Source organism: Rissa tridactyla, chromosome 1 (genome assembly GCF_028500815.1).
Source record: "Rissa tridactyla isolate bRisTri1 chromosome 1, bRisTri1.patW.cur.20221130, whole genome shotgun sequence".
NCBI lineage: Eukaryota > Metazoa > Chordata > Aves > Charadriiformes > Laridae > Rissa > Rissa tridactyla.
The window spans coordinates 178,613,449-178,757,627 of record NC_071466.1 but is presented as its reverse complement, the minus strand read 5'-3'; positions in this window follow the sequence as shown (position 1 = coordinate 178,757,627).

Below are 144,179 nucleotides of genomic sequence, written 5' to 3'. Positions count from 1 at the left end.
TCAATTAATCAAACAATGAAAAAACCAAGATGTAAGTCACTCATAGGCTCATTTCATGCATCTCCTTTCTATATGGAGAAGGAAGAAAAAGGTGTATTTTGGAAGCTGATGCCCAGATGACCTGAGAGTCTTGCTCAAAAATGTGGATGTCATATGAGGTTACAACATCATTTTGCACCTAAGTATTATTTTTGATATTTTACCAAGAAGTAAAAGGCATCCACCCACAATCTCAATAAGTACGCAAAAAAATATTTCCTGCATTTGCCAGGTTTTTCTGTAGGGGGTAGCCTGACTCTTGGTTGTCTTTATTTACAGTCATTTTGCTTTTAAAAAGTCCAGTAGAGAAGTTTAAACCTCATTCAGGAAATGTGAGTTCCAGCCACCGGATCAGCACAAAAATTTGTGAAAGGTTTCTAAAAATAAGTAAAGGGGCTCTGATGGTTACCTCTCTACACACAGTGTCATTGTGTCCACGGTCAAGGTTCACAAGAGGGACAATTTTATGGATGATTCCTAGCCTGGTTTCAAGAATCAGTCTGACTTCCTACCTGGTGGAAGGGTGAGAACGACTTCCCGGTTTTAAAGGGAAGTTAACCACTTCAAAATCTTGATAGGGACGGAAAGCCTGCCAGAATACGCAGGTATCACTGCTTTGTAACAAAACCAGCTTCATGCAGACCTCATTTTTGGGTTTTGTAATTTAACCTTGTAAATTAATTTTTAATATAGTTCCTATTGTCTTTTTATGCACACAAGAGCTGTGCTCTTGCAATGTTCACGCTGTGAACTGGCAAATGCTGGGAAGTGACACACTGCTTGTCATTTCATAAGCTTATATATATATTTTTTTCTTCTCTCTGGGTACTGCTGTTTTGTATGGCTTCTGGAATGACTGGATACCTTCCCTGGGATATTCTCAGTATGGATGGCAAGAGAATTTATGAAATCAGACAGTATTTTTGGTGCTTAGTGTTTTGTATATGCTTAATTCCATTTAATGGCCACTTTTTATTAGAATCTGTACTGCAAGTGTGGCTGTGTATTGAGAGATTCCGTAGTACAATACTCTAACATATCTTCTGCAATTTGGAGAAAGTTGATAATTTCTAACACAGTGACACACTTATTTCCTAGTTGGCCTGTAACTATTCTTGCCATCCTTTAAGATTTATTGCAAAATCTCCCAATAGTTCTTTTAGACTCTGTAGGATGCAAAGATATGGCAAGATTTGAAGAGAATTACTAGTAATTTGTGAGGAATATTATGCAGAAATTGTGAAATCAGTGTCATCACCGGCTTATTGGACTATATGTGTAGAGCATATTCTTTCCATTTCCATTTGGTTTATATACATTAGCCATTTTTCAATAACACAGAAAGTACATCCTTGACCTTCGCTGCTTCTGTGATAATCTCAGTGTTTAAAGCTGTACATTCTCTTGATTACAGTGTTTTTGACTTGTGAAGTACTAAATGACCAGGGACTTGACTTCCTACCCGATAGCCTGAACAATAAAGGCATTCAAACTAGCAATCTGCGGTCTGAAAGTGAAAAACATGGAAGCTCAGTTACCCCAAGAGTATTCCTGAACGTCATTCTCACACACCTGTCATTGATCTTTGAGGCATTCGCTGTGATTCATCTGTCTCTCTGAACATGCCAGGGAGGGTGTTTTTTTCCCATTTGGCTCAAGTAGCAGCACTCTGTAAAGTGCATTTGAAGTATTTTCCTTAAATGTCTATTTGCCTTTTTCAAGTACGACCAAAGTGGAGATATCTAAAATCAACGTGAACCTCAGTTTTTTTGAAATAATACTGACCTATTTTGCTTTGAAGCAATTTCATAATAAGCTTCCTTCCACCTTTACACTATGCAAATTCTGGGATTGGTTGTAGACTCACTTAAACTTTTACTTCCAAACTTCCTTTCTGTAATGAATTAATTAACTTTTAGAAATGCAAAATACTTTCCTTCAAAACCAAAAAAACTGCAGATATTTCATATCCCTGCTGATATACTGCAGTAGTAATATTCAGTTGTACAAGCATTTTTGGCAGTCATTTCTGCAAAGAGGAATAAAGTATTGCTAAATCTTTTCCTCATTTTTATACATACCGTCACTTGATTTTGGCAATGGGACACTCTGTAGGAATCCTAATTAATGCATTTCGTGGAACTACCTTCAGTGAAATGAATGTCTTTCTGCTAGGTGTATGTACAAGATCATCACGTTTCTACTGGGTTGGGAATAGATTGCTTTTCCGTGAGCATGGGGTAGCTGACGCGGAGATAAAAAAAGCATGCGGTCTAACTCACATCTGCTTGGTATATGGCCTTTGAATGGTATTGCCAGTCACTAGGACTATACAGTTTTTTTAGATCTCGTCTTTAAAAATATTTTATGACAAATAAAATTTGGGGATAAAAAAATGCATTTCTGCAACCGCACAAGTTATTAGTCCAAAATCCCTTACTTTTGCTCATAGAAACAATGGCTATCCAAACCAGTATCTGATAACCTAAATGTCCAGGACCTTACTCTGAATTGTAACAGGTTCAACATTGAGCTTACTCACTTCTAAGATATTGGCCTAAAATTAATGATTGTAACCCTGGTTTAAGCATAAGTTTTTATCAGGGAAAGTACTGAGTTAAGGCTATGACTTTTTCCTTTTAAACTTTGATACTTACACTCTTTTAACGACATACTATATATTCAGACAGACTGTTATAAAGATTTTATAGAAATACAATCTTTCCCTGTGATATAAGAGCAGCTATCCACAGTAGGATCGCTATATGACTATATATATATTATTTATTTTTTTTAAAATAGAGACATATTGCTAGACAGTGATACAGCTCTATAGCACGGCAAACCTTTAAGTCTTTAACTCTGAATGAAATCTGAATTAGATAAATCAATAGGTCATTTTCATTTTAAAACCCCGTGGCCAGAGTTATGGTCTAATACATGTGTGAGGAATTCTCATTAATTTCAAAGGAGGTTTCAAACTTCTAGCTGAGATTAGAATTTTGACGCTTTCTGTTGCCCGCTCGCTATTTCTGAGGTAAAAGCAGTGACAAGGAACTTCCTGTCCTCTTTATCCTCTTAATATACACTTATAAGCATTTTATTAATTTGCTTATTTCACTGGTAAAAATGCACTTATATATTTTCTCATCCTATTCAAATGTTAGGAATATGTAACAAACCCTGTAAATAAAGTGAAGGAGCTAGATTACTAAAGTATTATGAAAAGCAGAATATATAAAATACGAAAGTATCTATTTCACTTTTCAGTTGTCCCTAGGAAAATCATATATCCATCAATAAACTGCCCCGTGGTATAAGGGGAAAAATGTTTTTTACCAGAGAAATCAAGAAAAAAGTTGTTGTCCAGAAAATACTTGCACAGTGTGGTGTCACGTAATGATAGAGAAACAGGAGTTAGTGTATCCGTACCATTCAGAGTCCCCACTGCACCTCTAAGTGAATGACTCCCAAAAGAATCAGAATTTTTGATTTGTGACAGAATTTGTCAGAAAATTGCCCTAGAGCTTTTGGATGGAGGATTTTGAACAAGTTCTCCAAGCAGATCTTACAACTGCTTCTCTTGACAGATGTTCATTTCAGAGATCATCTTTGATCCACTTCATCTGTTCGAAACTATGAACTTTCACGTGTGTGATAAAAAAAGTTACCACAAAGTAAAAATCCCTCGCATTTTTGGAACTACACACTGACCTACAAAAGGAGAGTCTTTGAGATGGGAAAAGCTATGCACATCTCAGGGAAAATATATTCAACAAAAAAGCCCTCTGGCTTTTCAATTGCAGAGAGCTGGGTGTAGCGCAGATTTCAATTTTGCCTTTCAGAAAGTGAACAATCTGAATTTCCCAGCTGAAGGACTCACAGTCATGGAACTAAAATTGTCAAAATTTATAAAACAGCTTTACTTCTGTTAGTCCTGCTCTGACAATTAGGGAGGTGAGACTTGTGGGGTTCAGATGCTAAGCACATGCACAAGCACTAGATAAGAATGTCTCTGAGGAAGCAGAGAAGATGAGAGCTGTTCAGAGCCCCCGGGACCTCTTGAATCCATCAGGATTGAAAACACTATTCTAAAATAGAAATAACCAAACACCAGCATTAAGTTACTGGTCAAAACATCTGTTTGTTCTATTCTAAACCAGACATTCCATGAAAGGGGGTGAAGATATCTCCAGGGTTGAGGGGATGCCGCTAAACAAGGAATATTTTTAGGGACTGCAAACTCAAACTGGCAGGCCTACTGAAATGTTGCATTAGATTTTCACCTTTTTTTCCTACCTGAACTTGTAAGTCACTCAATTTTAGCTAAAGTAGTTCCAAGTCTCAGCCCCAATTCTAAACTTAGATCCCAAAGCAGAACAAGTTAATATAATCCTATTTTATTTAATTAGTCCAACACAATCCTTTAAAAATCACTCTTTCACTAAGAAATAATGAATAATAAATAAAGATTGAGCCATTGAAGAAGGAAAAACCTTGACTGTAGTGGTACTAATGGATTTACCCTGTTCTCCCCCAAGCACTCAACAGAAAAAGGCAAAAAAGGTTAACTCTATTCTTAAAAAAAAAGTCAATAGATTATTTGGTAATAAAATTGTATCAAATCACAGATTCACTACCAGACTTTTTTAGCCAAGAAGTTCAGTAAGGACAGGTAGAGTACTTGACCAGGGAGTAACAAATGCATGGAGTCATATTTAGGAATTTGGAAGAAATGGGAGGAATTGTAAACAGAGTGGTAAATGGAAAAATGCCATTGAGGTTTACCGAAGAGAGGATGTGCCAGATTTTCTTGGCAGATTTCTTTTGATGAGAGCTGCTTTTCTAGACAAAGAAAATGCAGTAGGTCACATTGTTTTTGGACTTTAGGAAAACACTTGATGTAGTGGCACATGGGAAATTATGAGTTAAAAGGGTGAAGATGGGGGTTACTAGGAGAACTGTATTGCATTAAATGAACTGGCTAAAAGAAGATGAGAACAAGTTGCATTGACAGAAAAACTGTCGGGTTTGTAGGAAATTACCAGTGGAGTAATTCAGAAGTTCTTTGTGGAATCGAGTTTTAATTTTTTCAGAAATGCCCTTGCCGCCAGAAAGTGTCAGTGTGCTGATGAAATTTGTTGATGGTGTGAAGTTCAGAGACATCTTTCATACAGAGGAGAGACATGTGACATATGAAGAACTTCATGACTCTGAGATATGGTTTAATAGAAATGAAATGATACACAGATACAGAGAGAACAAGGTGGGTTTTTTTGCTAAGGTTGTAATAAGAAGAAAGCTTGTGCAGTAAGCAGAGAGCACATGAGTTGAAAAGAAAGCTTGGAGGAGAAGGTGCAAAGGGAAGTAGTTGATCTCAAGATAAATACATATTAGTAACATATGCCAGTTTGGGCATTGTCCTAACTGAGAAGCATGTACGAGAAATAAACTCGGACTGGGACAAATACAGAGAAGAGTTATAGGGATGATCAGGGGAATAGAGAAACCTTTGCTAGGGAGACTAAAAGATCTTGGGTACTTAAACCACTAAGCAGAAGATGTTACCGTTACTACAGGATGAAGACAGGGAGCAGGGAAGGGGAAAAGCTGTTTTAAATCAGTAATGAATGGTTTTAAAGAGAGGTAAGTAGGCAGTGAAAATAGCCTAAATATTCTACCATTCATAGCAATGACTTTGTGGACTGTCTTCCAGCGGAAGATTGATAGTAATCGTTTTGAATAATGTTTTTCATCAAACTCAAAGGGATTTCTTGCTGAGTCCCTGAGGTAGTGTGGACCCCAAATCAGTGGCTGAGAATCCCTCCCAGCACTGTGATGTTAGATAAATACACTACTAAAAGGGATCAGAAAATTATATCTACGATTAGAAAATTGTATTTGTTTTCCTTGATCAATGTGTTTCAATAGAAAATGCCAAAAATTTTTTGTCTTTGGCAAAAAAACAACCAAACAAAAAACCACCTAGACCATCTCCTTCCCTCCCCCACCCCAAGAAAACAACGCCAACACCTAAGTCCCGGAAAACTGATTTTGTCTGCGAAACCCACCACACTGTGTCCTGGTAACTACCGATGCAGTGGCTCAGGTGCCCGGTCTTCTCATGACCCCCTTAGGCTGGGCTCTCTGCTCTATTGCCCACAGGCTCCGCAGTCTGTCTTGCTGGTGAACTGCATTGTGCCTGAGGAGAACCGGGGCTGGTGGAGAACTGGGACACGCAGGGATGTCTGTGAGAGCTTTTCTGCTTTTAGAACTTTTTATTTTGTTAAAAGTAATGCATTTCCATGGAAACAAAGCTATCTGAGGAAATTCAATTAGTCAAAAATCCCATTTACAATAACAATACAGTTTTGATGAAAATGTTCTTTACATAGTAGTAATTAACAATGCAGTAATGCAAATAATTCCTACCTGCCTAGGCTAGCTATAAGAAAAGCACAGGCTTTGGAGATGTCTAAAATTTCCTGTGGCTTTGATAATTTGCTTTCTTAGAGCTGCGCAAACACCACACCAATACCAGGAACCTCATCAAAGCTTGATCTTGCCGTGACTGGCTTCAGTGGGAACAAGATTGGACCCCAGGTGAACTTCTGAGATCACTGTTAGCTAGCTTAAATTAATTAACCATCTTCTACCCTCCAGCAGTAGCTGCTGTTAGCAATCTCATTTCATTTTCTGAATTGAAATTACAGTAATGCTAAAGCATTTAACTTTGCCTCTTTTATATGACACTATTTTTGACATCTAATAGGAATACTCTTCTGGCATTTACTATCCTTCCTTTATTACAAGTCTGCCTGCCTTTCATTACATTTTCATTATTCTTATGGTGACTATATTTCATATTTATCACAGTGGTTAAAATTATATCAGTCACAATCAGCAATCATATACATTACCGAAATGTTTATTGATCTGTAAGCAACAGGTACAGTAAATTCAAAAAAGGGTTGTTTCCCAAAGGACATGAATTAATTCAGGCATTTTGGAACTCAGCAAAGTACTTTTACTGTGGTAAGGATGTTAATTTATCATGCAATAAATCTTTTGCTTAACTGGTCAATATTGATTACGCGCAATAACTATGACTGCAGTTGTAGGCACTGGAACAGCAGAAAAAAATTTGTCTTTTTAGAGGAACTGGTTTCATTACTATTTGAAAACAACACTGTTGACTGACAGTATTCTTGCTACTAATGAATTCCAATAATAAAATATTAAGAGCACAAATCTGTAAAACAACCTGATTTACTAAAACCCCAAACCTTTTACATGTGTCTTTGGTCAAACTGTTGATTGTTTCAGATTTTAATATTCATCTTCTGTGCATGAGATTTGTAAGAGATGAAATACAGTTTTTTATACCCATTCTAAAATTTGTGTTGACAAATATACATAGTCAATACAAATAGACTGTGTTTCACTTGAAAATGGCACTGAGAAATCATTTCCAGCTCTAGCTGAAAGAGTATTAAAAAATAGTCAAGGTCAATTCTTCTTGGCCAATGTTCCATTAAGAGTCATGCAATTATCCTGCTGCCTTGCTTTTTTAGGAAACCCTAATTATCCAAGGTCCCTAGAGCACACATAACCAGCCTATTAAGGCATATTTTAGTTTTGTGTAAACTCTATCCCATTAAACCACTGTTATTTTAACTAGAGAGCTGTATAGACACCCAAACCTTGTGTGTTCGTGAGGAAGGAGGGGGCTAAAGCTGTGACTGACCTAGTGTGACTTTATGCCTCTTCATTGACTCGGTCTCTCTCATTTCACCACCTAGCCTTGCCTGTCTCAATAGCTGAGATTCCCAACAAAGCTGAGACCCAAGCTTCCTTGCCAATGGCTGCTTGGCAAGGGATGCTCACTGCTATGGATCCTCAGCACCATAGCCCTAGAGGGTGGGGGAGTTCATTCCTCTAAAATTGTGTTGAATCAGAGGTAAGGCTGAGGAGAAGGTACACCTCTCAGTGCTTACAGCGATATCTCAGGACTTCAGAAACCTAGTAGTAAATCTCTGAGCACCAACATTTTCTGTCTCCCTGTTCCCCTGCTTGATGACAGAATTACTTGCAACAACTCACCACTGCTCAGAAAGTGATAGAAAACCAAGTTTCCAGTCTGAACTGTTCAAGGAGAAGAGAAAACAGCCCACTCCACCTGTGGAGATACAGCTGAGGGGAAGGCAGGGCAGAATAAAAATGGTCAATGTTCCAAAGGAGCCCTCGGAGTAGAGGGACAATTTTTGCTTATACCATATATGCATAAATTGGCTGGAGTAGTAGAAAGTAAGTCAGGTGTCACCTGCTGGTCTTTGCTGCTTAGCGAGGACATGGTCTCCCAGTTCTTCACATGCCACTTGATGCTTTCATTCAAAGAGATAAAGTGAAGCAATTGATGTTGGATATGGGTTCACCTATGGAACAAGGCTGCACTATTGCTCTGTACTTCCTGATTTTTGTGAAGTAGAGGTGTGCATTGACGTGCTGTTGGAGTGTTAAACACTGTTACTCGCTATTTGAGTAGACATTGTGCAGAGTGTAAAACACAGCTTGTTTTGGCAGATGAAATGAAGTTTTCCTGTTGTGATCATTCCTTATTTTGGTAAAAGTGTCAGCAGAGAGAAGATGTCCTGGGGAAAAGAGGGGAGCCCACAGAAGCTGTTTGTGACTCCTTTATCTCATCGTTCAATGTCACCAGCTTCACTCTTTTTCTGGCCTTTTGAGACAGTGATTGAACAAGTCGGTCAAGGACCCTTTCCTGGCCCCTGAGTGCCAGTGACATAATCAATATCATACTCCTAAATTCTCTGTCCCTAAAGCATGGGGATCTCATCCAAACTGTTTACTGGGAACAGTTTGGGGGCAGTAATATCCCTTGTTTTGGAAAGTCCTGGTTTTGGAAAAGTGCTTGTGAAAGCTGTGCCAAGAAGTGTCCTTAACAGCAAAATGATACTGACATTTGCAGGGCAATGCTTGAAGTTGTGTCCTGGCTCACTAGAATTGATGTGGCCAGAATGGGTGAAGAGGAATTAGGAGGATAGTGGGGAAGGAGTGGAGTAATGAATAGGTTATGAGATACACATTAGCAGTGAGGTAGGGAATAGGTTAAGTTTTTTTATATTCTGCCTTGGGAGTAAACTGCTTAATACTTTTAGCTTAGACCATTAACCCTCTTGGACTCTCACAAACCACAACATTTCTGAAAATAATGTAAATTTTAATGTAGATTTTCAAGTACTTAGAAAATCAGTGGTCAAAAAATTAGGTAAATATAACTTGCAGTACTTCAACTCCTGCAATCTGTCCTTATACCATAAAAAGTGCCCCGTCATTTCTTCCTGGAGACTTTTCCCTATGCATCAAGTTTAGCCTTAGTTGTGTGTCCTGGAAGGCTATTGATCGAAGGTCTCATAAATCATCTCTTGCTCTGTAGGAATGAAATAGGTGTTAGTGAGATTTTATTTGGTTTGCAAAGTGATGTGAAGGGTTCACTTTTTTCCCCATTTGGGAAATGAGACAACATTTCAGTCTGAGATGCAAAAAATAACTTTATAAAAACATATTCTTTTTATTTTTTGGAACATGTTAAGCGCTAATTATACCAATGCAAGCTACTTTCCACTGGGTATTAAAGTAAGACATCTAAAACAAACTCTCATGTACATGTATATATAATTTAATGAACTTGCTTTGATTTTTTTAACAGAGCAGAAGCGAGCTAACTGTCCCTTTGATGCTGTAAGTGATGACAGTGAAGAAATCAGAGACTGGGTATAGCTGCGAATATGGGCCATAAAAGGCTGCAGCCACTGCCAGGAGCATACTTCAGGTACTACTTCTTTTGCCTTTGCAATTTACATAATCAAAAGAGATTAAAAATGAGATGACAAGATAAACTCTCATTTTACACAGCTAATTGAGAGCTCAAACACTTGTATCAAATACTTTGGCAGAATGAAATAAAGATGAAAGGTAAATGATGAAAATATTTAGACTAAAGAAATTTTATCTATTTCCTGGGGGTATAAATGCCCCATATAAAATCAGTAGTGTCCATTGGATTTCACAGAACCTTTACTTCTCTAGTACCAGCTTTCCTCCCCTGACATCTTTCCAGTTTCCTGTGAAATAACCTTCTAATAAGACACCATCAAGAAAAAGTCAAGGAGTTAACTAGTGTGTCCATGGAAACAGTAGGAGTTGATGGAGCCATGTGTACAGTGAGACTCCGTCAGCTTTAACCCTCTTACTTGCAAGGCTTTTTCTTTAAAGCTTGAGGCAAACCCAGAAGGTTATAAAGAAAATACAAAATAGTATTTGAAGAATTTTAAAAAGGTACAGCATCAACAGCCTGGAGAACCAAGGGCTGCTTGGTTCTGCCATAGAACTCCTAACTTTGGTGAGCATGGATGAGTCCGTTCAACGTCTTTTTTCCCCTTATACTCTTTTTTTGTTGAGACTATTTATACTGCCACTCGAGGAAAGGACTGTCTCCTATGCTGTGTTTATTACAATGCAGAGCACTTTGGCCTTCTGACCTTTAATGTCACCAAGTGCTACTACAGTGCTAAATCTAAATAATAAAAATAATATAAGTACTAACGTGTATTCTTAATAGCTTTGGAAAGATTGAAAATTGTTTTGCTCTTGCTTTATTAAGGTATATTCAATGATACTTCTTTCTTCTAAGGCCCTACCCAACAAAGCAGGGGTAATGATTCACTGTTTCAACCGATTTTTCCCTTCATTAGGCATTTTAAAAGCTAAAATATCAAATTGATGAAGGGCTGAGGGTTAAACAGCAGTAGGAATTATTCCCATTTCATTTTTCTAATAGATTACTGAATTTCAGTAACATCATTCATCTACCACAAGATGCCCAGAGACCTAGATGTCATTTTCTGGTGATGCCATAGATCCACGAGAGAGCACATTAGTTTGAGAAGGGCACTCTGCTAAAGTGGACGTTCAGCTTTTGGGATAGACCTGGTTTAAACTCGCCCAGGTTAGTGCGTGTGTAGAGCAAGTCCACCTGTAGCTGAGCAAATTAAGCAGGCGAACAGACTAAGAACATGCCTTTTCTCAGGACTCCATCCCTTTTTGCGCTGCCTCTGCTGCCGGCTGGCTTTAGGTGCAGTACCTGGGAGTAAACATCTCGAATAGGGTTTTTCAAAATATAAGGCATGAAATGCTTTTCAGAAGAAAAAGCAACTTGCACTGCAATGTTTGCTAGCTTGAAAAGGTTTTCTTTTAAATGCAAAATCAGCCTTTCTGGAAAAAAAAAAAAAAAATCGAAACACTCCACTTGTTCCAAAACCCAAGCCAACAACAATACCTTCCTTAATCTATACAAAGCAAATTTTGGAAGCTGTGATATGATCCAGACTGGAAGTTCTCATTTATTTCTTTGATGAAATTTAGTTACTCTTTATTATTGTTCCGTGTGCTACTAGTATAAATTCAATATATGACAAAATTTTTAATTAGCAGGAAATGAAATACAAGTTGCATTAACAAACAAAACTCTAAAACCTACTCCAAAAACCTGTGCAGCAATTTTGTTTGACACGGTCGTCAGAAGAAACTGGTATCAAGCATGTTTTATTTTCTGCAATTCTGCTACTTTATTTGGTACCTAAATGGATGTAACTTTTTCTTAAAAAAACTTCTCCTACCTTTTTTTTGTGCTTATCTTTCATATAATTTAGCCTGCTTTAAAACCAATATGTTTTAATTGCTGACTTACACCTGCGGGCTGCAAAATGACACCTCTCCAAACCTTTTTTTTCAGTCCAGGAAAGAAATGATGATCTATTAGAAATAGGTTAAAAAAACCCAAATAAACAAACCCCCTCAAGTTTTAAAAACTCTATTATTCTCGAAAGCAGTGGTTGTAAAAGGAATGCACAAGGAAAAGGGATATATAATAAAGGAGGAACAGTTTAGACTAAAAGAATAGACACAAAAAGCTTTCCCCACGGCATTTGTACAGTCTGGTTTAAGAAGGAAGGTTACCAGAAAAGTGCTTGCAGACTGTAGTGTAAAAGTTATTGTCTTAAGAAATGCAACCTGAGATCATCGGTTGTGTTAAATCCTAATAAGTGATCAGAGCGCTAAAGAAAACCACAAACAGCATGCTTTTCTGTTTTGTCGACTGTAGTCGTGGCTCATGTTTCCTTTATTGCACAGACGAAGAAGTGCTAGCAAAAAGAAAAAAATAGCGGGCATTAACTGTTAGCATTTCAGAGGAAATACTGCAAAACACTAAGCAGGGAGATTGCTGCAAGCTACGAAAACGCTGTTCACCATTCACTGCCAGATCCAAGACCCCTATGGACGTTACCCAGCTGAACGCAAATATGTAACTTGTGCACAGCCAAACAAGATCCTCTCTACTTTTGCATTGAGGTCATGTAACTGAACGTGAGGTCTTATTTAACTTTAGATTTTTTTTCATATTTGGAATTTGAGGCCTTGTCTTGCCTTTAGAGAGCCCCAGGAAGGCACTGTGTCTCTTTGGCTGCCCTAAGAGCTGCTCGCCTGGACCTGCTTCATCCTGCACATCCCAAAATGGCACAACTTGGGAGAACCAGCTAAGGATGACCTAAACCAAGCATATTCTTCAAATGTCCAGCCCAACAAGCTAATATACACCTGTGCAGCACTGACACACTTCTAGTTTGGGGGATAGTTTGTGAGAGCAACAGTGACTGAGTAACAACCCCAGACCCCTCCATGGTCCCCCAGATGAGGAGGACCATTCTGTACCATCCCAGGAATGGAAGCCAACAGCAAAATGACTGAGTCCATCCACTTCAGGTAGGAGGCAGTGGGATTACTGTACAATGGTAAAGTCATGGCTAAAATAAGAAGTTTTTTTAATACTTCACTCTTTTTCTCTCTTATATAATTTCTTCCCTCATCCTCGTCTCCATTATTAAAATTTATCCAACCTTTATTTATTCAAAATATCCCTTTGACCTGGAGTGTCCTATTCCAGATCTCATCTGATTAAAGCTTTTGTCTTAACCTACTATATATTTCTCATGAAAATCTACACATTTCTCCTGAATTGATGAAGTATTTAACTTTTTTCTTTTTTCTTATTTTCCTTTTTTCTTTGTTTTCTTTTTTTTTTCTTTTTTTGTTCAGACACAGATGTGAAAAAGGACAGGGTAAAGAAAAAGGGAGGGATATGATTGTCCTCCACATTTCATAGCTAATTGTTGTGCTTTGGAAAATTAAAGTTTTGATATGGAAATTTAGACTTACACTTCCAAATAAAACCATGGCAGGAGATTAATCTATACAAGTCCAGCAATATGATTAACTAATCCAGTCTTTGTGTCTGTGGCGGGTATTTTAGCCTAAACATTTGTAATGTAATCTATCATGATAATCAGTAAAATGTGGATACTTTGCATAATACTTTAATAAGTGTGTTTGCGCACAGAATAAATCTTTAATTGCTGGTTTGAGGAGGCCAGTTTTGCAGTTCTCTGTCAGCCTTATTATGATGAATCAAGTTAATTTATACATGTAGCTTACTTCTGTGTCTGAAATAATCTTGCATTTCCACTCTCTTTTATTGGAGGAAATCACGGGGCAGATCTATGAGGTTGCAGTATCTGCCTGGCAGAAGATGGTGAAAGTGTGGAATGCCACAGCCTTTTTCCAGGCGGGTATAGGGCAGAGTGGGAAGCTACCACAGGTGGCAAGCAGGGCCCAAAGTATGCAGAACATACAAAAAATTACTCTTCATGGGTGCTTTCTGCAGAATATGAGTTTGTTATGTGTCATATGCAAGACAGCAATGGAAACACCATCTCATTTCCCCATATTCTCATTTCCCTAAGTGAGCATCTTATTTTGGTGATCAGGGCTTTTCTAGGTAAGGCAAGGTAGGTTGAAACTGTCTTCTCTGCTTTAGTGAATCAAAATCATGGATTATAATTCTGAGTCCAGCCTGGCAAGCTCTGATACACTGTTGTATACTCTTCTGCAGAAAAAGCATATTCCTGTAATGGCCCCATTAAAGCCACTCATAACCATTCCTGTGAGTAAAATTAAGCATATGTGTAAGTATCTGTGGCATCAGGATCTATATCTGAGATGGCTGGTGAAGCACAATATAGCTATGAGAACTGATTTAAGAATGTAAATTTTCTTTGCTAATGAATAGTTCTCCTGACAAAAGAGAAAGATAGGGGTCACTTAATACGCATACCTGCACGTTTTTTTCATGAATTGTTCTGCATTCTGTTATACCCAATACTAATTTTTCTCTGTACTGCCTGAAAACAGAGCAATTAATTTATGGTGATTTCAATTACCATTTCCCACACTGACTAGACTTAAAACACAGTATCAGGTCAGTATATAGTAGGGAAAATGCAATTTTCTTTGAGCCTCTGTAGTATTCAGACAGCTGGTGTAGGTTCATTAGGAAAATTAGAAAGAAAAAAAACAACCACAAACAGAAAACAAACTGGCAAAATAAAACCACACAATATTTCTCCTTCTCTTTTTGAATGAGATATCTGCCCTCCATTTTCCAGTCTACTAGCTCTTTCAATTCCTTTGCAGTAACTGCAATTTTGAAAACTTTAACAAAAACTGTCTGAAATACTATAGGATAAAATCACTAGGAGAGACTGGGGCTATATAATCTCTCACAGTTTCTCCAATATACAAACACCAGGTCAGAGAGTCAAAGTGTAGGTCTCAGCAGCAACTGCTTACCTCAAATATAATGCAACTCTAAGGAGACAAAAAAAGTCCTCTTGAAATAAAATAAATTGAATAATTCACTGACTTCATTATGTCTCCCCAAAGAGGTAGAAAGCCCTGAAAGAAAGAACATTTATAAGGACATTCATGGTCCCCACACCGAGAAAATGGATGGCTTCATGGTGACAGATCAGGCACAGCTTGTGTTTAGGACACAGCAGAGAGATTCTGCTTGGCTGCAGAGGCTCCTGAAGTAACTAGAAGGTCTGAAGAAGTTTGCTGCAGAGAGAGAGCGCACCATTCATTGAAGGCAGGCGACGGAGGGGAGAGATAGGCTCATCCTCATCATGGTCCAGTGGGCAGGTCCAGTGTGTGGATGCAGAGATGATGACATGACAGATCCCTGCATAGGTAGAGCGTGGAGGAGCGCATTTACCTTTTCTTCCCTTTTGACCTTTACATCAGTCCCAGGCCTGGGCTGAAGCTTGGTATATAGCTACAAAGCATACAGTCGCAGCGGGGCCCTTATAATTATGAGCTTGATTGCTAGTTGAAATCAAAGGAGTTAAGATCCGTGCACGCACCATAGCAAACAGCAGGAACTTTACCTCTGGCTGTATGAACACAGAATTAAGTTGTTATGGCAGAGCTGACCCTAAAATTGATAATTATTCTACCAAGGCTCAAATATATCAAAACATAGCTATTATTTTTTGTTTGCAAGAATGCCTTTGGCATTAAGATGCTAAAATTCAGTGGAATTTAAAAAGCAGTGAGTTTAAAGCAGTGTCCTTTTGAAAAATGATTAAAATCATCCCATAACAAACCCTGCAGTTTCCCTTCTCTTTGCTTGTAATGGCAACACCACTATCTACTCTTAACCTTTCTGCCATTTACAAAGTTTCATCATATGGCTATAGACATTTGCTCCGAGGCTGAATTTATGTCAGATAAGTTCCGAGCCCAGAAACAGTTTGGGCTTTGACTTGTGAAATAGAGAAACCCCAGGGTCTTTAATCTTTCTGTGAAAAAGCTTTTATAAATTTTCTGAAATGTCATGTAGGTAGGAAACCCCTGGGTTTCCTGCATGTATAGAGGCCAGATTATGACCCAATTATCACCTGTGCAAATCCAGTGTGATTACACTGAGATCAGTGGAGATGTTGTGTATTTAAAATGATGTCAGCTGGGATCAGAATTTAGCTTGTTGTCTCCTGTGCTAACTTCAGATCCAAACATTCCAGGAGAAACATTAAAAGTTTAATTATATGGCCTTCCCCCCTCCCCCCCAGCCCCTAAACTCAGGCATTAGGAAAGTAAATTTTCCTTTTTTATGCATTGCTATTTCATAGTGGCTTTTTTTCCCCTAAGATAAGTGATAGTGGGGAATACAATTTTCTCTTGGCAATTTGGTCTTTAATAAGCTCTTTAACATTCCAACTATTCAAAGCTCCATGAAGCAAACTTACTGCTGGTTGCATTTTACTCTAAAAGGTAATGATGATTATCGGCTAGGTAGAGTGCTGTAAGATAATTCAGGTAAACTAAAATGGCTAATGTAGATTACAGTGAATTAATTATTCAGAGATGTTCAGCAAAGGATTGTTAAAACTGTACTGTAAACTCTCTGGGGTAAGGACCAGGCTTTTATTCCACACACAGATCCCAGAACAACAGGACCTGTGACTGTGACAGCTAGGCACACGTAATACAAATTACAAAAATATATCACCCAAGCAATTCAACAGTGGGTGATTCTGATCTCAGTGTATTGAAACTGTGTTGTCTTTAACGGTGTTATTCCCCATTTACTGCAGTGTAACTGTGGCCTACCATACTTATTCCCCTACCCAGCATTTTAATTTTATAACAGCAATAACGAGTATGGCCCAGGGCATTTTCAGTGGATCTTTACTGTGCTCTGTCACCACTTCAGTGCTGCTGTGGGAGATGCAGCAGCATTTCTTCAAAGTACCAGCCCCAGTTCTTTGTTGACTCAGAACGATTTGTCTGGTACAGAGGGAAGCATCCGACAATGCATCCTACCCCACGGACACCATATGCGCATCAGCATTCAAGTGGTTAAATGATCAACTATGTTTAATAGCCTCTGCCTGCACCTCAGGGCACCAGATTCTTCCCAGCTGGCCATTAATCCCCAGGAAATGCCCTACAGATAGATCATTATTACTTACATACACAATTAGGAATTAACAATACGCTGCTGTCTGCTGAAAAATAGCAGGGAAGGAGGTAAGAGTTGGGAGGCATTTGAGTTCAAATGTAAGTTAGATGTAGCGGTGACTTGGGATCCCATGTACAAAGGCATGTAACTGTCTGCCCAGCACTTCGTGAACATGCTGCAGGAGCCTCCTACACGCTCTCTTCAGTTTCTGCTTTTTTCCTCTTTGTTTCATAGTCTTTCCCATCACTTCACAGATGTCATTTACTGTAGGGATGGCTAGAGAAGCTAGAGAAGCCACAGGCCCCCCTGCATGGTGTCTCAGCCATGCCGCCAATTGCACAGGAGGTGCGAAGTTAGAAGATCCCTGGTGAGATTTTTCAGTGCACGTTCCCTCATTTGATTCTCTGGACCAGAGAGGACCCCAATGTGTCCTCTTCCCTGTCCGCATTACACAAGAGGGAATTCAGCTCCAGGTTAGAAAATCTTGAAAAACATCACACAAAAAAAGAAAGCTTCTCAGCTCCAGATAACTTTATTTTGTGCAGTTACCATTGTGTTCATCCTTGAGGTTGATTTGACCCCAATAAGGGCTGTTCATATGGGAGCACATCCAGGGAGCAGCATTCCCAGACTTCACGCTACTTGGAGGAGGTACTGTTTCCTTAGCCTCTGTAAAATGCTGTGCATGTCTAAGGTGGCATAACAAACGCTTGAATAATACTGCTTTGGCATTTGACCAAAATGGATTATATTTACTGGGAAGATCTAAAACACCTCACCTCTCCCACATTTAAAAGGATAAAAAAGGGATAAGAATATTTTTTTCAGTTAAATGTGTTTAAAAGTCTTTAGACACAGGGGGAGAACTCCTAAATTATTTACAAATACTGCAGGATCTACCAGACTAAAATGAGTGAATACAATTAAATTGTGGATTAAATTCTCAATGAAATAAATAAATATGGACACAATTATTTTTACCACTTGTTTCTTATGTAGACTTTTTCTCTGATGGCAAAGACAGACCGAACTATTTGAACAAGTATATAGAAGATTTAGATACCTCTAAAACTGCAATTCGAAGTCGTCTGCTTGAATGTTGCTTTACCGTGAAGACACTTGGATGCTTTATTTTTTGACATGATGGTTCTAATGGACTTTTACCTGTATCTGGCAGGACATTGAGGTCTCCTGTGCGTGGAGGACTCCATTTGTGTTTGTTTTCCAGATATCCCTCCTGGATTCAGACCTACATGAAATGCAGCTGCTTCTTTCCTTCAAAACAAGGCCTTTTTATACAGAACAATTGCATTTTATACAATATTAAGTGGGTTCCTTAATATCAAAGAGGTTCTGGGAGAGATGGGATAAGGCTTCTCCTTCTAAAGGGACATAGCCTTTACCAGGGAATGGGCTCACCAGCAGCTTCATATGTCACTGACTGCTAAGAGATGGCCACTTTCTTCTAGTCTCTCCACTTTGCAGAGGGTGGTGGTTATCTAGATGGCTGAACTAGACAGTGAAACCCTTGAAGTACCCTAAGGAATAGGATTCTCATGTGGGAGCTGGGAGACCTAACCTCAGTCCCTAATCCAAGAACGTTTTATGCAGTTTACAACACATAATCCAGAGAGAAAATCATTAGAGTAGAGGCACAAGTCTTCCCAAAGGAGAGCGCTTACCACAGCTTACCCAGTGAGTCTCTGAGGTCAGCACAAGGTGAAAGAGCTGCTGAGGAATTTTCAAGCGAGCAGTGCCCTCCCTTAGGAAGGACCAGCAAGGTGGTGGCACGGTGTTTCAGATGTTCTCCTCAGAGATTTTGAAATTCTTCAGGCAGAAAAGGGAACAACCAGGCGCAGGACTGTCATGTTCTGAGTGAGAGCACTGACAACTGCTTAATGCAAAGTGAAATTTGCTTCCTTCTGCACTGCCTTTTACACAATACTAAATTTTTGAAAGGAAGAGCTTTGACCTTCAGTTTCAAGTGAGAGGTCAGGACAGTGTGTATTAGTTCAGGGACTTGCCCCCAGGTATGGCTGGGTAAAAGACATGTATTTCATGGACAGGAGGAGTGTTTTGCGTTTTATGGTTTAGGTAGCTCTCAAAATGCCGTTCAGCCTGCTATCTTTATGGACCCAGTTCTGAGGTGACTGATTCTTCACATTCATGAAGCTGGATGGAGGAAGCCTTATTCATTAAGATGGGCTCTAAAATGAGGATCATTATGCAAAAATTAGGGAATAGCTGTAGTCAGGGTGGTTGCACCCATTTGTGGATGTGAGGCTGGGAAAAAAAAGATCTTACCCCTTCTGCTATGTGCTTCATTGGATGTACAGTGTTTTGCATATTGGTAAGTAGATTTGTGTTGTACTAACAAAAATGCTCGCAATAGCTAACATTTGTGTTTCATTAGAGAGCAAAAATGTCTGAAACCAGAACAAAAAAAATTTGAATTTTCCCATGAAATAAGATTGCAAAAATTTTTGGCTTGACACAATAAATTTCAGAAATATTGAAAATGTTTCATTCAGAAACTAACCGTGCACCACTACTGTGTTTTTAATGTTCTTTTACATAAAACCAGTTTAACTTCCCAAAAGTCATTTTGAAGCAAAAAGTGAAACATTTCATTAAAGAAGTCTTGACATTATTGAAAGGTTTTACTTTGATTTTTCCTTAAACAAAAAGCAGTCAGAATTGATATTTTTTTCAAAACATGTGAATTTCAGGAAAGGTTGTGTGTTTTTTTTCCACTGAAAATCCATATTGACAAGGGAATTCAAATGGAACCTAATGCTCAGAGGTTTTGTGTGAAGTACTGAGTCTTTTTGAAACTAGCATTGAATTTGGATACATAAGAAACAATTTGTAAAGAACTGGTTTGCGGGCTGCTGCTGAAATTACTTGACTCCTGTTACATTCACTCGAAGAAAATTGGGACCAAAAAAGTCCTGAAAGCACCAGAAACAAAAAGACATGTTTCCAAACTGTAGAATAACAGCAATTTTCCTAAGTACACCTTTTAAAGAGGCCTCCTTTTTTAACCTTCTGCACCAAAACCTATACTTTGGGTGAATGGCTTTGCAAGTACTGGCCCCACTGAGCTAGTGGTGGGGATAAGCAACCAGGGAAGTATACGCAGTAGAGTCCACCTGGGGCCCTAAGGAATAAACCCTACCTAAGCCTCCCTGCTAGGGAACATGACTGCAGGTTTGAATACTTGCTGTTAGCCTATGTGTGCAGATGACCATCACATCCTACTGTTATTTGGTCCATTGTACTTTTTTTTTTTTTTTTTAATCTGTGAGTCAAATCAGTTATTAGTATGGAAAGGAAAAGCTGGTAGCGTGTGATTCCCCATGACCGTGTCTGAGCTGTTTTTAGTGAGCTCCACCAAACACTTGTATGTGACACTGCATTACAAACACTGAGAGAACACAAATCTTGGGTAGAGAGGAGTTGTCCTGTACTTGAGATTTCTGCTGAAAAATTGAAAGTGAGACCTAAATGAGTCTCTCAGTGTGCATTCTAGGCAGCTGTTCTGACAGAAGAGGTTGCGATCTCCAGAGGTTCTACAGTGATGTATTTAGTTGTCAATAATTAATGTTTTAAAGGTTTCCTAAGAATAATTCACATATACAAAGTGCAGACATACAGGTCAATAGTGTATATTTGAAAGAGTTCATAAGCATGCAAGATCTATTAGAGTTTAAAGGATCGATAATTCTCTCAAGAGCCCATACATATGCATCGACAAGACAGGGAGGGCTGTTATTATAGTCTATCAAATCAATAGTCCACATTTAAGAACTGTGTGAAAGGTAGTTTTAAACATGCACCAGATCAGGCGTTACCATGTTGTTAGAGATCCATGAATCAATAAGTGGGTTGTAGCCAATTCCAAAGTGATAAAAATCCAGGAAAGGGCTCACGTCCGATCTTTTGGGTTCTTCCAAACATTTTGGGACCAACTGTCAGACGATATGACTAGCTTTATTGTAGCAGCACTACTATTTTACACTACACTGATGATATTTTCGTTTGACGGTCCCAGGTGGGTTCTGAGCACTGCCCTTTCCTCATTCACATCAGCACTGCATGTTTTCTAAGCTCTCAAATGCCAGACAATGTTTAATGTGCGGTTAATAAATCAATTCAGAACTGGCAACTTTTTATTGTCAACAAGAAATGTTTTATCTTCAAAACAAACAGACAAACAATGCAAAACAAAACAGCCTTCCAGCAAAGCTCCAGACAAATGAAATATTTTTCAAAATGGACTGATGTAGCTGGGAAACCTGCTGAATTATCCTGATTCCAGCGGATTTCAGCTACAGAACCAGCATCTGTGAATGTCAGATAGAGGTCCAGCCCTGATAGATTTAATAATCAGTATCTTCACATGAGAAATCTGATTATTCTAGGCAATGCTCCCCAAGAAAGTTATTATCTTGATTTCATCTATTTAAGAAAGGATTTAATCTATTTAGGAAAGAGGTTGTGATGAGGCAAGTAAAGGAGGGTATTGCTCCTTTTGTTGAACCCTTATGTGTTTCTACATAATTTGCAGAATACCAGATACTGTGGAAATGCACATAATGATGCAATTACTGAAAATTCAATCATAATGATGCCAACTGACACTCCCACTAGGGCTCCTCTCAGGGGAGTGAACCCATGGGAAGGAAAAGTCCATGTTCCTTCTGTTCAGCTTGACATTAACAGGGCATATGACTAGAGGGCTTGAAATTGATTCCCTGGCCTGTCTCAAAAATGTGAGTTAAGCATGTAGGAGACTGGAGAGTGGATGTTGTCCAAGGAGCAATCAGTGGGGAAATGGGAGCGAGAGAAAGTGGGGAGGAATTTGTGGCTGTGTAGCGGCTAGCCCACAGACGTAATCCTTTTCCAGTTCCTGCTTTGCAGGCAGTGATAGACATTAGTTCGTGTCTTCCCAAGATGATGGTATCCAACTTGTGTCCTGAGGTGCCAGGCATGCACGCTCGTATTTAAAACAATACATAGCAGTATATCATGTCCTCATAAAGACAGCTGATGTATAAGTTGTATTACCTGTGTTGCCAAGTCCAGACTGGCCACAGTAAACCGATTTGGCTTTTGAATGTATCACCTAGAATGAAAGCCATAGACTCCATACTCGTCAAGAGGACTTTCCATTTTACCTACTGCTTTCATGAAGAAGCTGCTTAATTTTTTATTGTATTGATAAATATTTCACCTACAAACAGTCAGGTCCATCCTCATCCCAGCAAATAAGTTCTAGGATTATGGATGTCTATCTCGGACTGCCAGAATAATTCCACAGTGCCAACTGATTTCTCCTGCGTAGGAAGGCTTTCAGCCTGACTGCGATCAGAATCAAGTTCTGGATGACTCAGTACTGGGATTTGTTAAGTGTAACTTCCAAAATACAAAGGAAATCTGAACAGAACCTGACTTTTGAAAACAGCGGTAGATCCCCAAATGAGACAAAAGCACTAAATAAAATGAAGCATGCTAAAGGGAGATTCCGTCTCTTAAAATTCAAGCACTCTTCAGAAGTTAAAAATGAATACATTAAGTATAAAACAATAGGAACTTTTCTAAAGTATTTTCCTCTCTTCTCCTTCTAAGTCTGCTTTTACTGCATTTAGAACCTGTTTACAGAGTATATTCTGACATCTTAAAACAACAATGGAAACAAATATCATTCAATATTGCAGTCTCACATGCTATTTTATTTACCTGAAATAAACAGCAATCTTCATTTCTTAATGGCAGTTCACTGGAAAAGGTACATAAAACCTTGCCAGCTGATAAACTGAACAGATCATAAAAGAATATTAGTATCATAAAACTTTAAAAAGCATAAATGAGGAGATAATATGAGGGGTGGGATTTACTAGTTGAAAGGTGGGGGCAGAATCTAATAAGAGTGGTCTACTTTCCTTCTTATTAAGTTACTGGTAAAAATGCAAAGATGATAATTTTAATAAAGGAGATGTTGGCTGCAGTCAACCTTTTTTTGTCTCAGAGGTGAAATCTTAAATCGTCAAATGAGCATGAGAATAATATGGCCCCCATTAAAGTGATTTTAAATTTAAGCATAATTTTTGCTAATACCACTGAGCAATGGGAATAATTAGAATGGCTTCAGTAATGCTGAAGATTTGAATAATTAAAGACACAAGATTAATTTCAGAAGAGGCATCATTAACCTAAATCAAATATTAGATTTCTTGTAAAGGAGAAGGGTTTAGCCATAACCACATTTTTCAGATAGGGAATCTCATTAAATACCATGGTTTATGTTTTACTCTACACCCACGGGATTTACTTGCATGAATATTAAATCTGTGTGTATTGAATATAAGCTTTTAAATCCCATGATATGGCCCAACATTTTTGTACTATGTAAAGTATTAATTGAGTAATCTTGTTTTCACTTTGGATGATAATAGTTACCTAAAGGTCACTTTCAATCACATTTTTTACAGGAAAAGAGTAGTAAAAAATTCAAACCTGATCTGGTCAAAGCCTTTTTTCTGCCTGGAAATATTTCTCTCTAGGCTCCATTTATTAATGTCACAGCTGCTTTTTTTTGGATCACCTAAAAAGCATTTTCATGAACACCAAAACAAAGAGTAAATACAGGACAGAATGTGTAAGTGCTGTACTGGGAACTGCAGTTATCCAACAGGGGAGTGAATTCCTCAAAGGAATAATGAGTAGAGCACTTTTGTTACTTGGTTGTTAACAAACATAGTGCATTTGTGTTGATTAAAATGCAGAAGTGGATAATTAAACAAAGAACTCATGACAAAAAAGCAAAGTTTTTCTCCATTTATAGGAAAACAGTCCTTCATAAATATTGATTTGGGCTATATTTTTTCCCACAATGTGGTGGTTTTCTATAAATATCAGTATCTGATAATGAGCACTCCCACTACTCATTATTTCTCTACTTGCAGAATTTAATGAATAGAAATGCATACATTATATAGAAATCTATCTACCTGTTATGCCTTTGATGAAGCCAGCCCCTGATTTGAAATTTTGTCCACCATTAATGATATGCAAAGAACTCTGTCTTATCTTTAATGATATGCCTGAAGTATTTATCAATGGAATTTATTAGATGCTAATTCATCTTCCATGCATTACTTAGGCAGCTGCATCTCACTTCTCTATCACTTTTTGGAAATTGTTTCTCTGGGCTTTTTTTCCTCTACCCTTCCCAAAAAGGGTTTTCAATGACGGAAACATAACCTATTTCTAAAACAGGTTTGATTTAATTGACTCAAGAGAGACACTTTCCTTGTCTTGAAAGCTCCTGCAAAGTATTGGCTACTTGTGATGAATTTTCCAAGCCTATGGGTCAACCAACTTGAATTTTGACTGAATCAGCATGCATGGTTTACTCACTGCTCCATTAGACAGTCAGCTTCTTCCACCTTCACTGCTGCAAAGTGAGAGCTTGCTCTGAACCAGGTTTGTTTGAGCAAGTGCGAACTCTGTGTTGAGGCAGCACTTACTGCTACACGCAAAGTTGGGTATTTTTGATTCCTAAGGGTCTCTGTCTCCACTGGGGCTGTTTTGGTGGCTGCAGTTCGTCCATCTCTGTAATCTCAGCAGTCTGAACAGCAATCTCATAGTGAAGCTGGAGGTCTATGTCACTGCTGATAGACTTGTGGTAAACACAATGCTTACAGCATTTTTGCCTTTCCGCAAGCAAGTCTTCACAGTTCTGTACACAGTCCTTTTCTTGGACTTGGTAAATTGGCCCTGCTCTTCTAATACTTAGAGGATGAACCTTCAACAGGTCCAGGAAGAAAGAGCAGAAGACGATTATCCATTTAGATACGATATGCATTCTTCCTGATGATATACTTGTGCTTTCTATTTCTTCTCTTCTCAAGTCTAGCTACATGAAAGTTGTTCTCTCTGGACTTTCCCTGTCGTCAGCCTGCCAAGCCATGTTAGAAGGGAAGATTATTCCAAATATAAAAAAGACTCCTTGGAAGAACAGCAGAATCCATTTCATGGAACAGTTGCTCGATAAGACAGCTAGCATCCGGTCCTTTTTCATATTGTCTGCCTGCATGGGTACCTCCATCCATGCAGTCATCCTGGGGAACACTGTGCCTTTTCCTTCTCCCCTAAGAAAGTGAAATTCCCACCGTCCTAATAAAGGGAAATGGCTATATGCGTCTCCCCTGCACATACAACCTGGCTGGCAAGTCCCTGCAGGCCATTTCTGTGGTTTAGCTGGTGAGGAACCATGTCCGCAGCTATCCATCCACCCTTCCTCCCTCTTTCCTCAACCCCGGTTTCCACTTCCATCATGATCCTTGCCCCTGACACAAATCTATGCCTTCCCCCCAAAACAAAGGCTCAGCTGGTTTTGGCAGGCTCTGACTGGATGCTTTGCCTCACCCTGTCCACCTCTCGCTCTCATTCACTTCCAGCACGAGTGTTTGGATCAATTAGTCCTGATGTTAGCTTGCCCGGAGCGACAGGCAGAGCAAGTGCTAAGCACATTCCCCTGGGCATTCATATTTTTAGCCCCTCCTCAGTGACCTTCACTGTCACTAGCAGCCACAGCCACAGCCCCGGCATCCGAAACAGTCGTAGCAGCAACTTTTCAGAGGAGACTGCATCAGCTAGGGCTGTTTCTTCTCTTCCTGATGCTTTTTGTCCCTGTCAATGACTGAAGATCAGGCTGATCAAGCGCTGCAGCAGGGTTTTTTTGCTGAGGCATTTTTTCTTTTTTTGTGTGGAAGCTGACACAGTCTCAGAGACTGTTTCTTCCAAAAATATTCAGGACAACTCTCAGCTTCAAAACAGAGCTGTAGAGCGAAGTCCTGTTAAATTCCCTATATATATGCTAGATTTGGTTTGCTGAGCCTATATGCATGGGACTTGGCCTGTTCCTCATACAACTATCATTTTTGTGAAATATATGACCTTATAGACAATTTTGAAAATGTTACATTTCTAGAATCAGAAATAAATTATCAGGAATTGGTATTGCTCCATTGCAATTAAAACTACAGGAGGATCTGGGCTGTGTTTCTGACATTAAGGCCTCATTTTCTCACAAACTTCATCATGCTCCAGATGTGTGGAGAGGTGGTTTCATTTCTGTCTTACTGTTCCTTCTCCAAAGGTCCAACAGCTACATTTCTCCAGGAATGAGTTTGCATCCTTTTCCAGTTAATTCCTCAGGCTGCTAATCATTTAGGGCATCTACATCATTTATGGTGGTCTGGTCCCAGACCCTGCAGACTTCAGATGTACGTTAGAGTGGAGCTTCAATGCTGCTTTTACATCTCTCACTCGCATGTGTGCATGGGAAGATTTGCCACGTGATGGAGCCAGCTCTGGCGGTGGCAGCGGTGTCTGGTCTGTGTGGTGCCCAGGCTTTGGGCAGCTGCTCAGGCTAAGTCAGCTGGCTACATCGGCATGGGCTCACTCACCCTCTCCCCATGGATGCCCTGGTCCTCCCCACGCCAGACAGGAGAACTCAGCACCCTGCTGTGACTTGGGCTGGATGTGCCCTATAGCCTCACCTACAAGCTCAGAAATCTGGGAAACTCTAGGAAGTAGAAACTCTCCATCAATACATTTTACTCCAGATCACATTTTTTGTTATAGCCTGCGAGACCAGGTGCAAGTAGAGTAGGGAAATCGCTAACTAATTGCACCAGTGTTGGGTCTTCCTTACAGTAGCACACCGGCAAGAAGCACCTTCACGGGACCAAGAGCCTGATCCAAGACCTAACAAGATAATCTGTTAAAGGTCCCTTTCATTGAGAATATTTTCATGTTCATCATGTGTTTTAAAAAATTGACCTCACAGTAAATAAAGCCAAGCTTAAAAAGAATCATTTATTCCTACATAAATATAGTGGGTAAGTAGGGCCAAATGTACACTGCTATTTAGTTATGGATTTATTTTCTGTATTATTTTTTTTTTGGTTTTGGATTCCTACAGAGTGTAAAAATAGGACAGAAATTTAGACATTAAGAAGCTACTGGCATAAATTAAAAAACACCTCCCAGAATGCAACATTGTGATTTGCCTAGAAAGTTGTTTTCTCATCAAAACCCAAACACTCCACCTCTTCAATGAATGTAGCAGACTTTTCAGAAATTGTAGCTGTTCCTGACTGTGGGTTGAAGTATGTTCCAGGGCTTAGTGTCACCAAGCCCTCTCGTCAAGGTGCCGTGTCAAGCTTTCAGGTATATATGTCTTTTAGGGTCAAGTTTTGGGACCTACACATATAGAGACACGTAGTGTCTGTCCTTCCCTACTTTGTTAACTAGCTGCTTCCAGAAGGATCTTCAAAAGCATGTTGACAACTGGCTCAGGAGACAGGGTTTAGAATGACAAGTTATTTAGACCTCCAGATCCTACCAGGCTTAAATTAGGCTTGTAATTACCTCTGTGGGGCTTTCTTTAACATCTTTCGAGATTTGAGCACTTCAGTAAATTCTGCTGCACCTTTATATCTCTTTATGTTTTACACAACTTTTCATTAGGGTTTTATGTATAGTAAAATCTGGAAAATGATGGACATTATGTCACTTAATCAAAGAGGCAGCCAGCCTCTTAGGTTATGACTATACCAGTGGATTAAACAATGTCTGGAACAGTTCCCAGTGTGACGATGTATTCTCTGCCCCAAGCCTGTTTTTGTCCCATGCTGGCTAACTCATTCCCAAACACTTCCTGAGAGCTCCTGGAGCCATTTCTGGTAGGCTGTTGAACAGTGCCACCTTGGTCTAAACCGAAGTGAACCCGCAGGCATAGATACAGCCCATTCTATGCAGGATGGCCTCGATGGTAGGGAAAATTTCATTTACTGGTGAAAAACTATAGCCCTATCTACCAATGCTGACCATTTCAGAAAACGCCTACAACAATATGTTGTGCATGTGTGTCACACACTTCTGGGAATATTAAAGCATAAACTGTATGTATTTTTTTCCACATATGTTAAAAGTGCTGTAAAATTTCACAATCCTGCAGAGGCTTAAGTTTTCATGTCCAATAAAGCTTAGTACTATTAAACGCGGTGAGACCATCTAATTTCCTTGTCCTCTGTTGTTCTGGGTCACTAATACAGTGAAGTAAGTATCTTCATACATTAAAAGCATGCTTTGCACAGAATGAGAGCTCATTTTTAAGTAAGTTCAGATAGCAGGATATGTTTGCCACCAAATCAAAGCTCCAGAGATCAGTTCAAAGAAATTGCGCCTTCAGGATGCTTTTATTTTTTTTCTCCCAATAGGCAGTCTTGGCAGACAGTTCAAAGAGTTTAACAACAACCCAAACAATAATTATTATTAACAAAAACAACAACAACAATAATAATGTTTTTTATAATACCCTAAATAATTGTCTGAGAAAGGCATATGCCTTAATTGCAAAACTACTGCTGGTGCAGAGGGAAAAAAATCCAGCTCATAGTAAATGGCACTTTGGAGATGACATTTTCTCTCTTTTTCAATCTATTTTACAGCATTTTGGTGGCTGTTGCTATTTTGTTTGCTCAGCTTCCCATTTGCCAGATGCTAAAGGCAAATTGGCTGAGGCTGTATCTCTCTTAGTAAGTAATACAGATCCATAGACTAGATCTTTACAGCAAAGCAGATTGGTGCTGAGGGCACGACGTCTACATTATGCATGTTTTGAGGAAGCAGGAAGGAAGGAGCAGGGTAACGCTTTGGACTAACCCTAGTATGGTCCCATGAAGGGGAAGGCCATTAACTGTTAGATACCTCCTGGGGTGTATCTTCCAGTTTAGCAGCAGCCAGGCTGCATGCTCTCAGACTGTTCAGCTGTGCGAACTCAGCAGAATAAGGGGAGATACTCAGGAGTTTTGCTTTACAAGTCTCTCCCTTCTGAACGGAAGTGCTAAGTTGGTGCACCCTGTTTATCCTATGGCTGTTGAGATTAATACAAAATGAGCACTTCCGAAATGCTACATATTATCGTATAGAAAAAAGATGCAAGCCAGCACTCTAGGTGTTGCTTCCTTATACCACTGTTGCTTTCAAAGCTACTTGTGATTGCTGCTGGCACACAAATGAAATGAGTCAAAGCAGTCTAAAATAAACCAAATCAAATATCCTTATTAGAAATGAAATTAGAAATGTCCAAGTTGAATGACTCTCTTGGTAGTGAACTAAGTGCTAACATTACAATTTCAGGTTATTTTTTCTGTTTGTTGACAGCTGTGGAGTAGCAACAAAAGGAGGAACGGTGTTTTTGTGCAAATCAGCTGTGCTGATCTGTGCTTATAGTGGAGAGTTGGGCTTGTGAATGTCCCACAGGGTATGTGTTTGCTATCCAAAATGGGTGAGTCTCCATGAGTTAAGAGCATATGTCCCTTTTCAGTGGACAGATTGTTAACGTAGTATTATAGGTTAGGTGCCGGCTGGAGAGGTACACAGCAGTAAACAGGGTTCCCAGATGGCTTATTTTGCTCAGGTTAGCTGTTGTGATGGAAAAAACACCTTGGAGTTACAAGAAGCTGGTCTAGGGCTGGGGTTTTGTCCCAGTATTAGTAAAAGAGCCCAAATGTTAACTTCTCCTTCATATAGGTTGGTAGGTGGTGGGCTTTACAGGTGTCATGGCTAGAAGCTCAGCGATGTCTCTGCCTGCTGCGCTTTCCTTTCTGGCACATCAGTACTACTGAGAAAGAGAAAACATAGAAAGCTGCTCAGAGAGAAAAAAGAAAAACAGGCTTCAACCCAACTCAAACTGGACTTACATCTTCCATTTCATCTTCTTCTTTAACCCCCAAGAGTGGAAGTTCTGAGAATATTCCTTTTTGGAAACACTTAAACAAGTGTTTCTGGCATGAAATATCTCCCCAGAACCTGAAACTGCCCAGCGAAATTGAGCCTTGTCAAATTGGAGACTGCTAATAGCCATCTTTTTTTCTACAGTCAACCCTCCGCAAAGCAGAAATTAAGTCCCTGGAGAAGTTTTATGTCAGAAATATAAGCTCCTGCAGACCTTTAGGTACCTCTAGACAGCAGCAGTATGCAGGTTGTGACAGTAAAATTCTGACAGTAGGTGCTCAAATCAGATAGATACCTAGGTAACATCTGTGTCAGTGAAGAAGAGCCAGCATAAGAGAAATTTATTTTTAATGAAGAAAATATTCCTGATCTGTGTGAACACATGTCTCAGATCCAGACACTGAGACATTCAGAAAAGATATGTTGTTACCTGGACTTGAACCACATCTTTGTTTCTCCAATAACCTTACTAGTTAAAATCACAATCTGGATTACGGCACATAAAGAAAACAGGAAATCATGGTAAATCCAAGTATTTCAAAAAGACAGAGAGCAAAAATCTTTCCAGACCTGAGATTAAACAGTTGTTGCATCCTACATTGCATCCTCTAGTTGGAAAAGAAATAGAGACATCAGCTGTTTTCTCAGTGCTGCTGTTCCTGATACAACGTTTGACACCGAGATATGAAGTGGCTGACAAAGCACTGTCAAAGCCAGCACTTCAGATGGTATAAACTGGCACCATTTCATTGCCAATTGCAGGGGTGCTACCTCAGACCAATGCAGAGAATGTTTTCCAATTTGCAAACAAAATCAAAGATTTTCCCTGTTTTAATGGCTTTCAGTTCCCAGGTTGGGGACTGCCCTGAACAATTATTTGACTAGTCTTTGGCTGCCTGTATAAACCCTGAGAAAGCATCCAGAACTGTAAAATGACATGGCACTACTTTTCTGTCAGCTGTACATGGTGTCACTTTGACTCATGTTTCCAGAGCCATCTCAGCCAGGGAGAAGTAAAAGGGAACTCACTGGATGTGTAGCAAAACAAAGCAATCTCTGCCCTGCTCAGAAGACCTGCCCAGCAAGGGGTAGGGGATCAGAAGATGTGAGCACTACCTGTGGTTCACTCTGGTGAGGTGTCCTACCCCAGCCAGGATTCGGGGGTTCGCACCTCTTGCAGGGCTATTAGGGACAGTTTTGGAATTTTTGTTTCTGTCAAGTATGAGGGATCTACTTCCCCATGGAGAAAAGAGCTATTTTCCAAGTCCTTCAATCATCCCAGATGCCCGAAACACCAAAAGAAGGTCTTCAAGCATGTTCAAAAGCCTCTATGACAAAAAGGGAGGTTATTTGTTGTGACCAAAAGGGGAAAAGCAAATAGGATCTAAATGACATTTTTGCTAAATTCACTAAGCCTTGTTGGCTGTATCCATCCCAGCCTCCTGGTGATTTCATAAGAAAACGAAAGGTAAGCATAGAAATCTTATTTATGCTTTCTGCATTTGGACACTAACAGCATTTTGTCAGCTGCTGTAGTTGTGCATAACTTGAGCCTCTGTGTACTATGATAACATGTACTTCAAAACAAGAGTTATCTTCAATTTTAAACATATGTGAGAGTGTGAGATGAACACTAGGAAACAGCCTGAAAGTACCTTTTCAGTGAAGGCTATCATCTTCCTTAGAAAGCCATTAATGCCCTAGAAAACTGAACCTTGTCTCAGAAAAATATGGTTAATGTAATCATAGGATTACAGGATAATTCTGGGTGGAAGGGATCTGAGGAGGTCTGTGGTCTGACCTCCTGCTCAAAGCAGGCTCAGTTACGAGGTCAGACCAGGTTCCTCAGGCTTTATCAGTTTAGTCTTGAAAAACATCCATGGATGAAGTCTGCACAGCATCACTGGGCAACTTGCTCCACTGCTTGGCTGTGCACATTGCCTCAAATTTCTTTAGTGCTGCTTCATACTCTCATCAATGATCTTTAACCTCCACTTCAGAGGAGGAGAGAAAGATATCAGGTGTGAAGCATCTTTTAAAAAAATAAACAAAGGTTTGCCTGCTCTGCCTAGAATAGTTTGATTAAGCACTGCAGGAGAGACTTTTTTTTCCCATTGGAGGAGGAGCATTTTTAGGAGAGACATTTTATAATTTTCCTTATAAACATCTCTGTTTTGCATGTTTATATTATATCTGGTTTAAAGACAATTCTCCAGGATGCATATATTTGCACTGATTCATAATACAGCATTTATAGAATCCTATCAGTGTCTGATGCACCTACTGCTCTAATTCAACAAACTTACTCTCACTAAATTGCATTTCTTTATGGAGAAGGCGAATGAGGTGTGTAGTAATTTAAAAAAGGTTCTCGCCATGAAGTCAGGGACTGTTGCCTTGGTGAAATCACATATTTTAAAACCTGAAACATTGGAAAATTGTTTTATCAGGAAAGGTAATTGATTTAGCTGGTAGTGAATAAGGATGGAACCTGATGGTACTACAAGGATAATTCAAATAAAATACTGAAGTCAAGGTAAGATTAACTTTATCTTTTAAGATTTCTCATGTCCTGGAAAACAACAACAACAACAACCATGCCTTGCTTTCATTCTGATAGCAAAGCAACAATGATGTTACCGACTTTTTCATATATTTGATCAAAACTGCTATCTTTTGAAGTTTACAAAATTCAGGTGTTTTCCAAACCAGTCTTCTTCCTCTGAAGTAATTCATGACTCAGAACAATTTACAGAAAGTGGTGGGAGGAAATTGCGCTGGAGGCTGCCCTGTGGATGCTGAAGGATGGGGTAAAAATTTGGCATTGAAAAGAAAGGAACAGGATCTTCACTTAAGGTGATTTCTTGCTTTTCGCTTCTAGTCCCTCTTGCATTTTCAAAAAGAAATTTCTCTTTTTCCTAAGGTAAACTTTCAAAAAGAAGGCAAAAACCAAAAAAATAACCAGCAATAGTCAAACCAATGAAACAACCAAACCTGTCCTGGAAAACACCCCAAGAAAACAAAGAAGTAAGCAGCACCAAGTGCTGTGCCACTTTTGGGAGGCCCTTTCATGACTCGCCAGCTTTTCAGCAGCATCCAAGCCATCTTTTCAGCAGATCTTGCTGGCAGGCTGCAGCAACGCAAGCTCTTTTTGGGTCAGCTGCACTCCAGCACCATTGAAACAAGTGGGACTCCTGCCAGCCACTTCCTTCTGCCCTTAATTTTGACAGGAGAAAACTTGTATGGTTCCCCACCTCCATTCTCTTTTATATGCAAAACAGCTGAATCCCTTTCTTCTTTCCAGTACAAAGAGAGCTGCAAACAACAGGAAAAAATAGCTACTTAGGACTAAACCAAAAACAAAGGATATCTGGTGTGTGAAATACAGCACTTCCACTTTTGGGAGGAGACTTCTGATATCAGAGTTAGTTTCTCATACTGTGGGTAAGCAGGTTAAGTTTTGTTACATATTTTCAGAAGTTTTGTAGCCCAAGGTGCTGAACTCTCATAGAGATTAGGCCCACTTGATACTGCTAGTGAATTGAACAGAGTCTGCATCAGACCTTCTGCTGTGAATCTTCCCACCAATGTTGTCAGGTCTGAAAATGTGGTGAAAATTGTATGTATGTAATTCAGACACGTACCTGCACTCTCATATCTACTGTACTGCAATAAATTCCCATCTTTTTAAATCACAAGAAAAGTATGGAAGAAACCGAAGCGTCTGAGTGTTAGAGATTGAATGGGGGGGGGCAGGGAGGAGCTTTCATCACCCTTCAGTACAAACTTTGCTATAATACTCTAGAAGGCAGTGCGGCCAGAGTAAATTAACTGCCAGAGTAAATTAACATAAAGTCTATAAAACTCACTTATTTACTTCCTGACACGTGAATAATGAAGCCTGAAGAAATGTCAGTCAGTCAAATGGCATTTGAAGATAAGTACACCTCCATTGGTTCCAGTTTGTTCGTTGAAAACTGGTGTTATTTGTGTCCTACAAGGTAAGCAGTTTTAACTGGCTGGTTTTTGTCCGTCCTTTAAAATATTCATTCCAAAAGGCAAACACTTTTGATAAATTGTTCAATTAGGGTAGCTGAGATGCCAGTCTCATTGTTTGAGAAATTTAACAATCAACAGAAGTAACAATACTCATCAAGTAATATTGTGACAGAGCGTGTAGAAGGAAAAAAAAATAAATTATAGGTTGTATCAGCTTTATTTTCAGTGAATACCAAAATTTATTATCTCCTGAAGTACATAGTGCCCATGATTTGTGGTAATTGATTCTGTCAGGCCTTTATAGATGAATAAAGCTTTTTTATTTTTAAAAATAATCTAATAATCTGCTTTTCATAATGCATTGTTATTTTAATATCAGAATTTAGAGCAATTTTTCCTTTAAAGTTTATAATGGTTTAACCCCAGCTGGCAACTAGGACCACACAACTGTTCAATCACTCCGGTGCGCCGGGATGGGGGAGAGAATCAGAAGAGTGAAAATAAGAAAACTCGTGGGTTGAGATAAAGACAGTTTAATAAGAAAAGTAAAAGCTGTACACACGAGCAAAGCAAAACAAGGAATCGATTAATTGATTCACTACTTCCCATCAGCAGGCAGGTGTTCAGCCATGTCCAGGAAAGCAGGGCTCCATCGTACGTAATAGTCATTTGGGAAGACAAAACACCATAACTGTGAACGTCCTCCCCCTTCCGTCTTCTTTCCCCGGCTTTATATGCTGATCATGAGATCATATGGTATGGAATATCCCTTTGGTCAGGTGAGGTTAGCTGTCCCAGCTGCGTCCCCTCTCAACTCCTTGGGTGTCCCCTGCCGCCTTCTTGGCAGGCCAGTATAAGAAGCTGAAAAGTCCTTCACTGCTTAGCAACAACTAAACCAATATGTGTTATCAACGTTATTCTCATACTTAATCCAAAACACAGCAGACACTAGAAAGAAAATTAACTGTATCTCAAAGAAAACCAGGAAAAAGTTCTACTATAGTTTTACATAATTCCAAAATGCGCTTAATCCCACTTTTATATTTTACAATATATAAATGAGTGGAGCCTAAGCAAGATCAGTGTTTATTTCTAGGTTTACAGGGTGAGAAAAATCGTGGGTTCTCTGTTGTAATACAAAAGCGGCCGTAGAAATATCTAGAATGTATTTCATAGTTGTAAATGAGAATAACTAAACTGTGCATAGTTATGCAAATGCTGAAATAAAGTCATTCATGTTTGGGCTTTTTCCCGGGGGGAGGAACATTTGAGAAATATTTCTTTATGGATACCCTTCCACTAGTCAGGCATTTCCTTTCCTTGACCCCAACTCTTATATAGGAAAGAACTTCCTGAGTTCCAATAAAGTAAATGAAAATAACCTGATTTACACTAAAGGTGTGTTTTGTAGTACTCTTGAAAAATAAACCATTTCCCCATGGAAAAATTCTTCATAATTCTGATATAAAGATGCACTAGAGCCTTGTTTTTTATCATAGAAAAAGGAAGAGGAGGAAGGCACCAAATAAAAAAGTAGAATTAACTGTGCTTCTTGCAACGTAGGATTTTTTCCAGATTAACTGATGATTCAGGATCCCATGTTATCATCCTCCTCAGTCAGAATGGAATAGGAGATGGAGGAAAAAGGGGTTGCTGCAGGTGTGGAGGAAATACTTAGAGAAGATTGTATATAAAATTCCCTTAAACTAGTCAAAAATCATTTACTGTAGTCCAGCTGTTCATTTACTTATTTTTCTTTCAAATTTGGCATGAAAATGAGTATATTATTTTTGCAGAGGGTTTTTCTTTTTTTCTTTTGTTGTTTTTGAGATGAGAATTATAAGATGCAGCTGGGGGATTGCTGTACTTGGGAAGCTGAGAACAGCAAACTTGGGAAAGAAGGAAACAGGATATGGGATGCCAAGAAAAATACATTTCTGTGGCACTAATATGTAGATTCTCAACACATTTTGTTCACTTTAGGAGAGAAAGAAAAGCAAATCAAAATGCTAAGCAAAGACAGCTGTTAAATTCCGTATCAGAAAACTATATTTTATTTACCTCAAATTGCCTCTGCAAATTTGATCTGGGTAAGAAGTTATGCACCTTCAACCATGAACTATTGGATAATGGTGCTGTATATGGCTGTATAACCGTCTTTTCCATTCCAGTGGTGGCCTGTTTTCAATAAAATGCAAAATGTTCCTTACAGTCAGGTCTCTTTACTGTGTAACTGTTAAGGCCATGATTCAGGAAAGCATTCCTCTCCAAGAAAACATGCACAAACTTATCTCCAAGCATTTGTAGATGGCAAGATACAGGAGTAAAGATAGAATGGTTATGTATCACTTGCAAAAATTTTCCCTTTGAAAAAAGTTAACCATTTAAAATCATTGAAGCTAAGATAGGAAAGATTTTATTTCGGTACTGAAAAAAATCAGCATTCAAATTAATCAGCCTTCATCTTGCTCTTTATGTATCTACAAAGCAGACCATAAAATCTGAGGCACAATTCTTGTCTCCCTTTATAATAACTGAAGGAAGATGGACTGAGGTGATCTGTCTGGTTTAGATATCTTGCTTTGGATAAGATGAGCCTTGCTAGGCTAAAAGCAAAGAGCAGGTGTGATACTTGTCCAAAATGATGAATAAGATAAAGGAGACAACCTACATCTTGGTGTATGAAATCAAGATAATATCTGTGGAAATTACAGATAGAAAATCTTTTTGACAAATGTGTTGTGAACCTCCTTCACACTTCCCAGTGCTGGTGAAGTGCAAGGCAGGGACTAAATTGCTTGTATTACAGAGCAATGGTTTGGTGCCAGCTCCTTCTGGATTGTGGCAGCTGGCAGGATTTGATGTGTTTCTCCCCTTTTGGTGTCTATCTCCAAATCTTTGTCTATTCCTGACCTCCTTGCTTGTGTCCTCTACCCACCGCAATAGCTCAATTGCTAGGCATGACAAAACCATTCTCCTACTACTTGCAAGAGTAGTAATCAACATTATGTTTTGCATATAAGTTTTATACTTCTATTAATTATAAGCTTAAATATCTCTTAGCTAGATATTTAGACAATTAACTCTAGCCATGGTCAACTGCTGGTCCTTGGTCACTTTCTACATCATGGGACGTGTACATCAGACTGAGAGAGCATGTTAAACATACCAAACCATGAATTTTCTGTCTCCATAGGTGTCCAGAAGGCAAGCCGTGCCTTGGATCGAGGTATATACCCTGGATAGATTCATTTGACCAAATATAGACATCTGCAGTGCAGGTGCCAACACCAAAGCTAGCAGCTCTTCTAAAGATTTCCCTATAAAGCCAATGCATAGAACAGCATGCTTCCAGCATACAATTCATTCGATATTAAATTGGTCATGTAAACTAGGTCAGATAACTCCTGCCTGTAAAGCACCTGTTTCTTTCCATGAACTAGGGGGAGTAGCTCAGTCGGTGTCTACACTGAGCTGGGTGAGATAAAAATCACCTGAAGAATCAGCAAGAATTATATATCTGAGCTGTCTGCTGGTGGACAGCCCTGGAAGGTGCTTAGCTCCAGCCTTGCTGGCTGGAGAAGCTGTGCTTGCAGTTACATGAGCTCTATTAACTTATCCACTTAGCTATGCTCTGGAGAACAACATAAGCCTGTGCCTGCAAGTGAACAGTATAGAAGGCAGGTGGGACTGGGCTTGAGAGACCAGCAGCATCAGCATGCCCTTCTTGTTACTAATTCCTTCTGCCTCTGTATTGTTTCTTCTCCTCTCCCTAGTCATCTCCTTTCTTGACTTGCTCTAATTTGACTTTCTTCCTGTTCTAAGAAATGTTATGAAGATGCTCCTAAGTTTCAGAGGAAGAGAAATTTTCTTCTCTGGCTATCAGAGCACTTTGAAGTGGCTGAGATATTTGAATGGGCTGGAGCGTTCAATCATCTGGGGAGAAACCTTTCACATACAGGAGGGTTGTTTCTGGGTTTGTTTTGTAGGCCTGCTTCTTCTTCTTAAGGAGGTCTTAAATTAGTAGTAAATAAAAGATCTGTTCCAAGGAGTTTAAAGACAGCTGATACATAGCAAACTCTAAAAAAGAAAAACAAATGTAATCATGATGCCATGTAGGAGCTACAAACTTTATCGCTGCTTTGGTTCAAGGTCTTATGAGACCCATGAGTCCTATGCTTTTTCAAAATCATGTCACCATAACTGAACTTACAGCAACTCCAGTTCATCAGCACACTAAAACAAAAAATAATGTTTTGAATGTTAGATTGCAACCAGCAAGCTGATGGTATCTAAATAACACTTTAAATGTCACTTTTTAGATCAATTATATGAGATTATTAAAGCAGATGAGGAGACTCTATGGTTTCTTGCTATTATTATTATCATAGAGTTTTTAAAACTGCTGTGTTACAACAGTCTGCTAACAAGTGTTCAAAGTGCATAATCCTCGCACTTTTTTATGCTGTGTCCCTTAGGGTTGACCTTGCTTTTCTTTTCTTGTAACTGGTTGTTGTCATCAGTATAATCCAAGATGAAAGAACCAGAAAGAAAACAGTTTATTACTTCTTCCCTCTTGAACTGCTGTGGTTTCCAAAAGGGTGTTTGGTTTTTTTGTAGGTGATACCAGAGCCCCGTTTTCCCAGTTTTCACTGGCATGTCCACAATATGTTTCTGAATCAATGCTCCCCTTCTTTTGTTAAGATGAAGGGAGTTTTGCAGGTAAACCTTGTGTGAAATATCAAAAGCCTTAACGACTATCAGCTGCATGTTGGACCACAGAGAGAAACTTTGTCTTTTCTCTTATGTATGCATAAATGAATTAAATTTGCACAATGACTATAATTTAAAAAAATGTCAGGAAAACAATAAACTACTATGATGAAGTCAAAACTGTTGCTGTGGTTTGAAAATGGTTTCACAAAGAACAAAGTTATTTTTTATGTTCCACCAATGAAAACTATGGTCAGGTCTGAGTGGGTATTTTTATACAGGATTGTGTGTGCGTGTGTGTGTATGTATATTTTGTGCTTTCTTTAAAAGGACAGCAGGATGATCCATTTCAGCTGTTATCTGTCAAATGATGCTGCGAATAATAAATATTCATAATTTTTGTTTTTATAACAGGTCATGACTGATACAGTTAGAATAGGCATCAAGGGATGTAGTAGCACTAGGTGGTAAACTAATGCAGGCAGAGATAATTTCAAAGAATTTTTAACCTAAATTAAGGCAGAAAAAATACACATTATTACCCTCCTTCTGCAGATGAAGAGACCTGTAGAACTTTAGTAGGGTATGTGCATTAAACCTTGATCTTCTGTCTCTCCCACAAACCTCCCCTTCTTCCCTGGTGTCTGGACAGCCCTGTTATGGGGAGAAGACCTGGGCCATGGTGTAGGAAGAGGGCTGGTGCTCTCTCAGCTGCTTCTTCTTGGTATATCTCAATGCCAAGTGCAGGGAGAACAACCATCTTACTGCTCATCCCACTTTCAGGAGTCCAACTGCACTGAGAGCTGAGCTCTGCGAGACTATCCCATAGTGTCCTTTGGACTCACGGGCTTATCCCTGACCATCAAGGTATTGCTTAAGATGTGAGGAAGGAAGGGATACTAAATTATTGACAAAGGCAAACATGACTTTCAAAAAGCAATCAACCAAGGATGCATAAAAAACTCTACTTTCCATGTGGGACTTACCTTCCGCTCCACTTGTCCTCTGCTGCTCAAGGTCCAGCAGGGGGAGAGTGAGCTGGCTGGAAATACCCCTTTGAAATCTGCATTGTCACTGAGAGTGCTGAAGCAAAAGCAAAAATATAAAGAAGTTGTGTTAATTTCAAGGTCCATTAGGCACAGAGGACCTGCTCCTATTCCTGATGAAGTTAAACTCTCATTGATTGTAAAACTCTCATTGGTTGCAGAGGTGCAGGATCAGACCATGGAGAAAGAATAAGCAATGCTCTGTATGAAAACAGAGCATTTTTGAGCCAGATTTCTTTTGCAATAGTTAAAGGGACTATTTTCCAAAATCCCAGTGTGGCAGATACAAAACTTCAGTAAGGCAATTTACCTGAATATAGCTGCCATGTAATTACAAGTTTACCAGGTTTAGGGCCTGAAGTCATTCAATATTTTAACGTGGATGTGGATGTCTGTATAATAACAGGGAATCCTCCATCAAGCATCTAGTCTAAGGCATCTGCTTTCATGATAATGGCCTAAGGCAAGTATAAAAAATTAGAATTCCGTTGAGAAAATGTGACCAAACAAAGCCTTGACAGTATTTCAGCCAGGAGCTCCTGATTCACTTCCTCACACATGTTGTACATTTATTACAGAGCTCATGTGCAGCATAAAGGCAGTAAAGTACCTATCTATCAATACCTTTCTACTTATTTGACATTTAGAGACTCTCCTGTTCCATTATCTTTGCTTTACTTTGTGACATTTTTATCAGCTTCAACATTAACATGGCAGATTTTACAACTAATACACTTAAAAGGTACAATGATGTCAGCAACATCAATTATAAAAAAATTACAGCTCCTGCTTTATCTCAGAGGTAATTAAATGAGCTGTAATTATTAGCCTAGATTCATTAGATTCATGTTCTCATGACCTCTTCAGATTGGATTATTGTAATTCTTGATACGTCTGTCTGCCAAGGCAATGCATTGACAGCCTTGAATACAGTCAAAAAGGCAGAGGTAAGAGGACTGTTAAAAACCAAATTATTTAGGCCCTTTATAATTCACTACAAATGATCTGTTCATGATGATATTGCCATAATTCCTCAGTGTTCTGTGGGTAAGTACCTTAAACTTCCAGGTTGTTGTCACTTCTGGAGTTGTCATTTAACTAGTGCCACAATTGTGTTCAGAGCACAGAGGCTTGGAGTGAAAAATCCGATTTGTACAGTGGCGTGTAAGATATGATTATAGGGGATATGTAAGACACGCTTGTATCTTGTCTGCATTCATTTTGCTTATACTATGACCCTATTACTTGGAGACCAGAACTAGAGCTGGTTTGAATTTAGTAACTGAAGTAAATCTGGGGGTTAAGCGTATGGAAAGTGGGAATGTTCCACACAGACAGTAGGGAAAGGTTACCCAAGAAGCAAACCCATGTGATAATTAGACAATAGATATAGGATTAGCAGTATATTAGATTACATTTAAGTGACTGAAATGTAGCTTCTTGGGCATCTTGTAATGCGGTTTTATTTAAATTTCTGTATCCTTTCAAGTTTCTTGATTACTGCACTATTGGCTCCCTGCCTTTAGGGGCACAGTTTTGTAGAACTCCTCAGGCTGAAGATGACTTGGCCTCCAAAAATCACATATGAGGCTTATCTGTTGGTGTTTTTTTGGCTGAAGATCAAATTGTGGTCTGTTATTAGAATTGTCCAGGCAGTGCTTATGGTCAGGTAGCTATTGCCTGTGATACAAAGTGTGATGTTGCAGAGAACTGTATGGGATGACACTCATTCTTGTCAGGTACCTGTGCTTTAGATCTTAGCAATTAAAGAACAATGTTAGTAGAATACAGAAATTACATTTGCTTTGATGTGTAGTTTTAAGATATTCCCCCTGGACAGCAGCAAAGCCGTTTAATCTTTGGAAATAAAGTCTCATCAGATGTCAATTAAAAAAACCAAAAACTCAGAACAAATTAATGTTTTATTTTTATCAACATATCTTTGCATTCTAGATATACTTTGGAATCCTCTCAGAGACGGGGGCCAGATCTGGCTTTCACTGAGACAAAAAGAGTCATCATCATGAATGACAGAGGAAAAAGGGTAGGCCAAAGGAGGTGAAATTAAAACATTGCATGCCCCAAATATTGCCTCTCCTACAGCTCAGTAAAATGCAAGCATTATCTCTGTCTCACTAAGAACTGATGGAAGAGATAGAAATCCAATTCCTTTGAATCTCCAGAGACAATAAAAATATTCCCCCTGATGCTATTGCATGTGAAAAGTTTCTAAAATAAAATAATAAAAAAAACCCAAAAAACAAACCTCAAACCCAGGTCACGCAAGTTAGGAAATCTAATATGGAATGATACGGTGGAGCAGCCTACAGCAGTGTCTTTGGACCAGACATAGTCACCTTTACGCTCATGGAACAGCACCTTACTCAGAAACGAATCTCATTAAAATTAATGAGAGTGCTCCCATGGTATCATTCCATTTGATTGTGTGCAAGCTGAAACTGGCCATTTGTACCCAGAGAAAACATAAAGCTACCTATAGGGATTTGGAACGGTACCCAGTGAAACCACACGTATTTTCTTAGCACTTGCAAGGGCCACATTTGAACGTGTCCATTTGTTTAGGCAACTGTTCTGCCTACAAAATGATTAAAAAAGCATAAGCCTGTGCACTTTGGCTGCTGTCTACTACTCTTAACTCAGGTCCAAATGCACAAATGCGTGTGTAGATGGTGCTCCCCAAAACAGAGGACTGTTTGAAATTTTGGCCCTTTTCTAAAACTTGAGGAATGCCGTATAGAGCTCACTGAAATTATTCAACACCATAATTTGGATGTAAATAGACCTTTCTCAGCAAGGTGGGAATCTGAACATGGGAAAGAGGTATTTATTAATGAGTAACTAAATGAGAAGCAATCATAATTAACTACATTCTACTTTTCCTCCCCAAGGTAATAAGCCAAAATAATTTAAAGGCCAAATCCTCCTTGCTTTTCTAAGCCAGTCTTCATATCTTGACTTCTGGGCTCAGGATGACAGGAAATTTCTCCTCGTACATAATTGTATACAATACACCCCTACTCATTTAACTTTAAGAGTACAACACTAAAATAATATCCATAAATGAATTTTCCTGCTGTGATGTTAATTTTAACTTTTTGCACATTTTCCACCGAAAAACCTACATAGTACTGTATTACTCAGTGTAACAAGAAGCAATCCTGAAAGCTGTCTGTGTAAAATTCATGCCTGTGCAGATAGAAGGCCTCTGTTCCACTAAGCAAATCCCATTTCCAAGGGTAAAAGGACCCCTATTTTTCTGTTCCAGTCATCAGGAGTCCTAAGAAGTGAATTTGCAGGTTACAGCCAGTTTGTAGGAGGTGTCCTTTGAAACCCAAGGAAAGTTTCCCACTAAATTCATTGGGCTTTGGTTCAAGGTCGAAAAGAGAAATAGCTTCAGATATTAAGGGCAGAAAGGACCACAGTGCTCAGACATCCTGTCTTCTTGTAATGCAAGACATAATTTCACCAAGTAATAGATGTATCAAGACTGCAACTTCTGATCAAGGCACTGCACATCTTTGAGAAAGATAGCCAATTTTATTACAAAAAATTTGAATGACAGAGAACATATGATATACCCGATACAGGCATTAGTTAACTAACTTCTAGTAAAAAATGGGCACTTTATTTCTAGCCTGATTTTTTCCACAATTAGCCAATGTCATAATGTTTCCTAAAGTAGAATTTTTCAAAGGGATACCCAGTGCCATAATCATGCTGCTAGCACGCTGCTTTCTTACCCAGTGGTGGATCTGACATTATGAATCTAAGGCTTAGTTTGAAAAAAAGTAAAATGTTGTTTCACTTCCCAAAGATATTTTCCTGGTGTACTTTGTGTAATGTAATCAGTTCAGTCGTTTGAAGAAGATGACTCTTCAAGGGCACAGGTAAAGAGTCCTGTGAATAAACTGCAAATGAAAAATTGATGCAGAAGACAAGTAATACATAGAAACTCTGCCCTGCATTAATGAGAATGCTGCTAGGTAGCCATAAAGTCACTGCTGTCTAGAAGCAGGAGTAAGACCAAATCAGGCTTTACTTTACTAAATCTCACATTTAAGAAGGCTGAAAAGCAAATCACGGAATCACGGAATCACGGAATCTTCAGAGTTGGAAGGGACCTCTAGAGATCATCTAGTCCAACTCCCCTGCTAGAGCAGGATTGCCTAAACCACATCCCTCAGGGCTGCATCCAGGCGGGTCTTGAAAATCTCCAGAGAAGGGGACTCCACAACCTCCCTGGGCAGCCTGTTCCAGTGCTCTGTCACCCTCACTGTAAAGAAGTTTTTCCGTGTATTTGAACGGAACTTCCTATGTTCTAGCTTGTGCCCATTGCCCCTTGTCCTGTCGCTGGGAACCATTGAAAAGAGCCTGGCTCCGTCCTCCTTAAACCCACCCTTTAGATACTTGTAAACATTAATCAGGTCCCCCCTCAACCTTCTCTTCTCCAGGCTAAAGAGTCCCAGCTCTTTCAGCCTTTCCTCATAAGGGAGGTGCTCCAGTCCCACAATCATCTTGGTTGCCCTTCGCTGGACTCGCTCCAGTAGTTCCCTGTCCCTCTTGAACTGGGGAGCCCAGAACTGGACACAGTACTCCAGTTGTGGCCTCACCAGTGCAGAGTAGAGGGGGAGAATGACCTCCCTCGACCTACTGGCCACAGTCTTCCCTATGCAGCCCAGGATGCCATTGGCCTTCTTGGCGACAAGGGCACACTGCTGGTTCATGGATAATTTGCTGTCTACCAGGACCCCCAGGTCCTTCTCCTCAGAGCTGCTTCCCAGCATGTCCGCCCCTAACATATACTGGTGTTTGGTATTCTTCCTTCCCAGGTGCAGGACCCTACACTTGCTTTTGTTGAACCTCATTAGGTTCTTCTCTGCCCAGCTCTCCAGCCTGTCCAGGTCACGCTGGATGGCAGCACGGCCCTCTGGAGTGTCGGCCACCCCTCCCAGCTTGGTATCATCAGCAAACTTGCTGAGGATACACTCTGTCCCCTCATCTAGGTCATTAATGAATATATTGAACAAAATTGGTCCAAGTATTGACCCCTGAGGAACACCACTCGTTACAGGCCTCCAACTGGACTCTGTGCCGCTGATCACAACCCTCTGGGTTCTGTCACTCAGCCAGCCCTCGATCCACCTCACTGTCACCTCGTCTAGCCCATACTTCCTTAGCTTCCTAATGAGGATGTTATGGGAGACAGTGTCAAAAGCCTTGCTAAGGTCAAGGTAGATGACATCTACGGCTCTCCCCTCATCCAGCCAACCCGTTATAACATCATAGAAAGCTATCAGATTGGTCAGGCATGATTTGCCCTTGGTAAATCCATGGTGACCACTTCCAATAACTTCCTGTTCCTCTATGTGTTTGGAGACGACATCCAGAATGAGTCGCTCCATTACCTTCCCAGGGACAGAGGTGAGACTAACCGGCCTGTAGTTCCCTGGGTCCTCCTTCTTGCCTTTTTTGAAGATTGGAGTGACGTTAGCCTTCCTCCAGTCCTCAGGCACCTCTCCTGTTCCCCATGACTTTTCAAAGACGATGGAGAGTGGTCTAGCGATAACATCTGCCAGCTCTCTCAGCACTCGCGGGTGCATCCCGTCAGGGCCCATGGATTTATGAATGTCCAGCTTGGCCAAGTGGTCTCTGACCCGGTCCTCCTCAACTAAGGGAAAATCTTCCTCTCTCCAGACCTTCCCCCTTGCCTCCAGGGTATGGGATGTGTGAGGGACGGCTTTATCAGTGAAGACCGAAGAAAAGAAGGCATTCAGTAACTCTGCCTTCTCTGTGTCTTCCACCACTAGGGCACCCGTCTCATTCATCAGTGGACCTATATTTTCCCTAGTTTTCCTTTTTCTGTTGATATACTGGAAAAATCTCTTCTTGTTATCTTTAACTGCAGTGGCCAAGCTGAGTTCTGATTGAGCTTTGGCCCTTCTAATCTTCCCCCTGCATAGCTTTGTTATATCTTGATAATCCTCATAAGTTGCTAAGCCCCTTTTCCAGAGAATGTAAGCCTTCCTTTTTTTCCTGAGGTCCAGCCAAAGCTCTCTATTTAGCCAGGCTGGCCTTCTTCCCCGTCGGCTCGTCTTTTGGGACATGGGGATGGCCTTCACCTGTGCTTCTAAGAGCACCTGCTTGAAGTATGACCAGCTTTCCTGGGCACCTTTGCTCTTCAAAACTGCCTCCCAAGGGACACTCTCAACCATGCTCCTAAACAGGCTAAAGTCTGTTATAAAGTCTGTTATAATGCAGCTTAATTTTGCCTCTTTGCATGCTTGTTTGACCTGGCTTGCTTGGGGCCATAACCTACAGAGTGATTGATTCTTATAACTACTTAGTGTGAACTACTGTCAGAGTCTGACCCAACTTCCATTGAAAGTGAGGAGGTTTTCCACTGGGAACAATAACTGGGTTGTGAGGACCTATTCCTTGATGGTATTTGGATGTCTTGCAGAGTATTGGCTAAGTGGATGGTAAATTCTATGTGAACTTTGATTCACATAAAGGGTATGGGTTCAGCTTGGCTGACTTTCAGTGTCACTGCTGTAGGGGCTTGCACCTCACTCTAGAGCAAACATCTATATCCCATGTAGGAATCACACTGTAATCTTCACTGAGTTTGTTGATTATTTTTATCAATTTGCTGTAATCAGAATCTGTATGCCCAGCTGACCTATAGATACTTATTTGGAGACACCTGAGGTTAGTTGGGTTGAATCCTACCCTAGCTACCTAGCTGCTTTTGAAAGTCTCGCGAGACACTGGCAGACCGACCAAGGTGCCCTTGTTAAATTTATTGCAACGGAAGGTAGAAGGTAGGGGCTTAACTGCCTGTTAGGTTATGGGCTTAAATGATTAAATATCTGTATAAAACTGCCCCACGGTGCAAGTTAGTCACCTGAAAAGGGTGACTTAGGCTGCCAAAGGCATGAATCTTTCATGAGTTGCTTCTCTCTCTACATTTACGATATGGAACGGTAACAGTGAGTGCCTGAAGCTGGGGGCATGAATCCTGGCTATAACACTTGATCTTTTGTGTTCATGTGTATGTCCTCACAGCAGTACCTGCTTTATACTTTAAATAAAGCATTTGCATCACCAAACTCTGTGCAATAAAGGTACTAAAGAGGTAACATATATATTATTTTACACAGATGTAAATGAAAAAAAAGAAAGATATTAACCAATGAAACGTGCTAAATTCAGCTTAAGTACTTCATGGTTTCTAATATTTAATACACATAACTAATTATCACTAATTCTCTCTTCATTAATACATAAACTGAAATAGTATAATGGTATTATTTGTAATAACTATTGCTTTGGGCATTTTGAACGTATTCCTCAGAGAAGAGATTTTTAAATAAAACTGAGTAATAGTGAACATATAATACAAGGAATAAAAGTTTGGTTTATGCCAACTTGGATTTGCCCAGCCCTAAAAAGAAACTATCCCTGCCACAGTAATACTGTACTCTGTAAAGGGTTTGCTAAAAATTAAAAGCTTTCATTCTCTGCTGGAGTCTTATTGTAGCAAAGAGGTTTCACAGTCCCCTGACTTCCGTGGTGCTGATAGAAATAGGTTTGTAGTCTAAATATGCCAGGAAAGTGTTCCAGGAGAGATTATGGGGTAGATGCAGTGCTACTGTGATTTACTTAATTCAAAGTGGTGCTTTAAAGAGACTTTTAATCTCCAGTGGACAGGAGCTGCAATGCTGATACTGAAAATGACATTTAGCAACAATTTCTGATGGCTTTTTCTGAAAGTGGCTTGGGAAAAGCGTCTCACTGATACCAGTGGTGGAGTTAAGCTTCTGAATTTTACATATGAAGATGGTGGAGGGAGAGCTATATTTGGATGAAAGGGATTCACTTCTTTCTAATACCATGCAACCCGGAAATCTGAGGTTCTCTGTTTCAGCCGTGACTCAAAATGGTTGATGGTAATTTTTTCATTAGTTCAACTGATGTCTCTTGAGGCCAGTAAAAAGGCCTTCAAAAGATCAAAGGTCCAGATTTAAATGGTATTTACGCGTGTAACAAGCATTCATTTCATGGAGCGATTTAGCTGATTTTAATTGAAAATTAGGATGCTAAATACTTTCAAGGATCTGAGCCTAAGCGATTTGAAAAAAAAAAAAAAATTACTAAACAAAGTTCTGGTTTAGGACTGCATGCATCCTTTCTTCTTAAACATTTATCTGAATTTGGCTTTACACCTGCGTTAACACAAACATCCTACACTTCCATCACACCATCTCATCATCTGTGCATTAAAGACCAAGGGGGAACCACCCAGAAGTCACAGAAGGGAAACTTTCTGCTGGCTTGCAACCAAAGAAATGGGGCAGAATTTCTGGCTTCAGATCCAACCCCTGGGTCCACCTCCTGCACCCTGATCATGTTCATCCTGAAAGCTAACTCATCACTCACCTTGTAAAACTCGGCAAAATCCATTCCCCGTTAACAACATCTGCCCTGAAATTCAAACGTGCCGTTAACATAAGTTTGGTTGTCGATGGTGATAGAGTGGGAGGGAAGGATTCAAATAAAAGAGGTAGTTGAAAATTCATCTGTAGCTTTAGTCTAAACAGATTTTAGAGAATTCATACAGATTAAAGCAACCCTGAGTTACTGTTGTTAGTTATCCCCTTTGGAAATAGACATGAGATACTGTGTATGGAATACATTTTATTTAGATATACAGACAACTTAAAAAAAAAAGAAAAAAAAGAAAAACTAAACAAAAAAAAAAAACAAAACAAAACAGGAGAGCTAGAAACAAATCAGAGCTTGAATCTTTATAAGAAAAGTCTGGTGAGGAGAAAATATTACTGGAGGGGGTTTAGTATTTCTGAGAAGATTGCTGATTACAATAGGAAGCAATCCAGGAAAAAAAGAGGTTAAAAAACTATTGCAAACAAGTATTTTGAAAAGCTTGTCATGGTTTGAGAGCTTGTACTTTTGAGGTTGAAGCCATTAACGGGATCCACAGAATATCTTGCTGAATAACCTGAAACTGAAAAGGTGAAAATCATGCACTATCCACATTTCCCACAGGGGGCATGCAGAATTTCTAGGGTAAAAAGTTACAGAAGACAGAGGAAAGAGGGCTCAAAGTCACTGTGACGCACAGAGGATGTGAGTTTGGTTTGCTTTTCAATGAGGCTTGCTGATAGAAAGGAAAGATTTCTGCATGCACAGAGAAGAGGAAGGAAAGGGGACAGGAATAAATTTGCGTGAGTTAGATTTTCAAGAACCAAAGCAATTTCTGTCCAGGCACAAAGAGGCAGGAATGAAGATTGATAATGCAGCAATAGAAGCAGGAGCACAGTGCAGAAAGATAGTTATGGATGGTTAAATGTTTCTAACTAGTTACAGATGTCTGTTGCCAGGAGAGCCTATTTTAGGCCCTTAAGCACGTGCTTGATTTTAATGAGATTTATGCTCAGGCTAAATGTTAGGCATGGTGCAAGGACTTTGCTGAACAAGGATCAAAGAGAGAGAACTGTCATTTTATTTAAGTGTGGTGATTTTGTCATATTCTTTTGAACTTACGAGAACAAATTCCAAATTTTTGTCAGAGGTAACAGATTAGGAGGAAGACAAAAGCCAGAGTGACTACAACCTTCCTGGTCTAGGTTTGTACGTGTGGACATGAGATCAGAATCTGGGTTTAGTTATTAAAGTTCAGAAATGAAGATGCAACAAAAGCAAACACTGTCACAAATTGGATGAGATTTGTGAAGAAATGGTGTTGAAATGATGGGAAAAAAATCGGACAGAAGGTGTGCAAGAAGAGACTTTAGTACAGAGGCGCATTAAAAATGAATGTATTATGAACAGTCTAGACACAAAGTTAGCTAGAAGTGAAGTCTGGGAAAAAGTCAGAGAAGAGGTACAGAATGACTCTCACCATCACCAGAGGGAGGAAAATATATGCTGATGGTGGACAATGGGGTTGACACACTGCACAGTGTTAGTAACAGTTTTGGTACTTCCAGGGAGATGTTTGTCTTACATTTTTATGTTGCCATGAAACTGTGCACTGCTGCTTGCCCAACAATACTTCAGTGAAGTGTTCCCCTTGCTCTTCTCGGGTCTCTGCTTCCCATTCTCCCTCTCTGTCTCCCTTCCTCCTTCCTCCCTCTCACTCCCCTAGTACTGTCCTGCTTGCATGCATGCAGGAGTATTAACTTGCACCCATGTTTTTCCACCCCTCATACCACGTTCTGCTACAGATAACTTGGTGTGAAAATGAAAACTGGAAGGCAAGTAGGAGTGCAAAGACCAAGGCATTTCAACTGCGCTCTGTCCTGCATAGACAGGGAGCACGCCGTTGAAATGGGGCAACACTATCTAACCGACAAGAAACATCTCTGCCTAACCTTTCTGTATCCCTCTTCTTTCTTTAGGTCGTAGGGTTCTTCTGACAGTAGGGAGTATATTTTGGCATGTTTATACCGCAGCTAGGGCTGGAGGGCTTCGTATCGCTATGGCGACTTCAAGTGCTGCTGGAGCACGGGTAGTATTTATAATACTGATAAACAAAAACGTATGTCAACTTCTATTTTATCCATCTAAATAAAAGAATAAAGAAAAGAAGCAAAGATGTATGTCGAGTTTTACTTTGTTTATCTAAATAAAATAGTAAATCAGAGGAAACTTCCTACCTTCTAAAATGCCAGATGCATAAACAAACACAATATATAAAGTCTCCTCATTGTTACTAGGCAAAGCAGTGAGGCCAGCAGCTGTCATACATTTTGAAATCCCAAGCAATTAACAGAAAATAAAAGAATAGTTAGGAATAATCTAAAATTGGTGCTGCCTAAAGAATAAACAAATAAGTTTGACCTGTTTTTCTGTGCACATAAACAGACACAATGTTCCCAAATTTAGTTAAGATACAGGAATTTCTTCCAGCTTCAGTGCTCCTGTATTACTCTTACCAAGAGCAGAGACAGACAGTTTATTGCAAAACAACACTTCAACTGTAAACCAAAGTGAAATACATATGTAAAATATTATACATTTAACAGCAACTGTGCAGTAAACATAGCATGGCCCTTATGAAAAATAAACACAAAATGTAATTACACAGACTCTTTGTCAAAATACATGTTTGAGTCCTGTAAGCACCTGAGTTCTTACCAATACCAACACCTGCGGAGGTGCCCAGGACTTTCAGAAACGTCTTCCAGGTCTTACATGAATGTACTGAGCTAGACCTCGCAGTGCTCCGATTATCATTTGCACAAGCGGTAACATTTTGAAGTTAATTAAAGTGGTTCCAACTTTTATCCTGGAGGTGGAGGAGGAGAGAGCTTGCAGTGAACCGCCCAGGTGCCTTATGGAAGGAGGATTTTGGGGACCTACCTGTGGCCAGGAGTCTTTGCACACACTCAGAGCTATCAAAGTCAGTGGAGGTTCACCTCTTCGGCAGACCTGCTGGGGCAACTGCGCAAAAGGCTTGACTAGGAACAGTTTGATTACAAGGCAAAATAGATGATCCCACTCTGATTCACTCTGCAGGGCTTCCAACTCTTCTAATTTATTTCTGTAGACTACATTCTGAGTGTAGGCACATAGGCAGGTAATTTAGGTAATCAGAGTCATCTTGCTAGGACCAGGCAAGGGCATTTCAAGTATTGATTGTAGCATCTATGTGAGACAATTAAAGCCAGTAGGCAGAATCCATCCATAAATCTTGGGTGAACTGGAACCATTCTTCTGCCCTTGCTTGAGGATATACACAGTTTCTTAATGTACCACAAGTATCTTACCATGGCATTTTGCTGTCAATAGATAATTAGCTGCTAGTGTTGTCCATGTAACAGCTTTTCTTTAAAGGAAATATTCTGCTACTGAAATCCAGATAACAAAAGCCCCCATCTAATAATACCCACCTCTCTGTGGGTCAGTGGTAAGGTCACTGTATTATAATGAAATACGCATTTCATTACACTTGATGAGATATATGCATTAATTTCTAAGGTAGCAGTGGACAGTTTGTGATGGCATCTATTCATTTCCTTGCTTTTAAGTGTTTGTGCTTTGTTAGTAGAGAGATAGCTAACTAAATTGGTTTTTGAAATCAGGTTTTAAATATAGTGAAAATACTTTCTTTAATACATTCCTGCTAGACACTGGAAGGCTGGGAAGACAAAAGCGCTGTCTAGATTGCTGTCTGAGGCACAGCACTGGCACGATGCAAACCCAGACAGAAAGCCACAGGGTTCAAGGAGATCACATGGGGGAAAAATTTCATGCATCTTTTCTTTAGAGTCTTAAGTGCATAGCCTAGACTAGCCCTGTGGGCTGACTTTGTTGAACTGTAGAGCGGACTAGGCACTCCAGGGAGTAATGCATCCTACTTGTCTCAGACAATGAGGTGGGCAACTAGTTTGGACTAGAGTGAGTGAGGGCCAGATGGGCCAAAGTGTACACATTTGCTGCCCCTGGCAGGAAAAAGGAATGTTCCCTACAGCCATTTCAATGACTGCACCCCATATAAAAAAAGTGTGTTGTTCTCTGTTAATAGGCTAAAAGAGCTCTTTTGAGGGTAAATCTGCATTCATTTTGCTTTCTGCTGGGCTCATAGCCTTCTCGTGTCTTCCATTCATAAACTTATGGACTTATGGCTAGAGCTTAGCCTTTTATATTTCATTTATATTTTCTCTGTGTATACTGTCCCTGGTAAAGATCACAAGTACTGCATAAATACACTGGCCTGGATCCAAAAAGATGGATTTCTGGGGGAGGAAAGAGTAGAAGAGTGAGCTAAGAAGGCCTTTTTGCTTTCATGACCATCACACCATATGTTACATGTGCAGGGTAAATTGACAGGACTGTTGATGCTCATATGAAGCCCTCTGCATTAACATCGGAGCTACTCTAAGTACTGACTTAGGTTGCTCAGTTTCTCATAGGATACTTAACCTCCCACTGAGATATATAGGGAGAGTTCACACCTAAATGCTTGTGGGGATGTGGTCATCCAAGACAGATGATGAAAAAATACCGTTTGCCTCTCTTGAGTCTATGAGCAATTAAGGAAAAGTGGGAGGAAGGGGCATCTTTCAAGGTCATACAAGAACTTTTTGTAGGCAGACAGAGAAATTAAACCTGTATCTCCAATCCAAGGCCCAGAGCAAAGACTCTGAAAGGAGGTGAGTACATCTGATATACCCTCTGCACTTGAATCTGTTGCCCACACGTATACGTGTAGTACTGTATAACGTATGCAGTATCCTGCTCAACCCTTAGCTGGGTCACCAGAGGGAATCAGTCTCCTCTTGTAAGCCCTGTGTTATGTTTGTCATTTCTATGTGGAGACTCGATATCACAGAATCACAGAATCACAGAATGATTCGGGTTGGAAGGGACCTTAAAGATCATCTGGTTCCAACCCCCCTGCCATGGGCAGGGACACCTCCCACTAGACCAGGCTGCTCAAAGCCCCATCCAGCCTGGCCTTGAACACCTCCAGGGATGGGGCATCCACAGCTTCCCTGGGCAACCTGTTCCAGTGCCTCACCACCCTCACAGTAAAGAATTTCTTCCTGATATCTAATCTAAATCTACCCTCTTTCAGTTTGAGGCCGTTACCCCGTGTCCTATTATAACACTCCCTGATAAAGAGTCCCTCCCCATCCTTCCTGTAGGCCCCTTTCAGGTACTGGAAGGCCACTATAAGGTCTCCCCAGAGCCTTCTCTTCTCCAGGCTGAACAACCCCAACTCTCTCAGCCTGTCCTCATAGCATGGGTACTCCAGCCCTCTGATCATCTTCACGGCCCTCTGCTGGACCTGTTCCAACAGGTCCATAGAATCATAGAATCATAGGGTTGGAAGTCCATGTCCTTCTTGTGGTAAGGACTCCAGAGATGGACACAGTACTCCAGGTGGGGTCTCACCAGAGTGGAGTAGAGGGGCAGAATCACCTCCCTTGACCTGCTGGCCATGCTGCTTTTGATGCAGCCCAGGTTGCTTCTCATCCACCAGCACCCCCAAGTCCTTCTCCTCAGGGCTGCTCTCAACCCATTCTCCGCCAAGCCTGTATTTGTGCCTGGGATTATCATGACCCAGATGCAGGACCTTGCACTTGGCCTTATTGAACTTCATGAGGTTCGCCTCTCAAGCCCACCTCTCAAGCCTGTCAGGGTCCCTCTGGATGGCATCCCTTCCCTCCAGTGTGATGACTGTGCCACACAGCTTGGTGTCGTCAGCAAACTTGCTGAGGGTGCACTCAGTCTCACTGCCCATGTCACCGACAAAGATGTTAAACAGCACTGGTCCCAGTACTGACCCCTGAGGAACGCCACTCATCACCGGTTTCCATATCCTCAGGTGTCTTAGGTAGCACTAGAGATTTTTGGGAAATCAACTGAATCAAGTTCTAAATGTTTAAAGACTAATCGTAAAACAATTAAATCGTGGAAATGAACCACAGAATTAAATATTTGATTGCATTACTTGAAACAAATTCGAAGACTAGAGTAAGCTGAGCAAAATACAGCAAAACAGAATTGTTCCTGACTTATGTACCTAATGCATTTTTTTTTTCAGAGAAATCTGGAAGAGCGATTTATATAAAGCAGAAAAATAGGCTTGGATAAATAATACTTTTTAAATGACAAAGGGGACGAATTTTGATACCTAATTTACGACACCTAATCTTTAAAACCTTTTAGAATCCTTCAGAATCCTCTAAGGTACATTTACTGACAGCTTGAAGACGTTTACTTTACCATTAGTTACTTTTCTAGAAGCTATGATCTATATCTCTAATATGGATTATCTTTCCATGACGCTGCTGCCTTTTGCTCAATTAGGAAATTCTTCTGAAATCTGTTTGCATGCAGTTACTAAACTTGAAAAAAGGAATCCAACTCTGATTACATTTTGACAGTATAACTTTCTGAACTATCTTCCAAGAAAAAAATTCCTTCTTAACTAGGATTATAGCGAGATAGATACTTTGTTATGCAAATATGTATTTCTGTGCAGATATTATAATCCACGTTGGAGGTTTCCTTGAACTCTAAAGCCACTTTATTTTGGATTCACAGAGATATAGTTGCAAAACAAAATAAGCTCTGAGATAGAATTTTTGAGACCAAATAGAGAGAATTAAGTGGATGGTAAAAGTCAGCAATGTCAATGTTTCCTAGTATGATTTTGTTTTGCCTGAGGATCAATCCTTCTCAAAGGTACTGGATTATTTTTTTTTCCTGGATGAGTCAAAAAATCAGTGTGTGTGAATTTCATTTGCCTTTCTATATAAAAATCTCTTCCGTCATGGAAAGTTTTAAGAATCCTGTTTGCACAATCAAGATTCAAAAATAATCTTGGTGCCTTTGGTTTCCAGAATATCAGTTTTGTTGTGTGGTTGTTGCCCAGAATCTGCAGTAACTGTTTTGGTTATGCAGCTGACCACATGTTAAATGATCACACTGTTCTTTATCTGACCCTAAGGTACTGGTGGCTTATTTGGGAGCTGTGACTCAGTTTGGACATGTGGGTAAGAGTTCTCTTCAGTAGTTTATTACTTTCATAGAGTATTTTAAGGATGGTAATATGTATTTTGTCTATGTTTCCACACGCTCTTCCCCTGGAGATCTATAGGACTCCATCTGTTCAAAACAGCTGCCAAATACTTTTGTGAGTGTGTGTGTGTCTGTGTGCTTATGCATAAATAAAAAATACACTAGAAAGAAAGCCTGAGACTTTTCTGTGGTTGTGATACCACCTGCATCGTTATAATGCACAGTTTTATATATTCCTGTCTGTGAAGCAGAGATTTTACCCTTTCTTTCTCAGCTGAGAGAGTATGCTGAATGTGTTATCTATCTGCCTTTGCCTGCCTGTAAATATGCAGGCGTAGGTATAGGGAGTACTTGGTTGTACGGGAAGGATGGATGGGGGCTATGATTGCTATTACGATTATTAGAGGGAAATTGTAGGAAGTTGCAACTTCTTTGGGTGTCTTGACAACTCAAGAGTTCCTCTGGATCCATCAGCTCTGATCTTCAGGTGGCTGTGGTAAGCTGATTTGCAGGGTGACGTTTTCCTTTCTGAAGTACAGTGTTACAGTTATCTACGGCATCACTAACTTCAGGTTAATCTGCTGTAACATGGCCTGTACTGGTCCTTCCTGCACAGGAAGGCAGTTCAGAGTCTTTTGGTGATGTACAACGCAGCGTTCTGCTTGTTCAACTGATACAGGTGGATGACCCCCGTCCTTCAATTTCTTTAACAGCTTGCTGTTCCTTTAGAGACACCATTCAATGCAGACATGACATTCTGTAAAGCCCTAAACAGGCTGGCCCTAGGCTCCTTTAGAGGCACACAATACTCACAGAGTATGTTCTGTTTGTTTTCAGCATTACAGACCATGTTACAGGAGATTATTAACACAGAGACCTATGAGACACTAATTATATTAATTTTGGAGATGCTAGAGCATAAATTATTATACAAAAAGAAACCCATCATACAGCAATATGATAGAGCAATTTTCAAGCGTGTTTCATGCTAGTCAATAATTTTGCCTCTGTTGAAGTTATTGGGAGTTTTACAATGGAGGCAATTGGAAGATTTCTGATATTACTGAAGGGTTTGACAAACCCACTCCGGAAAAGGTTTATTTCACCATAGAGATTTTTGGCTTAATGCTGAAATAATTTTCATCTGATTTCTCCAAAATGAAACACATCTTCCTGAACTAGAAAACAGGTCTCAAACCACAGACTCGAGTTAATGAGCTCGTACAATCAGCTTGTCTTGTCAAGGATAATATGTATGGATAAAATAAGTCAAAGCTAATTATATTCCATTTAGCATACTCATTTACTTCTCATAATTTGTTTTCTTGTTGGCTTTCACTTTGGTCGTGAAATTATGTTCTACATGTTTCCCATCCACAATGCTTTTCTGCTTATTTGAAGAAGTGGAAGACAACACATAAATATAAAATTTTTGCTATTTAAAAAAAACCTACTAATACTACTTGTCACTTGCATAGAATTCTACATAATCAAAGTACTGTGTAAATATTAACTATTGAATACTTTTACTATCCCCACTAAGGAAGGCAATTAAATAGTGCTATCCTAATTTTACAAATAAAAATATGAACTAGAGAGATTAAACTGTGTGTCCAAGGCACCAGAAACATTTGCTTTCTGTGGCAGGAGTATTTCAGGATCCAACAGTTACTTTCAAGTCACCATAACAGTTGTTTGTCCTTTACTGAACTAATGACATTTAAAGAAAGAGACCGGACATTTTCTTTGTATAATATACACTAGCTATTTCAATAAACCTTTTTTTCCAGCAAAGTCTGCAAAGATACCTTCCAGTAACCCAAAGCTATAATAGATGCAAGTAGGTGTTTTCCCACTTTCTGCCTCACTACCGAAAGGATAAAACCAATCAGGACTTTTTATCCTGTTCAGCCATACTTTCTTGAAATCTATGCACGCATTTGTGATGAGCCAAATGAATTCCAGCAATATTGCTGTTTAGAACTAACCCAAGCAACTGCTGTCACACACAATTTCATTGTTTTTCAGGACACTAAATTTTCAGGGTTTGGTCTTGCATGTGATTGCATTTTTAACGTATGGAACTGCTACAGTGTTGTTGTATACACTTTGCCAAATCAAACGAGAAACTATCTCAGTAGCTGGTCTTACTAGTGCCAGGATAGCAGTGCGCAAACTGTGGCTAAGGATTCCTTTTGGTTTTTCTTATCTACTCAAACTCTGGACAAAACAAGTGTTTATTGGCACGACAAAGCAAAGTTCGTAGGCTTACAGCCTACATTAGATGTTTACAACTGTGCATATATCATTACACTGGTTTGAATTTTCTTGAATCAGCCAATGCTCTTCTCTAAGCTCTGGAAGAAGTCTGAGTAAACGATTCTTCCAGGGGTAAGAGCAGTTGAACTCAGACTGGAGACCAGATTCTCTCTTGTTGTGCACCATTGCATAGTGGTTAGAGCAAGACAAAAGCAGAGACGTAGCTCTGGATGAAGCTGTGATGTTGCAAGTGTTGTACAGTGATGTTTTATTTCCCTTATCATATTATTCAGAGGAAGTGTCTCATTAGACACTGCCAGAAGGTCAAGCACCTCCCTTGTCTCCCTGGTAAATCATTAACATTTTAGAATCATAGAATCATTTAGGTTGGAAAAGACCTTTAAGATCATTGAGGCCAGCCGTTAACGTAGCACTGCCAAGTCCATCGCAAAACCATGAGAAAAAAAAAAGGTAGACAGAGATTTGTTAATGAAAAAACATAGCAGCAGCAAAATATTTCATTAAAAGTAGGTATATACAATTAAGGCTCTGTAAACACTCCTGAAGATTCTTTTCCATAATAATCTAATGTTACTTAAGGATTATGGTGATGAAGAAATTTCAAATTTTTATGTGAACGTTTATTTTTAAAGCTTTTGTAAGCTTTATGATTACAGCATGATAAGCCTGATCTGTTTGTGACAGCAGCTGCGGTGTGTGTGACTCAGGAAAGCTTTGCACATTTGAGTTTGGTGTTGTTTTCATCAGAGGATGACTAATTGCTGTTTATTAATGGCAAATTCAGAACTCCCAAAGTGCGAATGCGTCCTCATATTTTCCAACCTCAAAGTTATTGTACAATGGTCTCAGGTTTTTGTATAAACTTGCACAATTATCAATACTTAGTTTAATATGGGCAAATCTGTACTGTCATTATTTAAGATCCTCCATGATTTCATTCAATGAAATCTTCCATGGTTTCACTGTAGACTTTTAATGACATAATCTCAAAAGACAATAACGTTGCTTGTTGAGGTAAGTCAGATATGTACTCTACAGGCTGTCTTAGAACTCAAATCTAAAGACTAACCAAGGGCTCCTTTAAATACTGTCAAGTTTACCCATACTTTTCTACTTGCTAATGACAAGTTTTTCATTTTTATCTGGAGGGGCCAAATCTCCTTTCTTGGCCACAGACTAGGCACGTGTGATACAGATTTCATTCATTGCACTATAATGTTGCGGTTATTCTAATAAATATATTAGTAATTTAATTTGTTTATTTTTTTTTTAGATGGAACCATTATTAGATATAATTGTTTTGCATCAATAGGAGCAGAAGCATTTATATAGTGAGTTAATTTCCCAGGATAACTTATCTTTTATTTATTTCATCAGTCTTAAAGGGATAAATATTCTGGATTACCACAACCATCATCTATTTCTTGCATTAAGGTTAAGAATCAGGACTATACATTGCAATGAATGTTTAGTAAATCCATTGTAGAATTTATTTACATTGGGTTTTTTATTTTTTTTCTGGAAATCACAACTGATAGTTCAGCTAATTTGAATTTATAAAATTAGAAAGACACTAAGATGAAATCTTTCCTCTTGAACCTGGTAACATTATGCCTACTCCCATATCTAGTTACAGAATTAACGGAATGTAGTTACATTAATTCTGTCTATCAAACTCAGCCAGCAACTGTGAAAAGAATTACCCAATTTTCAAAGTTATTCCTGCCAGTGAATTTTGATAATCATTGAAACCTCCTAGTATGAATTTCATTCACCTCAGATGAGGACAAGTTCCAAGACAGATCCATCATAACTTCGTGAACTGACATATTATCCCCACAGTAACTGATCCACGGTTTACACAGGTAAGAAGTTAAAGATTGTGTGAAGACAAAATAACTCTCATCTGAAGGTGATACATTATCCTGACCTATGAGACAAACTCTGATCCTGGGTTCAGTCCATTTAATGTTAGTCATGCAACTGAAATGTTTGTATTTGTAGGCTACTTGCCCTAGGCAACCTTTATTTAAAATGGAGACAGGCACTTCCGAGGAGTGATTCAGATCTTAGGTGGTGAGATAACGGGAGCACAACATTAAAGTACTGTATCACTAACCCCTTGAGATAATCAATTTTATGTATTCATTTACAATTAAAATCTCTGCTTTGAAGTTGCTATCTCTATTTATTGGCCAAGTAGTCATACACTGGGGAATTTATCTGAAAAATTATTTATGAAAAATCAACAATGCAGGATATCCAGGCACAACATTAAGAAAATGCAAATATATCACAAAGCAGGCAGCAAACAAAATCAACACTAAAATGCAAAGAAAAGAAAAAGCTAGCTCAAGAAGCATAATGCCACCTGAGCTGCAACTGAACATCAGGATTCACGAGGGAGGAATACATGACCTGTATATGGGGACAACCCTCATGGGCATGCATCGAAATCAAGCCAAAACTGTGCAGTGGCTGTAAAAGGTAATACTTTGAAGGAGAGGCTACAGGCAATCATGTACTGAGAGAGAAGTAAACCTACTTCTGTTCTGTTGTTGTTTGTTTGGTTTTGGTTTTTTTTTTGTCTGACTACCAGCTATTGTGCTAACTAGTGTTAACTAGAACATCTCCCTTTACTCATGTTCTGTGATTTACAGTTAGCTTTTTGTCCACAAACACACGCACATTCAGTAACATAAATGGATTATTTGCTATCGAAAACCTAGAGTGCCTGCTTAATTTATATGTGTACTAGCTTTTACAGGTTTATAGATGGGAGAGCTGAGAAAAATTCAGAGAAAGATGGTGTCCTGGTTCTGGTGGGGATAGGGTTAACTTTTCCTGGTATTCCATGCCATGTGAGCCACGCCCACCCTGAGCTGCCGGGGGAGGGGGCAGGAAGTTGCTGCTTAAAAGCGGGCTGGGGCGGCCCGGGTCCGGCCGGCGAGCGGCGGGGGAGCGGCGGTTCCGTAATCGCCTTTGTATATTCCCCTATCCGTGGTGGTGGTGGTGTTTGCCTGTTCCCTTTGCTGTTCTATTAAACTGCCTTTGTCTCAACCCAAGAGTCTTGCCTTTTCTTACGATTCTTCCTGTGTTTGGAAGGCACGAGCGAGCGGCACGTGGTTCTTTGTTGCCGTCTGAGGCTAAACCACGACAGATGGTTAACGATGTCTTTCAGTTTAATCTAGGCTATAGTGCCATCTGAAAGTGTTATCTCCCTGGAGACCTTTTCCAGGAAAAAAAGTCATGCTTGTTCTATGTTTTTTAGTATCCTGGTATCATTGATCTCGTGCACTGTCTGATAACTGGGGGCAAAGTAATGGCTAAAGTGGAATAGTGAGCTCTAAGAGGGACAAGTATGTTTGTCCTGCAAAAGGCTGACTGAGGAGTAGGACTCCCACCTGAAAGAAAAGTTCGGCATCTTTATTGAGGGTGGATCAAGCTTCTGCCTCACTTAATATGTTTGCTAGAGTAGAATCTTGCAACATATCGAGATGTATACTTTTAGAATATGTTAGAGACGCTGTCTACCAGACTGATGGCCTAGACAGTCTTTGCGAGATGTTCTAGTAATTCTAATAACCAGGATGCCTCTGAAATACTCAGCGATGGCGCCAGTATGTTAAACATGCTCATACAACCCAAATCCTTAAGACTGAACATATTATCTCTCTTAAATTAATCATTTGTAACTGTGTACGAATAGCAGTGGGTAACATAATGAATTCTTCATATTTATTGGGGAAGGTGGTTTTCCACCTTTTCTGAAATCAAGTTTGGTTTGCATGTGGTGGTGCAGAAGAAGTAGAAAGGAATAGCAGAAAAAATACACTGAACAAAAAGCTGGCACAGAACAGTCTGTTTATAGAAACAGATTTAATCAGAAACAAGCACATTTGCTCTGTAATGAATGTGTCATGAATGAATGACAGCAAAGATGGACTTCATTTATTATACAACTATTCCTCCTCTGCCTCTTCTCTGACCTCATCATTTTTCCAATGGGCCTTTGGTTCACACCTCTCTTGCTCCAACCTAAAATTGCTTGAATATCCATTCATGTGTGGACTCTCTTCTTTTGCTTAAAAATAACTAGGTCAAAAGATGGTTATCCAAAGGCAAGCCTTAAGCAATATAGTATATAAATTATAAAACAGCATAAAAGGGCCATTTTAAGTGCAGAAGAACAGGGGAGATCGGTGGAGACACTCACTGCCACTGCATGGCTCAGTAACATGTTCCTGTTCTGAGATTCCTGACATGTTTAGGCCTTTGCTTATCTAAAGCTGTATTTAGCTTGTCACAGATGTTAAATGTGTCTATGCTCAAATAAGAATGCATGTGTAGACAGGAACCAGTCTAAAATTAAATACTGCTATCTTGACTCACTTTGCAACCCTGAATATCAAATACTTGTCAACTACAACTTCTCTTTCCACCTTTTAAAACTAATTTGTGTATATTTAAGATTAAGTAATAAATTTAGAATACAAGTTCACTGTTTTGAACACAACTTGGTGTTTTCAACATTTATAAAATACAGACTACATTTAAGATTTCTGCAAGGAAACACTCAGGATCCAGAATAATTCTCAAAAGTATTTATCTAGGTTCCCAAATGATTGTATTTTGGCTTCCGGAATTCTTGGAATTAAAATGTTTGCCCAAATCCCAAATACTTGGTAAGAAAGAAGTCAGGAAGAAAGGAGGCATGACTGTCAGAAGTTTGAGAGACTTTGCAAAGTTGCAATGCTGCAGTTGCAAGCAAAGCAAAGAGTTTTAAATAAATACTTTTCTTTCTGCTACAAATGATTCTCATTTTGGTACAAACTCACTTTCCTTATCCCTAGAATTTGAACCTCGTGATAGTTAGAGAAGTATTTAGCTGAATTTCACCTGATTAAATTAATTACTATTTGAAAATAACACATTTAACTATAGCCATTATTCAATCGCCTCTTTGAAAAATATTTTGTATCAAACAAATAACATCATACAAATAGTTAAACATAAACTACTGGAATCTACTTGTGAATGGCAGAGCTGAGCTTTATTTTTGGCATCACACGAGTTTATTTTGCTGTGCAGGCTGTTAGTGTTTCCTGAATTTGTTCTTCTTTGTGGGCACTGTCACTTTCTACCCTGAAAGTCTAGGTAGTAGTAAATATGCATATACCCCTGTCTCATGCTTATTAGTCTATAGAAGTTGTACAGATTAGGAAGTTCAGAGTTTGGTAGGGGTGCTACTCCTCTCTTCCATTAACAGAAGAAAAGTAGGAGACATGGTCCCAGAAAAGCATTAAATGTTCCTAAATAAGTGGTTATAACTGCAGAGCTTGCCAGAGAAGATTGGAAGGCTCAGTTTGGCTAAGAATAAGAGAGAAACAAAATTCTGTGCCACTCGCGTCTATTTGCAACTTGCTGAGAAGTAGAGTCTATCACTCAAAGTTCATTTATGTAAAAAAGAAAATTCGCATAATGGTAGCTTTTAATAGACTGTGTAAAAAAGACTTGCTTCTTGTTTTAGTTAATCTGCAAATCTTCACCTAAAAAGATGTGCAAGTCTTCCTGGGTTAGTTTTAATGGGCCTGAGTCAGACACGCATATACCTGCATTTGAGCACCTCGTACTGGGAACATCCAGAGATCCTAAAGTAAATGTCATTGGAAAGGTGCAAGAGAAAACTTCCAGAAGTCACATATTACATCCAAGGCAGGGGGCTAGTTCTCTCATTTACCTGTGAAGGAAAATGCTAGACACCTACTTCTTTTCAAGACCCAAGTCTCACACATGTCTGCTTTTAAGGGACTATGCATAGTGTTTGATTTTAAGCAAAAAAATAGACAAAACCCCAAACCTTATGGCAGCACCTTGCTTTTAGCCTTTTCAAACCAAACTTGTAGTTTGGTTACTCACCCGGGACTGAGCAGAAGGTTCTCTACCACTTTGTCTTGAGCACTCATTTTCATGCAGTACTAGCACAGCGCGCTCTGACATTTTTTGAACAAATAATGGTACAGAAAGTCCTGGGAGCAGAGCCCAGAAGAGTAGGACATTATTCTAATCTTTACAATGGAGTTAGGTTGTTTATTGCTAGCTCTGTTTGGTCCCATGAACTTTACTTTCTTGGCAGTAGCGTGGCTCTACGTTAGCTGAAAATGTCAAATGTTCTCATTCCGAATTACTGTGATGCAGGGCTTTGGGCCAGGAATTTGGCTTGAAACAAGCCGAGGATGGCTATGCCCAGAATACAGGTAAACCACTTCCTTCAGATGTGCTCTGATTACAAGTATATCATGAGAGAGGCAACTCCATCATTATCGACATTGGTTGTGCTCAGGATCTTCGGTGGCTCTGAGGACTCATGCAGAGCCTTGGTAGTCATCCACCTACAGCTCTAAATCAGGACAGTAACAGAGCACATGATCCAGAACAGATATTTCCTACCATGCAGAGCGGCTCAGAAAATTTTCATGGAAGCTGGACATAAGAAGAAGATCTCTGTTAGGAGTTAAGGTGGATCTCTTGCAGACTTAGGTGCCAAAAGGGACAGTCCTGATTTTTAAGAGGTTTTATTTATGCGCCTCCAACTGTTAGAGCAGTTAAACCCCGAACATGCTATTTGAGTCAATTCTCTACCTGATACGGGCTGCATCCACAAAGCAAAGTAGCTTTACTCAAGCATATACAACCATTTTCTATAGCTTAAGTGTTATTCCGTAGTTAGTTGGAATGGGAACACTCCTGGGTGGGTTTCTGCTCACTGTTGTTACGGTAACACCAGCAGTCAGGAAGATCTTCACTCTCCACAGTCAGACTGCTGAGCGTATTCCCACTTTTCTGCATATCAGCTGGTGCAGTCATACAACTCAGCACATCAGAGAGAGAGAAAACAAATTAAGCAGAATAATTGCTCCATTTTTGTCTAGGTTTAAGTGCAGGAAAGATTATATTTTAGAGCAAAACTGTTCTTCACCAACTTTACTAAACCAATTAGGTCTCACACTGCTTTTCACAACTTCATGCATTAGCAGAGTCAGTCAAAACCTCATTTGATAACAATATTCAGGTTCAGAAATCTACATAATTTTGCTGTATCTTGATATGTATATAGACAAAAAAATTATTTAAAACAGCTTTCTTTTTTCTTCCATTTAGGCTTCTTTCAGGCAATCTCCTGACTACAACATAAACTAAAATGAAAGATGAACTGGGTCTTTGGGAGGCATAAGGATGTCATGAGAGCTGTTACACTTGTGTCAGATGGAAACTGGAAATCTCCCTATCTCACAAAAAAGAAAGTCAGTCGTGATCTGCCACCCAAGGCGTTTCCAGATTCCAAGCCTGATTCACAGGAAACGCTGCACAGTCAAGTGGCTACAGAAAGGCAGAGTAAATTCCTATGGCTGCTTCCACTGATCAGTTGGCAATGAAGGAAAACGACTCAAAATATTCCCTAGACATAATACAGCGCTTTTCAGAAAAAGGCCAAGAGAGTTTAATTCATTTGGATTTACTCAAACTAAGAAACAATATAGCTAAGAAGGGGCTTGTACACAGTGGATCCGTTTGCAGAGAGAAGTTACACGCCATAAAGAAATTACCAAAGAATTAGATTTAGAAATTGTATTTATTTTTATTTTTTTAGGTTATCTAATCATCAAGGTAATTGGACAAATATAAAAGGAGCATTTTAAATAGAGGCAATAGCTCACAAAATTACCCACAATTAAGGGAAGAATGCATATCAATCAAAAGATCAAAAAGATATGAGGACAAAGACTTCTTTAAAACAAATGTTAATTTCAGCAGCAATTCCTGACTGAATATTTCATCACAACGTTTTAAAGCAATTAGTGCTTTGTCACAGTAGCGTTAGGTCACCACAAATAAAGTAATGAGAATTCATTGCGATATTGTGGGAGTAATGCGGGCAGCTAGGAAACAGAACAATCCACTGATTTAGATCTCATTCTGCTCTAATGTGGTTTTTATGTTGAAACCCCAGGCCTCGATGGATAGCCATTAGCACGCGTTTCGCTACCTCTGCAATGTTCGAGCTCCTTAGCGCTTTATTTGTGTGTCTTGTTTAAAGCACAAGGAGTGAAAAAAGAGCCTTTTTAACAGATGGTGCCTGACATATGTATTAAGTGTAACAGGTGTAGGAAAGCCCTGCTAGTCAGAACAAGTTTTGCTCTCCATTTAAGCATGGGCCGCATATGCATGTGTTTGTTTATCCCCTTACGGAGGACAAGAAAGCCATCAAGATGTCAATTGCCTGTTGTTAGATTCATCCAGAGGCTGTATGTTCTGAACGCAGGACATATCACAGTTGGACACAAAAGCCTGTCGTCAATGATGCGAGAAAAAGAAACAAAGAGAATATGTTCAGTTCATCAAAAAGATGAAAGTTTCCATGTGGTTAATGTGTGTTCTGTGTGTTGCTGCTAAAGCCAAACAGACTCAAGAGAGCATGACAAAGCTGTAATAAAAATGAAACCTTTGGTGAAACCAGGTCAAAGCGTAAGATCTTTATTGAATTTTCTTTCTCATTTAAACTCCGTATCAAAAGATCTCTGGAGTAGAGCAATATGATTGCTTTTCCATTTGCAATTTTTTTTTTAATTAAACACTCAGTCTGGTTGTAATTTATATTATAGAAGACTAATAATTCCTCTGCTGTATAAGAAAACTGAACTCAGCATATCTTTATTTTCCATAAATTTTCTGCTGCCCTTTTCTAAAGGAAGAACTTTGAAGGTAAAGTGCTATAAAAATTATTGAATTAACCAAAAAGTAAGATTTAATGTAGGCAGCTGAGAAAATCAGAAATTTGCACAATGGATCACCTCTGCTTTTTTTTTGCCTGGCTTCTAAAAGACATAAAGTATTTGTAAGTGTGCTGTGTGCCTTTATGGCAACTTCCTGCCCAAATTATTTTTCAGTATATTGACTGATTCCAAATGCCTTTTATAATGAAACACAGAGTAATTTCCAAGAAGTTTCTGAAAATCAGTATCTAAAGAGGGAGGAGGGAGGCTCACATTAGTGACCTCCCCGAGTAAAAGGCTTCAGTGTGAGCCAGCTGAATTAGTAGAGGCCAGCAAGACCCCCAGGCTGACATAATACTTATGGAACTACTTGGTTTTATCAAGTGCTTTTTGCACTTATTGAGTGGTGTCTTTTTTTTTTTTTTTTGTCTTTTTTTTTTTCAACCGAGAATCTGTTAGAGGAAAAGAAAGGCACATGTTAAATCCTGCACAATTGTATCTCACGGAGGCAGTGATTTCCATGGAGGAAACATGAAAGTTTATTTTGATGCGTGTATGTTATGTGAATGAGAAGAAAAGCATACATCTACTTTTTCTTCAGTATCAAAACTTGTGCAGTGATTTGTAAGAAACTATTACACGTGAAGGCTTAGTATAGAAAGGCTAAGCAGATGAGTGGGATTTTCTTGCTAGGGAATTCATGTTAGAATATGTGCCCTTTCTTAAGGGCATATTGTTCTTATTTCATGTGCAATATCTTCCCTAATTTCTTTTCTTTTTTTTCTTATTCTTAAGAAAAATCCATCTCCAGCAACTGAGCCTCGCAGACATTTTCTAGTGACAAGATCAGGTGAAGACATAACCACAGAAAGAGGTTACTATCACATGGATCTGGTGCCGTTATTATACAACACCTTGAGAATTACTTAAATGATCTTAACGTGCTTGTTTGTGAAAAATGGGAACCAGTTTATGGAATAGCTAATCTGGCAGTGATGTGCTGGGGAACTGGTGCTAGTTACCTACATTTTTGTACTTTATTTCTATGTGTATGTAAATACACAGGATGAAGCTGGATGGAAAAAGGATGTATCAGAGAATGCAGAGATTGAGCGCATCTCTAGATAGTTGTTGTTGATGCCTGGCCCACTTTGTCATAGTGGTTACCTGAGCATTTCATCACAGAGCACAAACAAAGGAGGTACTGTGATTTTGTGTATTAAAAAATGCATACCGTTACATAAGGAGATAAAAAATCCTGATTATAAAACGCACATTATAAATATACTAGATGATCTTTAAGGTCCTTTCCAACCTAAACCATTCCATGATTCTATGATATTTGTTAGGATACCGAATACTTTATTTTTAGCATACTGTATTTCCAAGTGAAAGTTCAGAAGTTTGGGGAGCCTGTCTGTTTAAAATCCTCCCATGTCTCAGGCAGATATTGTTTTAAAAAAATGCCTCACCCTGTAATGCCTGTATTCAATACATCACCTCTTCCTCTGAAAATTTCCTTGCAGCTAATATTAGACAACCATTTCTAAAGTGACTGTTCAGGAGAATGACCCAGAGTCTCCCACTGAAGCCCAGCCCTGAGGCAGGTTGAAGCAGGTTAACGCAGCCTCCTAGCATTAACAAAGAGCGTGATTTTTCTGGTGCTGCCTACCTTTATATAATGGTCAGGTAGGTATGAAAGAAAGAAATAGACTTACAGTTCAATTGCACCAAAGGAAGACGGGGCATGCAATTGTCACAGCCCCAGAGTTTGCCAGGAGGTTGATGAGCCCTCTTCTTGGAGCAGCCCGGATACGACAGGGCACTCACAACCAAAGAAGGAAGCAAGAATGTTAGTGCCTGGCAAGATTAACTCTCACCTTACGGTTTATAGCACTTACCTAGGAAGAAGAATCATTGAGCTTTCATATCCAGCTCTCTGCAATGATACATCTCTTACATGAAATTTCTGTTGGAGAAGAAATCCTGAGAGCAAAGTCCAGAACCTTGTTCCTGCCTCTCATTTTCCCTCCACAGGAAACACCTGTTTCAAATGCAAATTTAACAAACTTGCTTAAAGTGACCCATTTGGTCCATTCTAATGATCAGCAAATTTTGACCCTGCTGAAGTCCTTGGCATGACTTGCTCAATTTCAGCACTATCACAGCTCGATTTGCTGTGCAACTACGGCCAGAAAGACGCAGAGAGCAATGGCTGCATACATGAAGTTATAGTCACAAACACAGCTTTCAGTTTATCCATCAGTGAATACAACAGAGGTAGGGTAACCAGTCATGTTTTTGCTGTCCTTATTCTCACATATTTTATCTTTAACATGCATTCAAAACCCAGAAATACCATATTTTCATTTGGATCCATTTATTAATGTAATTCCATAGTTCACTGACTTTTTTTTTTTATCTCAGACACTTTATTGTGTGTCTGTTACAGTTCTGGGTTTAATTTAAAATCCATGCTGTTATACCAACCATTAGTTTATTTTGGATACATGATTGAATTCTTTTGTAAAAGAGTTAAAATATGACAAATACATCAGACCCATGTGTTATCAAAATATGCAGGCAATTTCCTTCCCGCTGCATTTTCCCAAGTTTTAACTCTGTTATAGTCTTAAATAATATAAGAGGTGCAATGATTTCTATTATCACAGACAACGGAAGGGTACTGATATGACATCTTGCTGTACAATGACATACTATATTAGAGAGGTGTCATGTTTTTATATTCAGATTCAGTTAATATCTGAGACTTCACATTTTTTTCCTTTTCTTTCTAACTTCTCTTCAAACTAGATATTCTGAAATGTAAAATGTGCCTTGTATTTAAATTTCACTATTTGTACAGTATCTTGCAGCTACTTGTGTGAGCTTCACGGTGTGATAATTTCAAAGGCAAGTGTGGAATATGGTGAGACAATATTAAAATTTGTAAATTGTTTTGCAAGAACAGAGGTCTAAAGTAGAGTATCATAAGCTGGAAATACCCGCCTTCAAAACATATAATATAGTCCACCTGCTAAATACAGTTGGCAGCAGAAATAGTCTGATTCACACAGATAAGAAGCTTTCTTAAAACTGACAATACCAGTGCTTTCAACTTCTAGACAGAATTCTAGAATTTATGGGACCTTCATATACTTTTACTGGGAGATTCTGACCCTTCTCTGCTCTCATTGAAATGCATGAACCAACCAAAATTTCAACAGGTAAAAGGGTTAAATACCAGCTAGGGTGATCATTTCAAAAATACATGCAAAGTAAATATTCAGAATTGTCATTCTTTTACTACAGAGCTCTGAGATATTCAGTAAGAACATCTCGCTTTATTCACATCACTCTTTAAATCTATGGTGCAGGAAATCTGAATGGCAGTCATGAACGTTTGCCTACAGAAATCTGCGATGAGCACTGGAAAGCCTTTCACACTTTCTTTTCTCATCCAGCACCGAGTGCGTGTGTAAATAATATTGTTAGAAAAACTTGTAGCAACTGTCCACAGTTTGGATTTGTGTATAAATGCAAATTTATACGACTCTCGTACCTCTGGGGGAAGGCAAGATGGGAAAGAAAGCGATGGGGTAGGCTCCAGGAATAAGTGATTACCTCTAGGATGTCTCTAAAGGAGTGGTCTGACGACGACCCTTCAGACTAGACTCCTGACCCTTCTGTTTTACAGACTTCTGAATTCAGTGACAGGCACTGCTGGAGCACCCCTTGTGCAGGGTCCTGCAGGCCCAGGACACCGTGGTGGATGAGGGCACTCATGTCAGCGGCGTGCTCGAGGCTGTCCAGGAGGCAGCCATCGTGACAGAAGAGGAACGAACAGTCGCACGTGCCCTGCTTACAGCTGCTGTATAAACAGAGCTAGTACAGCCCTAGGACTGAATTTTTAACCCCAGCCTGTGTAAGGGATGGTTTTCTTCCTCCCACTGTACATTGTCTCCCCTCTTCTCAGTCAGTGGGAGAGAATAAAGACCCCCAAGGGCATACTGCGTGCAGGATTGGATGCCCCTTGAAGCTGGTGGGCAGCTCAGGGAGCTCCAGGTTGTGCCCTCACCTCCACGGTTCTTCACAGGTGGAGCAGGAGGGCGGCCTTCTGCTGCTTCCGCTTGAACTGTGGGCTTCCAGGCAAAGGCCTCTACACCCCTGCCTGAACCTGGAATCTCTAAGTAGGATTCATCCCTTTCTCTTGTCGTCTGTTTTTCATTTCTGTCTTTTCTCAAGAGATCATGATGACTGACATAGGACTGTCTTTTAATTCCAAGTGGTGGGATGGGTTGTGCTCTGCCTTCTCCTCTTTAAATTTTTCTCCTTACACAAAGGGTAAAAAAGAGGTAATCCTTAACTAGACATCTCTTTTATAACAGGTTATAACATTTATTATTTCCCGTATTGCAGAGAATATATTTTAAAAAACAGAAGTTAACTCATGCAATGAAGTGCAGTATATACTTATGAAATCTGCCTAAAATAATAACTCTTTGCTTGCATATTTCTCTATTAGGATTGCTCACACTGATCTGTTATGTACTTCTGTCCTTCATTTCCAAGATTAAAAAATACTCTTAGCTGTTTAAGTACTTGTTGGTCATAACTGTGATGAACTGTCAACTAGTTTAATCTGCATCTAACCCAACATATCTTTTTTTCTGTTACAATGGGAAATATGCTATCCAATCATAGCTGCATTGGGTTTTGTTTAGGGTATTTCTTTTCCCTTTTTTTTTTCCTTCATTTTAGCCCACTATTTCAATAAGAACAGAACTTACTTATAACAGACATCTGGAGCTTGTTAGGAAACAGCAAAGCAACAAGAGAAACAAGTATGCAACGAAGGGCTATCTTGTGCACTTAATAATATCAACTATATGAGAGAATAAATAGAGTTCTTTCCTTCAGTGTTACCATAGTCAGAGGAACGACATGCATGAAATGGCCTTTTCTCCCTTTGCTGTTTGTATTCCTGAGCAGCAAGCCAAGATAAACCCAGCCCAGGAGCTGCCCTGGGTAAGGAGGGCTGCTGATGCTGAACCTCAGTAATCTCCTGTCACTCTCTGAGCAGGGAAGAGATTGAGACCGTGAGGGTGGCTTAATGGAAGGATATGGCTCGCCTCAGTTTCTGCTGTACAGACTCCATTGGTACTTCATCACTTTCTTGACATGTTTTGAAAAATTTGACTTAAAAGTGTAGTTCCAGTCTGGAAAAGCAGTTTTGTAGAAATAGCATCATAGTGTTCGCATTTATTGCTTTTGAATTGGTTCCAAATTGAATTGTTCATTTTAACTGGGAGAAAAACAGGACTTTTTTTCAGCTTTGAGTCCTGCAAACTCAATCCAATCTCCAAAGTCAAGTCAGATAACATTACTTTCTTTCCCATTAAAAACCATAAAAAGATTATTTCTCTTGTTCCAACTATTCCTTTATCGTAATAAAATTATATTTGCATGACCACTTGGTCACTTGGTGAAAACTCGGCAAATAATTTGTTATTGTCCAAGTAATAAGAAGTCACATATCAGGTGTTTCAGAGGGGTTAGTTTTTCAGGGCCAGTAGGAATAAAAGGTGTTAGACACTTTTTTTCTTCACTGAAGGGAGCAGAAGTGACACTGTATGCATGTGGGGAGAAGGCCCGTTGCTTTTTACTGTTCTGAATAGAACTGCTCTTTAAAATACACACTGGGCAAAAACAGATTTTGAGAAGTCCTGCGGTTATTTTGCACATGGAATAGGACTTTAATGGGAGTTTTGAGTCCTGGGCAGTTGGAATCAGAATTAGTCAGGGCTGATAAGGCTTGCAATTTGATTTTAAGTTGAAGTTTCTTAGAGATCTAGCATTTTTTTGTTTCAGTGGCAAGACAGTGATGACTGATGAGGGTCTTAAAAAAAAGTATGAAACTCACCAACTAACACAGAAAAACCTAAAGATGTAACACAAGTGCACCCCATGGGGCTACAGGCTAGAGGCAGAGAATGAGACATAATTTTCCTTTTAAACTGCATGATTCCTGAAGTATCCTGTTAATTTGGGGGCCTGCCTTACGACTTTTAATATTTAGGACTGACACTATTCCTTCTGAGCACAGGAGAGGTGGACAGGTTTTGCTGAGGCAATGAGGATCCTCAGCAAAGCCAAGCTATGGATGAAACAGCTGTTGGCACAGAGCCCCAGGCTGGAACCATGCTTGTTTTTTTGATATGAGCTGCCAAAAGACACCAAAGAAAGTTCTAACGCTGTATTTTGCTAGAGTAACTAGTAATTAATAACACGGAAAAAGTAATGCCATGAACAGAGAAAAATCAGATCTGTTAGATGACGTATTAAAACATTACAAGCCTACATATCTCCCACAGATGCCATGTTCTCTGTGCACTGGTCCTTTTCTCATGCTTTCTTATCCAAAAGCTTTCAGTAGCTTTCCGAACTGCAATAAATCTTCACTGGTCTTTCCAGGCTCCAGAAAAGTCTTCTCCTTTCCTTTGCCTTGGTTGGCATTTGCTGCCAATGCCAAAAGGCTCACCAGGCATCTCCCACACTTGCTGGGGCAGCTTCTTTGCACTCAAGATCTTTGCTTCTGTCCAGGAGTTTCTGCAAAGCCCAAACAATGTAAAGAGTAGTCCTGCTTCCAAGGTTGTTGGCCGTACCCTCTTTAATAATATTTTTCTTGCACTGTAGAGAATTAGTAGCTTAGATATATCATACAATACATGGAAGCAATGGGCACAGTTGAGACATTTTTTCCCCTGATAAAAAGTTAAAATGCCACCTAAAGTATTCTTTTTCTGAGATGAATATTTTGAATACTTAACACAGAAGAAGTCCCATGTTAACACTGGCTACATTTGTACATCTCTACAACTGTTCTTTCCTTTTTAGACCTCATACCTTAGTACATCCAATCGATTATTAAGTAAAAGGGAATACATATCAATGCCTAATGCTTCAAGTTACCTATCATTACTGAAACAAAAAAATATACATATTTATGCTTTTTGACATCAATTATTCTAATCTGAATTATTATACCAATTATTATGTAAATTGTATGCAATTTGCAATGATTGCTATGAAAATGAAAGGTAAGAGCACATTAGCATCCTATTAGTAATATTTTAGATGATAATGTGTGCTAATCCTGAGACCTATGGAATTCTTTGCATTAAAAAGTATAAAGAAAGAATTCCAAGCTAGAAACTTTAGAAAAATACCTGAATTAATATTTTATTTGTTTTTATTATGGTTGCCCATGTGATTTACTTTCAAATTAATTCCACAAGAAATAGTCAATGGGAATACATACTATCTACTGCAGAATAACCTATATCTTTTATGCAGTGGTTGTCAATATTTGATGAGTCTCAGCTGTGAAGTTCAAATCTTCAGCTATTGCCAAACTTTTTCAAACTTTAGATTCATATTTTTGGTGAGAGTACTGACAATGGCGTTTCAAACAGGGAGACTGTTCTTTCCCTTAGTGCTCAAAGACTTCAAATCTGGGGTTTCAAACTCCACTTTGGAAGCTAAAATTAAGTGTAGCATGTGGCTTGTGAGATTTACACTTGTGATAGACACATTTGCAAGAACTATATAAAATCTTTGGGGTTCTGCAATAAAGCATTTGTGCCACACCTGAGAATGCAAAATATCTTCCAACTTAGAAACAATCATTAGTCAATACTGATCTTTATTATTATATTTAGACAATTTTAGTTTGCTTGCAAAAATAGGCTTTAAAAATGAAAGGAGATCCCTTTCAAGGTCCTGTTTAAAAAGGATGTGAGTGGATAGGTCTTACGGATTCATTTTTTTCGATACAAAGTGAAGATGACATTGTCTCACCATTTCTAGTTTAAAAACCTTTTGTTTGCGGGGAGAATGATATTGTAAAAGTGGTGCAGAATGAAATACGTTCTACGTGACTGCATTTTGGATGTCATACTGTAGACACAATACAAAATAGTAAACATAGAATGCTAATTACTATTGCACTGCACCTCCCCATACTAATCCTTATTATTGCCTCTGGCTCTGTTCTTCACTAATAATTTATTCAAGGATAGTAATAGAGACATAATTGAGTCATTGCTCACCCGACATAAACAACATTTCTACTCATGTTTGTTTTCCAATCTGTCAGCTGCACTATTATCACTACTGGATTTTGATTTTACCCTACTTTTGTCAAACTTAGGTTTGGTTAGCACCTGAGCATTTTACTTTGTGAAGTACAAATGCTTTCTTAAATCTGTTTTGCTGGAGCGTGGCTTCAGCCTGTGCCTTTTTCACCAAAACTATTTATTCAAAGGTTACAGAATTGTAATAAAATACAATGAAAAAAGTGAAATAAATTAATACCTTTATGAAATAAAAGGAAAGGAACATGAGAGGTTCTTCCAAGTTACCTGTACTTGTTCTGTCATGCTGGGCAGATGGCTGTCTAACACGAGCACGCAAAAACTGCCAGCAATGGAAAGTTCACAGAATTGATTCCTTCGTGAATCAATCTTCTGAGTAGAAAATCTTTCTAAAAAATAACCTAAATCCCTCACGTCACCAATTACTTCTTGTCCTGTTCTCACAGATACAGAGAGCAGAAACTCCTTAGTTTCCACAGCTTCTCACAAATTTGATGAATGTCATTCTACAACGCCTCACTTTTCTCTTGCAGAATGAACAGAAAAAGTTTCTTCAAACTTTCCTTAGAAGTTGCATTTTTAGATCACCACTCCTTCTTCTTGATCTGCCCTGGAATACCTCTGAAATTAATGCACATCTGTCTGGAAGAGTGGTGACCAAAATTGGACATAACACTTCAGCTGCAGTCCTACCAATGCTGAACGAAAGATAAATTTTACCTTCTGTATCATCTATATAAAGTATATTTTTGTTTGTATGTCCCAGGATGACTTTTACCCTTTTTGCAACAGCACAATGTTATTTACACTAATTTTCACAGAGTAACCAGGTACCTTTCTGCAGAACAGCTACTTCATCTATTTTGAAAAGTTGTGCAATCAGCAAGGGTTGATTGTTCCTTCTAGGAATGGAACCTGGCACCTGTCCTTACACTTGGCTTCCATATCCTTTTGCAGACCACTTACACGGCTAATCCTGCTGTCCATCAGCTCTCTGATGAGTTTTTAGAAAGTGTATGGTAGGGTAGCAAGCTACTGCACAGAAAGCAGGCAGATCCCCTCATTCCTTCAGTGAACGGTGCATTCCTCTTCCAAACGCCAAGCCTGTACACACAGAGGAGCCTTATCAAGACTAAAGCCGGTAGAAGGTGAAGTGGGGGAAAGTTTCTTTTCCATTAAAGACTGTGTATCCATTGACTTAGTAAATCAGAAATAGCAATAAAAATTGTCTTTCCTAAGCAGGTCCTTTTTATCCCAAAAGAGTACTCCCTTGTAGAGGAGGAAAAGGAGAAATTTATAAATATAGGAAGACTACCTTCAGGAGAGTGTTATCCTTCAAATGACACCAAAAAGAAAAGTTAGAAATCATGTGCAAGTAATTCCACCTCAGAATCACATGTAGCTCTCAGAGACTCTATCTGAAAAAAAATAATTCTCCTTTAATTCATTTCCAGACTACACCAAGTCAGATATGCAGGTAGGAGTGGGGTGACTCTGGCAGGGCACTTTGTTTTCATTCTGTTCCCATTAACTCAGAAGGTGAAATTCCAGCCTGCTGGACGCCAAGGGAGATTTGCAATAGATTTCAACAGAACCAAATAGCATGACCTGTGTTGCAGGCAGCCTTGTGCCCTGCTGACCCCCCTGCAAACTGCCCCTTCCCTACCCCTTCTATACTTTGCAGGCAAAAGACACAATCGGTCCCATGGGACAAGCTCAACAAGAAAGGCCGTTTGGGGTTTTTTTTAATCTTCAGCACCTGAATTACAGGTCTCTGACACTTGATCTGACTAGTTGTATTTTTAAATGATATCATATGCCATTATGTATTACTTATTTTCATGAGTTACAACAACACCCAGACTGAAGCATAAATGAATCTCCTGCCTCAGACTGTATAAGTTTATAGTGTCAGGCTTGTGAAGATCAAAAATGTATTTCACTTCTGGAAGCAGAGAGCCACTGAGGTGACTGAGACTCCTGAGAAGGTTTAACATTCAACACAGTTTTGTAAGTTTTTGCAGAACTGGGGCATAAACTGAAACAAAAGGAAAGGGGTACAATGGAAAAGAATAAAGACTGGGTGATTAAAGAATTTATAAAATTTTACAGGTAACAGGTTAGGTACATGCCTTAAACAATAATGATCTGTTTTCAGCTCTTAAGAACAACAGGTTGCTTTTCAACTTTGTGTCCCTTCGTCTGTAGATCAACAGCACCGTTTACTCACCTGAATACGCAGAGGTGATATCTGTGTCCAACCAGAGGGATTAGGGAAGGATCTGGCTTCATTCGTTGTCCTTTCTACCTCTCTTCACAGACTACAAAGAACTGCCTCCCTGTATATTTTCGGTACTACTGTGTCTATGCGTCCTATGTGTATCCTTCGGTCATTCAGTGAGTACTGAAGATGACACCCGTGATTGTCCTTTTTTGAAACTGGGGGGAAAAAAAGTGAGACATATTGACCTGAAAAACTTCCTCTAATGTGGTTTTGTACATACTCAGAGGGTAGTTAGTACTTTAAGAGTTCAGAGAAAATAAACCTTGAATGGAGGCTTCAGTGAAAAAAATGCTTCAAACACAAACACAGCTTGCAAGCAATTCAAAGGTTAAAATACATTTACATAAGACTGAAACATACGGAATTCTTACCAGTGATTTATGGACAACAGAAAAGACAAAATTCTCCGAATATATTGTAGTACATAATTTGTGCTGGTTTTGTGTAAGCTTGGCATAGAAAAAATATTCAAGAATGCTTTCATTTTTCAGTAGCAGTAACTGCTACACTAAAATATTTTAGTGTTTCTTTTCCTTACATTTAATTGGGAGTTAAATGGCTAAAAAAAATAGGGGTTAATGTTGAGATTTCTTTTTGTTATATTAAAACATCTATCTGTCATCATACTCCACCTTTGCAGGCTCAGGAAGAAAATATGTGTGCACAATTCAGATCTGTTTGGAAGGTAAATGTATTTGAAGTTTGTTTTCTTATAATTTATTTTACACAGTTTGATGGCTTCATGTCAAATTAAGCCTCTGGAAGTCTCTAATGCTGTGTAACATCTCCCAAGTAATGAACTGTATCACAATTCCTAACGTGGTCCTGACTGATTCAGAATGTTGACTCCTTCCTGGCAAATTTGAAATGTCTATTTAGTAGAAGATTCATGGTGTGGTGATATTTATCCTCAGAGAAACATGATATAGGTTAATAGAATTTATTGCATATAGCTGTTATGGGGTAGACTGCAGGGTATTTGCTTCAGCTTATGTGTGATTTAAGATCTAGTGTTAGTGAACTTGCTAGTTGGCAGGATAGGGTGATGGCATTAAAAGAATAATGGATGACATTTAGTACACATTTTAATTTTGTTAGTCCTATGCTCTGTCACAGCAAGCATAGAAAACTGCCTTTATGTTAATGTTGCTCTGTATCAACTAAATTTTAATTGCTGCATTATTCAAAATAGAATTCTGTAAATTAATTTGACAAAGTAAAGAAAAATAATTGGCTTATTAATGCTTTTCGACACAGAGTCTTTGTTACTGATGATACAGTAAAATAACAGTTAAGTTACTACTAAAACTGAGTTTAACACAAATGATGATTTCTTCAATACCAACAGGAAAATAAGCAGCATGTACTTATCTTTCCACAAAGAAATATGCTTGCTTAAAGGCCATGTCTTGAATAAAAATGCTTATGCAGGTACATTGTGTGTACTAAGAAATTGCGTTTACAACCTGAGGTTTCCCACCCAAAATGTAACCCACTCCAACCCGCCACCCCTCAAATCAGGATTTAATCTATATTGTGTTGCAAGAGAGAATTCACTCTGTTTTCTCTCTGTTCTTCACTAGATTTTTCTTCTTTTCCGTTCACAACTCTCCCACCACATTTTTTCCGGGACCCCCACCTGACTGCAGCAAGATTCTTACGTTACTTCAGTGCAGAACAGTATGCCCCTTACACTGCTCTTGGGCTGTATTGTGTGCTTCCTAGAGCACAGACAAATTGCATGCTTTCCAGAAGTACTTTGTTTCAGGTTTTATTGCATTTACAAGCCCATTCAGCAAAGTGCTGGACTTTATCATCATGTTGGGCTGTTTTTTCCGCCTCCTCTCTGTGTTTAGAGTCCTGCAAGCTCTCTAGTGAGACGTGCTGGAACGAATTGATAAATTAAGTTGTAAGTTCTCAAGACCGAATACTTTTTAGGGTTTTGAAAAAAATAATGTTTAAAAAGCTCATTAAAATCAGCTACCATCCTGTGGGACTGGAAAGTGGCAAATGCCTCTCTATCTTGAAACCACGCGGATGCCATCCAAGACAGAGCAGATCACTGAACCATATTTTGGAATCGGTTAAATTGGCTGAAATAAATAGAAAGGCTAATTATCACCCACCTACTGGAAAAAACCCCAACATGGTACAGGTGGAGCAAATAGCAGTTGATGCCTTTTCCTGCATACTGGAATCAGAGCATTTCCATACAGAAATTGATAAATGTGAGGATCTCTTTCTTTGAGATTGTCAATATAGATATTGGAAATTAACTGTGCATATAAAAATCTGTCAACACATTAAGCACATTAGGAAAAGTTTAGGTAATCTAATCTGCAACTGGAAAGTGTCAGACTGGTGCACACTGCCATAAAGCTGTTCCCGCATCTTGTGCCTTCCCATCAGTTATTTTACACTAAAAAAAACCCCAAACCAACAACAACAAAAAACCCCCAACCAAACAAATCATAGAACAAAAGATATGGTGGCTTGGTAACAGGAATCAAAACCTGGCTCTTAACCATGCCTGAAGTGCGGTCAAGTTGTTGACCTCTCTGCCCTCTATGAATGTCAAATCATTTCCCATGTTGTAGCAGATACAGTAGGGTAGAAAAGAGATATAAGCATTCACACTTCAGTATATAATTCAACCCCTTAAAAGAAAGAACTTATAGGAAAAATTGGTAAACAGCTTACAGGATCATTGAGTCCTCATACTTTCTTTGGAAACATCTGTCATTAAAGACAGGATACTCAGCTGAATAGACCACTGAGCTGATCAAGCATGAACATTTCAATAATACTATATTCCACTGTATTTTTTTTATAATTGCCACATGCTGATGCTCAAGAAAGAAATGTAATAGAGTGACAGTGATAATAAGAGGTTTCAGTTGTACTTCTGGTATTTTATGCATATTCTGAAGCCTAGAAATAGTATTAGTCTGATTTTAAAATTTAGCCTAAGATAGAGCTCTCATTTCCTCATTTGGATGCTCATATCAAGAGAGAACAGTAACTGGAAAAGACGAATGCTTTGGGTAATATATATGCCAGATGTAATAGAAAGAATAAATTATTCAAATGCTTCTATTTGCTGGACAACCCAAGCATTGTAGGACATTCTCCTGATACTAACACAATTTTTCCTATTTATGGTAGGCAGCCTGAAACAGAGACTGAAGTATACCTGTGTGTCATCTTCATAAGACATAATTTTGTGATATTGTAATGCATACTGCTGGAACGGAGAATAGAAAAAACGAATTCAGAAGTCCCTTGCCATTATTTTTCATTAGCTGTATTTCTACATAAAATCATTAAAATGGTTCATCACTGGGAAATGGGCACTCTTTTGTTGAAACAGAATATTGTAATAATAAAAGGCGTATCAATTGTGTTAGAAGTTAACAACCAATTTGCCAGATGTCTGCAATGATAACACTTCATGAGCGGGGAGTTCATCTCAGTGGTGTGATACCAATGTTAGTATTAATATCAGGTTTAGAATGACGGATAATTTGTATCTATTAGTCAAAAAGAAGCCATGTATTTTCTGAATTATTATTATCAGGCAGAACTTTACTTCTAAATTACATTGTTTAATTTAAAACTGTAGATAGTTTTTGAGGAACATAATTGAGTAGATATTTAGCTTGATTTATAGGAGGTTCCTATACTTTTAAAACCTAAAGGTTTCACTCAGATGGTATTAGCATTTCCACACAAGGCTCCAAAAGCCCAAAGAGGCATAATAGAAACAGGTTGCCACAGGGATATACCAGAAACATATCCAGTGAGAGCTCAGGGATATGATCTGCGAAACACACAATTGAATCTAAAAAGAAGGTAAATTAAATGTTTCCCATAACATTTCCCAAATAGCCTGCATCCTAGATGGTAACAAATGTAGTGTAAGAGAGAAAAAGAGAGATATGCACAATGGCTACAATAAAGATAGTTGTTATTCAATGTGACAAATACTGGAAGTGTTTTGGAAACAATGCAATATATCAGGCAAAGCTGGTGAAGAATAAAACAAAGTCACAGTGAGATGGCAGAAGATTGTGCAGGTAGGATCATGGGATAGCCCAGACCAAAGCAGTTGGGTTGTTATGCTTTCCACAGAATCCTGGAAATTCGTACCCTCAGACATGCTACAGAGTCTCAGAGGAACAATATTTAGGTCATTAGAAAGTAAATAGAGAGGGAATAGAAATGAAAAAAGTTTTATGCCACCCCAAAGTAATCCCTTTCTATGGAAGTACTGAAATGCATCATGGGACATTTCATTTGGTCCTCTTCAGTGAAAAGAGACATAGAGAAAATAAAGACTTTTGAAAGAGAGCAATTAGGAGCCTCTTAAACAGAAATGTTACCTGTAACCCTCCCCTTCCCATTATAGGTTCCCAGGCATCAGACCGTGAGGGAGTGATTTAACTCCAAAACATGCTTTCCATGATTCCTCTTCATGTTGAGACCAGTTCATCTCAGCGGTGTGATACCAATATTAGTATTAATCAAGCTCTCGCTGGCTCTTTCACTGTAGATATGTTCAGCCTTTGATGTCACTATGAGACAAGAAATGCCAGTAAAACATGGACAACGCAATTACACGTGTTATATTTTGTAATGCATGTGTCTGAGGACAGCCAGGGAAAGTGAAATTAAATAGAAAATTCCTGCTCTGCTGGATGGATGGTAGGATATAGATGGTTAATGGGTACTTCCTTTTCAAAAAGGTGCTGAAATGGTGTGCCAAAGCAGATCACATGCCATAGGTGACATTCCTCTTCTTCCATTTAATGTGGGATACAATATACTTAATTGGTTCATCCTTGAAACAACATAGCCTGTGCTGCATTATAAATAAATCACATTACCCAGACATAACTGCAAAACAGTGCCTGGAGACTTTCAACAAGAGGAATTAGAGTGGTTAGCATCTGAAGAGGAAGGTTTGGAAACATACCTGTAGAGTTACGCTGGTCACAGAACCGCTAGCCACTATTCAAGATTTCTGCAACAGACTGTAGAAAATAGCAATATGTCATCACTAGCCATAGGATTGTAACCCAGGACAAATATAAATTCATAGTAGTTCTCCCAATGATTTTCATCCTTCCCATTATTTTTCCCTTGGCAGTTCTCAGAGCACCTCCCTTTCTATGTGGTATTTAGCACAGAACTACTGAGGCTTGAAGCTATCTACCTATCTGCTCTTCTCCTAGGCTGAAGGAGCCTGAAGCTTTTCTTCCCCCCAAGAGAATCGTGAAGGCCTAAAGTATTTCTGCAGATGTCTGGTTATTGCACAGGCCACTGCCTTTTCCCTCTAGGCTACCTAGAGGGAACCTGCATGCACCTTGACGTCCTGCAAATAAAGGAGTGTTGACGCTCTTCAGCCATTGCTGGAAATCAATTTAGTGAGCACACTGGGGCAAAGAAACAAGAGCACTTCAGGGGAAAAGAAAGCAAAAAAACACCCCACCAGAAATAAAAACGGGTCCTTTTCTCAGCGACAGAGAAAGAATAGCTTTTCCTATGAGACATTTCTGTCTTTAATCTTTAGCTCCTGGGTTGTTGCTTTTTATTTTTTTCTTCTTTTCTTCTCTTTCTCTCCCATGCCAAATAGATTTAGCCTGTTAGTTGCAGATTAAATTGGCTGTATGTTTCTTGCCCTACCAAGCGGCCACTATTGTTATAATGGCCCACAGGTGAATAAGCTTCATTCCAATTTGTTTGCTAGATGCAGCATCCTCTGAGGAAACAATTCTGAGATTGCATGCACTTTGTAAAGCCAGTGGATTGACTTCAGATGACAGCTCCTGGGTGAACTGATTGCCTACAAGTGAGATGAGCAAAAGGGTCTAGCTCCCTGCCCCTTGGCTCTTTTCTAAATATTTCTTTGCTGATATTGCAGAGTTAGAAGGAACAGGTCAGCTAATTGAGAAAGTCTAAATAACAACCTGTCACTTGGAGCAAAGCACATGCTCTTGATTCACAGTGGGTAACACTCATAAACTGAATCTCCAACAAAGAATACAATTCTGAAGATCAGCAGGGAAAACAGACAAAAGTCACATATTAAAAGAAAGAGGGCTTGTTTTGCAGGCTTTACTTCCGTTAGGAGACATTCACACAGTAATGCATGTGACTGCATTTGACACACAACGTGGTTCATTTTATGGAATAATGCAATGGATGAGGCTGGATGGGAGCTCTGGAGATCACCTGGTCCGACCCCTGTGCTCAAAGATGAATCATTTAGAGCAGGCTGCTCAGGATGGCATCTGGTCAGTGTTTGACTATCTGCAAGGATGGAGACTTGAAAAACTTTCTGGGAAACGTGCGCTAGTGTTCAACCACCATATGAGTGAAAGAGTTTCTTCTTATGTTTAAATGGGACTTCCTGTATTTCAGTTTGTGCCCATTGCCTCTTGTCCTGTCACTGGGCACCACTGTAAAGAGTCTGACTGTGTCCTATTTACTTGCCTTCATCAGGAGTTTATACACATTGATAAGATCCCCCTGAGCCTTCTCTTCTCCAGGCTGAACAGTCCCAGCTCTCAGACTTTCCTCAAAGGAGAGATGTTCCTGTCCCTTAATCATCCTAGCAGCCCTTGACCAGACTGTCTCCAGTAGCTCTATGTCTCTCATGTACTGGGGAGCCCATGTACTGGGTCCATGTACTGGACCCGGCACTCTAGATGCATCTCACCAGGGCTGATGAGAGTAGAAGGATCACGTCCCTCAGCCTGCTGGCAACATTCCTCCTAACGGAGTCCAGGAGGCTCTTGGCCACCTTTGCCACTAGGGTACACTGCTAGCTCATGGTCAACTTGTCCACCAGGAGTCCCAGGGCTTTTTCTTCAAAGTTGCTTTCAAGCCTTCCTGCCCCTGCCTGTTCCGGTACCTGGGGTTATTCCTGTCCAGGTGCAGGGCTTTGCACTTCTTGATGAACTTCATGAGGTTCCCATCAGTCTGTTTCTCCAGCCTTTTGAGGTGCCTCTGGATGACAGCATGACCCTCTGGCATATCACCATGTCTCCCAGTTTTGTATCACCTGCAAACTCACTGAGGGTGTACTCTGTCCCATCATCCAGGTGATTAATGAAGATGCTGAAAGGGATTGGCCCCAGTATTGATATTTTGTACATTTTGTGTGAGGCAAATCAACTTAAAAGCTGTAGAAGTTGCAGCTAAGATGCCTTATAGATAGAGATTTGTCTTATAAAATACTGTAAGATCAATTTCCATGTTCAGTACTCAGCCTTTTACTGGAATGAAACACTTCACCTAAAAATTCTGGCCAGCCCTGTTCTTCAGTAGAATGTTTGAACTTTTTCTTGGGGACAGGGTGGAGGAGGAGGATAGGAAAAGAATAACAACATGAAGTTTTACAGCCACACTGTTACTTTAAATGGGATTTTATCTGAAGATTTTGTGAAAATTTTGTGTCAGTTCAAAGTAAAAAGCTACAGATAAAGAAACAAAGAACTTTCAAGCACCAAGTCAAGGTGACAGTCTGAATAACTCCATTTTTTTTTTCTAAATATGATTGCAGAATTGATTTTCATTAGAGTCAGGAAAGGAAACGTGTTAAAATCCTCAATATTTGTTGCGAAATGGATTTTCATTCTGTGGTCCATTCTATACTGAGAAAAGAAATTGTGAAAAAGCTCCTTGATTACAAATCACTGATAAGTAATTGTGGGTATTGCTTTACTCAAAAGAGGTCTTTTTACGTAGGCTAGCAATAAAGTACTGAGATTTAGAGAGAAAAGTAGTGATGCAAACAAAACTGTCTTTATCTGAAGAGTCACAGACTATTGAAAGGGTCATTTCAATTTCAGGTTACTCCTATTTCATGACAATCATCATCTCTTTAATCAAAATTGAATACTGCAGCAAGCCAAGTTTCATTTTTATTGCTTCATGTAAATATATTGAAAAAATGCCAGTATAAACAATTGTAAGACAGAACCACCCATACAAACCGTGTTTTGTTTCTACTCTAAAGACAGGCTATCATTAAGTCAGAATTTGTAGTAATCATCTTTTACATTTAGTGCCAATCTTCACAAGATACTTGAAATAACTTGTAGAAGCTAATGTTCAGCAGTTTCCACAGGCAATCATTTTAACATAAATCAGCAGGTTAAAAGAAATTGTCAGAATCAGGGGGGTGATTAGTGTGGCACTGTTTTAAAACTGATGATTGATGAGGACTGTCATATCTAAGCCATGTAGATACCTCCAGATATTTTGGATATGCCAAGTACACATTGGATGTCTGGCAAGACCAAATTTTGATATCGCTGTATCCAATTGTGTCATTACAGAATCAGTCAGGAAGCAGTAGCCAAAAGTACGATTTCACCTTGGGACTACTTTTGACTGATACATTTACAAACTAAGGACTAAATTAATTTAGTACTATTCGATATAATTTCCAGGAAATGTGTTAAACTGTTGTCTATGCACTTTTTTACTGAGCCATACAACAGTCATGATACATCTAATTATAGTTTCTCTCCCATTGCACAGTCAATTGGCTTTCTCAGGTGTTTAGCAAACAATAAGTTTGTTTGGTCTGACCCTTATGCACCTTGATGGTAGAACAGGGCAATCTTTCCAAATGTATAAGCTTTTAGGCCCAGTTTTGCAACCATTTTACAGTGCATATTATGCACAAGTGTAAGAGTAAAACTTCCAATTTTAGTAAACATTTGTGGCATTGTTGTAGCTTTCTCTATCAGAAATATGAATTCAGTTCAGCTGTATGTTTGTCAAAGGCACAATATTTTGAAACATATTTGCAGAGATAAGAGTCAATATTTTCCTCCTAGCGGCATCTACTCCATCCGTGTGAGGAAATAGAGTGTAACATTTCACAGCTGAAAGAGAAGCAGTACCACTTAATAGAAAATAAGCAACTTAATGTGCTGTGCAGTAAAATTTTCATTGTTAAGTGTGAAACATTGCATGATCTAAGAGAATGCGGAGGGGAAAGTGAGTATTGTCAGAATGAATGGGACCCAAACCTTAATCACTAAATTCATAATTAAATATTCAAATCAAAGTCACTTTATGAGCACTGTGAAATTTTTCTTTTTTTTTTTTTTTCTAAGAAATTTCAAGCATTTTGTTTAACAATTTTTTGAAGACTTCTCATTATCACTGCTCACCTTGGACGGAAAAGAAAGCAGGGATGATGAGCAGGCTCTAAAACCTCTAATACCTGGAAATAGATGTGAACCCATCCACAAAAATGTTTTACTCTTTTAAATGATGAGACACATTCAGCACATTCTTTTGTTTGCTTTTTTGTGGGGTGGGTGGTTCCTGAAAGCAATGACCATAATAGTACTGACTGCTGAAAAAGGCAGATTTTTTTGAAAAAATAAGATCAATATATCAGTTCCTGAAGAATGTTCAGAAACAATGACTTCTATTGTGTGGATAGGTGTCTTTTAGGATTTGTCTGAGAGAGAAATATTTTTTTCATACTAATCCCCAAATAACCTTTGAATGCTAAAAACTTTTGGCTACTGCTTACCTGAGGGGAGGTAATAAACTTTGGGGGAGAATGTGTCACTCCAGGTACACTGTCTTGGAAGAAGACAATTTGTTGTCCGAAACACAAAAAAATTTTGAAGGCAGAAATCAGACGAAAACATGTGATGCCCTCAGACACTCAGCAGAATCTCTCTGAAGCTTTGAAAATCGGTTCGCACAAAGTTAACTTTGTCTAAGGTACCTTAGAGGAGATGTCCATAATTTAAACCCCCAAATGTTTATCTGTAATTTTTCACAGCTCAGCACCTCCAGTTGTGCAAACAAGCTGTGCATAAATAAATCATCTGACTACGGCCCTAGGGAGAGGAGTGGAGAATGGCAAGTAGGCTTGCAAGGCCAGCATTCACCGGTGACGAAGCTGGCCCTCTTTGTTTAAAAAGCCTCCGCTCTGTTCAAACTCAGTGATGGCAATTAGATAGTTGTTATTTGTCAGTGCAGAGTGAACAGTTATAATTGTGCTATTGCTGTTTCCCCAATTTCCTTCCTAAGTGATAATTTTGGCAACTGTGTGGGGAAATGTTTTTTTGCAGACTTGAAAACACCGTTACAGATGAAAGCATCTTGCATTTATTCCAGCGGTGACAGTAAGAAAAAGATGGCTTGCTTCCAAACAATTTGCCAAACATAACACATTTGATTTGTCCCATCTTTTTCTTTGTCCCCTCTTCTTCTTTTTGTAATCACAACATTTCATCCCTGCAGACTCCTCCACCTAACGTTGTTGGATGATCTTTGTCAGCAATGTTTTGTGAGATAAGATTCTGTGAGTCTGTCTTTTGCACAATAGCTCAGGCATGCTTTTCTAAAACATACTGTTCCACTTTTTAGATATCTTACATTCACTGTTGAATTTATTCTTAGACTGATACTTAGGAATCCCTGGTCCCCAAAATACTGATGAATACATTTAATTTTTCTCTCAGAAAAATTGTGTTCAGTGGCTCAGATTAGCTGTATAAATTTAGGCATATGTAAGGTTACGTAAAGTGAGGCATGGGCATATGTTTGCAGGACTGGAGCTCTGGTTTATGCTAGAGGCATGGTATGAATAAGATTCAAAATCTGGACAGTTATAATTACACGCAAAGTCAGGGTTCATTAGAGTAAAGGATGTATTTTTTTACTAGTCATGTATGAGAGATTTATCTTAAATGTAGTAAACTAGAACTGGGTAAAGCAATGACCGTTACTTTTTTGTCCTAGGAAGAATACTTGTCTAACTCGAAGTAAACTGTAGGTCATGCTCATTAAGAACAAAAATTGACATGTCTGTGCATATCAATATAAACCAGTCATCTAAGATGAGCATCAATAAGAAATTTCCTTCTTTTCCTTACCAAATAAAGTTCTAATTATTTTGTTTTTATTTCTTGTTGACATTTAATAAATATCAAAATCATAAGCAAATAAACTCTTCCTTAAAAATCTTCAAATATAATTTTTTTCTACTAGTTACATGGTGACAGGCAGCAGTAAAAGAGAGAGCATACAGCATACTTTGTGCTTTTGGGCCACCAGCAAGTCCTTGGGAGGTCAGGTATTGAACATGACTATGATAATTCTAAACCAGCCCTGTGAGCCATCAAATCACATCAAACTCAGCTATACAGAAAAAGCCTAAAGGTATGTGTGACATTTTCATTCTCTACAGTCTAAATCCTCACACATATCAGCCTGTCAAAGAAGGGAACAATTGGGGATTATCTTCTAATAGGTACACCTGCACCCACAGAACTGAGAACAAAGGGAATGGTTTACTTTTTGATTTCGGTATATCGATTAATTATTTTTTTTTCCCTTCTATTTTCCTTCTGCACTTCGACAGAACTGTAGGTTTTGGGGGCATTAGTTCATACACAGCTAGGGATTTTTGGATGGGGTGGGAGGGGAAGGGAGAAAAGCATTCCTGTGGGCAGCACAAAGTCAGACAGCACGATACAGTCATGCTAAGGCATGATTCACAGGACTGTCTCTCCTAACAGTTCAATCAGGGAAAAGCATGGTCTTTCAGGCTCAAGCCTTCTGTTAATGGTTGGAAAATGTAAGGTCTCTAGATCGAGGACTTGTCAGTGTCAGCAACATGCTTCTAGAAAGTTATTAGGAGCATATTCCTGCTATTAACAGCAAATTTCTCTTGTCAAAAGTAGTTACAGTGGGACTGGACTCAAGGCTGGAGCCTATCCCAATGTATTTGTAATTGAAAAACTGCACTTAGTGTCCTGTGGGTTTAAAGAGTGTAAGAGTTCAGCATAGCCGTCTTCTGATTTACAATCTACTTGGGCAGCAAAGAGCAGAGAGAAACAATGAAATTAAACCTAAGATAACACCAACCAAAGAGTGAAAAGAAAGAAAAATATAGACACAAGCACAGTTAAAAGACAAAAAAGGCAGAGAATGGAGTGCCTAGAAAATGTGCATATCACAGCAACTTTGTTGTTCCTAACTCCCCTTTTACCTTTTTGAAGCTTTCTTTTCCCACCACTGTGACCCTCTGTAGTATATAACAGAACCTACTATAGACACCTCTCATTGCTAATATGGATTGATTAGCAGATGGATTGCAAGCTGGTACCAAAATCCATCAGTATGTCAAAGCATCAGGCATAAGGTATTTGATATGGCTTGTGGTGCGCTGGATCTTTGTGCTGGGAGACCAACATTTTCCATGCAAGGTACCTTCCCAGCAGTATCACTTTACAGCAGTTAATACATAATATGGCCATATGTTGTGTCTTACTCAATCAAGGTAAATTGGAATGCAGCATGCAGCAATCATAATTTTGCATTATACAGATACAATATAGATAAAATTACTGCCAGTTTATACTCAAGCATGAAGTGTAGACATGCCAAGTTGAGTCTAACTGTGAAAGACAAGACAGGCATTCACCAGTTTCAGAGATTTTAATGCCTTGTCTATTTCTTCTCCTGAGAACAAAACAAAGGCACTAGAGACAGTTTTCTAAGCTTCTCAAATTTTATGGGATCAAAATATGGTCTGTGTTACTAATTCTTCCAAAACCAAAACCATCTTCCAGTTCTGTTCAGTCAACCCTGGCTTCAAATGCGTTTAAGATTTTAAGTAAGAAAACAATCATTCAAATGTATCCCATAAAACCATGAAAAAATTAAAAGGTTTTGATCCAGCAGGTTGCTCCTTTCTTGCTTAATCAGTAGTTTGACTGAAGCTGGTAGAGTGATTCAGATTTCCCTGACATGCATAAGCAACATTGTTTCTGTAATTACTCGTGATTAAGTCACTTTAGTGATGTCTCCTTAACCTTAGAATTGCTTCCTTGCACTGACTCGAGTGGCATTGACGTCTCACGGATTGCAGGTCATCTTAGAAATCCTTGTATTATATGGTGGACACAGAAGAGACCTTACTGTGGGTTCTTCCAGCTTCTTTATCTTCTCCTCTTATTTTGCTGTAATGCATATTTCCTTAAGAAGAAAAACAACAATGGAATGTTTAACTGGATTTGACTGGACCATCATAACAATCATGCGCCCAAACTGAATTTACCTTGTCTTCTTCATGTATTTGATTCAGCATTTTCTCCACCTGGACCTTCCCATGTGTTGCCATTGGGGTAAAATTACCACCAAATTCAATGTTCCCAGTCCTTTATATGACTTTAAGAGGTCAACATTTCACTTTTGAGATTAAATTCAAAATTTAACATTGCAAAGACCTTCAATTTTTGAGTTAATTTGCTCACCTAAGTACTCCTATTGAGTTCAAAAGAAGTGAACTTAGTCATCTGAATTTATCCGCATCCACGAGCATTTACAGGGAGCGTGCCTTAGATTGTACGCTATTTCTGAACAAGGCTAGAATTTCTGTAAAGTGTCTAATGCATTGTTAGAGACTGTGCACTAATTCAGTAATAACAGTCATCATAACACATGGAGATTTAAGGAGTGGAGAAAAATGGGCTGGATATTCGACACTTAGTTCTCCCATCTCTGAGCAATGGTAGCTCACCTACAGACTTTGAAAAACTGTGTGTGCTTCTGCCGATGACTTGAAGTATCTTCTGCTCAGCAACTAAGCTATGCCAAGAGACCTCAAAAAATGCCAAAAGCTTATGAAATTCACTGAACCTTGAATTTCATATTTGCACGTTTCTTTTTCCCTGTCCTTTATTAAGCACCTGAGCCATAAGAAATACTTATGGAAGCTAAAGAAAAAGAAAAAAAAAAAAAAAGAAAATGGGTCCTCATGCTCCAGAGGGCAAAATCCATATGCAGTATTCAATCTGAAATTTAGCAAAGTGAGAGATGCATGATGAGGGATTGCCATAGGGCAGGTTTACTTCCTTACTACCCATTCTGTCACTGCTCTGAAATACTTCTGCTGTGTTGCTGGGTGCAAGCATATACAAACTGCAGCCACATAGCATGCAGCATCTGAACTACTGTGCCTCTGGGTTGGTAGCATACCAATCAACAACCTGGTTACTGTTTTTCAATGTTTTAAACAAACCAAAGGGGAATTCTAGCATACTTATTTCAATAAAAGGTCAGATCCTCAGTCGATGTACAAATTTGATGGAGTTGTTCTGGCATACATTATCTGAGGCTTTAGACCATTATTTCTAAAATATTAGAGCAGATCTTGAGCTAGTGTAAATCAGTACAACTCCATTGACTTCAGCAGAACCACTCCAGTTCTTGTTGGCTGAGGGTATTGGTCTTTATGTAAATACAGAGCACTTGATTTATTTCTGTATTGCGCTGCTTTTCCACATGGAATTAAGTTGTTTTAAATTAAATCTGTTCTGTTACAAAGGTAGAGCAGCAGAGAGTGATGAATCAGACCCCAATCACCCAAGGGGGATCTGACCAGCTTGTCAGAAAAAGTCTTTCCTTATATGAGTGCTCATTATGGCGTGCTCCCTATGGCTATGCTGAGAGTGAAATGTTCTGTGACACAAACCCATTCTGATGAAGCGCCTTAATCTGCTGGAGCACAGCTCCCACGCAGGTGGGTTTGGCCACAGACACCATGCTGTCCTATGCTATTCCCTGAGGCCTCTCCTAGAGAGCACCAGGTGTGAGAATCCCTGGCAGCACCTGCACTGCAGGCTGCCAGCATGCTTGTGGAAAACTTAAGTCATGCTTACATCCAGGAGTGCACTTTAGGATGCCTCTTCTCCACAAGCCTTGCCATAGAACTTATCTTTCATCCTCCTTGCCTCTTCCATGTGCAATCCTTGCATATACCTACCATACAACTCCATAAAAAGCACGTGCCAGCTGTCTCTGTTGCTCTTATAACTTGCTCCAAAGCTTAGTCAAGGTAAAAGCCCCAACTGCCCCCCAGTCACAGTCTGGGGTGGGATGTTCTCTGAAATTCCCGGGGTTTTGCTGCACAGCCAGGGGCACTGCACCTGCATCCACACCTCTGAAGGCTACACCTATATGGAGGCACATCACTTGCTTCCCTGGTGGGATCATGGGGTTATTCCAACTCACATGGAAACCGTTTACAAGAAGCGAAAGGCCATTTTTATTGTACTGTCAGGAGTTTGTATCAGTCTGGCAGAGAGACTTCACCTTGGTCCAGAGGTTGGTAGTGCTGTCTCTCCAGAGCTTGGAAAAAGTGGTTACTACAGATGATGGCACAGCAGCCTGGAATCCACAAGTCAACGATTGCGGTAATTGGAGCTTTCGTGTGGCTAAACAGCATTTATACAACCTCATACATCTTTGGGAAATAGTGCAGAGATGTAATGTACCCAGAAGGTGTGCTTTCTTGTCCATTACAAACACCCTTGATAAATACGTATATGTGTGAGAGGTAATATTCCTCATTGACTTAAATGTTTTATTAATAAAAAGATCAAAGAAAATAGGCTGCTGTTTGCAAAATTGGCATCTTCCTACTTGTAAAAAACAAGCTGCGCATCACTGATCACCCAGTGGTGTGACCTTGGCTTAAGCAAGGCGTTTGACATGGTCTCCCACAGCATCCTCATAGGGAAGCTTAGGAAGAGTGGGCTAGATGAATGGACAGTAAGGTGGATAGATAACTGGTTGAAAGACAGAGCTCAGAGGGTAGTGATTAGGGGCACAGAGTCTAGTTGGAGGTCAGTGATGAGTGGTGTTCCCCAGGGGTCAGTACTGGGTCCAGTCCTCTTCAATATATTCATCAATGACCTGGATGAGGGGATAGAGTGCACCCTCAGCAAGTTCGCCGATGACACAAAGCTGCGGGGGTTGGCTGACACACCGGAAGGCTGTGCCACCATACAGAGAGACCTGGGCAGGCTGGAGAGTTGGGCAGAGAGAAACCTTATGAAATTCAATAAGGGCAAGTGTAGGGTGCTGCACCTGGGGAGGAATAACCCCATGCACCAGTACAGGTTGGGGGCTGACCTGCTGGAGAGCAGCTCAGCTGAAAGAGACCTGTGAGTCCTGGTGGACAACAGGATGACCATGAGCCAGCAATGTGCCCTTGTGGCCAAGAAGGCCAATGGCATCCTGGGCTGCATCCAGAAGAGTGTGGCCAGCAGGTCGAGGGAGGTCATCCTCCCCCTCTACTCTGCCTTGGTGAGGCCGCACCTGGAGTACCGTGTCCAGTTCTGGGCTCCCCAGTTCAAGAGGGACAGGGAACTGGTGGAGAGGGTGCAGCAGAGAGCTACCAAGATGATTAGGGGACTCGAACACCTCTCTTATGAAGAAAGGCTGAGGGATTTGGGTCTCTTCAGTCTGGGAAAAAGACGGCTGAGGGGGGACCTTATCAATGCTTATAAATACTTAAAGGGTGGGGGATGGGGCCAGGATCTTTTCAGTGGTGCCCAGGGACAGGACAAGAGGTAATGGGCACAAACTTGAGCATAGGAATTTCCACCTAAACATGAGGAGGAACTTCTTTGAGGGTGGCAGAGCACTGGCACAGGCTACCCAGAGAGGTGGTGGAGTCTCTGTCTCTGGAGACATTCAAAACCTGCCTGGACGCGTTCCTGTGCAATCTGCCCTAGGTAACCCTGCTGTGGCAGGGAGGTTGGACTAGGTGATCTGCAGAGGTCCCTTCCAACCCTATGATTCTATGATTCTATGACCTCCATTCCCATTCCAGTGGTATGGGAATTCCCACCTGGATGGTTACAAGGTGGTCTATTTTGTATTTTTCAATATGTGTAAGAACAGCAATAGTTTTTCAAGCTGGGAGACTGCAGAGGAACCTTGATTAGGGCCTGATGAGTTTGAGTACAACCCTAATAGCCCCATGGCATCCATGAGTGGGTCACTGGGGCATGACATTCCCCATGGCACTGCGGAGTATGGGTTTCCTGAGCTCAGCTGCCCCAAGCAGGGTTGTTGCTGATGCAGGCTATCCACATTATTGAAGGTAACCTGCCAGTGAGAGCCTTTCTGTTGCATCCCTGCGGGACTGCACTCAGGAAACCCAGGAGGACACTCCAAATGAAGGACAGTGTTGCTGGGACACTATTTGTGATTAGGGTATTCCCAGAGGCACTGTGACAACAAGGTGTGGATGACGCCTGTCTTCCCAGTGCAGAGCTTACTTCTCCCCTGCTGAACCACCTCCCTCCTCATACACTGCTCTCATCGCCAGACAGGTTGGAAAGCCACAGGCGCGTCTTCCCCCAGCCTTGCTGATGCGGAGCTGCCACTGGTGACCAGCATCACAGCAGCTTTCGGGAGGCTTAAATTGATAACAATCAGAAACCAGCTCGTGACAAGGAGTTACAAGGTGAGGTTTGTGTCAGCATCGCGACCCATCCGTGTCTGTACAATGTGAGCTGAACTGCAGTTCAGTTCAGCCAAATGAGAGACATGGCTTAGACAGTAAATGCAGCTGTTGCTTATTTATAGAAGGCATGTTTTTTTCTTTTAATTGATTTTTTAGGTACATTTGATACATGAAAAGAAATGCCTGCTATAGAGTATTTAATATCGTTCATCTTGTGACCTATGACGTTTGTTTCTTTAATCTGTATTCGAAATTTGCCCTCCCTATTGATTAGGGACCCCATCTGTCAGTCACTCTGCTCTGAAAATCCCATTGATTTTAAAGGGATTTGGCCAAGCAGAATGATAGCTCTAAAAACCAATTTTCAGTGGTTGGCGAAAGTTAGATAAAGTTGGATGTTGTGTGATTTCCAGTACAAATGATGTGATTCTTATGGTGTTGACTGGATAAAATAAAGGGTGAAATTAAACTGACAATGAAAATAAGGGGAATAATATCTATCTGTGACCCTGTAACTAAAGCAAAGAGTGCTTTATAGTCACTCATTATAGTATACGTGCTTGGTCTAGGAACATACTTCTTCTATGCCACAGGAGCATAGGCTGAATACTTGATAACTAACTCAGGGTGACAGTTCAGGAAACCTGTGAGTGTGCAAAAACCTCAGAGTTCAATGTTTCTGTGCACTGTCTTGGTTCTTCCTCTCCTTCCTCAAATTAAAAGATTTAATACCAGAACATTTTATTGTTGTCGCATTATTATTTTTTTTTTAAGTTAACACAACAGACAGAAAACCAGAGCTGTCATGGAACAATCTCCTCAAAGTTTTATTAACAGAAAGACCAACACAGAAGAACACCTCATAGGTCCAATTTCAATATATATCACTACGGAGTAATCATTTTTTTTTAAGACAACACCTTTTTTATTTGAGTGCTTTTTCTTTTTTCTTTTTTCCCCCCAGCAAAATAATCTTGGTTTAAATGTATGTTCGACCTGAGAGTTCCACTCATACTTGCCGTTACTGTGCCAAGGGATGAGAAAGTGTCTTATAGAGAAATGCATCTGGCATTGATCTGCATTAGATTGGTTTTTTAGCCAGTGGTAATGCAATGACAAGCCTTTTAGGGAGATGATGAATGCAATGTAATGTCTTTGAACATGAATTTTTTGTGTGGAACCTAATTAACAGACCTAAACTACTTCTATTCAAATACTCTGGAAAGATAACACCAGTCACAAATGTTAAATATCTGTTTTGCTTTTCTTTGCTTACTCATGCATTTATTCAACACTTGCTATAGCAGTTTATCTAAAATTAGGTCCAAAGTAATTTAGGCAGCCATACCTTATGTGAGAGATTCTGTAGAAGACTTTAAATCATAGTGACAGCCATTAGAAATTGCTTAAAGGAAAAACATTTCCGAACAATTTTAGACCTAACAATGGAACTTTTAAAAAGATTTTAAGAACCCACCTTGTGTATGGATATTTGAATTCCTTGCTTTCAGGAAATTACAGTGTATAAAAGGTGAAGGCCCTGTATAGGTCCTGTGTTGTATATAGTACCCTTGCTTGCACTTTAAGTAAAACCGAACTTGTCAGCAGATAATTTAAGCTACTTGGAGTTTCCCAAACTTTGACCTCTTCAACTTTGAGTTCAGTACTACTCAGAAATAATTCAGCAGTAAAGGACGTGATGTACAGCTTACTCTGTGCTTAGCTTTTAGTTTTAGAAACATCAGTCTTTTCAGCACCCTCGATGTGCGCTCGGGAAAGGCAGCCTTCTCTGGGGTGACCTTAAGTACCTCATTTAGCAAGTAGTGGTTGAAGGTTCACAAATTCTGAGGGAGAAAATTAGACTTTTCGGTCTCTCGCAAAGTTCTCAGAGCTAGATGTGCGGGACTCTGGCCAGAGCAACCGAGCAAATAAGAAGTTTCGCCTTTGCTCTTCTGGCAGCCTTTCTCTGCATTTTGTCCGTTCATGTCACCTTTTCTCTGCCTACCCTCATCTGCAGAAGGTGGTGTGCTGTGAAGACAAAATTCCTGGGGATGATGTTCTCATGCCATGGGTGCTGTCAGGGTTTTATACTTGTGGTGCATGCCTCCAGTTCCATTTTCATGCAGCCTGACAATTATGTCAGGGATCTGCATTTCTGTTCCATGTATTGTTTGCGTATATTTTCAGTCTCTTGAATTCCTCTGTTGCAGTTGCAATAAAATAATTAGAGTTCATTTTTAATGTCTTTGATTTTATATTCATTGTTAAAAAATGACTATGGTGCAGACAATTAGAAAAAAACCCTACTTATTACATTTTTATGATGTTTTAATATTACAAACATAATTACATATACACCTTATTAAGAGGCAGGAATTTAAATTGAAAATTAAAAGCAATTCTGCTCTCTCTTCAGAAGTATTAATCTGACTTCCTAATTCTGGTGTGGTGAACAAGAAAGGCACAGACTAGAAGTTCTGCACAAGGCCAGGTCACGCAACCATCATCACACATCACACATAACCACCATCACACAAGAAGATGATGCAGTCAGAAAAAGGTTCGTGGGGAGCGATAACTGAGGTCTGCAAGTTTAATGCTGTTTTGATGAATAGACTTACGTGTAAGTGAGAGTGGCCCTTGTGAGGCTGGAAGAGATATTGGTGTCCCAGCCTTCCAGGCTGCAGGACTTCTTCAAATCAAAATACTTGGAGCTTCTTAAGGAGCACATACTCTCACAACTCCCCCTTCCAGAGGAAAAACGTGTACACAGGTAATAACTATACAACGTATACATAATACATAATACAATATGCACCTGTATTTTCAGCCAGTCTCTGAGCTGGTACCTTATGTCTTTGAGATCTCTGAGATGTTGCATGTATTTAAGCCTGTACAGAGCTGTGCTTGGTCCCTGCAGTGCTCGTCTTAGACCTTTCCCTCGGTAACGCCTAGTCCACATGCTGCTCTTCTGCCAAACTTCTTCACCTTGGCTCTGTTCTTCCTGTTTTACTCTTAGATCAGGCACTGGTGTCTAAACACTTTAACAAAAAGGTCTGGCTTCATAGGAAAAAGCTCCGTATTTTAGGTGTATGAATGCACACTGTCAGATGGCTGCGTCATGACATGTTTAACCTATTCGACCTTTCTGTTTGTTGTTTTCATTATGCTAAAAAGGAATTCACAGTACTTCTACTTTTAATAGCACCAGTTGTATAATGAGATAGACTGGTCTAAATCTTTCCTTTCCTCTTCTAAATAATATCAGGCCAGTGAGAATTTAAATTCCAGAGGTACACTCCTATAACTTACCAGGACCAAGTGCAGATCTGAGCTAGCAGAGCAGGCATTTAGGAATCCTTCAAATTATTTTTATAGTTTTTTTCCCATTTCACAGTGCCTGTCTTGGACTATGACTAAAATAATAAACCTTTGCAAAGTGTTAAAACTTGTTTCTTATGTCATTATGGTGGCTCATGTGTCATATCTTGCAAATATTGATTTTTACATGAAATCAAATTTGTAATGGTTGTGGTTTTTATTCTTCATCCTTCTGCTAAGTGGGAATCATAATCCAAAATCAATATGTATTTTTCAGCGTGTAGAAAAACTTCTATGCAAACTGTGTACCTTTTATAGTTTCCTTGTTCTTATATGCAATAGGTATAGCATTTTTGAATCTCATGCTGATGTGAATTCCATTTGTTAAAAGTGCCAGTACAATGTCAGCTTTTTATTTCTATAACTTCCTGACTTGTTAAAAATATGTTTTTTCCTTTGTGTGATGTATTGAAGCCTACCCGAAATCACAAATCACGTAAGTGATTGACTACACCTGCCCAGCTCTTACTCATTAGATGATTATGGTATGTGCAGGGAAAATAAACCAAGCACAAATTGTTATAGGGTAGTCTTGTCCAGACCCTCTGAAATACATCTGCCCACCTTTAGTGGTTTAGGCATGCATGGGGAAGAAACCAAGAAACACAAAAATGTTCTTAAGAACACTACATCTTCATAATACATTTAGGGTGGGATATCAGAAGATGAGAGAAGCCCATGTAGAAACAGATTGCTGGCTTTAAATATAGAGAAAGTCAAAGGTATTAATCCTGGAGTAACAGACCAGGATGCCTTTGGAAAGTTAGGCTGACCATCTAGGTTAGAAAGCAATAAATAGGTAAACCAATAGCCCTTTGATGGGAAGACCGCCCCAGGAGTCCAGCTCACTGCAGAAGGCTGAGCCCCAGGTGGAAGCGCTGTGTGAAAGCCAGGAGACCAGTCAGGACTCAGGCACTTTGTCCGGCTGTGGGGAGTCCTGCTGCCCCGAGGCTGCCGTGAGTCTCATGGCTGGACCCGAGGCCTTGGCTGGTGGAGGTGTATCTCTATGGCACGTGCACAAAAATTGCTACCCACCCACAATACTCCTCCTGGTTAGTAAATAAATTTTAAATTTTATGGGATGGTGTGCCATGGCTTTTTCCTTGTGGCACCCCACCCCTAAATTCTCCTGTGACACCTTTGCTCTTCTGTAGTTTCACTTAGTCCTACTTTTTTCTTTGTCATTCTTACTTTCCGTCTTCTCAGTTTCTTGCCTCTGCACTATAACCTTGCTCGCTGAGATTTAGGTTCTGATACTCTTTCAGCCGTGCAATATGTGCTCCATCTCCTGCAACAGTTCAAATTCTGTCTTTTCAAGATTTTGCTTTGCCTTCATCTTCCCTCATTAGAAAGGATTCTTCTTGTGACTTATCTGAACATCTCCTATCCACACCTGTAAATAAGGCTATGCTTTAACTTTAAATTTTTTTCTTGCATTTTTAGATATCACATTAACTTGGTTATGAGCAGTGGATGTATATGGAATGAGTACTTCTCTAATTTTCAGAAAAACCAAAGGGTGTTGTTGAAACACGCACTATCGTCACAAATTCTTCTTTTTTTCTAAATCTTTCCTTTTAGGTAGTTTCAATCCTTTTATGTCAAATTTTAGCTTCCTTTGAATATAGTGGTTCTGCTGAAAGGCTGAGCTCCTCTAAAGTCTATATTTTCTTTCATTATGCTTCTTGCTCTCTTATTCTAATTAGATTTTTTATTGTCATCTTTTTAGTTTTCTGATTTGTTCTGGTCATTTCTATGGTCTGAGACATAACTGCAAGAAGTTTTTTCTCCTCTAACATTACAGTCGAATCTGTTTGTTATGCATCCTGGCATCATTGTATTCTTTTTCTAAATCTAATCCAAGATGTAAATCTAATGCTTTTTTTTTTTCCTTAGTTGTGCGTTTCTTACAGGTTTTGACAGCTTTATGATGCCTGTTTCAGTCTAATCTCAGGTTAAGGATTTGTCAAAGCTTTCAGAACAGTCTATTTGTCTCTCGAATATGTACTACATGAATCCACTTCTTGGATTACAATGTTTGTTAAATTTCAGTAACATAATATGTTAACTAGCTTTCTCTTTCTCATTTAACTGTTGATTCTTAAATTAATCTCATACTCTGCAATACTGAAATGAGAAAACCCGCCTTATTCCATTTTTCTTTTCATGGTTTCCCCTTGGCTTCACAAAGATACAATTACTTGCTTGAACCTTTTCAGTCATCTGCTCTACTCCTGGAGAGTTTCAGCCTCTTTAGATTTTTTAATTCATGCTCCACATTGCCCGATTATTTCTCTTCTATTCCACTGCTTCTCAAGTCACTTTTCTTTTTCATCCTTCACTCCTGATACCATGCCGTAGTTATAGACAGTGACTGGAGAGAACTCTGTCTCAGAGATTATACTCTGATGAGTTTCTAACGTAATAATTCTACTTAATGGATCTGGGTCAAATATCAGGTGTCCCAAAACTACCAAAGATTTCTCCAGCATCTAGATCTGATTTAATAACTTGGGTTAATTTTTACAGTTTTCCCACAACTTGTTAAAATTATCTGCACTGTTTACTAACCAAATCCAATAAATGTCTAATGTAGTTACAGTTAATTGGTAGGAGCTGATAACACGGACTCTCTGTTTTCTTTTAATGTCATGTCTGCAGGCAGTGGTACATTTTTCTCCCTTTAATCCTACTCTGTTTAAGCCTACCGGGAAAAGCCACCCAGCTCCAGAGAGACTGTTTCAATCCCCTCCTCGTCTGAGGATTTTCAGACTGCTGTTTTCTGATGCTGAGGAGGATGCTGACGAGCTCAGCCCCATTCTCTTGGCCTCAGCTCTATGACAAGAGGGAAATCTGGAGTTTAAACTGGAAGACTGCAAATTCGTTCACCTTTCTCTGCAGATGCACACTTTACATCAAGACATGTTGATGGTGTAAGACATGTTTGATATATATATAGTAGCATTAGCAGATGAAGATATGAACGTAAGGGAAAAAGTATGAACAAGTCTATTTTTTCAGTGGTTTTTATGGTAAGAAGGTGTTGCTTAAATTTATCAGGTACTATGTCTTCCATTGGAACAGTTGCACAAGTATTTGCTGTTCACTGGAGTGAATTTAATTTGAAGAAAATAACTCTAAATGGGCACCTTTGTCCTACCTACTTTGGAGGTAAGTTTTTTTAAACTATGTGCTTAAAACCAGCGTAATTTACATTCTCGATTTAGATGTTGGAAACAATTTTAAACAAAATGAAGACCAGTGTGGGTTAAACAATTGTCATCTTTTTCAATTCAAAACTTCCAAACAGAGAGAATTCACATATAGCCAGAGTCATGGCGCTGAAAGTACCAAACCATTCTTCCATACATCTTTTTTGCAAGAAACAGTGTAACAATTATGCTATAATTGCTAGATAACTAAACAGTTATGTGTATGCAATTATATTGGAATTTTTAGCTAAGTCTAGAGTGATATTATATGCAATTAACTAATTTATTCTACAGTTACCTCATAGATTTATATAGCCATGAAATGAAAATGTAGGAATTACCAAATAATATGGATGTTTTGAAAAAAACTCTAGAAAATTATATAACAGTCAAGAAGGGTAAAAATGGCCTTTGAAAACTGAAGTGGAACTTTTCCTTTACCTTTGCAAACTGTTTTTCCCAAGAATTTTTTTTCTGAAAGCATTGAAATATAAGAGGAAAGAAAAATAAAGTAACGAGGGAGTCCGTATAAAGAACGACAAAATATACACATATTGACTTGGCAATATAGAAAGGAGAATATGAGAACTGAATAGAGTGAGCTCTATTCGGCTGTGCAATTTTTCCCCACTGAGCACATAGTGCATTTAAAATTAAATTTGTCTGAGGACGTAGAAATCTTTCTGTAGGCAACAATTTTAAGTGTTATATGTAAAAAGCAGAAAAACAAATAGATTTTTTTCCATTTTCAAATTAAGTAGAACGATTTTATCCCTCATACAGTCCTGTATCAGTGAGCACTTTAGGACTGTGATTTTGTGAACGTTAGTTTGAAATTCGAATTTTTTTTATTACGTTTGGTAAAATTGTATCCTCCTGGGAAAAAAAAAAATCCACCTAAGAAACAGTTTTGCCATATTACATACTTAATTAGGAGGGGCAGTAATAGCAATATTGGCAGTTCTTTCTTTTGAGAAGAAAAGTGAGGGGATCAGTACACAAACTGTACAGTCCTGATATCATCAGCTTAACTAACTAGTTATCCTCTGCAGGGAAGTGGAAATTCTCTACTGTTGTGTTTTCTCTGTGGTTTCTTGCATTTCCTCCAGCTTGTCTGGTTTGCACCCCAACCAAGCTGTCTATGAAACCTGGGGGACTCACCATAGGAAAAGCAGTCTTACTGCCTGGACTTAATTTCCCACCAAGGGTAGTAAAGGATAGGGCTTCACTGTTGTTTTGCTTTTGTACACAGTTTTCACACTCTGTTCTGCCTTCTTCCCTCTTGCTGCTGGCATCCTCCGTATTGGGGTTTTCGAGGATCTTTTTTTTCTTGAGGAAAGTAGCGGGGAAAAAGACTCCCTCTTCTCAGTGTGGCAAAAAGGCACAAAATTCTTGCGAGTTAATCTTCAAAAAGGAAACAATTCCTACCTACTTGACTCTCCAACTCATGCTAATATCAGAGGTTCTGAAGCTTGAAGTATTATATTCAGTGTAAACTGGGACTTTTCCTGCAGGGAAAGTCACAGCTGATTGAAAACAACAGCACAATTTAAAATGCCAGAGTAAAGGCTTTTTGCTTTCATTTTCAAATACACTTCTGAGGAAAGTGAATTTGATTTAGAAAAAAATTTTTTTTAACTTATTACAGTTTATATGTTTGCAGTCAGTTAGCTCTGGATGGACAAAATGCATTGCAATGTTTTCCTTCAGCTTTCTAAATTCTGTTTGAATGTTAAAAAAATATGTGCTCTAGACTTAAAAGTGCTCTAGACTTAAATAGACTAATATGTGCTCTAGACTTAAAAAAGAAGAAGTTTCAAATAAAAGTACAAAACCAGTGGGGATAAACTAGATTTGTTTCTAACTCTGACAGCTGGAAAACAAAGTAGAGCCCATGTAAAATGTTTTCAAGAAGTAAGTAAAAGAAAACAGACCTCTGGTTAAAATTAGGGAGCTACAATTCCCTAGCCCCGCTCTCAATTTCAGACTTTTCTATATATTTTCTTTTCATTAATGCCCGTGTTCTTCAAGTTCAGTTTGATTTGTGGGAAGTTTCCATTGGTAGGTACTGTGTGTAATGGATGAGATGGTGAGCAGTGTTGCCACCTGAAAAAATGATGGATTAAGGGAAGGGTAGGGATCTGGAAGATATTAAATGGATCAGTGGACAAGTTCTTCTCTCCTTAATCAGCAGTACTGACACAGAAAACAAAGGGAGTTTTGTGACAGTGGGGCTGAGGTTAGGTGGCCTGGCCAAAGCCATGCTCTAAGTACATCCTTTTAGTCTCTTCATTAGCTGGAGGAAGTTCAGAGCCTTTTCTCTAGTTTCCTTCTATCAGCAAATATGGAACAATGACCCTTGATTTAAATAGATAGTAGATCTTAATTTAAAGAGATGACAATCTGCTAAAAGGCAAAATTTTGAAGTATAATTAGGCAATACCAACCAAGAAAATTCTCCCTAGGGACAAGATGTAAGTTAGAAGCAACTAAGATACGGTAAAGAGATAGCTGTTTATTTTCTCCTAGAAATCAATCTGTGATTGGATTAGTTTCACAGTCATGCAGAGAGACAGACTATTATTCTATCATTCTTATTAATGAGTAGCATCCTTTATATTTTAATATCTTGCTCTAATTATTTTAAGAAAATTAAGAGCATGCATTGGCCAGTCAGATTACTTACCTTATCTCTCATCAGCCTCTGCATCTCAGAAGATAAGGACAGAATAATGTGGTTACAGTGGTGATTTCTGAGTCAGAGGGAGGGTGTAGTCAAAATGTAAGCACCTAATACTCATAGGTAGAAAAGTTAAAATGGGTAAAATCACTTCTTTTTTTTCCATGCTCAAAGGCTCAGTCTGGCTTTAAAACTGTTTGTATTAAGACTGAAATAGTTCACTAGTCTGTGCTACTGTCTTGTCCTCAAAAAAGCTGCACGCAGCTGCCTTTTGCTGCCTCAGCTGGTTCTACTCCACCGTCTCACTAGAGCAGTGGAGGCTGGTGAAGTCCAGGAGTCAAAAATATTCTGTATCAGACCAAAAGTTAAAGATGCTCTCTCTGAGCAAAAAGAGATTAGATTTCAAGCTAGAGACAAATTCTGCTCTATACGGGAAGAAGATCTGCACTGCTGCCCTGGAAAATCCCTACTGACAGTTCAGTCCTCAGTTTCCAATAAATCAGAACCCCACTTTAAGGCTTTAAAGTGAGTTTTTCACATTAAGGGCTGCCGGTACTTCCTCTTAGCTCCCCAAATTCAAATTTGTCTCTGATAAATATTTCAGTGAAATAGATACAAGATAGGATTTTCATGGCATACACACATAGGCAGAGCTGGCTGAAGGTATAGGCAAAGCAGGGAGTTCCCCCGGGGAATGCAGCTTTCTGGGGGTGCCAGTGTAAACACGGCCCATTTCTTGGCCATTTCTGATGGACCTCCGGAAATCATGCACATGGCAGATGCTGCCATTTGAAGAGGGTTTGTGCTGTGTGGAATAGCTGTGTGGCTGTAAGGGAAGGGAGGGACATCCCGGAAGCAATATGTTTTGCTCCTGCTTCTCCCTTTGCACCTCTATAGCACAAGAGCAGTGCTCTAGCACTTGTGGGAGGTTTCCCTCTGCCTCTTCCTACTGTGGTCTCAGGCCCAGTCCTTTATCTTTGAAGTAACAAGCCTGAAGAGCTCTCAGGACTCTCTGAGCTCAGGTTTGCAAATGATGTGAATATCTAGGGATAAAACCTAAGATTTCTTCTTGTCTACAGAGATAGCTCAACAGCTCAAGAAAGCTCTTCAGACACAGCAAGGACAGCAGTAACTTTTGAAATATCATATTTTTATGTAGACAGCAAAGAAGCCTCCCACCTGCAATAAGTGACCCAGGCCCTTATGTGAAATTTTCTGAACTTCCGTGCTGTTTGGTGGCTGAATTTTGATATAGTTCACAATCAGCAAACAGAGAGAATAAAGAGCCATGAGATTTGGACATAGAGACATAGACTGGACACAGACCAATCCAAAATGCAGAACATTTCATTTGAAAAGAAATTCCTACAAGATAGCTTAAAATCATATTTGTTTAAGATTTTGATACTGGTTTGAAGTGATTGTGGCTATGTAGCTGCAAGAGCTTGCTGCCAAAATGGTTTAGTTTCAGACTAGAAGGGAACATTTCTGGGTAAAAAGAAAAAGCAATTTTATTACATTCTGTTGAACTGTTACAGCCAGACTGAATGTCGATTAATTGTCCAAAATATTTTTTTTTCTGTCCCTCCAATAGAACTATTTTTTCAACACATTACAGTTGGCAGAGAGATGGAGGATCAGCCTGCTGGATGGAGTGACCATAGACGTTGACAGGTTCACATTTCTTCACTGGCATGACAAAATCAATATGCTATTTCCCATTCTTAAATATGACCCAGAAAAGGCAATGCATTATCAGGAAACTTCCAGATACAGAGGAAAGTAAATAAAACAATCCTACCATATTTCACGATCCATAACCTACAGTCATTTCAGAGAATGTCCACACAGCACCAGTGCACTGCCACGGAGAGGGATGGCTCTGCTTCCCCTGAATAATACTGCCAAGTACGGAAAACAGCATAACATGATGCTGCGGCTTAGCTAATTAGCTGTGTGGAGAAGCTGGGGATGTTTGTGGCGGTACTGTCACGCTATTGTCTGTCTGCTGCCTAGGGTACCCAAGCTACCTCATTCAGACACCCTTTAAAACCTCCACGCCCATTGAAAATAGTAAGTATTATCAGTGCTAATTAGTTATGCTTGGGTGAAGCTCCCTGTAAACATCTGTGGAGCTACATCATTATCCTCCTTCCAGTCCTTCATCAGAGCTCGCCTTTGCCACGATGCCTACAAAAGACTTGTCAACAGTTAATCTCTGGGTGTGCTCACTGCTTGTCATGCTGGATGGGGCGTCCCACTGGCTCCTTGCACTTCCCCTCTGCCTCTGCACCCCGCTCCTGGCTTGTGTTAGAACTCAAGGACTGTGGGACTAAGGAGCACCTTTTGGTTTGATGTCCACTGCTTGGTTCACCGAATTAAAGCCCCATGGAAAAATACTTTTCTGAGTTTGCTGAAAAATTGGAGATATATAGGAGAGTGCCAGAATGATTCACAAATTAGAGAGGATGCCTTAGAGAACTCAGTCTGCTCTAGTTAACCGAGAAAATGACTGAAAGACAACATAACTAGTGTAAATAATGTCCCTTCAGGGGAAGAATATACAAAAGGCTCTTTTATCTAGTAGAGGAAGACAGAAACAAGAAAGGATGGCTAGCAGTTAAAAAACAAATTCATATTAGGAATAAGCTACTCATTTTTAACAGTCAGGGTGGTTAACCAGTGGAACGAAGTGGTGAAGCGATGAAGAGCTGCTGTCTCTTGATATCAGGAGAGGAATATCAGAATTATCTGCATTGCCCAGCACAGGTCATGCGTTGCCAGACTCCACTGGAATACAACAGCTACTGGTACGTAGGAGGACAGTCCAGAAGATCTCTTCTGGTCCCTTCTGCCTTTATGAGTCTGCAAAAAGTGGGTAATGATGCTGTGAGGACTTCAAAGATGCTAGATTCACCTAATTGGCTTGTCCAATCCAGAAGTGAAAGACAAATGATATGTCTACCTGCAGTTTTGCTTACCTATTTAAAATTGCTGGGTTTGATTTTTTCCTCATTTCAGGTGAAATATTGGCTGCATAATATAACTAACATATCTGCAAAGAGGAGAGAGTAAGGTAAGAAAAATAGCTTATTAGTTTCCAAGGGGAAAACACACAACAAGTCTATATACCCAGTGTTGCCCTAAATTATTTATAGCATCTATTAGTAGAGCAGAGGAAGCTCTGTAAAGTGCAAATGAGCCAATTGATATGATTTTTATAGGTGAAAGAAAATACCTAGAAGAGTAGTCAAATTCTAAATTTAAACAGTTTATAGTCAGGTTAGTAGAATAGTTTGTTCCAGCCTCCCTAAGCAGATTTTTTTATTGTTATGTTTAAACAAACTTGGAGCAAAAATCTTTCAGAAGGCATCTTTTTTTCCATTGCTCATGTTGCTTATAGATAGTGCCAGTTTATTGCTTTAAATAGTCAATACCACACGTATTTTAAAAGCCCAATTTATGTACAGAGGTCATCTTACTGTGTTCTTCACGCCGTTAGCCCTGGATTGTGCGAAAGCTTAGATCGCATCACTGAACTATTTAATAAAGCAGTGACCTTACCAGTGGTGTACATTTACACCAGAAGTTCAGAATTAAAAGATCTACAAAGGTAATGAGAAAATGGTTACTCTAGCTTACACATGGAATTCTCCAGGGACTTCTATGTGCAGCAGCGATACTGCAGATGGATAATTCCCACATTTCCTCTTTCAAGCTTCTAATAAAGCCAAGGTTGAAAAACGTGCTTCAAGTGAAGAAAATATTTGTGAAATTTATCTGATTTTATTGAAGAGTCAAACACACCCCTTACATTCTTGAAAGAAGCTTGTTCAGATAGAGGCAAATTGTAGCAAAATACAACAATGTATATTTAAATCACACGTGCTCGGTGAAAAACACTGATGTAATACTGTATTTCAGTGATTCTGAATACCTTTTCTCACCTACCCTTTACTGTGAAGGAAGAACGAAAACATATCCAGATCAAAAGTACTTATTTTATTTTTTTTTTTGTGGATGAATGGTGCTTTCTCAATGAACCACAGGCATGAACAAGAATTTAAGAACAAAGCTGTGGGATGGAGACTAACAGGAATAAGACTTTGATAAAATGAAGTCAGTCCTGACATTCGTTACTAGACTAAAAATGTCAAGTCCGTTTTCTCTGAGTTATATCAGGCTTGAATTTCACTTAACTAGGTAGAACTCTCCTCACCTCTGTTTCCAATCAGACTAATGTATAGTAATTGCTACTGTTATTTTGCTTATCCGCTAGAAAATATATAACTTCAATCAGGCTCCAGTAGAACTGTAGATAAATGATAAAAATACTGGGCACATTTGGGCAAATTAATTGTAGAAAAGTAATGGATTATAGATGATGAAATAAAATGGGACTCAGCATGTGAATTTTTTTTTAATGCTTAATTTATTACTTCTCGTTGTTCAAGCAGAAGGCACAGTAATTTCCCTATAAACATGCTGATCAATATTTAGATAAAATACCAAATACCATTTTATCAAACTTTACAGGGCTATAAAATGGGTTTGAAGAAAAAGTTGAGAAATGAAAATAATAAACAAGAACTGTCACAATAATTACTTACAGGCTGAAGACTCCTTCCTTCCATACTCCTCAAACTAATAAAAGACACTTTTGCATGGCACACAGAGTAGGGTTTGTTTGATTCATCTACTGCTATTTGCATTTGTCATTACAATTAAGGCTTTTGGATAAGACAGCTTTGCTTTAAATGCCATGAATGGTGATAGGCCCCAAAAGATGGATTTCATGGAAGTGGTTTACCTAAGCCTTTACCTATTTGATCCGCCCACAGATCTGCCTGTGGCTCTTTGCTTTTCTTCCTGCCCAGGGCTCTTCTTGTAGATAAGCTGAGAACTACCCAATACATGGGCCCCTTCAAATTCTGCTTATAATGCTTTCATCAGAAAGGAGGGATTCTGTGAAGAAGTAAAGAAAGAAGAGGCACGCTGTAGCTAGTGAAGTAACTTGTTTTCTGGATCCTAGCAAACCAATGCAGATTTAAGCAATCTGTTGCTCTGGAAAATCAAAGCTCCTTGTTTTCTGCAGGGACTGGGAATTGACTACGAAAGACACGCCAAGAAGTAAATAGTGCAGACTTTTCCTTTCTAGATTCTACTGCTATGGACTTTACCAACTGAAAACAATTTTTGCACCGCCTTGATGGAGTTCTACCTTTGTATTAAATATAATCCAAATATTTAAATTTATAGGAGACATCCCAAAGCTTGTCTAGTGCTGACTGCCACTTTAGGGACTTTACTTTCTCACCTTGCAACCGCGTGTGTGATTAAATTTTGTACCTTTAGGTTGACAGCTTTGTTCTTGTTCTCTGATAAAATTTTCCTTCCTCCAAAGGATTTCTGTCAGGAACGTTCCTCCTTCCAAGCAATTCTCCTATAAAAGCAGGGAATAATATTTGGCACAGCTGACTTCAAGGAACTTTATTTGATATTTAGAAAGAGATTCAGAAAATGATCGTTAACCTTTGGAAGTTTTAAACATTTGCCGTTTGAAAAGTCAGATTGTACTGGCCTAAGAAGCAAACCAAATCTTAAGGACAGATAGGTAATGCAAGGCAAATCATGGGCTGGGAGTAAGACTGATAAAGGAGAAAGCACAGGCTTAAAAGCAGGCTACGTGGTGTTGATAAAGCAATTGCTGAATTATCAATTCGTCTCCAGCTGTTACTTTAAAATCGAATCTTTTAAGTAAGAGGGGGTCAAATTCTAATCCTTCCTCCCCCAAATCTGAGCAATTCCACTGAAAAGATCTCTTCCCGTATCTGGCAGAATTTGGCACTTTCTTTTCAAGTGAAGCTGAGAATCCTACTTCACTGAAGGCAGGGATTCTTATTTAGAAAATAGGAATCTTTATCTTCCTTTCAACCAGTAATAGCTATAGGTAACTCTCCCTGATGTACCAGAGCACAGCATGAAATCCATTACGTGTGTTAATATTGCTGGTTTTAAGCCTACCAGCATTTCAGCAGCAAATTCTAAAACATCTAGACTTAGGAGGTATTTTTATTCTATTTATTCTATGCAAAAATATAAATATTTGATTGTAATCCAGGAATATTGCCTTCTCACTTTCAAATAACATATATATACACATACACATATATATGTATGTATAAAATGAGCATAAATTGAAATACCTACACATTCACACTTTTTTTTCCCCTATTTCAAAGCTTATCTTTCATTATTGAAATAATTTCAAAACGCTGTTAGTCTTGACTCAAATTTGCCTTCAGTTCTTTGGGTATCATCTGCTTCATTTGTGTCCTTCATCAGTTGTCATTTTATATAGATAGATATTCAATTTAAATGACTGACATCTATCTATGTCCTCACTGTAGTGCTTGACTGGCACAGATTGCACCACTGATAATATCTGCACTTAGAATATTAAGTATGAGGAAACAAAGGAAACAGCAACTACATGTATCGGAGAAAATATACCCGCAAAATGACAGCACCATGAAGTGAGTTAAAAAGGAATCATAACTTCACAACAAATGCAAAACTAATAGGGGGCATTTTAAAATGAGCATAAGAGTGAAAAACAAGTAAACAAACAAGCCACATAAAGTATCAGCCTTTCTGCAGAGGGAATTCATGCACTGCAGGAAGGTAGAGTATTTTGAAAAGAAATTACAAATTATAGAAATGTGCCAGCATTTCTTGATAAGAGGCAAGACTAATAATGACTGCAGTCAGAAATATGTTGCTGTGATCACCTGTGAAGCTCCATGTCTCATGGGAATTCTCATCCCATTGTCCTGGTATGCAGTTGAGTGTGGATTTAAAGGGGAGTAGAGAAAATAAACCCTATCTTTCCCTTCAGGGTGATACCATCTGTAGAGGCATTGCTGGATTTCATCACTGCTGCGTCTGAGGTGCTACACAAACACTAAATTAAAGAAAAAATAATGAGGAAGAAATAAGTCAAAGAGATTATGGTGTCGCATGCTTATTATAACGCGACCGAAGAAATGTGAAATGCTTAAAGTGAAATGTACCAGAAGTTACAAATACTCGAGCACTGCCAGTGTGCTCCATAACCAATATCACAAATAGCATTGGCAAGAGTGATTGCTAACACTCCTCTTCCCAGCCCTAGGTGCTACAAAACGACCTAAGAAAGCCCTACTCTGACCAAAAAAGGACTTTGGCAATTTTATTCTTGCTGTAGCTGAGACTCATACAACACTTACGCTACGGATTTTGTCCATTTACAGTATCTGCAACAAAAGGACAGCTAAATCATCAAACTGATTTCCACAGCTATCATTCCTTCTTATTTCATTTACTTAGTGGTTTTCACACTTGTAATTTCAAGAACTACAAGAAGAAAGAAATTGCAGTCATACAATGAATGTTTTAGCTGGACATTAGTAAGTGGTAGTATTTTGCTCATACATCTTTGACATCTCTCAGTGCAATCATAGAGACAAATGTTGGCTTTTCCTGCAGTAATAAGCCAATCATGGCTCTTTGACTTAATAATGAAAACACCATGCAATAGGAAAATTGCTAGCATTTTCCATAAAAATGAATGGAAATGAGAAAACCTCATGCCATCTATCATTGGCTTTTTAGAATGAATAGCTCTATTCAATGTATTTTTAATGTGGTTCTACTAAGCTTAAAACATCCAAACATTTCTTTGTTATTTTTATCTTCACATTGCTTGATGTATATTAGGGATGCAGTGTGTGGTTTGCTGGAAATTCGACTTCTGCGAAACAAGCCCCTCTGGAGCTCAGCTCACAAGGTTCCTTGTAATGGTGTTGATTCATGCCATTCCTCCTGTTAATGATATTGTACATAGCAAGGCTTTGAAATCACTGAATGACATTCCTAGGTGGGAAATCATGCCACCGGTCCAGTGGGGAATTCGCAGCACACCGTGCTCGGGATCCAAAGCAGTTGGTGAAACCATATGGTAATGCTCAGAACTAGAGCACAGTACAGCTTTGTTCAGCATGCAGCCACAATGTGGTAGCATTTCTGAGATAAGCCTTAAAGGTAGGGCTGGGAAAATGATGAATTTTCTTAGTTGGTTTTTTGTTCATTTGTTTTTGTTTGGTTGGTTTGTTTTTTGTTGTTTCTGGGGGTGAACTAGAAATCCTGTTCTTTTTCTTTTGTTTGGTTTCAGTTCAGGTCGAACCATTAAATTAAGCTTAATTAAATTCCTTTTTTTTTGAGGAAGGATCTAGCAAAACAAAAACCTGCACAAATTACTTGGCAGGAGTGTGGAGGATAAAATTGAATACATTTGGGGGGGGGGGCAGGTTGGCAAATACTTCAGTTCTGAAAAAATCTAAGCAGCACCACTTACAAACTGGAAGAAGACTATTGAATGCACATTTGTCTCTGTGACAAACCCTCCAGAGAAGAGTTTGGATGTGCTCCTGAAAGAACATTTCTACTTTTATTCAAACGCCACAGCCTTGAAAGAATACTAGAAAAAGGAGGGAAAGACTACAAATCTGTTCCAGATTAATTCCAGGTATTGGTACCAGGGCTGGAAGTATAAACCAAAAACTATTCTTCTGGGGTCAGTAAAATGTATTTAGGGTCAAGGCTCTGGATAGAGAACTTTGTTTAACCCTAAAAGCTGATGCAGTCCTTTGAATATTTTACCTGGACTTTAAAACTCCACGGCTGTCGCTGAGGGTTCCTGACTGATAACAGTGACAGGAGATTGAACTCACCTGTGTTTGGACACCTCTTTAAGATGTTCAGTGAAGCTTCAGATGTCCATAGCAACATGTGGAAATTTTGACTGTAAAGTTTGTCTTCAGGTCAAGAGAGCTGAAACCCTTATACCTCTCTTCCCCATCTTTCTGTAGCTCTTTTTCTCTTTGTCTTTACCTCCCTTACAGCTTCCAAATTTCTGTGTTTCCTAATCTATGGCTCCCCTTCTTCCTAGCTCTTCCATAGCTTGCTTTCCACATCACTACATTTTTGCACACAACGAAGTACAAAAACCATCTTCCTATTTTTTTACAGGCTGTTTCATAGCTTTCAGGTGTTGGCTGCTGCTGAGCAGCCTGAAACCAAGACAGAGGCAGGGCGTCTCGGCTGCCATTGCTGCCGCCGAGGGGAAGAGCCAGCACGGGTGCAGGAGGGAGCATGGCAGAGCTGGGAGGTGACCATCTGCTGCTGTGATGGTCCTGAGGCATTGCCTGGGAAGAGGAACTTGTCTTTCTCAATTCTGTAAGACTTTCATAGCAAAACCTCAGGTCACTCTACCCGAGAATTGGGATATGAGCTCATCACACAAATCATACTAATTTCATTTTTTTTGAAGGTTAAGATTAAGATGAAATTTAAAAATACCATCTCACAGAGACCCTTTGAATCAAGAAAGTTTCAATTAGAAGCAGCAAAGCTCCACAGAGTGAATGCAACGTGGGCAGGAAAGCATTTTGGGACAATCGAGATACCGTAAGATGGACTCTACTCCAGTGGGAGACAATCCAGGCCAGAAGATCAGAAGTCCAGTCTCCAGGTGGAGACACCCCCCAGGTGTGTCAAGAATACACTTTGGCGATTCTGGTCTAAAACTCTTCAGCACTTCCCTTGTGTTCATACCGGTTAAAGCAATCTATAGATACGTGAAGAGCACCTGCCTCACTGTCTCAACCCATAGAACTGATGTAATGAACAGATAGCTTTTTAATTTTGCATTTACCTGAATGAAAAAGAGAATAGAATCGTGAAAAGGAAGAGCAGCCTTTAATCTTATTTCCTCATTTCGGAGCTGACATTGGGAAAAGAAAGAAACTGAATGATCTCTGTAATCCAACTGCAGAAAGTATCATCAAGACTGTAAATTTTAGTGACAGACAAGAGGGCGTTGAAAGGAAAGTAGCTTAACTACCAAGATGATAAATCCTTTTTAAAATACACCTTTAAAAATGTAAGAAAAATAGACAGAGGGAATGTAAAAGGAAAGCTGTGGGTGAGGAAATATTTCTTTTAAAATCCATTTAATAAAAACATTCCCTGTAGCTTGCTTGTTACACTTAGTTCCACTTTCCATTCTATTTGCAGAACTCAAACTCGGCAGAAAGCTGAAGGGGAGAGAAGCATTTATAAATTAGTGTATGTCTCCAAATGATTAATGTAGCAGTCATGTTCTTTCTCATCAGTTCAAGACCACTTGCACATCTATAGAAATCGGGCATGAGGTGTGCTGAAGCATATTAAAATCACTTCTTCTACTACTTTTGTACTGAATAATCATTCTTGCTCTTACTTTTGTACCACTTAAATGAGAAAGAAGGCAATTTAGCCATGATCACATACAGCCTGAGGCAAACGTGTCAAATAAGCTTCACTCAAAAAAATATTTTAAAATATTTATTTATTTTCTTTTAATACAGCTTAAAGACAGAATTTAGGAAAATGCATTGTTTTCTACATTTTTTGCCTGACTACCCTTGACTGCTATCTATCCAAGATAGATGGTGCATTATCTATCCAAGAATCAAGGAGCTGGAGATGGAAAATTCCCGTTAGCTTTTCTCTCTCTAAAAGCAGGATTATTTCTTACAGCATAGATTATAACCTGGTTTAGAGGTCTTGCACAAAGGTAGCATCCACTTTCCTGCCTCTTTCAGTTCATCCCACCAGCCAGGATCTCAGCTCCTCTGCAGTATTTCACACGAGAGGAACACTATTGACTGCTCAGCAGCTTCAACCATCTTCTGTACAATTAGGTTATGTTCCCTTTGATGTACAGACAGCTAGAAATGGTTTATCTTGCAAACAGTGGAGCTGGTATTACTGCCTGTACCTCTTCTCTTTCATCCTTGCTGCCAGAGTCAGCTCTGCCCGAGGTAATAGGTGGTCAGTAAAGGAGGGATTTAATGAACCTAAGTAGTTAGTTTTGCTTGACCCAGATAATGGATCACTCCAAAGACCTTTCCTAATGCCTGAGCAGAGAGACAGCAACCTCACAGAATCACACAACAGCTGATGCCCTGCTCAAAGCAGGATCAGCTACAGCAGGTTGCTCAGGACTGTTTTCAGCCTGTGTTTGAATATCTCCAAGGTTGGAGACTTCACAACCTCTCTGGGAAAACTGTTCAAGTGTTTAACCCCTCTCAGAGTGAAAAAAATTCTGCTAATCTTTAAATCAAATTTCCTGTGTTTTGGTTTGTGCCCATTACCTCTTGTCCTGTCACTGGGCACCACTGAAAAGAGTCTGGCTCTGTCTTCTTTACTCCCTGCCCTCTTCAGGCATATGTCCCTTGTCACAGGTCCCCAGGTCCATTTAGCAGCAAGCCCATATTTCTCATCTTCCTTGTGCTGCTGATAGACCTGTAAAAGCCCTTCATGCAGCTCTTCATGTCCCTTACCAGATTCAACTCCAGAATTTTCACCTCCAGTTTAACCAAACATTGAGTTAAAAACATAGAAGTTTTAGCTTGGTAGGACAACAGGCTGAAGATTCTGGGTAAACTTGAAATGCCCAGTGTCCTTAAAACTCAGTATGCTTCCCAACAAAAAAATAAAACCAGCAATGGTGTTAACGATCATATATCCTAGGCAGGAGGCTCAGTTGAGCTTTAATTAAAATTGAGACTTTTGTCCTCACAGTGCTATCAGAAATAGATCTATATCATGTATTGCCCAAGTTGACGTTCATCAAAAGACTATGTATAAAATAAGATAGACCAGAAGATAATATGGTAGAAGAGATGAAAGGAATGAGACTGTCCTATTGAGGTTTCTTTTTTAACATTTCTCAAAGAAAAAAGAAAAAAAAAAGGCAAAAGAAAAATGCTTTTTGCAGTGAGGATACTTAAGGGTTGTGTTGCTACATTAAAAGTATACCCATTCCAGAACAAATCCCTTTTTTAAGTGTCAAGAACGTTAAATAGGAAATAGTTCTTAGCCAAGAAGGATATTTATTTGTTTTTCATTAATTTAATTCTCTTAATAATTCCTTTAAAAACAGCAATGAACTGACTTAATTGTCTGTAATTTTCCTTTTTACGATAACTACTATATTTAGGGAGGATATTTTGGGGAAGATTTTTTGCCGCAGTACCTTGAGAAAAAAAAGATGATTTCAACAAAATAAGAGGATAAATGTATGTACAGATAGAAGATGCACCATAGTACTTATATACTCTCTTTCTGTTTCTGTATGCACTGTATATAGCCCCACTGGATCTCACAGTTCAAAACTAGAATTTCAATTTCAATTATGCTTGCAGTTTCATGTAACAGTGATTTTTTTTATTTTGCTGCATGTTTATATTTTACCTGCTGGAGGTGGATAATTTGGACAGGTTTGACAGTAATCACCACAGCTAAATCAATGATTTACGGCTGTTTACACCAGCAGAAATTTTGGCCCCCACACTGCAAAATCTTTAATCAAATGGAAAGGCTGACCCTCAGCAATTCTTAGTTCTGATTACTTTTGTAGCTGTATCTGAACAGCGAGTGACAAAAGGGGATTTCTGGCAAACCTGCATACACAGTGTTTTTTGGATTTCTGTCTTTGCTGTTTCCATAATACCATGGGCTGGGTGAGAGTAATTTCAAATTAGTTCTTAGAGTAGCTAATAAGATTAATTGAAACGTTTTTTGACACAAGAGATTCAAGCGTAAAACTCATCTCATTAAAAATATAGCTACACAGTGATGCTAGGTAAAGCAAATGGATCTGAATAGAATTGCATGAATACTGCAAAGCGGTGTCTGAGAGCACATCAGTCACTTCAGTTTTCGTGTTCTATTGTTATTCCCTTTTCCCGAACATTTAGATGGGTAGGCTTTTCATGTTTGCCTGAATATTTCTGAGAAGTCTGACTCTTTTTTTGGTACTCCTACTAGCAATGTTAACAAGGGTGACCATACATGCAAAGGATTATTCATTTTTGCTATTCATTAGTGTCCTGGCTGAGAAATGCCAATCATTGAGGCTGTCAGTAACTGAGCCCATATGATGTGTCAGGGACTAATCAGGCTTTGTGAACAAGGAGTAAACAAAATGAAGAACTGATAAGCTATCTATCCATAGCTTAAATACCTCTGTCCAACCTTGTTTTTCCCAGCTTTTTTTCCTTTGTTTGGGCTTGTTTCTTTTCCTGTCTGTACAATCTTTACAGATCACAAAACATTAAGATTGCTTTGCAGGTATGCCCAAGTGGAAGAGATCTTTTTGCAGGGAAATAATATTTGCAAGGTAATTTGGCTGTCTTTTTCTTCTATATGGAGTTTACCTGTTTACACAAGTCATGTATAAACCATAAGAATTATCTTAGGCATGGAGACTCATGCACAAGCTAGTAAATGGTTATGAAAGAAACAGCCTATGGATAGGGAGCATGAAAAATTGAAAAAGAGACAAGGAATTAAACTCTGTTATTTCTTTTATTAGTTAGGAGCATGAGTTGCAGCTATGCTAATGGTTAGATCAGCAGCATTTAGAGGAGCAAAATGATAATGGATCCACATGGCTGCTATGATAACACTCAGCATACTGAATAATTACAGAGACATTGGTAGCATGTTGAGCTTCCCAGTGAAAGTAATTAATGTGGCCAGGGCCTCATTTACTCAGTGAAGCACATGGAAACCAAAATCTGGAACAAGGGCTCCTGTTTCTGCAAGGTTCTAAAGTGAAAGTTGTGGTGATAGCACAGCCACTCCAGAACAGAGGAGCAAAACAAGAGAATAAGGATTATGCTGCAAAATCAGTGTTTAAGCAAAACACTTTCAAAATCCTTGTTCCATAAAGGTGTGGGGCTTAATGCATATAATCGAGGCTTATGCTTTCTTCTCACCTAACAGCCACGCTGATTTATCTTAGTAATAGTTTGCAGCAGCCCTAAGAAGTAGCAGCAGTACAAGAATCATTGCAACGTTTAACTTGTGATAAAATATTCCTCAAAGCCAGCGAGTAAATTTGGTTTCTTTTTTTTTTTTTTTTTTTTTAAATGTGATGTCAAAGGTAAGTTTCCTTCTTTTTGTGTTTTGTGCCAGGATCTGCTTACAGCTGGGGCTAAATTCAGTCCTGGTGAAGGACTGAATTCATCCGAGGTCTGAATTTTTCAGTCCATCAGTTTACAGAAAAAAGAACTTTATCTTTGGGTCAGGTTTCGTACCTCATCTCTGGGGCTGGGGCTTCCCCTTTTTGCCCCAGCCCATCCCCTAGCAGCTCCCTGTCGGCACAGCCAGCTGCCTCCCCCGGCATCCGCTGTGGGTCGTCAGCCTCTCCTGCAGTCCCAGAGCAGCTCTCCTCCCTCAGTAACCTCCTGCCAAGTTCTTTATTAAACAGGCACCAATTACAATTAGATTAAATACAGCGGAGTTTATTTGACACAAGTAATGGAAAATGGAGAGAAAATCAAAGGAACTAAATGTAAGCAAAATAAATCATAACCAACATCTAGGCAGCCTAGCTAGTTAGACTAACCCTCATAATTGCAAGATATTGATTGAATAGGACTAAAAATCTTATATCGCCTTGATGTTTACGTGGCTATTTTCAATAGTTATCTGAGTCTGGCAGCTCAAAAGTCCTTTCAACAGAGCTGAGTAAGGTGCTTCTTTTCCTCTGATGGTTATTTCTTTGTCCTTTTTCCCCCTCTTTCAATACTCCTGGGCTAGTATCTTTATTTTCTTGTCTGATAACACTCACTTACTGCATCACAGACCTTAGATTGTAGGCGATATATTATAAAATATAATATTAATATAGTAGTTAATATTTTAGTATATATAAATATATTAATATGTTAATACAGATGATATACTGTTAATATTTCAGTAACATTTATATCAGCGTCAGAGTTCATGCACAGTTCACGGCACCACAAAGGCAACCTGTGATGCAAGGTGACGTGTCCCCTCCCCAGGGCTCTAGCAGTTGCACATGCTGCTCTTACGGTGGAAGAGTCCCACCACATCTCAGAACAAAGCACAAGGAAAATCTCCTGAGGAGACCTCAAATCTTCTAAGTCTTATCTTGTATTCTCGGATAGAGTGACATGCCCTGTGCTACCCTAGTAGTATTAGATGTTTTGGAGGTGAATAAACGTGGATTCAATTCCTCTTCTGCCACTGTTCTGTCTTGTCCCAGGGTGATGGTGTCATTGCGAAGCTTGACCTGGGGAGCACACCGGGGTAAGTGCAGAACTCCAAAAAATGGTAGAAAAACCTTTCATTCAAGGCGAGACAGGAAATTGTACAGAGGATGTGATGGCAACTCATGCTAAATGTTTTTTTTAAGGTATATTTTTAAATACTATCTTCCAATTCTGACTAAATAGCATAAAAAGTTTTATTCATCAGTTACACGTTTTGGGAAGTAATGAGAAGAATTAGATAATAGGCAACAAGCATCATCTCCCAATGAGAGAAAATTTGAAACATTGTACACAAAATGAATGTATCAAAACTTTGTTTATTATCAATGAATTCAAAGAGACCAGACCACAATTAAAATTATATTTTTATATGCCACTTATCTTCTATGCGATTACCTCTTGATTATTTGGATCAGTTAATCCTGGTGTGCCGTTTGGTTGTAATAAGCTTCACAGCATTTTTTCAATTAAGAAAAATAATCACTTCTGGTCCTTAATTTTAAATGCTATCTCTCAACAAGTGCCTCATCCATCTTACTCAGGACTAATATATCACACAATTTTGAATTCATAGAAATATCGATTCTGAGTCTGCTACCATTTCCTAGTTGAATGCTTAGTTCAGAGAGATTAAAGTAAATATCAGCATCTACAGTGAAGTTGCTTTCAAAATCCTCCTCACATTTTTTTAATTTTCTTTCTTTTTTTTTTTTTTAATGTACAAAAAACTGATTACTTCTCACAGTAAACTCAGTTTAGCTTAGGTGGATACCTATTCTCATCAAATCCTTTTTCTTTAATTTCTTTTTCCTGACCACAACTTTAGCATCATTTCCTGGTATTCAGTTCAAGATCAAGCAGATAATCTAATCTGGAATAAATCGGGCAGAATATCAATCAGGTAAAAATAACACATTAAGAGGTTGCTTTTCAAATATCTTAAATTTTATTCCTGTATAAAGTCTGGACTATGTCACTGATGGAATTTTTAACCTGTTTTTACAAGGAAGGGGTAGTTTTTATAACAGAAGAGGGAAACTGGCATGTATGATAGGTGATAATGATGGGAAAGGAGCTATGGAGGCAGGCTTAGGTTTGCAGTTTTAGGGTTGAGTATGCACACCATATTTTCAGAGGTCACAACGCACTTCATTTCCATTTATGTTGGTGGCAGATAGCAGACACATAATAGAAGCTGCATGCCAAAACATAGTTAACCTCTTAAACTCACACCCACGACGGTATGACGATATTTGGTGCATCTTCATGTCTAACATTTATCTGCCTGGCTCTGGAGGCTCTCTGCATCTTCTTGCTGCGTTGTCCTTTTCTACACACCGCTTCAGTGCCCCTCTCTCAGGCTGAGTCTCATTGCCCCCTTACAGGGATGATGCCGTGAGCTTCCTCTCCTGCAAGGCCCTGAGATGTCCCTGGGTCTCACTGTGTGGTATAGGCTGGGGTATAGGGGTCCGTGGGGCATGATTCCTGCCTGACCTTCAGATTGAAACTTGGCCACTGGCAGGCTAGAAATGCAAAACTAACTCAAACTACTTGTTGGTTTCTCATTAGGGGAATATTGGCTTCAAGCGTGATGTTTACTTTTGTTTAGTGCCTGTTTGGGTTATTTAAAACGTGTGAATATTCTATTAACACGGCAGTTCCGCGTCATTAATGGCTCAGTGTACTTAAAGGCTGGTGGCAAGGCTGAAGGTGATAATTCAAGGAGGTCGTTAACACACTGGAAAAAAGGCCAACACTGTGTGAAACACATTATATAATTCCAAATTTTTACCAGACAGAGATTATATTTATAAAAAATACATCCTTACAGTTTTTTTACTCCTCTATTCATTTTTTTTTCTGTTTTACTAATTAATAGTAGAATTAATTGACCAATTGAAAAGCTTTTTTACTACCTAGTATATTGCATTCAGCTGCATGTGTTATGCACAAATATTCTTTATTTGTCTTCTTTTTTTTCCCCAGTAGGAAAGCTAACTTTTCATCACATATGGGATCCATCATTATGAAACATTTTTTTATAAATAATAGAGCAATTTCTGGTCTTGCAATGCTATAAATAAGAGGTAACTTCACTGAATTCAGTGGCTACATTGGTGTAATATGTCAAAGAAAAGTACGACTTCAGAACTCTTGGTGTTCTGGCCAGAAATCCTGAGCTAGATCCCCTCAGCAGTACTGATTTATGGCATTTGAAGTTCTGACCCTGTGTTTAATAAACCACATTACCACAAGGAATAAGTAAAAGCAAAATGTCAGCCAACAAGTATAAAGGTAACTAACTACCTCCAATTCATATAGTTCTCTGAAGAACTCTAAAACCAGAGAGATTTTCAGTGTTACTTACTGCAGCAGTATAGTGTAGTAATACCCCAGCTGCTAAATGAGTGAGCTGGAAAAAAAAGAGCTAGAACAGCATATTTTGGCTGTATGGCGTGGGTGGAGCAGACAACCCTGCCAATTGGTGTAGCCGTTGCTCTCTCAGACTCCTGCTACGAAAGTGAGATCCACCAAGTTTTGGAGGTGAAGCAGTAGAGACCTTATGCTGATGTTTCTTCTGTTCTTACCCCACCACCATTAAAACATTACCGATAAGGAAGCTGAGAACAAAGCATATTTTAAAGAGCTTGGAAGTCAGAGGATATTTGGCCACATTCAGGCTTAGATGTTAACACAAGTGATTTTTAATGAACCACAAATGCTATTTTTAATTTGCATCTTTTAATTACACTCAGTGAAGTTCCTCTGTGAATTTGTGATGGGGGGGGAGGAGAGGCAGAGGGCTATTTTTTATTGATTGAAGTGGTGTGTTTGCTCCTTATGCTGAGTAGAAGCCCATCAGAAACAGCCTGGCCAGAAAAGACAACTGTGATTCCTTCCTCTGGCTGTGTGTATAACACAGACTCTCTTCTCGTTACAATTGAAATAGGAACATGCTTCAGATTTGGTCTGACTTCATCTAGCTTTCATTTTCATCTAGAAGAGTTTGGTATTCTTTGTCTGCTTCATCTAAAGATCTGGATGATCAGATTTCTATTCACTTCATAGAATCACTGAATAGCGGAGCCTGAAAGGTGCCTGTGAAGATCAGTCAGTCCAAACCCTTTACTCAAAGGAAGGTCACCTACAGTCTGTTGCTTAGGACCATGTCCAGTTGGGTCTTCAGTACCTCTAAGAATGGAGATTACACAACCTACTCCAGCGCTGACAACCCTTACAATAAAATAAAGAGTTTTATTATGTTTAAAAGGATTTCCCTGTTTCAGTTTGTGCTCATTGCCTCCTGTCACTGGGTACCACTGAGAGGAGTCTGGCTCTCCCCTGTTTACTCCCCTCCTGTCAGATATTTACACACATCAACAACATCCCTCCGAGCCTTCTCCTCTTCAGGATGAACAGTCCCAGCTCTCTCAGCCTTTCCTCGTAGGACAGGTGCTCTGGTACCTTAAACATCTTGGTGCCCCTTCTGTTGGACACTCTCCATGTTACACTGAGGGGGCCAGAACTGGACACAGAACTTCAGGTGTGGCCTCACCAGTGCAGAATAAAGGGGAAGGATCACCTCCCTCAGCTTGCTGGGAATTTTCTTCCCAATGCAGCCCAAGAGGCAGCTGGCCTTCTTTGCCAGGAGGGTATGTTGCTGGTTCATGGTCAACTTGTCCAACAGGATGCTCAGGTCCTTTTCTGCAAAACTGCTTTCCAGCTGGTCAGTCCCCAACTTGCGCTGGTGCCTGGGGTTATTCCTTCCCAGGAGCAGGGCTTTGCATTTGATGAACTTCATTAGGTTCCTCTCAGCCAACTTCTCCAGCCCTTTGAGGTCCCTCTAAATGGCAGCAGAGCCATAGGTACTTACTGCTAGCTGGACTTCTTTCAGATCAATCCAACTCAAAGTTCTTTTGCCTGATTCACTATACATTCCCTCAGACCTTGCTATTTGGGAACTTCAGTAAAAGGACTGTCTCTTTGTTCATTTGATTTGTGAATCATCAGTGAAAATACTGAGATGCATAGAGATAGGTTTCAGGAAATATACAGTTTTAAGATGCGTGATAAGTCATACGGGCAGTTGGTTTTTGTCCTTTCCTCTCAAACTTAATTTGGGACAGAGGGCAGTTTTAACTTCTGGATGGGCAGAGATTCAAAAAGGGAAAGGAAATAATGGTAGTGTGATTGTTGCTGGGTTTTTTCCCCCTGTCAGTATAATCTATAACCTTTTGCCTTTCCAGTCTTTTCCTTCATCTTAATCCCCAGCAGTGAAAGATAAAGATGAACCAACATCACTTTGCTGTCAATGCATCTTTGAAGATCTGATTGTTCAGTTCTAGGAAACTGCGTAGCATGAACGTGCTGGATGGACAATTTGAAACTGCAGTTACATTATTCTGGTACTGTTTTGAATATCTGGCGTTGTCTCAGTTACTAGGTGATCTGGATATAACACAAATAATTTCATTTTTCTTTATGGCTTCTGTCAACTTCTTTCCTCGTTTGCTCTAGCTACTTTATGCTGCATTTTCCTCCCTGAGGCAATTCTCCCTTGTCTCTGGAGAGCATATGGGAATGAGCAGAAAGGATTTACACATGGTACAGGACTGTTTTGGCTTTAAATGATATGTTCTTTGTTTTCCAATGTGTATTTGTAGGTGTGCCAAATTAAGTTCTTCTCACAATACTTAGAAATTTTCCCATGGGTGCTAGAACACTATCGTGAGTAATTTTTTCCTTATATTTAGGATCAAAGCACAGTATATAAAGTTCAGAAAGGGTACTCAAGGTCACTTCACTTGACAAGTGAGTTGTTCTCACATTTTGTTTTACTGTGCAGACCAGAAGTCTAAAATGTACTGCTTAAAATAGATAAATCCTGCTGAGGTTCCCCTAAAACCTTTTCTAATAAAATTTCCTTTAAAATGGAGACTTTGCCCCACAGAAAGCTACTGTCTTTATCAGTATATGTGACCAGTTTTCTATTACTTCCGAAAGACATTGTTTTATGTGTACATGTGTCCATCTGTCTGTGTGCTTTTTTAATATGTGCATATGTATCTGTATACATATGTATATATACAAATATAATACACTTGGCTTCTCAGGCTTCATATTTTAGTATTTAAAGTGTTTTTTGTTGATGTGGGTGACCATGGAATAGATGTTGGTCATTAATACTACTGGACCCTGAGAGGGTTTTTATGTCCAAGAAGCTCTGGCTTGAACTTTTTACAATCGCTTTTGTTTTGTGCAGTGTCTTAACTTGAAATTCAGCTAGTTAATCCGTCACCTTTCTATGTTTCTTTACTATGCTTTACATCACTGCCAACCAAGATGCTGCATCATGACCTGTTAAAGGCACCTGAAATCTAAGTTCAAAAAACCCATCTTTTCCATCTACACGTGATGACCCTAACCGCTACTCATCACTCATGTCCATCCTCCTCTCTCTCAGCAGCCCAGGGATTTTTGAGTTCCTTGCCATATGCTGCTACGATTGCAAGTGTGCTAGTAAGATCTGCCCCAAATCTGGTCTACAGTTTGGGGATTAAGATACCCCTCAGAAAGATATGCTTTGTCCTTTTCTGGCTAAGGTGGAAGAATAACAATGTATTAAACAGGTTAGAATATAGGAAGGGTAGGGCTACAAGCACGTCCACTTCCAGCATTCACATTTTAAAGGAAAAGAGCAAGCTCTACCTGGATCGTTATGAGGATGAGTAGATTAGCCTATTTACTGAAGAAGGTAAAAGCATGTGAATCCGAAAAGAACTCTTCTTTCAACCCAGAACAAAGTGACTTAAAGGCAGAATTTTTTAGGCACTCAAGTGTGTACTCTCTCAAACCACCAACTACACAGGTAAAATTTCTTGGATCCCATTCTGGGATACTTAATCTTTTACTGAAAAACTAGATGCTCAGCAAGTGCCTTAGACTGCATTCAAGACTTCACCCTCAATTTTTAAGAAAACTGATCCTATCAAATATTTAGATTGTAGGAAATTTAATGTAAAATGCTCACAGATCTTAGCAAGACAACCTTATCAACTTGGCATAATTGTTTTAAAGGAGAATGGTTATAATTTTGATCAAATAAATACCATCATGTCATGGTTAATTTGAATTTAACACAATTATCTCTGTACTTGTGAAGAGAATCAGATGCTGTTTTCAACAACCTTTTACAGTAAAACAATTACATATAAGTGTTCTGGGTGAGAATGTAGAAATCAAATAAACAAATATACTAGTAATTAAATTATATGTTAGAATATATTTTTGAATCAGAGAATACAATGACTACATAAACACAACACAAGGTAGTGTAAAATGCAGTGAATTTTCTCTTTTTTTTTCTAGATTTGATTTTATATTTTACCTCTCTATGCACTATAAATCATTCTACTTATGATATTCATAGCTTTGACACAAATGGGCAATACATTCGAAAGACAGATATTTCCCCCTCTGATTAATTCATTGGCCAGTTTACTGATTCAAAGGCAAGCTTAATACATTCAAACAATTTCAGGCTCTTCCTATCAAATAATTTGTCACAGTATCTGCACTGATTCTAAATACAGTTTCTTTTACTTTTCATGTATATGTATAGGGTTACCAGCTAGGCAGCTGGGCAGCATAACTTTAAAAATAACATATCCTTGGAAGTGCTGAGCATTTGGGGTTCCAGAAATTTAAGTGGAAGGGACAGTTTGTATTGCATAGGACCGGGCTGTGTACAGCCCAAATGACAGTAGAAATGTGATTTGCAGATTTTGAGCCAATGCAGTTGAAGTCAACGAGTGAGCCCCTGAACTCAGCTCTGCTGTCAGCTTCGGAGCCGTCAGGGAATCACCAAAGGGTGATTCAAAGGGAGTACAAGCCGGGTGCCTCCGTGGAAACTTGTTACGGTGGAAGCAGTCTCTGGGGTGAGAAGGGTTACTTGTTTAGGGATTTGGATTTGACTCAGGAGGTAAGCCAGGTCTGCAGATCCTCTAGTACTCCTCAGATGAATTTCAGGTGGCAATGCATTTTTTGCACATTTTGTGCTGTGGGTGTAAGCACTGTGGAACCACCTGCTGACACAATCCCAAGCTAAAGCAGGGCTGAGAGGTCCTGTCACAGCTTTTTTCACATCTGTGCTCGCTGAAGTGACCACAAATTTGTCCGTGGCACTGCCCACGTAGTTATTATCCTGTATTCACCACTGAGCAGTAGGATCCGCGTAAGTTACACAAGGCTGAACCCCTATGATGTGCACAGTGAGTTGCTTTAAAACCATGGTGTGTTGAGAGTTCAGCAGTGTAAACGCATGCAGTTATTGCTGTGCCATATGGGGACGTGCAGAGCTCTCTTCTCTGAGTAGCAGATAGTGCCAGGAGCACATCTGTACGGTCTCGTTGTCAGTGGGCGCTGTCGGTTCTGTTTCTTTACACCTTTTTGAGCACCACTAGCTTCTGTGCTTATTTTTCAGTTTAGATTGAGTATGAGAAGTTCACTGGAGATTTTCCAATTTCTAATTACTCGAGCTAATTGCAAGAATTTTAGATTTGTCTTAGGTGGCATTTTCTTATCACGGATAATAGCTTTGCTTTTCCATCAAAGTTAAAAACAAAAATCTAGCGCAAGACACAAACAAGTCTCTGAGCTGTGACTACCTCCTGTTTATAATTATCAACAAAACAGAGAAAATCACAGATTCTCTATTTCCTGCAGTGTTACTACAGGAACATCACAATCTTCTAAAGAACATAAAGATCACGAAAATTTAAAGAAAAAAATAGATAAGGCACCAAAATTGGGCATCACCATGACCAGTTTTACTCAAAACTAACTTTAAAATATATGCTTTGTATTATTGCGGTGAGATTGTTCACAACTGAGCTATGCTTAAAACGTTTTCCCCAAACTATTCTAAAGTGACTGCAGAGGTCCGTGGTAATTCCTTTTGTACTTTCCGAATGAAAAACAAAAAAGTGAAAAAAATGACACCTCCTCTGTTTTTACTGATTTGCAAAACTCTTTATATTCTTATATGGCTACATGTCTACTGTACATTAAACATTCCTGATACATTTGTTGCTTTGCACATCTTTTCCTCCTTATAATTAAACTAATTGGACAATTAATCAATGTCACCTGTAGCCCTGAATGGCAACTGACATTAATGAAGGAGGTTGTTCATAGTTGAGGCTTGGCAGGGTAGGAAAAAAAGTCTATATTCTGCAGATGGAAAGCCAATTAAAATTGTGGAGTTAGGGTGGTACAGATTGGAATAGAAATGAGCTTTGTGAAAAATATCAATTCCTGGTTGTCTTTTGAAAGGCACAGTGCCACCTGCAGCCTGGAAGTCACAGGAAAAAACCCATGTATTTTGTTGCTTCACACACCATTGTAATTAGATCGCTAAATCCATCAACCGTTTTTTTTAGAGAACCTTTTCCACAACCTAAATTTTAGAGAAATAGTCTCTCTGGTCAAAATATTAACAGTAGATTAAAGCTTAAGAGATGAGATGATTGTAGATCTGTGTTTCAACAGCTCCACCACTGTGAGACGTTCTGGTTTTGGCAGTGAACATTATCAAGCTGTAATAACTGCTATTCTAGTTAATAAAACCTAAGTAAATCATATATAGCATATAAAGGGCAAGCTGCAGGGACCAATTTACCTCTGATGGTGAAAATTACATCTCCTACGCCAGTAGGGTGCCACCCCTTAGGAGCAGGGGGTGAAGAATTCATTGTCAGGGAATGGAAAACACCAACTGTTTTCATCTATTGCCTCAGTGAGGATTTACAGGGTGGCAGCAAAATATGAAAGCTGGGACATCCACTCCAATCCATGTCCAATCGTTTCTCAATGAACCATTTCTTTCATCTGTATGTTTTTTTTTCTTCTATACTCTTTTCAATATATACATGGCCTGCCTCAACTGCTTCAGGCACCAACACCTTCACCCCTGTTTTACAAACAAGTACCTGACCTCGTCTTACTTACCTGTTATCCCTGTCATTTTTCCTCAACCTATTCCTGGTGTGTGCAGTAACATAAAAAGAACTGAAAAGACAGACTTTGTATCTATTAAGGGCTTCATACAAACGTCCCTGTTTGTCCAAGGAAGGGGTTAATCCTCTGTTTCTGCAGAGAATAGTCCGCAGTCTTCAACACCCACAGGTGCAGAGTCTGTGTAATCTGAAATCCTACTGCATTTGTGACATTTAATTTGCCATTTATACTAGATCATGCAGAAAGGGTCTGTGTAACCCAGATTTGAACCAACACCCCGAGTTTGTCTGTGAATTTATTCTAACATCTGAAGTATTCTTTAAGAGAAGTGTTCTTTTAGATAGGTGAAAAATGAAATACAAAAAAGAAAGGCAGAAGACCATGCAACTAAAAGAATATGATTTCCTTTGTTAGCCTGAAGTAAATTTAAATTAAAAAGGATTAGTAAAATACATAAAATTAGGCCAGAGAGTGAAAATTAAGTGGGCTATTCCAGTGTAACACTGAGCAGAGTTTTGCAGAGTTGTGGAAGATGTATCTTTTTCTTCCTGGAAATCCTTGTTATAAATAGCACTGAGCCATTAAGCACAAAATGCATAATTACCTTAGCCTGTACACTCATGGGTAATGGAGGGACTAGAAATGAAAAGTCGCTTCCTCTGCAGGTGCGAACTGACAGATTCCTCCTGGCTTCAGAGCATTTTTGCCGGTTTACCTTTCCTGACAGTCCAGCTACTACAATTTCCTATTGGTGAGAGTTAAACAGAACCCAGGCAAAGCAAAGGATGTCTTTTAAGTTGCTGCTAAGTTACAGAGGAAAAAGAACAAAAAAAGATGATACAGAAAAGAGAAGCTTAAGTAAGAGAGTGATGGGAGTTGGGTATATATGTGTGATGAGGCTTAACTTCGAAGGCTATGTCTGTACTATGGGACCTGGGAGCATCTCATGGCTTCTAGGGCCAAGCTCTCAGCGTAGGAGCCTCCTGACTGCATCCTGGAGCAGACCTTGAGTGAGTGCTTCTGCTTACAGGCGTGTTGGGGCAAGAAGGAAAGGAGTCCTGGGAGGTCCAGCAGGCAGTTGGATTTGGCCAGCTGGGAAGGCAATAGCGGGTACAGCCTGGCAGATTTGGCATAAGCCCCTCACCAAAACACCACTGTGTCCTATAAGTAGATTTTAATAACACCCATGGTCTGGAGTCAAACATCTCTGTATCCTACCTGTTGCATACCAAGAACTGGGCACCTCAGACAGGCACCAAAAATGTGACAAAAACTTTGACCTGAGAAATAAATACAGAGGGGTTGCAGAAGACACTGCGAGGCTTAAGCTTTACAGCTCCCAGAGCTTTGCTTAAAATTCGCAAATGTGAACTCTTTACTGGAGGTAGGCGGGAAACTCACACAAAGGAGAAATGCAAGGAATTAGAGGATAAGAAGTGGGAGATTTGCACTCTCTTTCTGAGTAGGAGTTTCAATGCAGATGTCTGACCTCGCCAGAGACTGCACCAAGGATTCTTTTACAGGGTGTTTCAGAGAGGTGGACAGAGTGCAGCTGGATCTATTTCTCCTTGATTCAGCTACTTAAGTACTAAATGAGACAGCAAGTGGGTGGTGATACTGAGCATGGTGATTAGGGTGCTGAACACCCTCCTTGTGGGCAACCCTGCTGTAATATACATGTAAGCATTTGGTACAAACTGCAACATTCTGTCAGCCTTTCTGTGGCCACGGAAAAGTCAATTAACAGTTTTGAAGTTGTAAATCGGGATTAAATGCCTAAATGGAAAGTAGATGCCCAGGTTCTTTTTTGGATCTAGTGTTTGTATACAACCTTTGACCGCTGCTGTACGTACCTCTCTAAAAACACATCGAGAAATACGAGCACTTGCACCTTTGATTTATTAAATGTAAGAAAAAAGTGAAATTGAAATAGAAAAAGTTACATTAAAAGGAGAAAAACACGAAAGGCAAAGCAAAGTGATATTCTCACCAGAAGTCAAGTTTCAACCGATCTTGTGCTGTGCATCACAGAGGACAGTTAATGTCTTTGGCCCAATTCTTTGCCTTGAGGGAATGCCAGAAAGCTATTTTTACTGGCAAAAGGCAATCAAAAATCTTAATACAAATAGTTCACAGAGTCACTCCAAAGCACGTTTATTTCCATTGTACATGGGTTTTGATAAATTCTGAACTTGGAGCTCAGATGCCCACTAAACAAACAAATTTCTTCTTAGGTCTGGAGAGCATATCATAGCAGTTATTGTAAAACAGTTCATGTCGTATGCATTCTTAACAGTGCTCTGACTATTTGAGACTGAATTCTCTGGATAAGAGTTGCAGTACTATTCAGCTCCAGGAGCAGAAATGTAAATCTAGTGCTAGCCCTTGAATTTTAGCTGCTTTGCCAAAGGTGCCATGTACCATACTTTCAGCTTCACAATGAAATAGTCAGGGGGGGAAAACATATCCTGAAATGTGAATAAATATAGAAAGTAACTGGTAGAAACCATTTTTTTTTAGATTACACTTGAAGCGTATATTTTCCTTGATTTAAATTGCATCTATACTACAATAACTTCTACTATTCTTGTTGCTTTATAAATCTGTGATAAGAGACAGAGTGCTACAGAGAACTTACAAACCAAACTGTATCATTAACACTAGACCTCTGCCCAAGCATAGCCACATGAAAATTAATGGAGTTCCTTCTTGAAGATGGAGCTGCAGGATGAAGTTTAAAGCAAGCTTAACAAGTGAATAAATAGTAAGTACAGAAAGAAGAGAAAGCTGTCAGAGAAGGGAACACACAGACAACAGTTACCTAGTCATAGTTAAAACTGATAATTGTAAATATGGATCAATACTCTTAGAAATGAGTTACAGTATGCATGAGATTTCTTACAGCATCTGAGCACTTACCTAGCCGTCTGGACAGGTTTGACTTAGCAAGTTTCTCCCTTCCCTCGTCTTCTAGGAGTTTCTCATTGGGCCCTAGGTGTCTTGTAAGGTATTGTGTTTGGTTTAGTCTCATGCCAGATTACATTGCATCAACCAACAAACAAAACAATGGAAATGTGTCTGTACATGGCAGGAGTTTGGCATATTCCATCTCACATCTTTGACTAATGTATGTGAAGAGATGAGTCAAGGGTGGAAATAGGGAGGAAAATGAAGACAAGGAAATATTTTGCTAATTCAAGTAAGTTCTGTGTAACAGTTGAAAAATATATTAATTCCATTTAAAGCTAATTTAAATATTGCACAACATCAGAAAATGTACTCATTTTATTATACAGCCATTTTACAGATCTTCATAAATAAAGTGCAAGCCAGTTCAACTGTGTCTGAAGCACACCAGTATAAATTTTCATCTTGAAAGCCCATCGTTTGTTTGTAAATGTTTAGTTTTGTCTTAGCCAGTTTTGATCCTGGCAAGTCTTTTACAGCTTGATTTCCTTAATTGTATCTTTTGAGAAAAATTTTCAAAAGCTTTTAGAACATCCTAGTAGGATATATTAATTGTTTTTCCTTCATCCTCCACGCTGTCATCACACTCACAAATTCTAAAAAAACAGTGAAGCACAAGACTTTTTTGTTCCTTATGGAAGCCATTGTAGTTGTATGTTTAATTTTTACTCCTCAAGGCATTTTTTAAGTGTTTATTGTCATTTCACACAGTTTTCACTCTGGAACTGAAGCTAGGTTATGGGAATAACAAATGCCAAACATAACTGTTGCAGCTATATTAAAGCTGGGCAAAACATTTGCTGAATTCCAGACATTGTATAGAGAAGCTGACTCTGACACATTATATATTCTTGCCAGCAGCTCATCTATTTCATTCTTAAATTTCTTCAGAACTCTTAATTTAAGATTTTCCAGTCCTAGTGACTAGTCAGCATTTAATTTTCCAATTTGTTCCAGCACCTCCTCTTTTGATACTCAATTTCAGAGGTTTCTTTTTATTTTGTGGAAATACAGGACTGCCTTTGCCACATATTTGTACATGCAGTGACAAAAAAGTTAAACAACTAAAGGGATGGCAGGGAGGAAAGGGTTTTTTCTCCTCCTGCTTCATTGGCCAACTGGTTGGATTTTATTTTGCACAGTGACTGCTACTTTTTAGGTCTGTGCTTAGAAAACAGCAACTTTCTAAATCACATTTTTCAAGATTAAGTTAGCTTTTTTTTTGGTGTTTTGTTTTGGTTTTGGTTTTTTTTTTTGCTTTGCTTTATTTTGTTCTGGTTTGTTTTTTTTTTTTCTCATTTCCTATCATTTCGTATGTATGGGCAACTAAAAATTTTTTAAGGATTTAATGTATGAACAACAGCAGCTGCTACCAGAAGCAACTTCCATCCATTTATTCATCCAACAGACATAGTTTGGCATAAATAAGCGAGATAGATACATACTTTTAGAGAGGCTTGTTGACACTGTCAAGAAGGGTCCCCATGCTGCTCCAGTTACCTATGTACAATTAACACTTTTTCCTTTGGGTCTTCATTTATCCTTTATGTAATACCTTTAAAATATTACGAAGTTATACCAGGCCCAAATGACAAGATATGTAGAAGTATCAGTTCTTGAAAACAGATTGTAGCATTTAATCAGTGTTGATACTAATGCTAGCTGTGTCTGTGATTTGTTAAGGTTTTTCTAGTTGAATGTATTTTCATTATCATAATTTGATGCACAAGAGTTAGAGCCCAGATAATTACAAGTGAAGAGCAGGGGATAAGATATAAAAAGTGACATTTCCTCTGACAAGCAAATATTAGCTAAAAATAAAGCAGAGATTTGCTTTTGAAATTTAATTCTGTTACAAAGGAAAAGAAAAAGAAAAACTAATGAACCACGCCACTGTCACTATCTTTGTTCCAGCTCTTTGAATGTATAGCTTTTATAGCTAAGGTAAGAAAGCACTGCACTTTAAATCTACCCTATATTAAACCAGCACCCTGGTTTGGATTGTCGTGTTATGAATGAATCATTTCAAGAGGATAGTTTAGAATAAATAGGAAATTAAAAAGGAAGAAAGAGTTACCTTCTTTATCCCTTTAGGGGTACTGTTGAATATGTTATTTTCCTTCTCTGTCTCAGATGGTCAGGTTCTGCATTGACTGGGATCAAAGACACCATATACAAAAGGAGGAGAGATCAGTAAGCTATTTAGCCTAGAAAACTCCATTTGTCATAATTCTCAGACCATTTTTTTGATCAAAGAAGTTACAGAAATCAATCTGCAATGATCCTTATAGAGTCCTGAAAAGACCCCTTTCAAACCCTCCGTGGTTTGAAGCATGCCTGTAAACAGTGGGACGACAACAGTGTCCCTTGTTAATGAAATCCTCCAAACGTTGGGAGACATCCAGCAATGCATACTGATTTATGTCTATAGCAAACTATCCTACTATCCTACAAACTATCCTGTTATTATTAGCCCAATTGTGCTCCTATGAGTAAATGAAAACCACTCTTCTGCCTTTTTTCTATGAGTGGGTTCCAGCAACCTGAAGGACTTCCTAATGCAAGGTCATGTGTTCACTACTTTTATTCAGTGTGTATATTAGATGTCTAGACAATATTAAGAGACTTTTTAGACTGCAGTCTCATGAGTTTCCTTACCTTTCCACCCCCTGAACTCACTAAATCTTTCTTTGAATTAACCTGCTTGCAGTGTAGACAGGGCAGAAGTACAGACGCAAAAAAAAGAGAAGTAAAGAGAGAAATATATGGAGGATTAACTGCAATCATTTTTTTTTGCCCTAATAAGGAAACATATATTTATTCAATGTCAAGAAAATTTGCAATCGCATTCTTTTTATATGTAAAGCTGCTTTTGGTATCTCTGTTGAAGGTAATAATTGGATGTTTTCCCATTTGAATCTGGTTAAAAGGCAACCTGTGGTTTGTCTGTCCTGTAAGGTGGAAACCTTATATTAATATCTTTGCTGGGAATACTGCAATGTAAGAGTTAAATTGTCACTTTGGGATAGACCTTAATCCTGTAAACAATACAGAGCAAATAAGATTGTTGGTTTTTTTGTGTCACTGCTCATTTTGTAAGCAATTGAAAATAAATATGTAAAACTCTAAAAAGCCCTGTTAACCTTTTTTTTTTTTTAAAGTACTAATTACACAACTAGAGTCTTGTCTAAGGAAATGGTCAGAGAATGTCTATATCAGCAGGTAGGGCACGGTGGTCCAATAGGGTCTGCATGGTAAAATGGTCATTGGTTAAGGATTTGTTATTCACACGGTTTTGGTTTCAGTTGTTAGCCTCAGCCTAGCTTTGGTCTAACCCCATGGCTGAGCGCCCATCAGCAGCTGGAGTATATTCCATGTGCCACGGAAAAGCATCTTTCTGGCTTAGCTTTGGTCAAAAGAAGTCTATTCTGTGTGCTCTGCGCCCGTCCATGATGTGAGCCCAAGGGTTGGAAGTGGCGCTGGCTGGTCCACTCCAGTGAGCGGTCTTGCTCTGAATCAAACAGCTAATGCAGAACGTCTCATGACACACAGTATGCACAGTGAGAATCAACACCTGAGGCAGGAGAACTTAATTTGTTTCCCGTTCCTGCAGAGTTTGTATGAACAAGGGATTTGTGCTAAAAAAAAATCATAGGCTGCCCATTGGCGCTGCCTGGTGAAGGGTCTTCAAACATCATGCCCTGTACGCACTGAAGTGAGAAAAAGTACAAACATTTCAGGATTAGTCGATGTGAAGGGAAGCTGCGATAAGAGCCACGGTCCTCTACTTTCCCCATTGAGCAGCAGAAGAGACCTAGTGCTCTCTGAGTCTGCAGCTTAAAACAAAAACCTCACTACAGGTTCATATGCCTTTTAGATGTTTATTCTTCAGATAAAATGCTCTTTTTTTTTGTTATTTTGTGGTATTGTATAAAATGCAATATCAGCATAAAATGAAATTCCCACGATCTTCTTTTTACAGCTTAATATCTCAGAGCCACTTAGCTAGAAAATTAAACTGAAAAAGGATTAGAAAAGATTAGTCAGATGTATATAGAGAACTGGTATCAATACTGAGCTTTTCTTTTTGTTCTATGCCATGACTAGGTGATGAAAAACATAATTTTTTCATACTGTTGTCCCTGCATGCTAAGGAAAATTGCAATCAATATTTTGCTAGCTGTCATTATAAGAAAACGAATCATTCAAAGAATGTAATTAGCCTGTAATTATCAGGTGATAATGAACACCATATCCAATATCTTGCCTCCTTTGAAAGTTACAGTTATGCTGTGAGAGAAAATGAGACAAGAAGCAGCTTTCAGTGCTATGCTGTCAAAATAGGTGACTGAGATTCTAAATAGTTTATGAAGTAGTTGTTGACAGCTAAAAATAGTCTCCGAGCAATGTTAAATTATCAATTCATTGAAATGTCTCCATAAGCAGAGGAGACATTAATATTAAGATGAGACATTAATATTAGTGATTAATTAATTACAAATCCAATAAGCAGAGGAGATCAAGAAAGCAGTTAGATGGATTAATAAGGAATGAAAATACAGATTTAGATGATGAGAGTATATACTGGATCTTGGAAATGAGAAAATTCAGGGAAGACACTATCCTTTTGAAATCAGTCAGTCTTTTGCACATGCAGCATGTATTCATGCAGTGTAAATTATGGCCAGGGGAAGCAACTGAGGCCAGGAATTAATAGGATTTCAACACAATTTGACAGGTTTGTCGATATGAAGAATATGCCATTATCCTTGTTAATGCTAACTAAAATTATGCGGAAGTGTTATTAAACCTCATGCTTGAAGCTTGAAGCCCACCTTTAATTAGTTCTGATCAGGAGGAGACTTGTGCAGCAGCAAATTAACCTTAAATTTGCCTACTTAGAGGTCTTTGAACTTTTCTTTGCAACATCTTCTTGCAGGGTCCTTTTAGAGCCTGGGTGAGTGGGATCTGAATTCTCATCCAGCGGGTGATTCTGATGTTCCTGTTTCTTTCTGCTGGTTCCTCTTCATGGTTTTAGGATGAAGCCCTTGAGAAACTGTGTGTGAAGATGGATTTTTAAAATTCATATTAGATAAAATATGCCCTGGTGCTCTCATAAAGACAGAGCACCTTAATTACCTGCTACACGAATGGTATGCTTCACATTTTAACAGGTGTTGCCTGAGGGCTACGCTTTTCGCCAAAGTACCTAATGAGGAGGTAGCAAGTACTGTGATCTTATTACACCTGCTACTATAAGCATTAGAATTAACGCCATTAATGATATGATTACTGTTGCTACACAGTAGCCAATACAAACTGAAACTGAAGTGGTTTTACAAGCTATAGAAGGACCGTCCTCCTAGCACCTGGTTTCGTATGTTCTCTGTGTTCCAAAAAAATCCCAAAGTCTCTTTCTAGCTAATATCTTCTGTGCTTAGCCTTATACTTTTGAATGCAGAGACATTTAGGCAAAAGCTATTAAGCTGTCTTGGGAGAAAGCAAATATATGTGTTTAGGAGAACACACAATAAAAGTTCCCTGTTAAATTGGCCTTTCCTCACAATGTGCAGTTTTTCAAGCTCTCTGTGGGGAGGGTAACAACTCTGATTTCCATTTTGATATCAAATTCTCATGCAGTCTTCTTTTTTTACTGAATTTCACATGAAATCTTCTGATTTGTGTTATTTCTTAACTTATTTGAAAACAAGACAATAGAACGCACGCATTAGAATAATCTAAAATACCATTTTTACATGCACAATAGCATCCGTTCCTGATATTTTGAGTGTATGTCACAATGCTGTTGGTGGCAGCTAACATTTACATAGCAATGTGGAAAATGTTCGAATAGGGATGACTTTCTCCAGAGGCAGTAAGTAGAGAAGCGCTTTCCTTCTTGCTGCACTCTGTGTTCCACTCTATCGTGTTATTATCCCATTGTTGCAAAAAGCAGTTGCAGCTGGACAGACCTTTTGGACTCGCTGCGCTCCCAAAGGAGAAGCAGAAGTAATTAGGCTCTTTCTGCTCCCTGTGAAACCACAGGCAATCTTCAGTGGCTGATGTAGTGTGACTCGACTTCATCCCCAGTGTACAGCAGGACCTAATAAGTCCAAATGAACTATAAATGATAGCGGTAGACAACAACTGGTACTCCCTTTATCAGTGTAATTACTGCTATGTGTGAAAATCTAAATTAGGAACCGGACCCTGAATGGCAGCTCAGCTGCGCTAGAATCAGCAGAAAAGAAGTAAAAAGTGACTTCAAGCAGTTTGTGTTTTCTCCAGATTCAGGGGCCATCCATATCCTTGTTAGGCATCACAATCTGAGTTGCGTTCAATGAAATATAGAAACGCAGCTTGATTTTTTGACAATGAATCATTTCAGCAAGCTTTTCAGCTATAATCTATGGACTTAATGCTATCTCTATGTATACAGCTATAATCTATGGACTAAATGCTATCCTTCTGTATATAATAACTTTTTTCTTGTGAATATTCCATTTTTAAAACTAAGTCTAAGCTTGCCTATGGACAGTAAAAAGTATAATAGAATGAATTTTCATTAACTGCTCACTGTGAATGTGTCTTCTATCTTAGTGGTTTTAGACATATTTCTCATCAGGCATTATGTATCTGATTCACTCACAGGTTTAACGTGATTTCTGCAAATCAGTTGTGGATGCAGTCAGGAAATATCTCTGATTAAAGCATTGACACTATAACAAAGCACTTAGGAAGACGTATCAGAAATTTACCCAGATCCCTTTGTGATGCTTACAATATCACGCAGCCCATCTTAAGAGTAAGCTAACAGAAGGCACCAAACCTTATGTTTGCGGTATGTACGAAGGGCTGATAGGTCTAAAATGTTTGTAAATGCTTGAGAGCATAAGAGGTCAGAAATTAGTGTCAGGATGTCACATTGCTTTGTTTGTCTGTTGCACTTGGAAGGAGAAAAATTGAAATCCTATTTCAATGATGGGGCTCTCAGGATGAGATTCTTTGCTACAAAGGGACAGGTAAACTCTTCTCCTAGAAGAGTTAGTATATGTGTTGTTGCATCATTTAGCAGCCTTGGTCATCCTCAGAAAATAGGTTTGCCTTGTCTTCTGTTCCACTGCCTTCTACTTGTATCTCCAGCAAAACACTGCACAAAATGCTGCTTCATCAAACTGTGGTCACTGATTGCTCCTTGCTATATTGTCTGCCGCTGCTGAAGTGTGTTTGTTTCTGCTGTCTTTGCAGTTCCTCTGAAGGTCTTACATCCTTAGCATCTTCTCCATCAGACTAAACTAAGCTCAGTTCCCTCAATTCGTCCTTGCAGGTTGTTCTGAGTCCTGAACGATCAGGGCATATCTAGTAAGAGGTGAACTGCACTCTAGACTCCACTGACTGTATTGACTACCTGACCTCCTCTGATTACAAAGGAAGTGGCTATCCCAGCTGACTCTCCAAGTCAGATAATCCCACCGAGCAGTCATTTCCAACACGATCTTTATGGGTGCCCACTACAGACCATTTTTTGTAAGGGGAACTTGTATTGCAGCAAATACTATATTTACTGTACACCAGTGAATATTAGGGGCCAGAATATTCCTTCATCAGGAAAATATCCAAAGTATTAAGCATGTTTCAGAGCCCATTTATGCTTCAGTTCAGATGACAAACTTGTCCAAAGCAGTGTGTAGCAGAGCTTCCAGCAAAAGGCACTTGACTGTATTTGAGTGTTCATCAACCACGTCATAAATATTGAAGTTTTTCTGATTTCTGCAATATGAATGAGCTTGCAAGAGGGATGCTTTTGTCCCATTTTTCTCATAATTGTTATTAGAATATTATGGATTTTGATCAGCCTTATCCTCACATTCTTCTGAGACATATGGACCTGTTGGAACAGGTCCAGCAGAGGGCCACAAAGATGATCTCTCAGCGTGCTATGAAGACAGGCTGAGAGAATTGGGCTTGTTCAGCCTGGAGAAGAGAAGGCTCAGGGGAGACCTCATAGCAGCCTTCCATTACCTAAAGGGGGCCTGCAGGAAAGATGGGGAGGGACTCTTTATCAGGGAGTGGAGCAATAGGATAAGGGGTAACCATTTTAAACTGAAAGAGGGGAGATTTAGATTAGATATTAGGAAGAAATTCTTTACTGCAAGAGTGGTGAAACACTGGAACAGATTGCCCAGGGAAGTTGTGGATGCCCCATGCCCCATCAAGGCCAGGCTGGATGGGGCTTTGAGCAGCCTGGTCTAGTGGGAGGTGTCCCTGCCCATGGCAGGGGGGGTTGGAACTAGGTGATCTTTAAGGTCCCTTCTAACCTGAACCATTCTGTAATTCTTTATAAAGTTCCCTACTACTTACCCATGGGAAAATGTCATAGAATCATAGAATCATAGAATTGCTGAGGTTGGAAGAGACCTTTAAGATCATCAAGTCCAACCACGTCAGGACGTTTTAAGAAACTGAGATCAGATTTTAAAGTGCAAGTTCAGGCAGGATAGGTTTCAAAGAAGGGACAGGAACTCTTGTCCTCAGAAGAGCTTTCCAGAGGAAATAAACATTTTTGCAGCATTCATATAAAACAGAGAAGTAATACCCATTCCCTGAACAATATTTTTCCCTTTCAAAGACTGAAAGACGTCTCCTGAACTTGCAGTCATAATTTTCTGCCCAAGCAGTCATTTGTCAGAGGAAGTCACAGAACTTTTAAGGTATCTGAACGTACCAGTTTATGCATAAAGTGATGTTTGTATCTGAGCTGAAGAGAAATTGGATTGCTTTCACCAACAAAAAACATAGGCATTCGTTTTGGAGACCGTATTGAATGTGTTGACCTTTCATGTTCAAAATAGAACATGAATGCACAATTGCTGTCAAATTTACTTATATAGTTGCTGTATAACCGTGCTGTTACTTTATAAGCTGCTATATAGTACCAAATCCTTTTCTGTTACTTAAAACTGTCTTTAGGCACTGTCAGTAAATGAGTAAAAGGGCAGATGTAGAATAAACAGGTATTTTATGATAATTTGTTCATCCCTTCAGATAAAATGCTTCATTTTGTAATCCTTTTCCAGCATTCCTACAAGTCTTCAAATTTTAACTATGTAACAAAAATACCAGAAAGTGCTGGTTACTAACTAGAAAGCAGTGGAAACCCTGTGCAGCAGTCAAAACACAACTGTTCATGTAGATTATTGGACTGCAAAAGGGCCTTTGTATTCTGGTTATAGTACCTTTTTTCCCTCAAAAAAAATTCAGCTACAGTATTTTTCAACTTCTTTTTTTCTTGTAAATAGATTAGTTAAATTAAAAAAAAGATGAACATTCTACGTATTCTATGCCATTTTTTATGTGGTAATTTTAGGAAAAATTGCTATGATTTTCTCTTAAAGAAGGAATTTATTCTTGAAACTTTGTCCATACATATGCTGTTGTTAGCTCAATACCATAATCGATGGATTGTTAGCTCAATGTCATAATCGATGGAAGATTGTCCACATTCACCTACCTCACATCCTATGAGACAGTATTTCTTTATTATTTCTTGTCTAATCCCATGAGACAATATTTCTTTATTTATTTCTTTAGTATTGTACCGCTGGGATGCTATGCTGGAGTGGAAGGATGGAAGGAGTATCTCCGTTTGGAAGTGGAGCAGTACCTACTACACAGTTTTAGAAGGGAATGCAGGGATGCTCAGTGACCCCTGGGCCTTGGGAAAAGGGGGCAGCCGGGGCACCCACCACAGCGTGCAGGAAGAGGGGAGATCCCTCCTTACACACAGGCTAGACCTACATGGTGGATGGACTTGAATTTATGTCTACTGACAGAGATACGATACTACATTTGTTTAAGATTCTGTCTTTTGTGGGATTTATTGCAATCCAGCCTGAATTTTTAAAGCATAGTGTTAAAAGAAAGTAATTGATTTCCTTCTGGACAAGCGAAAATTTAAAAGGTCAGATCCATATATAAGAGAGAATCCTATATATAGGAGAGGATCAACATAAAGAAATGCAACAAAAGTTATGTTTTTACCTCTCTGTTGTTATTCTGATAAATTTTGAAAAGAAAGTTTTGAACAATAAAATTCTGCATATATTTTTATTTTCAATTTACTCCTGAATTTCAAGACTGAAATAGCGTTCCAGTTCAGAAACAATGAGAAGTTAAAAAAAATCAGCAACACTGAGAAGGACGTAAAGATAGTGCGAGATGATAACTAATTTAAGATTGACTTCTAATGTGATGCCATGTCTTAGAGAGAGGATGGGCTCTTTGTATCTTTTATGTAACACTTTGAGAACCACTGATGGAAAAAAAACCATATGGAAACATGTTTAGCTGTAAAAGTAAGTGAATATCCAGCAGAGAGAGTCAGGCTCTTTTATGGTAGCGTGTGCCTTATTTTTAAAATGTACGATGAAATAAAGATGACCTTCTAAGAAGGTTTGGGAAATGTATTATACAAAGAATGCTTCAATAATCTCAGTCTGCTATTTCATTTATTCCAGAGAAGACTAATAGGTGATTTGATTGCTGTCCACAGATATTTATCTGGACAACAATATTCCAACAGTTACCTTCTGCAAAGTAATAAAAAGCATTGTTTGAAGCCGCAAACTTGTCTAATTCTGACTAAAAATATGGTAATTGATGGATTTACCCTTTAAAAAATAAGGCAATCATCACATGAATATTTTCCTGAAGTTATTCTGGGTTTTATTTATTGAAAGTTCTTGTACAGAAGTTTCTATTAGCTCTTCTGTTCAGTACACAGCATTTAAGAATTGGGTGTAAAGTTTAAGTCACGTTCTTTTCTATGCTGTGCAAATAAACGGTCATGGTCATATACAAAAAGAGTTAAATATCTTGCTGATATTTCACTTGGAAGAATCATCAGACAAGAGATTTATTTAGCAATAAACTCTTATAAGAATCAAGTGACTTGAGGCTTCTTAATTTGTGTCTTAAGCATATTTACCACGTTTTATCACCAGAATTAACCATCAAATCATGAAAGTATTTTGGGGAAAGCAGCTGATTTGACAAAACTATGTGAGATGGTTTCTCAAATCAGGATACAATTTCTGATGAAGACTCATGTGAATAGGAGACTTCCCTTAGATTTGTTCAGTTTGATGTTAACTATACAACACATTTCTCACCTCTCAGATAAGTGTTTGTATTCTTTTACACTGGGTTTCTTTAATCCTGTTGTAAAATAAATACTTGTTTTTGCACAAATACCTATATTTATATTGGACAGATACAATCAGATAGTGTTTATAGCTTAACATTTAGGAATCCTCTGCAATAGAATAGAAAGATTGACTTCAGTCTGAGTCTCTACCTTTTATTTGTGGGGTTTTTTTGTTTGTTTGTTTGTTGAACCCTCACAATTTATGATTCAAATCAAACTGTGGTAGTCCAAATAGAGCTTAAAGGGTTTTATTGCCATGCGTTCCCTGATACGGCTGCCCCTTCTCACTATTGCAAGCTGCAGAAAAACTCCTAGCCATGTTCTTATCTTACTTATGGGGTTGCCAGAATCCAAACTTGTGGCTGGAAACATTTAAGATTTGAAGATGAGCCAATAGATTTTTCAGGGATGAGAAACCACCACATAATATAAATTCAAAATGTTACACTTGGATGTTTGACCATTTGACCACAGGTACAATTCTTGGAGGAACCTTGCAAAAGGTGCAGAGCCCATAAAAATGTCAAATGGGGACAGTAGATTCCAGTTCAGCAGAATTTTAGGCATCTCTCTTAATTTGCTAAATCCAATGGCTGGTCTTCCTGCATTCCCTATAATATTTCTAGAAAGACAACAAGAGAGATCAGGATGCTGTTGCTGCTCTACAACAAGCATTATGAGGAGCTCCATTAATCCTGATTAATTTAGGTGCCTAATGCTGGGACTTGTTAATTCCCACTTTGTCATCTTCCAGCAGATGGAACAGACCCAGAAATGTCAGATGTTCTGACATTTGAGTGGCATCTGGATTGCTGAATCTTGGAATATTAACCCTTGCCCTGATGTCCACAAAAGAAATGGCTAAACAGAATTTATTATCAGAAAAGTGGACACAGGACCATTACCTAACACTGGAAACGGAGAGCTATTCTCCCAGCAGTACAGAGCTATGCTACTAAGCATATTGCTGGGAGCTGAATATTGATTCTATTTGTTTTCTGTCTTGATTTGTTTTTAAACTGTCTTGTATGTTGGACAGTCACTAAGACAATATTTACCTCAGGGAGTACAAGTGTATGGAGCACAACAAAATACCGACATGTTCTGAATCTGTAAAATTATCCATCAGAAATACTAATTATTGATGAGGTTACAATTCTTGCTAAAGTGAGTATGTACCTTTGTTTTCATAGTCTATATTATGCGTGGGGTCCGATACTTCTGTTATAGCTGTGTCCAGATCATCTATCCCTAATGGTTTTAAAAAGCCAAAAGAAGAGCACGGTTACCAGCATATCGAGTGAAAACTCATTTGCAAAGGAATGAGCTGTGTTCTGATACAGTTGCAGTGAAATAGCTATTCAGATAGTAGATCTGGCTGTAATAATATTTTTCATAAAATCCAGTTATAAAATGAACATACATGAGGTCTGTTTGGACTATCTGAAACTTTGATCATGTATCATAACTATTAAACTAAAATATACACACCAAGACAACAAAGGAAATAAAGCGGCAGCACATTATAAAAGCTCCTTGCTTTGATGTTTTGAAATTTCTTTTACTGCTTAATTTAAATGCCCTAAAATTCCTTATATCATCTTATAAGCATTTTGATTTTGAGAATTATTTTAATGTGAAGACATTTTGCAAAATCCTTCAATACAGCAAAGTACAGATAAACTCATTCCTTTGCAAGTATTGAGAATTTCTTCTGCATATATTTTTTCTCTGTGAGACAAAGCGGCTCCAAATTTCCTTATGCAAATGTGTAAGAATTCACCCTTACCACTGATTGCAGAAAATGATGTCTTCAATTAATAGAACTCAGTAAATTCTGCTAAGGAACACATCAGTGATGAAACTAGACTTTCATCCTTGCAAGCTGTAATGGTGTGTAAAATTATTCATTTAATCTCTTAGTATTTATTTTTCTTTTCTTTATCTTAATAAAAATTGAGAAGGAAAGCTGGTATTCTTTTAAAAAGGATAGAACTAAATATTTTCATGTCATGGTGTAGCAAGGTACAGATTGTTGTTGCTCAGTCTGATAGATGAAACTCTGTCATCATTAATACTTTTATAAGAAAATGAACACAATATGGTATGATTCTGTATGCCACATGTGAAACACCTACCATTCAACATCTGGGTGGGAAATGGGTTTTTTGTTTTATGTGCAATATAATTTTAAGGAACTTGCTCAACCCAAGGTGCAAAATTCTATAACTTCAAATAGAAATTTTGTCTATTTAAGAACTTAAAATTGCCTATCGAAGAAGTTGCAGTTTACTGAAAGGCTCTTTTGAGTACAATTCCTGCTAAGGCAGACAGCACAATGCACCTCCCTGGAAATAAAAGAATTCAGAAATGTGCAAATATGAAAGTACAAATAAACTGAAATTATTGTTTCTTACGTCTGACTTCAATTATGTGTCAATTATCTTTACCTTCTCCCTTGTAAATCACCCGTGCCCTTAAATTCAACAGTGGAAAAGGTAGGTTGGTAGTTACTCAGGATCAGAAAGAACCTGCTTCCTATAGAGAGTTTATGAAGTGCAGCAATGGTTATCTTCTGTAGTCTTAATAGGCAAAGTGAGGCTGCCAGTGTGGAGAAC